The sequence below is a fragment of the Rhinoderma darwinii genome, chromosome 9 (assembly GCF_050947455.1).
Source record: "Rhinoderma darwinii isolate aRhiDar2 chromosome 9, aRhiDar2.hap1, whole genome shotgun sequence".
Taxonomy (NCBI): Eukaryota; Metazoa; Chordata; class Amphibia; order Anura; family Rhinodermatidae; genus Rhinoderma; species Rhinoderma darwinii.
Window position 1 is genome coordinate 62249021 of NC_134695.1, and position 121896 is coordinate 62370916.

General features: G+C 42.9%; 1 protein-coding gene across 1 annotated transcript; it reads right to left on the reverse strand.

Annotated features, from left to right (window-relative positions):
- Window positions 1-681: 681 nt before the first annotated feature.
- LOC142660902 (transmembrane protein 263-A-like) lies at window positions 682-119769 on the reverse strand. Its single transcript, XM_075837957.1, has 3 exons — window positions 119542-119769; window positions 116706-116784; window positions 682-1900 (listed from the first exon to the last, which is right to left on the reverse strand). The coding sequence occupies exons 1-3, from the start codon at window positions 119545-119547 to the stop codon at window positions 1614-1616; spliced, it is 372 nt and encodes a 123-aa protein (XP_075694072.1). The 5' UTR covers window positions 119548-119769; the 3' UTR covers window positions 682-1613.
- Between the last annotated feature and the right edge of the window lie 2127 nt (window positions 119770-121896).

Genomic DNA, 121896 nt, shown 5'->3' on the forward strand with positions numbered 1-121896 from the left:
CTGCTCTAAATAGGGATGACCTATATTTGCATTTGAACCCAGAAGTATAATTTGTAGCACCCGGGATTCTGTGTAAAAGCCACTTCCTAAAGCCTCATGCACACGCACGTGCTTTTGCGGCCGCAATTCCCCCTGAAAATCCACTGGAGAATTGCGGCCCCATTCATCCCTATGGGCCCATGCACACAACCGTGGTTTCCACGGTCCGTGCATGGCCCAGGAGCCCGGACCGCAGAAAGAACGGGCATGTCTTATTACGGCTGTGTTCTGCGGTCCAGGCTCATAGGAAATAATGCACGCGGCCATGTGCACGGCCCGCGATTTGCGGGTGACACTCCACCCCCGGCTGCCCAGAAAATCACAGCCGTGCACATGGCTACGGTCGTGTGCATGAGGCCTTACTGTCAATGATGTCATCGGCCATCTCTTATGATGTCAGATGAACTATTCATTTATATATATCTGGCTTATTGTGCACTTAACATTTGTCATGCTGCTGGTCAAAGACCTGTCCGATACCTTATTCCCCTAAGCCAGAAGTGGCGCCTGTGGTGTCTCCCCTGTATATTCATGCATGCTTTAGTGATTTAAGTGCACATGTTTATGGGGGAATTGGGTAGGATCACGGTCAGTTATCTTAAAGGGGTTATCCCATTAAAACAACCCCTGTCTATATGTCTATATGCCTCCTCTTAAGACCCCTCTATATAAGCCAGAGCAGAGGGCCAGAGCTAAGTGCAGCTCCCGCTCTGGAGGATGACCTTATATAACGTGGCTTTCCCTGGCGATAGTAGCGGATTGCCATCCAGTCCTCAACAATAAAGGGGTTGTCCAGATGTCCTAAAGGTCTATTTCCAGGGGGTCCTGTGGGCCAACTACCTATTGTGGTCAGGGTGCAACCACTGCTGCAATGCCATACTACATGAACCTCCATCTGTACAAACCATATGAGTGCCCATATAATATCATCAACCTCAGTGTACATAGTATGGCCACATTCCCCATGTAATAGTATCAGTCGTAGTACTTATAGCTACCGGCCATTACATGCGTGTTACAGCATTAGCTATAATCATATTAAAGCGACAGCCGCAGAATGGACAATCACTGTGATCTTGTCAATGAAGATTGAGGAACGTATACCGATACACCCCCTTAAATGGGGAAGGCCACTGTGCCCAAGGCATCTGCCTTTCCTGCCTACCCATTGCTGATGACCACTATAAATCTATTCATGTATCTGAAATAAGAGATGAAATTGAGTGACTGATGTGAATAATTTCTTGTACAACGCTGCAAATAATTAGTTGTACATAAATATTACACTATGTTTAGCTATAGTAAGTATTAAACTAAAATAACTATCTAACCTAGAATACCCACCATTGACGTTATATTGGTTCTCAAGGTGCATCTATTTTTGCTTCTGCAATAGATTTACTTTTATCTAAATGGAGGTTGTGAGAACCAGTCCTGGTCAGCTCAGGTACTCATGACATACTACAGGTGATCAACTGCGGACAATTGGGACCTGAACAAGGTGGAGAGGGACGCTCTTCCAGATGTGACCCAAGCAGGTCAATAGAGGAGACAACGATATACAAGTCATTTGATTAATCAAACTTGTCCTTTTTCTTGGGGGCAAAGGACACTTTGCTAGCAACAGCAGATCCAACAGCTCCAACTCCACCAGTCACTACTGATACGCCTCCTTTGACCAGTCCAACACCAGCAGCTGGCACGCTGGTAACCGCCGTCTTCGTCAGCTCAAAGCTCTTACTTCCCACCCATGCGACACCTCCAAGAGTGGCTCCGACAGCTCCTCGGGTCATGCTGTATAGTCCCCCTGTTACTCTCCAGATGACACTTGCTGGTGGGTCTGGGTGGTCCTTCTTAGAATCTGGGCAGTAAAAAAAAAAAACAAAGAACATACACGTTATTCATGCAGTAGGCAAATTCCAGAATCTGGTTGATCACCAGTTTTTTCTCAACTTAGTGGGAACTGATGGTCCAATATACGCAAACCCCATATCTAAAAATCGAAGATGCTAATATAAAAACATCCTAATATGTTCCGCTCATTGTGCTATAGTCATATGCTCATACCTCACACCAAACGGGAAGACTTCTTTTAGAGTGAAGCTCAACTTATAGACTGATGATTCCCAGTTGTACCAACATGCACCAGAAATGGTCCATGATCAGTAGTACTTTCCTGAAACGTACGCTGTAGCCTATGAAAAAGTCAGGATCATGATCCGCTATGGAAAAATTAGCAATACTTTCCATGGTCCCTAGTGTGATTGTGGACTCAAGGACTATAGTTAAAAGGGTTGTTCCGTCTCCTCTGTAACCCCAAGTGACCTGCTGTTATTGCCAGGAGAAGCTATGGGAGACCATTCAGTTGCACCATTGTATTACAACAGTACTCAGCATTTAAATGAAGGAGTCCTCCAGAGCAGGAAACTTTTTTTTCTCAAGTTCTCCTTACTGGCTAATAGATAGAGGTCCCGAGAAAATAAAAAGAGGTAGATCAGATGGTTTCAGAAACAGATGACTGAACATGCCACCAGAGAACATATCCTCGACTCATAGAAAAAGGTCCACATTGTTGTCTGACTGCGAACAAACTTTTAACCACCACTTACTACACTCTCATGAACATACTAAACCAAAAAATGTATTCTATGATACAAAATAATTCCACCTAACTTTCTGGACAGAACTTCTGCAGTCACTGGATCAAAAAGTCTTACTGAGATATGATCGTCAGATAAAGGGGTTGTCTGGTTTAGAAAACACATTTTTGAATACCCTATTAGGGAATTGATAAAGCGGGGTCAAACTTTAGGACCCTCATCTATAAGCCAGAGCAGAGGGCAGCTACAAAGAGCATCTCTTGTTCTGGAGGACCCAGCATGTTTTGCATTACAAGTACATTCAATTAAATTCAATGAGAACTGTGTAATTGCTAATTACCCCTGTGGAGGCACTGTTGGGAAATTGAGCCCTCTTGTTGACGTGCGCCCCAGGCATTCTGCGATCAGCTTATCAGTGGGGGACCCTTCTTAGAAAAATAGACAACCCTTTTACCTGTCCCCTAGGTCCATAATTACTCCCAAATAGATGCAGTGTTGTCACCAAACCAAAAAGTCAATTGTGCCACAATTACTTGTAACCGAGTCCTAGAAGTAACTCCATATTTCCAACAGTTTTGAGTATTGGGTTGGATTTAGGGTGTGCGCTCGAGTGTCCTAGTTTTCCAATAGGGATCTCAGTAGAGATACAATTATTACAAAAATCTCACGGGGGACAAAACTATACAAAATCCCTGTCATTTAGCTAATGTGAACCTGATCAATAAGACAGCCTGGCATTGTGTGCTAATGGATTTATTCACGAACAAACTGCAATGATCAATAGCAAAAACACATTTGTCCTGAATGTCCAACCTGCAGTAGATAAATCAGATTTTACTACTGATAAGATAATGGTGCAGTGATCCATTACTGTTGAATAACCTTCAGATATCCATCTGTAGACTATGTAAAGGGAGCATAAAGGTTCATGGCCGCCATAAAATGGTCCATAGAGGACCTCTCCCAGCTCTCTATAGATCCTGAATGATGTATAAATCTGCAAAATTTAATTTTGGGTGTCTGGAAAACTGGCCAACTCCTATGGGCCAGTGTAAAGTAATGGCGGACAATAGCGGATGTCACCTTGCAAAATACATCTGTCAGATCACGATAACTCAGAAATGGGTGAATGGGTCTCCTTAACAAATAATTCCAGGAACCCCTATGGCCTATGCCAAAGTAAAAACCTTCTAAGATACAACAACAATACAGGGGGTGCATACGTAGGGATTTTTCAAGCACTCTAATTAAAGTTTTGTGAGGCAATTTTGAATGAAGAAACACAAGGAGATGTTATTATTCGAAAAATTTCTTGGTCCGATGAAGCCAACTTCAAACTTTCAGGCGCTGTTTCTAGGCACCACTGGGTTTATCACTCAATAGAAAACCTCCTTGCAACAATTGGAGAACAGTTGAATCTCCCTGGGGTTCCAGTTTCATGTAAAGGGGTAATTGGACCCATCTTCTACAATACACCGGTTACCTCAGACCTGGACCTTAACATGCTCCAAAAAATGTAATACCACAATTACAACTGGAGCATGAAAATGAAGACTTCTATTTTCAGCAAGATGGTGCCCTCCTCTTTAGGCTTTAGCGGTGCATCGTTATCTTGAGGAAAAACTGCCCAATAGGTGGATAGTTAGACGAGGTTCGGTTGAATGGCCACCACGATCACCAGACTTTACCCCGATGGACTTTTTCTTTTAGGGAGTTATCAAAGATAAGATATATTCAAAAAAACCAGGCACCGTTGATAACATGATTGAGTTCATAAAAGAAGCAGCCAAGAAATGATGCCAATGAAGAACTCTGTGCCAAAGTGAGCGTAAAAACAAGATCACAGCAACGTGTAAATAGTGAGGGCCGCCAATGTGAGCAAATAAGAGATTGTACTTAATTGTTGTGTTATTCTATAAAATACTATTTAAACGGTAATATCTATTATTATTATTATTATATTTACTTATTATTATTATTATTTTTACCTATTATTTAAACTGTATACCTGTAATGACAGGGATAGGAAAACAGACAAGTGAGCCCTAATCTACCCGCCACTCAGTCCCTGCCTACTTGCAACGACCCGCCCTAGGCGACGGGGTACAACTGGGCGACGGTCCCTACACTCAGTAAGTGCACGACAGACAACCAGACAAGGAAACACAGAACAAAGGGAAACGGGGCAGTTGCCCACGGCAACACCGTGAGCGACAAGAATAGTAAACGAGCCGAGTCAAACCAGGAGAGTACGAGGTGCCAAACGCAGAGCAGGAGAGTAGTGAACAAGCCGAGTCAAACCAGGAGTGTACGAGGTACCAAACGCAGAGCAGAAGAGTAGTCAGTAAGCCAGGGTCAATACGAAGAAGGGACAAGTAGTTCAAGAAGCTGCAGCAGGGCCAGGAAACCAACAGAGAAGAATCACAAGCAAGGAGGAACAGGAAAGGCAGGTATAAATAGACAGAGGGCGGGAGCTAGCTCCGTCTGGCCAGACTGTGATAGGCTCTCCCACTCCTAAGCCTGCCATCCTGAGTGGTGGAAGATGGAGTCAGTCTCACAGACATAGAAGCAGGTGCAGACTGATTACCTATGGGCGTGGATACAGAAGCTGTGCCTGGCAGATCCTTAACAATACCTATTATTATTATATTTACCTATTATTTTTATTATATTTACCTATTATTATATTTACCTATTATTTAAACAGTACACCCCCTTATGTACCCCACCCCCCCTGTATACAATATGAAAGTCATGTAATATCATGTACCTCAACCATATCTAAAATGACATGTAAGCTGTCTTTTTCCTAAAGGGCTTTTAGATATTAGATATGTTATGCTTCAGAGATCCATTACAGAGGTATGGCCAGCCAGGGGCAGGACGAGGGGTAGGGCGCATTGTGAAACTATTAATACAGGACTCAGCACAACCCTTTGATTTGGCGCCATGTAATACCACATTTCTCCTGCAGTGGCCGCTGCAGGAGAAATGTGTTGCCGCTTGAACCTTTCCCTGCCAGGGTCGTTTAAGGTTGGTAAAGGCCCTGTGCCCCCAACAAATTTTTGGAGGGCCTCATCCTACCTGCGGGACCCAACCCTACCAATTATTGCAGCCACATATAGGAGAGGTAGCCACACATGTGTGATCCACTCCACTGGAGTCTATGGGAGTTTTGGAAAAAGCCAAGTCAGCGACTCCCTTAGGCTATGTTCACACTACAAATCCGACATGTATTTACTAAATGGGGCCTAACATTTTAAAAGAGAGAGCCACGCACGTGCATGGCCAATTCTTCACCTCTTCTTAACTGGACAGGATTACCAAAGGGTAATTAGGAAGGGTGGGTGGTGGAGGTCCTAGGGCACGTGCCCCATGTCCCCTTCCTATAATCTGGCCAGGTTCCCCGGCAATAATGGCCGATTGCTGAGGGGTTTTAGCTGCTGGACCTTCGGCAATCAACTGAATGCTATTTTTGGATGTTTTTGAAGATTCGAGGAATAAGAGAGCATTGATTTAGACGACTGTGTAAAAGTAATGTTCTAGAAGCAGGGCCTATATACTGTCCTAATACAGCAAATAACACTGAAAGATGAAAACACACATTTTAGAGTTTCATGTAAGGAATGTGTATTTATACAAATAGATATTTTATACAAATTCACATAACTTCAAAGAAATCTGCTGTCGCTGAATGGGAACTACAAAGATGATGGTGATGGCAAAGTGTTGTATAATACTGACGGCAAAGAAAACACTTTGATAATGAATCTGATCATCTCTGCGGGGGAACGTGCCGCATTTCAAAAGGGGGATTAAATAAGAAAAATAAAATGGAAATTATTATAGGGAGAAACAGGATTTTCCAAAGTGCCAGTCCACTGTTATTCTGTTGAATGCTTCGTGTATGTAGTGACTAACCCTTACTGCTAAACTCAACTCTAATATTCAGAACAACCAATACAAAGATTATCTGGGTCGACATCTCTTATTGAACATATAGAAGGGGTAAAATTACATTTCAGTTCCATTGAACCACAGTGGAGCTAAAGTAAATGTTCCCCTTGAATAAAATGTTCTTTTGTTTTTAATTTTATAATATATCTTAATAATTGCTGGAACTACATTTTTTTCAATTCAAAGCAACAAATTCCCTGCAAACAGTTAACTTAAAAAAAAAAATCTGAACACCTGCAGCCACCACTAGGGGGAGCTTATGAGCTTACTGCATACAAAGCAGTGAGATTCTACACTCCCCTAGTGGTGAATGCAGACATTTAAATCTATGACTATGCAGAAGATTTGGAGCTCTGTATCAGAAAAACCAAGTTCCGACTGCTAAAAATATATATTAATAAATTAATCTGGCCAGAATATTGGACCTAACAACAACATGGTGGTAAAAGGTGGAGATTCACTTTTATTTATATATATATATATATATATATATATATATATACATACATATATACATATACATAGATATGATTAGCATTATGAACATAAGAATTGCGAGAGGAGACAAAAATAGATAAAAAATACATCATATACATATATATATATACACACACATACACATACATATATATATATATATATATATATATATTTTATGTATTTTTTATCTATTTTTGTCTCCTCTCACAATTCTTATGTTCATCCTGATCCTCCTGGTTCATGAATAGTATGGAAGAATTACAATAAACATTTACAATGCAGAGGCGTAGGATTGGGGGCTATAGGGGTTCACTCATACTTATCAGGTAGAGGAAGCAGTTCATCCCACCATTAAAAACAGCTTGGCAGGATGGGAATGGTCGACCAAGATTTTTCACGCCTTTAAAATCAAGGGCCATTTCCCTAGGATTTGGGTCAGGGACGGACACCACCTGTCATTTATGGGGGGCAAAATTTAAATCCATTGACCTCAATAGCATTTATTTAAAGTTTCCTTCTGCACTTTTATAGAAGTAACTGAAAAAAGTACAGAACAGGAAAGAATAAGGCTGTAGTGTCTGTATCACACGTCTGTATGCATGTTGCCCAAAATGTAACCCTTTATACCCAGGGGGGGCATAGAAAAAAAAAATGTGCCTCTGACCCCTACTTTATCTAATAGCGTTTATTTGTAGCGACCCTTCCTATTTCTTGTAGGACAGGTGGATGGTATGACCCCGGGTAGAGCCTCCCGAACTTTGCATTCTGCCAATGGGTAAGGAGGATAGCGCCAGTCTGAGCTAGGACGTCTTCTCCTCACGGGCATTATTGGGAGTTGCCCTTAGGCTGAGGATATAGAGTAGACACTGTATACAATAATTCCAATTATTTTCAATGAGGTCTTGACTAACGCCTCGCAGTGTGTCTCTTGTCGGATAAAAGTTGCAGGTGACGGTGGCTTCATTTGTTTCATGCAACTTTTACTTTTTAAATGAATAAGGCTCAGCAATGGTCGCAGCCAGTCACGTCGCTGGAGTCCTTTTCTTAAAATGTCCTTTATTCTTCACTTTTCCAGCATGTTCTGCAGGATGCTGCCCGGTAAATAGTGCTGGGCTTCACAGCTATAAAGGGAGGTGAACCTGTGTTCTTCTTAAGGTGCTACCCTCATCCACAACGCAGCAATTAAATCGGAAAATATCACAGCCGGTGCCTGCCGGAGGATCACAGACATGACTGTGGGAGGAACGTGTACCCAGGTGGTTTGTAGCAAAGTAAGAACCTAAGCACTCCGGCAGGTGCCATCTTCTGTGCCACGCTGCTTGACCCAGCAATTTCAGTGTTGCCTCTTCTTACAAAGAGTCATTTCACAGCCGACACCCCCGTTTCCAGTGCGTTCATATTGCAGCTGTAGCACGCAGCAACCACGCAGCCGAACATCTGTGATTAGGGAGCGCAGGATAGAAAATATACAAATCTGTCTACGTATGCTGCACACATCATGCGGGTAAAAGCCAGAATACGAAGATCTGGACCCATGCCGATAGCTCTGTGATTATATGGTGTATTTTACGTTAGAGTCACTTTATTTAGGACTAGGTGGTTATTTTTACTGTTGGGGGATATCACACATAGAGCCGGGCCCTGACTATTTGCTATATACATTGCGTTTATGCAAAGCCCTGTTTACAGGGCAGAGTTTCCAGGGAAGTGTCGGCCCATGATTGAACATACCGGTAATGAGCCCAACCCTCCACGAAAGGCAGAAGGTCATCAGTCTTGAAAGGAAGTTAGAGGGGTTTTCCGACCCTTAAAGGGATTTTCCCGCTATCACAAGTCATGGCATACCGCTACAAAATGCCATCATGTGTTCATCGGTGAGGATCCGAATGCCCAGACGACTTTTAACCTTGAGAATGAAGGGTTGAGGTTCCGTAAGTTTTTTCCTGCACCTCGGCGCTCCTGGCCTTCCACCGATTAAGAAACCACAACGCCACATTTCACTTGAATGGGGTTGTATTACAGTTCTCTGCACAGCGGGTAGACAGGAGCGCCTCTGTGAAGGGAAAAAGTAGAAAGAATTTCTGCCCTTTTGATTCTCAGGATCGGCATCGCTCTAAGGTTGAACCCCCATCGATTACAATATTATGGCATATTCTAGCTATATGCCATAACGTTATATAATGGGACTACTGATGTTAAAGTAGGACTAAACCAGTTCTACATGCCAAATAAACAAACCCGTAATACACTAACCATTAAGACTTGGCGCCATTCTGTCGCTGCATCTTGTTGTCACTACATGGTGATAACTTTTGGCCCAATGCCATGACACTGATGACAAGACATGGTTGGAGACCCCAATAATGGCACGGATTGGCTGCCGTGATCATGTGGCAGTATAAAGTTTGACAAAATAGTTTTTTTTTAAATTTGACAACACATATATTACAACTATTTTTAGACATTTAAAATAGGTTTTAGCCATTTTTTTGTGTTTGGACATCCTATTTTTAAGCACTCTTACAGCTGCTCCCCTGTGGTCTATCTCTCTGTTTGTATATAATATGGTACCTCTAAAGAGAAGGACCCCAGCACATTGTTATATCATGGGGAAGGTGGACAGGACCAACCCAGGATGGGTCTTGTGCTCTCCATGGACCACACTAGCTCACCTTTTATCTGCAAACTCATTCTTTACATGGTGTCAGTCTGGTATATTTGTATTGTGCCTATGTTGTCGATATATATGATTGTTTGACACCAAGACGATCATCTGACAGGAACAACAGCTTAGGAGACCTTCACAGGTAGCAGGGCGACATAACCTTTTCTTGCTGTTCAGAGGGAACGTATGGAGGTTGAATTCAAACTAATACCAAGGCTACGTAGAAAATATTGAGCAGGTGGCATTGGTCCGGCATGGTCCCCTGCAGTTTATTTTTCTACTAGCCCATTGGGTGGACTTCTAAGCATGACATGTTGGATGCGGAAGCCGAATACTTTATACAACAGTAATGTCTTGGGCAACCAAAAATAAGCTGTCCTGTTGACTCAGAAGCACGGCAAGTCACCAAAATCGCCATAGTGGTACTGTCATTGGGGCTACAACTGGTAAACCCTGCACATACTGTAAGTCTAGTTTACCCTATTTTCCAGTGGGTGGAAAGTCTTCCTTGCCAATCAGTTCTTGGGTTTGAACTTAACCAGGTAAAAGCTAAAGTATAGTCATTCTCGGCCCCCATATATATGGTGGGTTCATGTTTAGTGGGGGGGAATGGAGTGGTTGGGCAGATGTTGGTGAGTGACATCATTATTTGTGGCCCGTATCCTTCATTCACTAGACGTCCAATTACAGGACCTCAGGAGGAGTGTCTCAGGCTATGTTTCCCCCATATAGCTACTGAAAAGGAAGCGGCAGTCTGAAAGTCCCACCATGACTATCATCAGGATCCGCTAGACGCTAAAACCTGCTAGTATGTCAGGGCTGAATATAGCTATTCAGCGGTGACATGAAATCTAAATTAATTGTCCAATTGACCAGTGGTTCTAACTGTACATCACTCAATGTTGAGTCGAGAAGAATGCAGTAATACCATTGGCATGTTGAATGTGGTGGGTCCGTGGCTTGGAGCACCCGGTACATTGCATATTTGGGAATATGGTGTTTTGGAAAAAAATTACCCATCAGTTGCTTTATTTTTTAGAAACAGCTCCACTCTTGTCCATGGGCTGTGTTCGGTATTGCAGCTGAGCCCTATTCACTTTAATGAAGCTGAGATGCAATACCAGACACAGCACATGCACATTAGTGGCCATGTTTGTGAAAAAACAAACCCAGGCATTGCAATATTGATAAGGACATGGCCAAAATCTAAAATAAATAAGCCTGGTTCACTTATCTGGTTAGTCTTCTGAGTGTAGGATTATTTTTTGTTAATTTTAGACATTTTCAAACTAAATTTCAGTCCTGAGATTAAATCTATAAAATGTTTATTATTTTGTTCAGCAAAAATTTCAGCATGCAAAATGTTCATGATGTTAACAAATGTTTCTCTTTCTTTCTAGTTCTGCTTCCAAATGCAGTTTAGTCCGAATTTCAAGAACAATACAAGAGTAATAAGGATCAATTTCTAACATTTAAGATACATTTTTAAGATGCCCCCTCCCTGCCAACAACAAATTTTTGTACATTGAGTACAAATAACTAAAATACCTCAATGATTAAGGATGGCTGTAGATGGGCAGGCACCCTACTGACACCAACAGTTGGTGAGACATCTGCCCTACCTTGGACCCACTTCGTATTGTTGTCGAGATGTCATAGATCTTGCCGGCGGGGTATGAACGGTGAATACAATACTTAATTTTTCTATAAGATTTTCCAATATATCTCCCTGTGTGACTTCAATCTCTTCTGAGCATGGGAAGCTCTTGCTATCAACCCCCAATATGGAGCAATTCTCACCTATTTATCAAACTGGGCTGGAGAAACAAGCAGCGTGTGGCCTGCTTATCAATAGGACTTTGCTTGGGTAGGTCCCTCCTTTGCTACTCCTGTCATTGGCTATGCAGATAAGGCACTGAGCTTAATTGACAAGCGATGCTTCAGTAAATCTTTCTTATAAGACTCAAGCAGAAGTTTTACATTAAATCTTACCTATATTTCTGCGAGCCAAGGGACCCGTTCAGTGCGTTTTGGGTCCTCGAGGAGGAGATATCTACCAAGATGTCCTTAGGTGTAAGATTAGGGTTACATGGCAACAACTTCTTAGCCAGAAGATCTTGCAGCATTCAATGATGATGCTTTAATTTACTCCATCAGCAAGACTGTAGGAAGTTGCCTTTAGATGCTGACCATGGTCTTGTCAAGCCAACAAGTGCAATTTAATGTTTTTGTGCATTTAATTGTTGTAGTACGCAATACCCTGCTAAGACCACCACATATCATCTTCCCTACTTGTGTTATGGACAGAGGCATAACTTGAAGGTCCTGGTCCATAATGAAAAATCTGTAACAAGCCCCTGTCATGGGATCCGTAGATATTTATGACCATCACGGGGCCAACGGAGGTTGGTGCAGACCCACTGTGTGGAGAACGGATTTGGCGTAGGGCTAAACTGGGGAGTAGAGTCTAAGAGATAGCTAGGTGTTCACCCTTTAAGATGTGGACTTGGTCGCTGATATTGCTACCCCCAGAGTAGTCTCCGAGGATAGCGGACAACATGGACAGGCGAGGTACAACAAAAGCAGACAGATGCAAGGTCCAAACTAGGGCTTAGGTCAAGGCAGGCGGCAAACGTTCACTCACGGTTAGCAAGGCTAGAGGTCGGAGCAGGCGGCAGACAGTCATAACGGTGAACAGGCTAAAGGTCAGTGCGGGCGGCAGACAGGACTGGTCAAGTTACAGTAAATCTAATGGTAATCACAGATGAGCAGTACGAGCAAGATACACTAAAGAACCTTATTTCTCAGACAAAGAGCAATGGGAGAGGGTACTGAAAGCTAGGTGAAAGTGGCCGACAGGAGTTAGAGGAGAGCGGCAGCAGGGAAGGCCACCAACAGCGTGGAGTAGAGGAGAGACTCGGTGCCGGCAGGGAGCCAGAACATGCCGAGAACTGGGGAGTACCAAAGTAATGTGGCAGCATTGTCCCTCCTCAGACACAAGAGCTCTGGTGAAAATGCTACCTCTGCACCCCCTTTAGCTACACCCCTGGGTTTCGAGATGATTGACTTTAATGTAACACATATATGGGATAAAAGAATCAAACTCTTTTAGGTGTACTTGGAAATATGTTGGCTAGGACGGTTAGTCTTTTTGGGTGACTACAACAAATCAAGTATGAAATGCATCTGCCCACACACTGACCAGCCCAAGGCCTCTCTCTGCAGAGGGTACTGGGCACTGGAATTGCCTCAACACTATCAATTAGATAACAACAAATGGCTGGTATTGTGGGTTCTGCATAATGTGACAGAATGATGTATGTGCCGAAAGAATCATGCCGGGCATCCGACAGCCTCCTCTGTCACTCCAGAACCAGACGTCCCACTACCGGCACGGAGCAGACATTGTCAGAACTAGTGAGAGATACAATCTGTCACCATTTACAGGCATGCTGGGGCCAAGGCAGAGCTTCATTCCTACATGTATAATAACCTCAGCAACGGTGCAGAAGAGCAATTTGTGGTTAAAAAAAATGAGAAGAATAGAGAATAATGAAGATTTGTGCGGAATAAAAACAGCCAGGCTCAACTTTTAATCTGAACTAAAATAATAGAAATAATAGCTTTTTAAAATGTGTCCTATAGGAATGTATTACAGGATGCAACAGATATAGCATTTTTTGTATACGTGTTGGGTGATGCATGCCATGTAGGTGTATAAGAGGGGTGGGAGGACATCCGACAAGGAAGGCGCAGTTCTAGATTTTTTTTATTTTTATAAAATACTCTATTTTCAACTTCATTTGCTGCTTCCCAAAGCAATCACTCCATCTGTCAATTCATTCTTCCACCGAATGACTCGGCTCTATTCTGCCTCTCTTTGTGATCATGACGGTCTATCCATTACTTTTTAGGCTGGATTCATACGAGCATGTTCGGTCCGTAATGGACGGAACGTATTTCGGCCGCAAGTCCCGGACCGAACACAGTGCAGGGAGCCGGACTCCTAGCATCATAGTTATGTACGACGCTAGGAGTCCCTGCCTCTCCGTGGAACTACTGTCCCGTACTGAAAACATGATTACAGTACGGGACAGTTGTCCTGCAGCGAGGCAGGGACTCCTAGCGTCGTACATAACTATGATGCTAGGAGCCCGGCTCCCTGCAGTGTGTTCTGTCCGGGACTTGCGGCCGAAATACGTTCCGTCCTTTACGGACCGAACATGCTCGTGTGAATCCAGCCTTAGAGTATGTGAACACCCAGTGACCAAAAACGTCGGAAAATACGGAGCTGTTTTCAGGCGAAAACAGCTCCTGATGTTCAGATGTTTTTTATAGCAACTTGCGTTTTTCGCGGCGTATTTTACGGACGTTATTGGAGCTGTTTTTCAATGGAGTCAATGAAAAACGGCTCCAAAAACGGCTCCAAAAACGTCCCAAGAAGTGACATGCACTTCTTTTTATGTGCCATATTTTGACAGCGACGCGTAAAATTACACCTCGTGGGAACAGAACACCGTAAAACCCATTGCAAGCAATGGGTAGATGTTTGTAGGCGGATTAGGTGCGGTTTTTCAGGCGTAATTTGAGGCGTAATACGCCCAAATTACATCTGAAAACACTGCGTGTGAACATACCCTTAGTCCAAATTACCAAACTGGCTCTAACTGCAAAAGAGATCCGAGGTGTTTTTAAAAACTTAAAGGGGTAGTGTCAGGACAACTCCTTTCCCTATGTCCTATTAGGCGTATGGACGTCATTGAGGTAGGTCCCACGCTCGGGACACTTCTCTGTTGGCAAGAGCATAGGGACACTAACAGATGTTGGCTCTCGCTTTGGTGCGCCCTGCAAATCCATGTCTTACATGGTCCTCGATTCGCTTGAATAGCCTTCATGAAAGGCCACATTTCTCCCAAGGAGGGAAATGTATGGCCGGCCTCATCTTTCCCTGGCATTAACAGCTAATTACCAGGGGTTTCTGTAGCCAGACCAGTTGTAATCGCTGATCGCTGAGCCGGCTTCAATCTGATAAAAGATTGTTTTAATGTGACAACCTCTTTAAAGGGGCTCTATGGGGTATATACAACATCTAGATAAATATAATTGCTAAGGACCTCCTATTTAGCCTCACATTTCTTTTAGCAGTCTTTGAATGTGTAATTGTATATAATGAGAAGCCCTTTTGTGCCCACAGTGTGTGGTTTGGCCTGAGGTGGACTACTTGGTCTATTAAGGCATCACTGGGAGAGACAATGACAGTTTTAGAGTGAAAAGACCCTGTTCATGTTACATACAGCTTGTACGGGGTTAGAAACAAGCAGGCAAATAAGCTGATCCTCCCACAGGCGGAGAAAAGCAGGTGCAACATGAATAGACTCTTAATAGTTAACTATATGCTGTAATTTACACATTATTGGTGATGACATGTCTAACTACGCATATGGAGGAGTCTATTTTAATAGGTGTGCCAGGGATATTTTTGAGGACCAAGAAGCGAAATAAAAATGTGTGAGACATCATCTATAAAGCGATGTGGCTCTGGGGGTGGGATGATTATTTTACTAAGACAAAAACCAGCTTTGATTAAAGTCCAATTCCATTAAAAGTTAAACGTTCAGGGGTAACTGCAGTCAACCCCAATATTTTTCTTCTGCTCACAGGGTCCAGGCGGCTGAGATATGGGAGCTGTAGGCAGTCCCACACTTGACAACTGATTTAGCAGGGAGAAATATTAGATCTGCATGGGTCTTCATCCTCCAGATTTAACAATAAATGTTGTATTGAATGACAGCAAGCAGAGATCTTAAAAATGGTGTGGAATTGAAACACAAAGTATAATAGAAAGGTGGTAAACTTTTCTATATACATTGGATTATGCTTTTGGAAAACCCCATTAAGTAACTTTTAGGATTTTGAGGCGGATCATTTGCTTGACAGATCATTAGGATTTTCAAAAAAACAAGAAGAAAAACTTTATCTCTTTATAAAATATTGTTCACTGACACGATGCAGCCTCCAGCAATGATATGGTTAAATAGCCGTCTGTATTCCAGGCCTGTTTCTCTGTACGGCAGGTTCCCTTTAGCCTATTCTGCGCCAACAGTTGCCATGGAAACAGCTATTTTTCTGTGGTGCCCCCCACTCTGTCCCTGGCAGTGGCTCCCTGAGGACTTCTGTCAGGCCTCCGGGGCTCTGAAAAATACAGCAGGGTCTGAGGGGTCGGGTGTGAGTACGATGTCTGTGCAATAAATAAGATGAGGCGGTGGTGAAGGGTTAACCAAGATCTATACTTAATGGAGGATAGAAAGAAACTTCATATTCAGCTGTGCAGAATTATACGCATACATTGATTACTACCGCAGACTACTGGCCACATACTGATGTAGCAGAGCCGAGTTTGTCATTTGACACCACTCACAGTGATATAATGTTATCTCAAGCCTTACATAGGAACGCATTACGCTAATTCAAAGAGCTATCAGGCACAAACTACGCAGCTCCAAAATCAGCTCTGCTACATCTGTACAGGAAATATTACACGTAATGGTTGTACAGACACTATATTGAAAACTTCAGTTTAATAAAATACGTTAATCCCACCGAGAATTTATATATATATTTTAAATGTCAGGATTTGGCGCAAAAGGTACAGTTGTGGTTTCGTTTTGCATTGCACCAGGTTCACGTAGAAGATGGGAGAGCTCCTAGCAGAAGATTTGCCAAACTGGGGTGCGGACTAGTGTTAGGGTTCTAGCCCCTCTAAGGGGTTTTTCCACCAAACGCATTTATCCCCTCTGTGTTGGATGTGTTTGATCTTCCATAGAGTTCGCATTGATAAACCGTCCGACCGCAGCTCCACTCAAAATCCTCCAAACTGCAGTTCTGCGCGTGAGCAAGAACGAGGGACTGGGGACCCCCATTCTTGTTATTGATGCTGGTCCCAGCCCACAGCATTAAAGGAAGCAACCGACGATGCCAACTACGTATGTTTTATCACTTTATTCAATAATAATAAAAAGATATAATTTTTTTCTACTCTATTACTGACTGTCACTGTAAGGTTATGTTCACACTGCCTATTTTCGGCCGTTTTTCAGGCCGTAAACGCCCGAAAAATCGGTAGCAGAACGCCTCCAAACATCTGCCCATTGATTTCAATGGGAAAACGGCGTTCTGTTCCGAGGGAGCGTTTTTCACGACGTTTTTTTACGCGTAAAAAAACGGCCGCGAAAAAGAAGTGCAGGACACTTCTTGGGACGTTTTTGGAGCCGTTTTCCATAGACTGTAGTGAAAAAAGCTCAAAAAGAAGTGCTTAGAATTTTCTTGGAAAGCCGAGCGGGTGGCATACAGACACATAGACTTTCCAAGGAAAGCGGATCATAAACAAAGCAGCGCAGCGTTCCCCGAGCGCTTCTGCCACTTTGTTTTAGCGATTGGTGCGTTTTAGCGATTCTCCGTGCTCGGACCCCCATTGATCAAAACTTCTGACCTGTCACTATTACATGTCAACAGTTTTTTGAAAGTTTAGTTACCCTTTAACCATTTATTTACTTACCCAATGTCTCTATAACTATATTCTGTAGTGCGGTATAAACTCACATAGGACCATGGTCCCAGATGGAATTAAAATCTATTTTCCCTGGATTTAAACCAGAAGTAGAACCTTAACTGAGAGAACCCAGGGGCGTAGCTATAGGGGGTGCAGACATAGCTGTCGCGCCGCTGGCTCAGGTACCTGAGGGGGCCCAAAGGCCCCTTTGCCAAATATGATGTCACCAGTGTTATAAATGGCACATGGTGGGTGTGGGGGGGGGGGGGCGGTTACAGATTTGTATTGGGGTCCCAGTTACGCCTCTGGGAGAACATACAATCCCAAGCATGCGGACAAATGTGAACTGAGGACAATGGAGCAAGTTTGTGGCTCATTCTGCTGCCCCGAATGTATATAAAACACGTCTATAATAATTGCAGTATATTCCGGGGAGACAATTGCTCCCATTTTCCGAGCATTCTACATGTATTAAATCGCAAGTTTTGTAATTGGGCTTAACAAGAGTGACAGAACAGCCGCTGCGTTCGGCAGAAGTTTGCACTTTGCGCTTTGTACATACATGGGGAGGGGGACTCTCAAAGTGGCTATGTTTGGGTTGGCAGTTCTGAGATTGGTAACTCTTGCATCATGCCTGGGGGAGCTGGCATGGGTGGCAGGGCAGCCAACTGTGGCCTCATTAAGTGAGCCTGCAGCGGGTACCTGTCTTGTCAGGATGACTGATGAATGCGGGTTCCCTTGAGCTGCCACTTGACGTACGCCGTGATGGATGCCTGTTATACAAACTCACTTGCTGAGGGCTGAAGCAGAAATGAGGGGAAGTTTAATAAACAAGAGGAGCCAAGATGGATCCTACAGAGATAAAGACGGCACGGCCACTGCTGGTGTGAACCTTCATCTAAGATGCAGCAATCAGAAAACATCTACATAATCAGACGCCTCGTTTAGTTTAACCGTTGATGTACCTGCAGAAAATATTCATTTCTCTCATCCCAACTAAACATAGAAATTCTGCTGTTGATGTCTTCTGTCTATGACGTACGTCGGTATAATTGTGTAGAATAAATAATGCTTTTACAGCACCTCACTTTATGACTAATGAAAGATGCCAAAACGTGTCACAATATAATCTACATGAGGGCACCATGGGAAGTTTGTAGAATGCTCTAATTCTTTATCCCCTTTTTCCGTGGTCCCTTTCTTTCTGCACTGGATCCTAGAGGGAGGGTTCTCTTCCTAAGGCCCTTTTACACCGGTTGATAATCGGCCGATGCAGCGAGCGCCGATCAATGAGACATCGTTGATCGGCACTCGCTTGCTCCTCTCACCCGGAGCTATGGATGGGGACGAGCGGTCGTTACTCCGATCGTTCATCCCGATACAATATTATCATGCTGGCAGCGCGTCTGTTTACACAGGGGGATGTGCTGCCGACAACGATAATATTAAACTTTTTTAAAAGGATACGACCAGCAGATGATGGAGCACTTGCTCGTTCATCTGCTGATCGCTGCCCTGTTTACACAGGGCAATTATCAGCAACGAGCGTTCTATGAACACTCGTCTGCCCGATAATCGTCCTGTATAAAACCCCCTTTAGAGGCTAGCAGTAAAGTCATATACAGATGTGACCTTTCTCACCTTTCCTCTTGTCTCAAAATATCCTGAGATGGGTGGCGTGAGATGACCAACTTTTTTTTTTTTTAAAAACAAGATTTTGCGATACTCTGTCACGAGATGTCTATGCTATGTGTGTGTCTATGTGTGGCCACCCAGTCAGTGGCATAACTACCGCTGTAGCAGCCCTAACGGCTGCTACGGAGCCCTCGGCATATGACACCTGTAGCCCGCACCGATCAGCTTCTCTAGCTGCCTGCGATCACCGAAAGTCATTGCACAGTATGCAGTGTACGGAGCCGGAAGCAGTTGGCTTCATACACTTCATAGTGGCCGAGCTTCAGAACTGCGTGGAGCCATTTGCTTGCGGCATGGACGTCCAATGCCCGCAGGTCATAATATACTTATGCCCTATCCGGTGGATAGGTCATCAGTTGTCTGGTAGCGGACAATCCCTTTAATAGCAGAGGACGGTGATTTATACATCCAAGTCTTTTATTTTAAATTGTCAAGGTGTAAGGCCTTATTCACACGGCGTGTATTCGACGTGTTTTTCACGCCGAAAAATGCGTCAAAAACGCATGCTTTAAGCTTTCCATTGACATCAATGGGAAAACACATTGTAGTGCATACAACGCGTTTTTTACGCGTGTGTTTAAAAAACGCGTAGTGTAAAAAAAAAAAAGCATCAGATCAATTCCTGGTGCGTAAAACGGCCCAAAAACACGTAAAAAACACACCTAATTCCCATAGTCAATTAGAGTCCTATTTAAACGCCCCAAAAATGTGCCGAACACGCATCAAAAAACGCAACAAAAACGCCTGTACTTTAAAAAGCTCTTTGCAAAAACACTAGCGTTTTTGATGCGTTTACACATCGGGTTTTTTGAGCGCCGTGTGAACAAGGCCTAAATGTTCTTTACGGTCAACATTTCTACACCGAGCTGAATGGAAACGGAATCTACATATGTTTCTGTCATTGTGGTGCTGGATGTGTCATTGGAGCGAGGATACAATTTATGTCACCTGCAGGCAGATCCGGATTAAAGCGTCAACTAGTCAGGATTTGAGAATCCTTGGAAAATTTCAAGCATACACATGGTGGCGTTAAGTTTGTAAGAAGCTTACCTGCTGCATGGTATGTGATGTGTCACGCGCTCTGATGGTAAATGGCGCTACAATAATCATGCAGGAAATAGGGCTATGGTTACATGTTCACGTTGCGTAATTTGATGCGAAAAATCTGTGCGACAAATCTGCACATAAGATGTATGATGTGAATGTGGCCTAATAGTCCACCACCCGATTCACGTAGCTCGGGCACAGACGCTTCACAGTAATCAACAGATGCCCACAGATCAATAGATACTCTGCTGACTGGAAGCACTGAAGAGCTCTCGTACTCTTCTACTACAAGATGCCGTGCCAATTACATTGAGATTCTTCCCAGCAAAGAACTACAAAAGTTTTGCATACATGAGAATAAGGCGACGTTCACACGTAGCGGAATTGCTGCAGATTTTCCATCCAGCTTTGTAGACGGATAATCCGCAGCAGAATACAGTAGCAGCAAAGTATTCCCCCCCCCCCCATTGACTTCAAACAGCAAAATCTGCAACTCCAGTAAAAAAAAAAACACGGTTTCCAAAGTTTGAAATAAAAAAAACATTACTCACCTTCCCAGGCGTTCCGTTGCAACGTGTACCTGGTCCCCCGGCTGGTCTCTGAACACCCAGCACCCAGTGATGTCGTGTTGATATGTGACCGCTGTAGCCAATCACAAGTTGCTGCTGTCACATGTGACAAAACGTCATCGCAGGAGGCTGGGTGTACCGAGACCAGGTCGGAACAGGGACGCGTTGCCACAGGAGGGGAGCATTTTTGGGAAGACAGTCAAAATGATCTCCGGAAAGGTCATAGATACATGTGAGAAGATCACATTGGTGGTCTGTGATCTTGGACCATCAGTTGTATTTTTTAAATCATCCAAGCTGGGACTATTAATGAGGACAGTGTGGAAATATTTATAGGGGTTCTCTGACACTATTCAAGGGGCACTTTGGCAGGAATTATTTATAGGAGGCACAGTGGCTGGCACTGTAATGGGCCACTTTGGCTATCAGGCCCCGTTCACACATTGCATTAATATTGGACGTGTTTTTCCATGGCAGATCCGCATGAGGATTAGCAAGGTTGTCATTCAATGGGGAAAATCCTCAGCTTATCTGTGGAAATAAGTCGAATGCTACATATTACTACGGATTATTTTTTTCGGCGATGCGTACAAATAACCGCTCGTTAAGCTTTACCGTAGAATTTCAACGAGGTAACGGAAATCCCATTCACATTCATGGGATGCACACGGTCATCAGATTTGCAGAGTCCGTGATGAAATCCGTGTCAGGTGTGAACGGAGCCTGGCTGTTAAGAGGGCACTCTTTTTTAGGGGGACTCTGGCTGGCATTGTTATAGAGATACTCTGGCTGGCACTATTCATGGGGGTATAATCTGGTAGATGCTATGGTCACCAGTTTAGGGTAGGGTTTATCCATCATATACAGATCTTAAAGGTTGGCACCTATGCCCTGTGTATACTCTCCTGTTTACTCTGTGTTCTGCACATTACTGAATGCAACCATTGCAGCCCAGTCTACCCCCTCCTCTAGCATAATCCTTAGTCTTTTGTATACCCTCTTATCTTGAATACGTTTGAGTGCCATTTCTACTGTCTACCTTCACATCTAACATATTTAAGTGCAACCTCAGATATCTCTACTGTAGTCTCGATGACTATTTACAACACTGCGTCTTCTTTGCATTATGGATGCCAACTGGTAGCCGGCACTCAACAGTATCTTCAGCCCACAATTGGCACAAGGCACTGGCACCGAGATCACCACCAATGAAAAAAAAATAATTTCCATGTAAACCAGTTTCAAAGATGATCATCTGGGCGCACGTTTACATCATGCAAAAAACACTGAAGACACTGAAGGATTCGGAGGAAACACGTGGTGCCAGGTTTCTCACTGCCGTTTTCTCTTTTGTTGGTTAATTTGGTGCCACATGTCGCACTGACATATTCTCTTTGGTTGGTTAATTCGTTGTTATTTGCAAACAGATCTTGAATTGTTTGTAATTCTGCATGTATTTGATCTAGGTCATTCAAAAAAGCTTTTTAAGCAGACATCTGACAAACTTGTAGAAGCTCAGGTATGACGAAACTGTAGGCACTCCATGTGCCGCTTCTATATGGCACTAGATTAATGCATAAAGGCTATGTAAAGCTTTGAGCGCTTTTAAAAATAAAAAAATAAAACAATGTATTATGGTGTTTAATGCAACTTTTGAATTTGTTTTTATTAAAAAATTATTTTTACTTTTTGAGATACAGCTGCTTTATTTCCTGTATTCAGAGCAGCCGTATCTTGCGCTGAAACCCGAATCCGTCTGGTCAGCCGGATTGACGGGTTCAGTGTCAGCGGGTCCTGTGTGTCTCCGAGACGCAGTATTCACCTGTAATTGATCACATCTCAGTTCATAACCCGCTGACCGAAGGGTCCGTCCCACTGACCTGACGGCATTGGGTTTCAGCGTGAGTTAGAGCTTCTATGTATCCTGGATACAAAGAAGCTGTATCTCAAAAAGTTAATTTTTTTTAAAATAAAAAAACATTCAAAAGTTGCATTAAAATCCATAATACATTGTTCTATTAAAAAACAAAAAAAAACAACAAAAGTGACTAATGATTTAATGATTAAAGCTGGAGCAATGCTGCTAGGGGAGACCATCTCTGTAATACGGCATATGATCGAGGATGCCATGACTTTTTAATTTGTCGTATTTCACCATACATAGTATTTCTCCATACACGTCTATGGATGCAGTATTACGGCGCCGTACGACATTGTAGCTTTCATGCGCATGAACCGTTCTAAAATCCCTAAATATTTTATTCAGCCATTCCTCAGTTATCGAACAGATGTCTCACCAAGACAACTTCTTCTCTAAAAAAAAAAAAAAGCCACAAAGTTGGTCAGCTGATTGCCGCGGCTCGGGCTAATGGAACCCCCAGCTATCAAAGTATATCGCTAGGGAAATTTCGTCCGGCCACAATCAAATGGGTGACCATGTAATACATGGATGTGCCGAGTCCTCAAGGGCAGTAGCTACTTTTACCTAGCGACCCCTTAGGGTATGTGCACACACACTAATTACGTCCGTAATTGACGGACGTATTTCGGCCGCAAGTACCGGACCGACCACAGTGCAGGGAGCCGGGCTCCTAGCATCATAGTTATGTACGATGCTAGGAGTCCCTGCTACTCCGTGGAACTGCTGTCCCGTACTGAAAACATGATTACAGTACGGGACAGTTGTCTTGCAGAGAGGCAGGGACTCCTAGCATCATACATAAATGTATGATGCTAGGAGCCCGGCTCCCTGCACTGTGTTCGGTCCGGGACTTGCGGCCGAAATACGTCCGTCAATTACGGACGTAATTAGTGTGTGTGCACATACCCTTAAAAATACTTCGCTCAAGAAGGCAACTCAGTTACATTATTTTAAAATTTTTGTGGAATATACTCTTTTATGTGACCCATCTCTATGTTTTTATATTTCAAGCTAAAAAAATCAACAAAAACAAATGCAAAAAACAACAAAAACAAATGCAAAAAACAACAAAAACAAATGCAAAAAACAACAAAAACAAATGCAAAAAACAACAAAAACAATTGCTAGGTCCCTGTGTCCTACATCTGTCAAAAATCCAAACCACATGAGCAGTTGTGATCAACCTATAAATCTAATGCAGGTAGACAACTCAGACAGCAATCTTCCGAATACGACACATCTTTTGTAGACATACTAAGACACAAAAAATGTAATCTCCGGCAACTGTCATTCAGGATGCCAAGCCATACAAACACTCCGAAATAGTCGCATATATCTATTACTTTGCTGGAAGGACGGGAGCTGGACACATTGTATTGAAAGCTCTATTGTCTATATTATCTGTAAGACTCCAGACAAAAGGGCAACCTTGTCCCTCGACTTGTAAAGGTCAGTGCTTGGCCTGAGCAGCCAGTGGAAAAATGACATTTTAGAGATGGACGAAAAGGTTAAAATATTCCTGTAGCGCATCCAACGGCTGAAATGTCTGTCAGCTGGGGAAGTGAAGAAGCTGGAGAAGCTAAAGGTGAGCAAATCCACTCTGCCCAGTTCCAAGAGGTCACCTGAAGTACAGTTTGCATAATCTTCATATTCCCAGGGAATCCAAGGCTAGAATCTCACCAAGGACCCTACACTACATATTTCAAAAATTCTATCCAAAATCATACAGGTATAATGTAAAAGGTAATACCAAAAATATAAGAAGATAAATGACTTATGACATTCATGAAAACCTAATTGATTCATTAAGCAGTCTAGCACCGTTGAACAAGAATGAGCGCGAAACACAATGGTGGAATGCACTGACAATCCTGGTTGACAAGTACTTTAAGGGGTTCTCCGCCTTGGACAATATCCACTTGTTAGAAGGTTATCTTGACAATAAGCTGATCCTAAAGTGTCCACCTACTGGGACCCTCAGTGATCAGCTATAATCTGTGGGTAAACCTGGCATTAGGTGTTCAATTTCCCAGCAGCGCCACCACAGGGCAAATTGAGCATTACACATTTCTCATTCATCGTATCAATTTGTTGTCCGTGTAATACAGGACAGGACAGGTCCTCCAGAACGAGAGATGATGCTCTTTTGTAACCACTCTCCATTCTGGCCAAGAGATGAAGATCCTGAACAGACGACCCCCCTCTATTAACTCAGAATTCCCCCATTGGGTATATGAAACTGGGTTTTCTAAATTGGACAACCCTTTAAAGTTATGCCTTGTAGTGTCATTGGTTCTTGACACACCAATAGACTGCATGCTAATGGATACTGCTACAGCCACCAATAGGACTACCTCAACTTGTTGTAGACATCAGGTTCAGGTTAAAGGGTGATGCTGCCTAAATTCATCTTCTGACATATTATTGCAATGTGTCAGAAGATACTATTGAAGGAACTCCCGCCGACATAGTAAACTGCAGTGTTGGATATTTGTTCTAGAAAGAAATTACAATGTTAAAGGGGGTTTGAGTGCTCTATAGAGTATTTCAAGAAGAGGTGAGAGCCACCGTGATGTGATCTTCTGATTGTTTGGATTAAGATACCTTCAATGGAATCCATCTGTCCAAATCTAAAGGCCCTTTTACACAGGCCAATTATCGGGCAAACGAGCGTTGACAGAACGCTCCTTCCCGATCATTGCTCTATGTAAACAGGGCAACGATGAGCCAATGAACGAGCAAACACTCGTTCATCGGCTGATTGTATCGTTTTAGCTTCCTAAAATATTACCTTTGTCGGCAGCACATCTCCGTGTAAACAGGGAGACGAGCTGTCGACATGATAGAAATGCATGGGGACGAGCGAACGGAGTAACGAGCGCTTATCCACATACATAGCTCCGTATGAAGGGCCAAACGAGTGCCGATCAACAAGCTGTCTCGTTGATCGGCGCTCATCTACACGGCCCATGTCGGGCCATGTAAAGGGACCTTAAAGGTCTGAGAATTTTTGGTCAGCTAAGATAATACATAAGCCTCAGGTTCATGTTTAAGGTGGCCCAGTGTGCCCTGGTGGTTTTAGAAACTTGTGGAACAAAGGCAAACATAATGACCTCAAACATTATTTATCAAAACCCAAAACCAATCAAAACAGAAGGCGAACAAACTAAGCCTAAAAATCCCAAAACACAACGATGGAATCAAAACCTGATGTAAAACATAGTAACTTTGTGTTTATACACAGCAGCCAATCAGAAAAGGCAGAGCTTCAGTGGGAGGGAGGGAGCAGCAGTGTTAACCAATGATAAGACAGGAGGTGTGTCTCAGACTTCCTGAAGGCAGTGTAGTTAAGCTGTAGCCACAGATCACAGCTCTGCCCTAATGAAGCTGAGCTAAAAGTGCAACCAAGCAGCAAGTGGTGAAGAAAATAAATAGCAGGTAAGCCTAACCTATCGGGACTGACAGACATCATTTTAGAGCTCACGACTGGACAGTTGCTTTAAGGAACGCTTCCTATATAACAGCTTCACATCCAAATCAGTAATGAAATTTATTTTGAACCAATTATAATAATAAAACATTTATAAACCTTATTTTAGAGAGTAGAGTCTACAATTTATGAGCCGACCCATCCATTGACTTCCTGCTTTCTTGGTCCCCGAATGTTTGCATTTCTAGTGCATTTTCCTGTTCTCTGGCATTTCTAAATTCAAATGAGATGTTTCTCGCTGTGAACAGTAAACTGTTACTTATGTTAATTTGCACACTAAAGGCTGCTGAGCAGCGTGGGTGTGTCTCAGAATTTGATCAAAAGTATATAGGAAGATATAAGGCATCCTGGGAGGTCACTCATCTGTAGTGAGAAAAATCGTAGATGAAAGCAGAATCAATTATTGTCTATGAAAAAAGAAAAGCCTTCCCGGCCTATTGGCATTACATGGGGCTTTGCCTTTATTACTTAGGTTTTCCACTTATCAGGGTCTTCTTGTCTTCCTAATAAGCATTCTAATGCCCTAAACTACAAAGATAATAAACTTTCTAATATATTCCGCTTACTGATTCAAACTCATTCCCGTGCCGCCAGTCTCCCACTATTTCTTGTTTACAATCTGAAGCGATGACATCATCACGCTGGACTATCAACAAAGAGCGGGAGAACAAAGAGACCAGTGACGTGTACATGTCTGAGAGTCAGAAAGAGAAATATATTAAAAAATTAAGCCCTAACCTGCATCACAAAAACGTATGGGGACGAGTGATCATAGTAACGATCGCTCGTCCTCATACATTACTGATCATTGCTCCTTGTGAAAGAAGCAAACGATCAACAGGGTCCGTATTACGGCAGCAGCACCCGGGCCCCCATGCGGTTCTACTCAACTTGTGAATACTAAAGTGATCTAATTTAGTTCAGCAGAACTGTAACTGGCTGTGGTGTTGCAGCCATATTATGGACCCCAAAATGTATTAGAATTTTGTGCAACCAGCTTGAGACACACTTATTTTTGGGATAGGGAGGGGGGAAATTTCATTAAGGCCTTGGAGATCAGGCCAATTAGAGTTTTTTCATTTTCGTTTTTTTCTCTACGCCTTTCAAAATCGCTAACTTTTTTTTTTGTCGAAATAGCCGTATGATCGATTCTTTTTTGCGGGACAAGTTATAATTTATCATGGCACCATTTACTGTACCGCATAATGTACTTGGAAGCTGAAAAAAAAATATTTGTGGGGTGAAATGGGTAAAAAACAGCGATTACGCCGTTTTTGGGGGGGATTTGTTTTTACGGCGTCCATCAGGCGGTAAAAATTACATGTGCACCTTATTCTACAGGTTGATACGATTACGGGGATAACATAATTTATATGTTTTGTTTTATGTTTTACCACTTTTAAATTTAAAAAAAACTCTATTTGCTAAAAAAACAAAACTGTTTTGTGTCAGCCTGTTCTGAGAGCCATAAGTTTTTAATTTTTCCGTTAATTTAGAGATGTGAGGGATTAATTTTTGCAAGGCGAGCTGTAGTTTTCACGGTTTCCATTTTGGGCTGTATGCGACTTTTTGATCACTTTTTATTTCATTTTTTTTGGAGAGCTATGGTGACCAAAAAAACAACAATTTACGTGTTTTATAATTAATTTTTTTTATGGTATTCACCGAGCGGGTTAAACAACGCTATATTGTGATAGTTCAGACTTTTACGTATGCGGCGATACAAGTTATGTTAACTTTTATTATTTTCAACATTGATTTAGGGAAACAATGGGAAAAGTTTTTTGTTTTTCTTAACTTTTAATACTTTTTTTTTTCTTTAAACATAAAAAAACCTTTATTTAACAGTTTTTTACTTTTTTATTAGTCCCCTATGAGACTTGAACCAGCGATCATTGGATCGCTTGCATAAGATCCTGCAATTCTAATGTATTGCAGTATATCCTGATACTGACAGTCTCCTTTGAAGCCCTGCCACAGGCAGAGCTTCAAAGGAATACAAAGATGGCGGACCTGGGGGCCTTTATTAGGCCCCCATGCTGCCATAACAATCATTGTAACCGGCGATGGCATGTTTGAGGGGGCGCCCCCAATTGTAACAATTTGAATGTGGCGATCACAATTGACAGCGGCGTTTAAGGTGTTAAATGGGCGGAATCAAAGTGATCTTTGATTCCGCCCGCTGAAGTGAGGTGTCGGTTGTATAACACAGCCATCACCCGCCAAGTATGGAGCGAGCTCAGCCCGTGAGCCCGCTCCATAGATCCCCTTGGCGACAGCAACGTAAATAGTATGTGGCATATCACCAAGGGGTTTTAAAGAAGACAATTTAGGTGACTTAGGAGAGATTTGCACCTTTTGACTTCCTCACCGGAAACCCATTATAGTAAGAACCCGGCATTTCTGTATTGAGTGCCTTGACATCAACTCACATAGTGGACCTAAATATACAAATAAAGAAGAATTTTTGCAGTTCCTTATTGATCCGATAATCAAGGTGAACAAGTTCTCCGTTCTCAGTTCAGACATAACCTTGGATGAGCAGCCACCATTCTGCAAGCCCCCTATGCACAGCCACCTGTCCATGAAAAACTTGGAAGAGGGATCTCATTCTGGGATCTACATCCTTTGTCCATCCTTTGGTCAGGATCCTCATCTCTTGGCCAGAGTGGAGAGTGGTTGCAGTGGTCTCTCACTCTGGAGGACCTGTCCTGTCCTGCATTGTTCAGACAACTCATTCATTTGAATATGTAATACTTCATTTCTCCTGTGATGGCGCTGCAGGGAAATTGGACACTTACTGCTCGATTTCCCCCCAGATTACAGCTGATCGTTGGGGGGTCTAAGCAGGGGGACATTTTGTGATCATCTCACTATCAAGGGACCCTTCTACCAAGTAGTGTTTGTCCAAATCAGAGAACCCCTTCTAGAAGTTGCCATTTCTACCTATGATGGTTTGAGATTTGAGACAATATTTGGGAGATTTCTGAAACATTTTCAAAAACATCAGGCAAAAAGTTATGATGTCGAAGCAGGATGGCAAATATCTGCAATGCAAATGTCCGTTAATGGATTGATTTAATACGTGTGAGATTAACCACGTCTACCAATAAATACTAAAGACCCCGACACACAACAAGAGGTCACAATTCCAAGTGGGGGGTTTTACATGTCACTTTCTATTAGCTTTAATACTCTATTTGCAGGATCACAGACTCCCATTAATCTTTCTATAATGAACACGGCTCTTGCACAGATGGTTCTTGCTGACCACAGATTTTGCTTTCTAGATTCTGTCAATACTGCAGCTCGGCGGGTCTCCCTGGCAGTGAGGGGTTAATGATGCTGAGCCTAGCACTTCCCTCCAGTAGTGCCCAAAGCAAACTCTGCCAAGCATGCGGAGCCGGGCATCGTTGATTGATGGAGGGAATGTGTGAGTGTGGATTTACGTGCAATGGAGACTCCTTGCCTGGAAAATCTTACAATTTAATGTGATGTTGCAGAGACAGATGGCGACATAAAATGGAAAAAAAACCCAGAATGAAGCCTCATATTTGGATAAATGGTAATGTATTTCTTAATGAAATAAAAATGTAACATTAATTTAACAGTGTTTATAAATACTGGAATTGCAAATTAAAAGGTGGAAATGGGATTTCATGAGAAAATCAATACATGAATTAAATCCAATGAGTGATTCACACTAAATACACATAGGGGCCATTTACCACCTTAAAATGTAGGGCATACTGTAGGAGGGAGCGCCAGCTCTTATAGGAGGTTGTACAATGATGACATCTGTACTATCCAATGATCCGGGTGCGACCATTTACCAGGGGCCAAAGTGGGCGGATTATTTATTTACATTCCACTCCTCCATGCAGCAGAGTAAGCCCCATGCACACGGCCGTACCCGTAATCACCGCCCGCAAAATGTATGTGAGCACGGCCCGTAAAACACGAAGAAACGGACATGCTCTATAATTCCAGGCACAGTTCTACGGCACGGACACCCATCCGTAGCGTTACGGAAAGTGTCCGCGGTCAATAGAACGGACTGGGGCCTAACATACATAGTTACATAGGTTGAGAAAAGACACAGGTCCATCAAGTTCAATCTTTCTAAATCAATTTCACGTCATTTAATGATTAATTATAACCTTCAATGCCGTTAGTCAGTAAATAATCATCTAGCCTTTTGGTAAATGCGGACATAGTATCTGCCATTACTACCTCTTGGGTCGGGAATTCCATAGTTTGACCACTTTAACTGTAAAGAACCCTTTCCTATATTGATGGGTAATCTCACAGAAAAGATTCAGAAGTGTCAGGATTCTGAATACACATCACGTCCAGGCTGGTAGTGATGTATATTCATTATCAGGACACTGTAGTAACGTTAGTGTGTGTGTATGTGGCTGCACATAGCGATATAACTATATCGCTAGTGCAGTGTAAATGAATGGAGAGAAGTGAATGACGCTGATTGGTCACTGATTGGTCAGCGTCATACACTCCTCTGTACAACGCCCACTTGGTCTAAAGTAAAACACGCCCACTTGGGCATTAAGAAACTCATTAGCATAAAGCTAAAAATCGCTCATAAAGTGGTTTAAAATAGATAATTTTTCTAAATAAAAAGCACTGCGGTCACCAACATTATAGCGCTGATCTTATATAGGAGATAGGGCACTTATAATGTGGTGACAGAGCCTCTATAAAAATACAAGTTAATAAATAAGTAATAACAAATTACAATGCTATAAAATGTGGAAACCATTGAGGGAAACATTGAATATACAACTAAAATCTACAGAAAATAATAAATAAAAAATAACTGCTAAAATATTTATGTGGAGGTATAGCATGCAATGCCAGAAGGATTTAGAAAACCTCACTAAAACCATGAGACGCGTTCCATAGATTGTCTCCCTATGGGCAATGTACATATAATCCTAACTAACCCAGAAGAGTAGTTCTTGGGTTAATGCTATTTACAGAGAAGCGCTTTTAGTCATGGTTGTCCCCACTGGGCTTTTCGAGCAAGGAAGATGAATTTTTGCCAACATTGAATATTTAGCTACAGATAATTTCACCCTTGTCTGGAACCTTCAGTGCAAGATACATTTTTTGGCTCTTATATAAATCCAAAAATTGAGTGGAAATGCTTTTATGGTTTTCAAGCTATTCTATGGAGGCAAATATATCGCACTTCCGCATGAATAGGGGCGGACATACCATATGTGCAAACTGTCCAGAGGCCCAAAAACTAAGGGGGCCCACGGCCATCATAAAAATAGCTTCCCACTGTCTATTAAATTGCATGTATAAGACTGGTCTAATGAATTTCACGGTCCACAATTACTGGTGAATTGTTAAAGAGACGTTAGGGGGAGCTCTATAATGCTTTTGGAGTAAAAAAAGGGCCCAGGGCCGGCCTTAGGGGTTTGCGACCTGTGCAGTCGCACAGGGTGCATCAGCTGCCCCTGCTGAAGGGGCACCTAAAGAGCTCCTCAGGGTCTCTTGGGACCATCACTATTAATTGTATAGCACTTTGATATAAGTGACACATGGAGTTGTTATTTAGTCACTATATGTTATAATTAGTTGAGCACTGTATGGTGGTAATTACTTAGGCAATGTGTGGCACTGCACAGTATATTATTTTTGCAGTGTATGTGGTGGTGGTGGCACTGTATAGTATTTTTATTTAGACAATAGTGTTATTTTGCCAGCATATGGTACTGTCTGGTGCCATTTCAGGAATTTACACTGCTGGCATATTCTTAAAAAAGGTCATCAATATGTTATTGGTAAGAGTCCGACCCCTGGTAACCCCACAATCAGCAAAATCTAGGGGCCCCAGAACTTGCTGGAGTGCTTAGAAGCTTTCACCAACGAAACAGATACTTTAGTGCTACGACTCTCTGTTCTGCTGACCAGTGGTGGTCCCAGAGATCGGACCTATGGATAGACCAATGATAATTCTTGTAAAACTCTCTCGACATGGGAGCCATGGGATGATACAGTTACATGTCCATGTCACCAATTGCATCCGATGTCGTATTGTATTGAACCTGATCACGGCTGCACATAAACAGTTAATCGGCGATAGAAAGAGAGCAACGGAGCAACTCCGTACAGCCAAAGATCACCAGCAATTAGGAAAAAAAAAACATCCTATGACAAACTGCGGGTTAAGGCTCTGTTCACATTTGCGCTACAGAATTCCATCGAGATGTACAGGATTTTTAGTGCAATCCGCTGCACTATTTTTGACAGTGGAAACCTGACAGACGTCAATGGGGTTTGTCAGTATCAGTTTGGATCCGTGGGTCGTGGCTCTATTATTAACGGAAGCCATGACAATAATGTAAATAGATCCGAAGAGTAACTAATACTTCAAACATGGCTTTCTTTTGGTCATCGGCATGTAAGAATGTGACCGATTAATGGCCGACTTGGGAAAAACAGTCAAAATCATATGTTTCAGCCGACATATATCTCGTATCTATGGCCAGTTTATTATTACATACGGCTACGGAATATTCTGGTAATGATAGATCCGCGCACTTACGTGGAGCCGCGCTCCGCACTATCGTAAATGACAAGAATTGTTCTCAGCAGCTTCCCGGGTTTATGGTAATTGTCCCTGATCATTTCCAGCTTTTATTGAATTCTGCTGACATTTGGTTATTTCACCAGCAGGATGTTCAGGGATTCAGAGGTTCTGGATACGCTGGCCCGAAAAAAACACATAAAATATCACAGGAGACGATGGCAAACCCACAGCTGTATGGGATTATTTGGAGGACAAGTCAATTCACAATAGGATGAAGATACTGGGAAATACCTGCAAAGCAGCAATTATAGGGGAGCGCAGATGCACTGTAAATCAATTCATTCCCGGCCTCTCATGGTTACCACTCAGCGTGCACCAAGGGAGAGGAGGGAGAATTATCCTGGAGGTGTCTTAGAAAAGGAAGCCGAAAACATGAAAGGGTAACAATGTATCTGTGTTTTTCACATTTTTTTTCCCTCTTGTTTCCATTAAAAAAAAGAAATTCACCCTATACATGAACAATGAGATGGTTCATATTATGTTGCACCCTTTGAAGTTTTCATTTTTGTTGTTGTTAGTTTTTTTTTTGCTTTTTTTGTATGTATAGATATGTTATGGATGGAATTGCTCTTAAAGGGGTATTCCCTATTCCCACCGCACACATTTTTGGTATAATCCACAGGAAATGCCACAAATGCCCCCCTATCAGCAGAAGACAAATTGGACACGTGGTCCTCTTCACTGAAGTATGTGAGTTTATGGTAGCATAATAATTTTTTCTCCTCCTTATATGAGACCCCAACTTTTCAGGGGACCCCTGCTCTCTTGACTGGTGGGAGCCTTGGTGACAGGTCCCCTACCTATCAGAAATGTATGCCCTAAAAGTGGGAATACACCTTTAAAATCCATTGATACGCTGGTGGGGGGCTCCCATCCGTTGGACCCCCACCAATCTAGAAGTTTTCACCTATCCAGTGGATAGGTGAAAAATGCTAAACTCTGGAATACCCCTTTAAGGGTTGAAAATGACTAGTGATCAGCAGCTCTCAAAGCTCCATACAACACCCTGCATCTTAGCTTCCGGGACTCTTGTCAGTATGACATGGAAAACTATGAGAATTTGGATATTTGGTTAAATTCTGTAACATCTGAATTTTGTGATTTTGAGTAGAATTAGGGTATGTCCACACGGCTTATTTTCGGGCCGTAAACGGCCGAAAAATTGGAAGCAGAATGTTTCCAAACATCTGCCCATTGATTTCAATGGGAAAAATGGTGTTCTGTTTCGACGGGCAATCTTTTTACGCGTCCGTTTTGAAAAACGGCCGTGCTAAAAAACACCCATGAAAAAGAAGTGCAGGTCACTTCTGGAGCCGTTTTTGGAGAAGTTTTTCATTGACTCTATAGAAAACAGCTCCAAAAACTAGTTTGATTAAAAAAAAAACGGCTGAAAATCAGGAGCTGTTTTCCGTTGAAAACAGCTCCGTATTATCAGCCGTTTTTTGTTAAGCGTGTGAACATACCCTAAGGGCTTCAAAATGTGTTTCCCCAATACAGTTTTGTCATCCTTAGGCCTTATTCAGACGAATGTGTCCATTTTGAGCTCGTAAAAAACGCAGCGTCTTTCTTGCGTTGCAGTTCCGTGTGACATACGTGTACGGTGCGTGTCTGCGTTTTTTTACGCGCTTATGTCATCCGTATGTCATGCGTTTTTTACGTCAGCAAAATATGGTGCTTTTATTTTCCTCATCATTTCTTGAGCAACTGGTGTGTGAAAAACGCATGGCAGACGGATGTGCGTCCGTGTGCTGTCTGTGATGTTCACGTACCCATTGACTTAAATGGGTGTGTGATGCGCAAAAAACACACAAGAATAGGACATGCGGTAAGTTTCACGCAGCGGACACACACTGCGTGAAAAACACTGAACGTCTGAATGGCCCCATTGAATTGCATAGGTCCGTGTGACGTCCGTTGTTTTAGCGCGCGTAACACGGACGCAAAATACGCAGGTGTGAATAAGGACTTAATGTTACGCCCATCATGGATCAGGATTTTGTCCTGTGCGCATTGTCTTCTCTCTGTCTGAGCTGCCTGATGGAATGGGGGAAGGGAAGTGACAACCACATTCCTAAGCCAGAAAAATGCACACGGCAGTTGTCACTTTTCACACCCATTTAGCTCCTGATCTATTGTAGAATCCACAGGATATACCAAAAATGTTTACAGATAAGGGTCCTACCTCTAGAACACCCACTTGTTGGGAAAACAGGGGTCCATTCGCTTCTTTCTTTAACTCCCATAGACTTCAATGGCGAGGGCCGTACACATGCAAGACCACCTCTCTACTATGTCTTCTCCTACATGCTGCTGCCTTTGCTTGCCAAATGGGGTTCAGGGGATAGGAGATGTGACCCCCACCTATCAGACATCTATGGTCTATCCTGTGCCACCAGTACTTACTATTAGAACGCTGCCCCCCTATGGACAAGAATATGAGAAGTTTAGTCTCATATTTGAGTTTAATGCTCTATTGCCGTATCTAAAATATATACCAAGCACATGACTTCAAATTATACTTTATTTAAAGCGCCACTGATGGTTTTAATACTCTTTATTGATGTCACCGTGTTATGTGCCGCGCTTGCATTGTCTTAAAACGATTATAATATCACCCATATCACTGCACAAAATATTCTTTGGATTTCTGTATTTTATTTTAACGTTCCTGCCGCTTGATAAATCTAACATAAATAAATAAGAGATAATTCTTCCGAGCCGCTCAGCAAAAAATGGAGAACTCATGTTTTATTTAACTTTTAGAAGAGTAAAGAGGTTACTAGTATATTGTTTTTACGCATGTAAGTACAAATTCCCTCTTCTTTCTTAATCCAATTTCTCTCTCCTTTTATTTTTTTTTAGCCTACAATGTTTTTTTTGTTACTTTTTTTTTTTTTTTTTCATAAAAATGTTCTCAGTTAAAGGGGAACTTCACATAAAACAACAAATTTACTAAGGTGGTGTGTAGATGGTACAGAATGTGGTGTAAAGGGGGCAGAGAAAAATATCAGTAGTGTCAAATTGGGGTAAATTGGGCAAAGGACTGAATTCTGAGATCTTACCGAACAACTATGGAGAACCCGGGTTAGATGCATAGTCAACTCTGCTAACCATTGACCACACAGGTTATGTGATCAATAAGGACTGATATAGCGATAGACCCTAGAGGAAAGCGATCTGCCACCTAATTCATCTTCAGGGCGATCATCTGCTAGACCTTATGGTCAGTGTCATGGAATTATTATCATGGAATAACCTGTCCACCCCACCCCCCCGGAGGATCCTTTAATTCTTTGGTAGACCAGTCCAACCTTAGGTAAGGTCACATAATATAAGAGAACGCAGTGCTTTATGGCAGTGCTACCCAACTGTTGTGAAACTACAACTCCCAGCATGATCCTGACAGGCATGCTGGGAGTTCTGGCACCACCACAGCTGGAGAGCCACAGGTTAGACACCACTGGTTCGATCATGAAGTGTGATTTCATTCCTAGGTGGAGATGCATTAAAACAACTATAATAATAATAATGAGCAGCTAAAAATAAATTTAAAGGATTTGTCCGCTATGAATAATTTCTCTTCAATGTGAAGCCTCGAAGGTATAGAAAATCCGATCCATACGTCAATGTTCAGCAGAATTGTACTGAAGAAGTATAGATTGTGTGAAATGCGTTAGTTTTCCCTGCGGCAACACCACAGGCAACATTGGGAGTGACGGGTTTTGCCTTAAGATAATGAGAAGAATCTTATCATGGAGATCTGCCCCTATAGGACTAAGAAAATGCCTGTTCTTCTATTCATAAGATGACGTAAGGGCGAACATACATATGAAAATGTCAAAACTATTTCATATTAAAACTATAAAAGATATACGGGCTATCCTTTATGTCTTCATAGCACAGCTATTATATTCTACCAATTGGTGGGGATTCCAGTTTACAGACCCCTCATTGATGGGTATCCACAAGTCTTGGAATTTTTTATTAAATAGAACACATCACTATCAGATTTTTAGAAATATACAATAGATGCCACCATTGTGAATACCTTAGCGCTGGGCAGGCTCTGCAGAAGCAGCACTTGTCTTATTTAGCTTCTTCTCTAGTGCCCTTCCAGTCGGTACACACAGGGGAATAATACAAAATGAGAAAAAGTTATTTAAAAGCCTTGTGGGAATGTTTCGGAAGGAGTGAGAGGTCTGAGACCAATTCTCCTGTGCCACCCTAGAAAGGGTTATCCTTGGTATTTTTTTTAAATATTCTAAATGACAAGGTTATTTAACGCCTCAATTACCTTCTATACGCATTTTACGGAGATCATCAATGGGCCTGATTCTAGAGCACCGAGCTGAAATGAGCCATGTTTTTAGCAGAAGTCACCGTTCCCATTGGTCTCCCGTAAATGGTGCTTTTTATAAAAAAAAATGTAAAATTTTTGTGCACATTAAAAGGCCAAATTTAAAAAAAAGAAATAAGCACTCATGATGTGGGTGAATAGTGTATAAGTAAAAGCCAATTCTCCCACCCCCACAAAAAAAGCTGCCGAACTCACTTTATGGACCTGTTTGACCAGCATATGCTTAAAATTGGCTGGTCAAAATAGCATGGGCATGAAAGCGTTAAAAAACAGTCCTTGCAATGTATGAAAAAAGAAAAACACCAGAAAGCTTTTGTATACTCTATAAGCTAAACACAGTCATCAAGGAGTCACTGGAGACGTGTGTCCAAGGAGGTCATCACAATTAGGAAGCAACGGAAACAAATGATAGCGTTTACTGGAAGAAGAAGAAGAAGCATTTCCATTAAAGCGATCCTCTGGTCTAAGGACAAAAACTTATGTGATGGGGAATATGGAGTAATATTACCTGGTGCCCTCCAGTTGCCCCTCTATGCCGTGGATCCTCCGTTATAGGGTCCCCTCTGTGTTGCCTCATATTGGCCACAGCGCTTCCCAGACTGAGTCTAAGACACTCCCTATGTTCACCAATTGGACAGAACTGTTCATGTGGGCAGCTCGAGCCAATCTGAGAACAGTGGGAGTGTCTCAGACTCTTAGTCTAAGAAGGGCTGCAGATAGTAGGGGACCCTAAAACGGCGGATCCGCAGCAGAGGGGCAACTGGAGGGCACCAAGTAATATTACTCCATATACCGCATCACATTTAAAATGTTGTCCCGGGACCGGGGGGTCATTTTAAAATAAGGAAGTGTGATGACAAATGTACATGTCCGTTTTACTGCTCCGTACAAACTCTGGGTTGTATAGAACCCATAGCAAATTGGGTCGTATGGTATCGTTGTATGCCGCCGATTTTATTTGGAAACCAACAGAAAAAAAAAATAGTGGCATACTCCTTCAGACGCCATGTTAAGAAGGTATTCTTCCGTACAGAGGCATCATACAGAGGTGTCTATCACTCCGGAGAACATTGCCGTAGGGACTGTGTGCATGACTATATTCATCATTAAATTTGCTATTCACACAAGATACTGTCAGATATTCCTAGACTTTCTGCAATGATTTTATTTAATATTCTAATGAATGTGGAAAAAGTCTTGTATGGCCCCAGTTCTAATAAATACGTATGGTATCAAAAGAAAATTTCTCTTGAATAGGGATGAGCTGCAATACCGGACACAGTCGTGGACAAGAGTGGCGCTGTTTCTGGAAAAGAAGCAGAACTTTTAATTCTAATATCATATAACCACTTTAAAGTAAGATCAAATAGGTATGACTAGTCCTACCTACAAGTTCCAGTCACAAGCAAGTAACATGTTTAAGTTGAACAGTAGTGAGCCTCCTCCCGCGTATCTGAGAGTGGATGTAAAGAAACAGGTTGTTCTGCAAACATCAAGTATTTATTACTGTTATTGGCAAATTGTTTAGAGTGTTCCTTTAAGAGAGTCCCACTTTTGAAAAGGACTTGGACTAAGCTCTGTATGTGCCACTCCGTGGCTTGGGGACCATATACCTGGTTGCGTTTGATACTTGAGAATCTACTTTAATAAATCTGTTGATTATTAAAGAACCACACGGTACAAGTATGACTGCAGGATCAGACTACACAGGGTTTATTTGTAGTCTGTGCCCATGGCAACACATAGGACTGCATAGAAGCTGTATACACAAAACAGTAAGAGATTTTTAATGAAGACTATTCACAAAGTTACTTCAGTTTTATTTTATATATGGCAAAGGTGGATAAACATTTAAGTGTGTGTGAGAATATAACATTTGCTCTTTTGTGGCTTTTATTACATTCTAGATCTATAAATTCCAGATAAGTTCCCATAAGGCCATGTTCACACAGGACGGAAACATCTACATGCGTAAGAGTATACAGCGTATCCGCCCTGGAACCAGCAGGGAATTCCGGACAAAAAACTGCACCCAATTGTGGTGCAGTTTTTTGGGCTTAATGTCCGCTGCGGAAAACAGCAGTTACAAAAAAAAATAAAAAAAAATCTTATACTTACCCCAGTCTCCGTAGTCATGGTGACCCGTCCCTCGGTTGTCCAGCCTCCTGGGATGACGTTTCATCCTATGTGACTACTGCAGCATGTGATTGCCTGCAGAAGTCACATGGGATAATACGCCATCCCAGGGGGCCGGCCTGGACAGAGAAATATAGAGAAAGTGGTAAGTATAAGCTTTTTCCTTATGAGTTGTGATTTTTGGAGCCGAAAAAAATCGCAACATTTGCTATTTGTTGCAGGTTTTACCTCCATATTGTCTTCAATGGGGAAAACCTGCAACGGAAAAGCAGTGTTTGCGCAACATAAATTGACATGTTGCGAATTAAAAAACGCACTGCAGGACAATTTATGAGCTTTTTTTTCGACTGATTTTTTGCGCAGCGTGTGGGTGTGATTTGTTACAATTTTATCCCCTCTGCTTCTACTGTATTAGGGCTCGTCCACACGCAGAGGAATTGCTGCGTATTTTCTATCCGGAAAATACGCAGCAGAATACAGAAGCAGAAAAGTCGGTGAGATATAACAAATCTCATCCACGCGCTGCATAAATTTTCCGAGCAGAAATTCAGTTGCGGTGCGTATTTCTTGTACCATAGCATGTTAATTCCTGCTGCGGAAAGTGGCCAGAATTGCTGCGTTTTTTAGAGGAGACGTCACCATCCCCCAGCATTGTGAAAAACGCCGCAAAATCCGCACCATTTTCTGCAGCAATTCCGTTATGTGTGGACAAGCCCCTGCACTGCGGATTTTCTTCATTGAAATCCGTTTGGCAAAAAACCGCAGTGTTTATGTTACGTGTGGACTTAGGGTATGTTCACACGCTTAACAAAAAACGGCTGTAAAATACGGAGCGGTTTTCAAGGGAAAACAGCCTCTAATTTACAGGCATGTTTTATGCATCAGGTGTTTTTTGATGTGTTTTTTTACGGACGTTTTTGGAGCTGTTTTTCTATTGACCCAATGAAAAACGGCTCCAAAAAATGGTTCAAGAAGTGGCATACACTTCTTTTTTATGCACCGTTTTTTTATGTGCTGTTTTTAAAAACGGCCGAATAAAAAACGCCCCGTGGGAATGAAATTCCGTTTTTCCCATTGAAATCAATGGGCAGATGTTTGGAGGCGTTCAGCCCCCGTATTTTCAGCTGCTTTTTTGGGCCGTTTACGGAATGAAAAACGGCTGAAAATAGGCCGTGTGAACATACCCTTATCCTAACTGCACACCATATGTATCAGAAGACATTTTAATGGTACGAGCAAGCAGTTATTTGGATATACAGTACTTGATCGTAGATTGGACGATGTATCCTCGTTACATTGAGACATGCCAGAAGATAATATTAGTGGGGTACATGGGCAGGGAACCAGATTCTCAGAATAAAGCAAAATATCCGAACCACTTTGGGGCAGGTCGGAGAGTCCAACAGCTCTGCTTTGGAAATCCTTGCCGCTGATTCCACTCATTGCAACAGATTTCAGCTGTATTCACACCTGCACTTTTTTTTATTGTAGTTTTCATCACACTTTTGTGGCACAATTTTGTTTGAAAAATGACAGAAAAATATATTTTTTAATGAGGCACAATCCGTGTGAATGCCTAAGTTATCTCTGGCCATGTGAGGCATAACTATAGCGGATGCAGCGGTGGTAGTCGCACCCCGGCCCTGGTGCCGCCTGAGGGGGCCCAAAGGTTCCTAGGCCACATAAGAGGACATTAGTATTATAAATGGCACATAAAAAGGAAGGTCCATATTACAGATGTTGCATTGGGGACCGACATTTTTATGTTATGACCAGTATGGGAGGGTTTTGGGAAGAATTACCAAGCACTACCACTTTTTACTGTGGTTGGGGCAAAGGTGTAGAGCCAGACCATGGGGCTGCTATGGTTCCCACCTCAGGTTGGTCCAATCACTTATGCTAATTTGGAGTAAGAACGTGTCCTGGAATCCCCTCTCCAGAGAAAGAAACAGGAAGGGTACTTGGCCCAATGGTCATGGAAAGGGTGTGGAGGGGGTAAAAAAAAGGAAGCCCTTCTGTCCTGTGCGGCAAAACCCGACACCATAATAGAGGTCCATTTTAATTGTTGCTATGGGGCCTCCTCTCTTCAATGTACCACACAGAGTTGGGGGTCACAGCACATGGACGGACCCCTGGTGTAATCTTTTGAGACGTCAAAAGATAATTAAAGGGGAACACACCTTTAAAAAAAATAAAATAAAGAGAACGCTTTGAAAAACTTAAAACCTAAGACATGGTTATATTGTTGTGAGCCTCTTAGTAAAAAGGGTTAACTTTTTAGAACCTGCTACTGAGCATAACATTGTAAAGAGCTGTTTTGCAAATTCATTGTGTCCATGGCAACTGTAAAAGTGCAACGGAGGGGCAGATATACTAAATAAGGCTAATCAATCTTTGCAAAATTGTTGAGGATGCTATTCCCATGTCATGTTCCCTAACCGTCCTTACAGAACGCACTCAGGCGTCAAGCACACACCATGTCTATTTCACATTAGGCGAAAGTGGGCTAATGGACAACTGATGATGTGTTAAATAAACACGACGCCGCTCGCTTCCACAGAGTCTCGTAAAGGGGTTAATGCATTGAATGGGTTTGCGACTTTGGAACGGTAGCAGATTTATTTTCTGGTGGTGAGGGGGGGATGTCCGTCCTAATGATGCCACCGGATCGTGGTCAGGGTGGGACTCTAATAGCAAAAGGAGCTTGCAAAGTCCCAGAGCAGTCAGGAGGAGCAGAGTTACTTATTCAGATTGTGTTTCTTTCATATCCTCTCCTGACGAGCGGGAGCAGCCGCAGGGTGCGGATCAGACGAGGATTAGCAGCCTCAGCCGGCACCTCTGAAGTCAGCGCAGGGGGATCATGAGCTCCGGGCCTCGGGCTGAGGAGCGAGAAGTAGCGCAATGGTTTCCTCCATCTGTATGCCAGACGTAGAGCTGCGGAGGGAGAGTTGCAGCAAAGGGAGTTGGGGACAGCCGGGGGAACAAAGCCGAAAAAGTGGGCTAGACACAGGAAGAAAAAGAATGTATAAAGAAGATAGAGGGAAAGTTGATAAAACAGATAGAAGCCGAGACAAAAGTTGGGAACGTTGCGCTGTGTAAGGACAGAATAAAATATTTTGTTGTCATATAAATTATTCTCACCCCCTTTTGATTTTTGGAAACATATATATATATCCGCATGATAACCAAAGAAGGCCCAAACAGGAAGATGGAAAATATGGACACTACCATAATAAAAAATGAATGTCTCCTATAGGGTAGAGCTATGATCACGATCAGTGATTGATCGTACCACAGAGCGCACCGTAGCCCTCCGCTTCCACTGGTCTGACTCCCTGGTCAATCTTATTGACTTTAACCCGAGGAAAAGCTTAAATATAGAGGAAAATTATAGAAAAATGCTGTGCCCGACAGTAACAAATCTGATATTAGCATTGATCAGTCTAGTAGTAAAGACAATGAGGATGGTGTATGAAATCTACTGCTGACGAAAACTGGATTTCTGCTTTTATTTTGTAGTTTTCTAAAATGTTTAAAATGACAAGTGAAAATTTGATCGGTTGTAATAAATGTTCTTTGGGAAACGTGGAATCTTACAGCAACCTATAGTTCCACTTTCTTTGTTAATGATAGGGCCCCCCAGAGCAGAATTGCTTGGGGGACACATGATGGCATAGGGGCATGAGACTGAGACTTCATGCTGTGAAAGAGGAAGTAGAGCAAAAGTTCAGAGACATGTGTTGAGAACTGCACTAGAATCACACCTGGAAGAGCCTACCCCCTCAGCGGACATGAAGAGAGAAATATGCATGATCAAAGGGCAGAAGGATGGAAAGAGCCCTGAAAACATAGGTTAGACACACAATTTTTGTCTGTACTACGTTTCAGTTTTTCTTTTTTTATAATGGTAGGTACATTTTTAAAGTGGTTGTCCCGCCATTAAATTTCAAATTTATTGTAGAAATCATAAAAAAAATTAACACTTGCATATAGATGATGTTAAAAAAAGCAATCTGCACGTCCAGCTAATGAGCAGAGTGCTGGTGGACAGGCATACTCAGTCACTCTGCCCACAGCCAGGTCTCTGCATAGTGATTCTCTGTTCACTGCGGAGCAGCCAATAGAAATAGATGTCTGCCCTGCTTGTCAGGGCAGGAGCAGAACATCTGTAGTAACATGGCAGTATAGTTGAGGAGACTTCTTCCTCTCAGCTTGTTAGGACTGTAACGCTCTGTATCCGGACAGCAGATATAAACCCTGCACATGCCACTCAGTCTATATTGGTTTATTCCATTAAAGTTTCATTGGTTTCTAAAGGAGGGCATTCTGTGGATGTCACAGAGTATATATATTTTCACTTCTCTGGATCCCATTTACTTATCTGCAGGGAATGTAAGAAGGGACTATACTGTTAGGGTATGTTCACACGGCGGGGGTCCGTAACGGCTGAAATTACGGGGATGTTTCAGCCTGAAAACATCCCCGTAATTTCAGCCATACCGGCATGTGCAGGCGCTTGAACGCCGCGTCAATTACGGCCGTAATTAGCGCTGCTATTCATTGGAGTCAATGAATAACGGCTCCAATTACGGCCAAAGAAGTGACAGGTCACTTCTTCTACGCGGGCGTCTATTTACGCGCCGTCATTTGACAGCGGCGCGTAAATATACGCCTCGTGTGAACAGACGAACGTCTGCCCATTGCTTTCAATGGGCAGATGTTTGTCAGCGCTATTGAGGCGCTATTTTCGGGCGTAATTCGGGGCAAAAACGCCCGATTTACGTCCGTAAATAGGCCGTGTGAACATACCCTTAGTTGCAAGAGAGGGAAGGAGCCTGATTCTTCTAAGAGCCCATTCCCAGCAGCACAGTTTAGCAGCAACACCAAGGGGGTTACAGGGAAGAGTAAAATTATGAAAAAGTTATTCTATTTAATGCTAAAAACATTACACATTACTTGTGGTAAGAAAACCATTAATGGAAAACACATTTAAGTGATGTCACTTAACACAGTGATGTCACTAATCAAGCTCAGATGTCCGGGGCAGTCACTTTACTCTTAAAAGGTTGTACAGCAAAAAAATGTAATAAATGTAGATTTGACTATATACTAATAAACAGTGTATATGGGTTTTATCCCTCAGACACAATAGTGGCAATAGGGGCCGTTTACCCCATGTTACCCTAATATCTTCACCACAGCCAGAGTTATCCTATAAACTTTGTGCATCATGACTGCTTACTAAGGGATCATTCAGACGAGCGTAATACTCATCTGTGTGCTGTGCGTTGAAACAACGCACATCACACAGACCCATGCATTTCAATGGTGCCATTCACACATGCGTTGTTTTTCACCCAGCGAGTGTCCGTTGCGTGAAACTCACTGCATGTCCTATATTGGTGCGTTTTCACGCACCTAGTCGCCCATTGAAGTCTATGGACAGCACACGGACGACATCCGTGTGCTGTCCGTGTTTCACGCATCAAATACATTGAAAAGTAGAGAAATACATTTTTTTTTAAAAATTAAGTGCTTGCACGGACGTGAAAAACGCATGCCACACGCAAAGCACACTGATGCCAATACGCAACGGACATGAAATGCAGGAAAAACGCTGCACGATCCTCAGCAGCGATCACAGAACCTCTTAAAGGCTAAGCTGTCAATCATAGACATGCTTCAATTTTACACAACAGCAAATTAATGGACATTTCTGATGCACCTGCAGCTTTCAAATTCTTCTAGTCACTTCCAATTTCTACTTTTCATGAGCAAATGGACCGGTGGGTTTTGCGGTTCTACTTATATATAGAGTGGGAATGCGAGGGCTAGTGATGACTTGATATCTGAGCAGTAAATTTCATTTGCCTAGCAGGAAGAAAGCTGGTCCTGGGAGACAAGCAAGAGAAAAGAGAGCAGCAAGGAGGGTGGGGAGGGATCCGTGAACTAATGAGAAGACAGAGAGATGGAGACGGAGGACTACTGAGTGAGATATAAGGAGCGCACAGAAAGCAGTAAAAAGGACCAAGGGAAAGACAGCAACCGTGGTAGGAAGGGCAGGAGGTAGAGATAATGTAAGTGTTGTGTTTAAGGCTATCCATAATATCACAAGTTGTGTGTGCTATTGCAAATCAGCCACATTCAATTCAATGAAGCTGAGCTGTAATACCAATCACAACCCATAGACAGGTGTGGTGCCGTTTCTGGAAGAATGCAGACACATTTTTCTAATCTTGCACATAATGTTAAAGTGCAGCTAAGAGTGACCGCATCCTCCACCAAAAATTGAAGGTGAAGTGAAGGTGGGAGATGCAACTGGGAGAGCGGGGCAGACTTCTAGCCTAGGCAAACCCATACCAGAAGCATCCCCAGTGCCACCATATAGCGCCATACAGTTACATGGTGACCTGTCTGCCCGCTCTCAGAGCGGCATCTCCCGCTATCACGTTCCAAACTTGGCTGTGAAGAAACAGAGTTTTTTTCAGGCTGAAAAATTTTGATCTGCCTGCACGCTGTTTGCCGTGTTTTTCGGCCGCGGCCATTGAGCACCGCGGTCAAAAAAATGCAGCGAAAAACGCTCTACTTGCCTCCCATTGATGTCAATGGGAAGTAAGAGACGTAAACTCCCGAAGATAGGGCATGTCGCTTCTTTTATCTGAGAGCGGTTTTCACCGCTCGCGGGGAAAAACACCTCGCCTCCCATTGAAATCAATGGGGAGGCGTTTTCAGCCGTTTTTTATGCCATGGTTTCCGAATTTTTCAAAATTAAAGGGATTCTCCACTTTCAGCCCCTTCACTCCACAAGATTACTATATCTACACTGGAGTTATGCACACACGGACAAATCCTAGATTGTTTACTTTCCAACATGTGGGCAGGAGCGACCAAAAGTAGTAAAACGCAAAGCCTATGTACACTATTTCTGTCTGTAGGTTACCAAGAGGAGGAAGAGGGCAGGGAGTAACACACGACTGCAGGATCAAACTACACCGGGTTTGTAGTCAATAACCATAGAGACACATAGGTCTGCATAGGAGCTGTGTACACAAAGCGGTAGGATTTTTTTTTAATCAACACTATGTGAATTTTTTTTTTAAATGGTTGTAAATTTTAACATCTGTAATGTGAGATCCCAGCCATTACACGGCGTCATCAAATCTTCTAACAAAGGCATTGAAGTACATCTTTGTGTGAACAGGTAGGGCTGGGTTTGTCGTCTCACCATTGTTGCTACCGCTAAAGCAATTGAATCACAAATCTATCACAGCCGCTTTAGTCATAATAGCAGCCGAAACCCACAAGTATCACCAGGGAAGGATCTTTTCAATGACTATAGAGTGTAATAAAAAGCTGAGAGACAAAAAATCCAACCTAAGCCTCAAAATTAGCACAACACCTACCTAAACCACTTATCCTAAGCACCTAACATTTATTATGTTTGGCGAAAATCCAAATTTATGATCGTGCCCCTACAATATTCGCAAGCTGATGAGCCCACACATTTATTCTACCTGGTAATAACGGTAGAATGTCCAATAACCAGGGACAAGGGTGAGACTTGGTTTTAACCAATAGTCCCATCATCATGGGAATGTCGGTATGGTGACGCCACCGCTCCACAAGGCCCTCTAAACAGCAGGAACGCTGCGGAGGCACATGTCGCCTGGCACTAGCCTTACGTAATTTATGCTGTTATTCACTAGGCCTTCCACAAAACATGCTTGGGTAAATAAAAGAAAACAGTCAATTTGCTGTATATTCAATACAACAGGCGAAACCCTATTAGTCGGCCTTATTCTTTGCCTCTTTAATGACCTGCGTCCGGTGATCACAGGCAGGCAATGAAGTCGAAATAGAGAGGAGATAGAGGCCGGGGACAAAGCAGAACAGATGAGATGAACTCTTCAGAAACATGTAATACACTTCAGATACCATTAGAGATCGCAATAGATGGTAAGGTAATCATACTCCATAAAGCTTACGCATGCTGAAAGACTAGGGCTTAAACATATAATGCATCGAGGGCTTCTTCTATTCATGACTGCGGAGAAAAACTTCGGTACTAGAAAGACTTCCTTCATTTGCCGGGGATAAAGTGTAGACAACGGACTCGCCAATCCATCCCCCCCAGTTCTTAATTTGCCTCCTTTGAGATCCTAATGAAGAGTATCCTACTGGGGTGATGAGGGATGGCTTAGAAGCCTATAAGATTGTGTCAGTGATGGCTGGTGCGAGGTGTCGACAAAAAAAATATCAGATGAGGGAACCTCTGTCCGCACTTTCAAGTCCCCTAGCTTGTAAGATCAGACCTCATTCATATCAATTCACTCTTGGCTGTCATTATACATCTTCTTGACTCAAGAAATTGAAGATTTATGATTTTCTATGCCTACCTCATTCACTACATTCCTGGTTTTAACCAATAGCCCTTCAATTGTTGCTTTTAAAGTCGAATGCACCTTAAAAGGGTTGTCGGAGATTAGAAAAAATACCCCAAAACAGTGCCACTATGGTTCAAAGGTTGTGTTTGGTATTTCACCTCAGCCCTATTTAGGGAAATGGGACTGAACTGCAATACCAGCAACAATCCATCGACAAAAGTGGCGCTGTTTTTAAGAAAATCTTAGACAACCCCTTTCATGTCAACCTGATTAAAAGGGACACTACAAATAATTTATCATTGCATATGCTGTGCAGTTGAATGCAAAGTGTTCCCTGTCATCAGCCATTTTGGCGTTGCGGAGGGGTCGACTATAGTGTTATTCAATGGGAATATTACCGAATAATTTTCCTCAGATATCTATAGGGAACCTTACCATAATGAACCACATGCTAACACAGAACATGACTGATGAGTCCAGAAGAAGGAGATTGTATTCATAGGGAAGTCCATATCACTTGGGCCAATTTTCCATGGTGGACGCTTTGCCAAGTGAGGATCTTAGTGCGTTCTAAGGACAATATACCACTTTCCTTTGACCCACATGTATAAAGACATTTTGGGACTACATTTTGGTGATATGGACCTCCCTATAGACACAGTCTCCTTCTTCTGGACTCATCAGTTGTGTTCTATGGTACCATATGAAGCAACAACAAGCCACACCCCCGCTCAGCAAAACCAATAACACCCAGAATCCTACCCCCAAAAGGGAACCACCCCAGCTTAAACCCATACAATTACATAGACATGAATGAATGAAGGAGTTAGGAGTTAAAGGTCCACCTCAGCCAATTTTCCCCTTCACTTGGTCTTCCAGAGGGTCTGGTGTAACGTACTAGGTATGGGAACGCTTTGCACTATTCTTATATATGCCCCCCACTGTGTTAAACCCTTAAATAGAAATATAATTATGGATTGAGTAGCATTAACTAAACTATATTAGTCAGAGTCAAACTTTCTATTCCCATCTGTTCTTTAAAAAACACAAAAATTCATGAAAAGAACCGGAAAGCTAGAAGACGTAGCAAGAAAACGAATGAGAGTTTTATTTGTGATTTTTATAATTGGCTGATGAAACCGTTGACTGATAACCTGCAGTATACATATATATATATATATATTTTTTTTTTCATGGTTCCGCTCACCAATAACAATGAGATCAAATAGAGTAAATGATACACTGAGCGTTCCAATAGATTGTCAGTAAGTAGGATATTCCCATTACGTGACAAGAACTACCTGCGATTAGTCTCCTACTTCAAACGCAAGTGCCTCCAACCTCCTCCTCCCAGAGAAGGTGTTCGATGAGACAGTTTGTGATCAATACATCTCCTCCTTTTCCTTAGTCAGCCGTCTGACAGTTCCCTTGTATCTGCAGACATGTCAGGCTGAGACAGGAGCCTCATTAGAGACACGGAGAATCTGCGGTGATGTCTTTCATCTCCCCAGCTTTGGTCCCTCAGGGACTGCGCACTGTGGAGGAGGCAGGGGCTGTGACAACATTTGGACAGAGCTCAGGAATAAGAATAACAATACATGAATGGGCACGTTGAATATCCAGATAACAAAGAAAGACTAGACTCGGAGATGGATGCACAACTATGCCCAGGGCTGGTGGCCCGAGAGGACAAGACCTCCAGTCTTGGCTTCTGCTTGAGTGGCCAAAGCCAAGATGAATTAAAAATTAAATAGCTCCTCGCAGATTGATCTTGGATCTCATTTGGAAGAACGTAAATAATTAATAGATGAAGATAAACATTTCAGGAAGATCAGAAAAACATTTATTGACATCACAGTAATATAACCACTTGTGAACTATCATTTGCCAACTCCCAAGGCTTCTGCGCTGTGTTAGATGCCCTGAGGCCCGCATTATCAGAACTGAAGGAACCTAAAGCTTCTAAACAACATTAACAAGTACCGATGTTAAAGAGGCTCTGTCACCAGATTTTGCAGCCCCTATCTGCTATTGCAGCAGATCGGCGCTGCAATGTAGATTACAGTAACGTTTTTATTTTTAAAAAAACGTGCATTTTTGGCCAAGTTATGACCATTTTTGTATTTATGCAAATGAGGCTTGCAAAAGTCCAAGTGGGTGTGTTTAACGTAAAAGTCCAAGTGGGCGTGTATTATGTGCGTACATCGGGGCGTTTTTACTACTTTTACTAGCTGGGCGTTCTGATGAGAAGTATCATCCACTTCTCTTCAGAACGCCCAGCTTCTGCCAGATCACGCTGTGACGTCACTCACAGGTCCTGCATCGTGTCAGACGAGCGAGGACACCCGCACCAGAGGCTACAGATGATTCTGCAGCAGCATCGGCGTTTGCAGGTAAGCCGATGTAGCTACTTACCTGCAAACGCTGATGCTGCTGCAGAATCAACTGTAGCCTCTGGTACTGATGTGTCCTCGCTCGTCCGACACGATGCAGGACCTGTGAGTGACAACACAGTGTGATCTCTCGAGAACACGCTGTGTCTGCACTGCCAGAAACTGGGCGTTCTGAAGAGAAGTGGATGATACTTCTCGTCAGAGCGCCCAGCTAGTAAAAGTATTAAAAACGCCCCGATGTACGCACATAATACACGCCCACTTGGACTTTTACTTTAAACACGCCCACTTGGACTTTTGCAAGCCTCATTTGCATAAATACAAAAATGGTCATAACTTGGCCAAAAATGCTCGTTTGTTAAAAATAAAAACGTTACTGTAATCTACATTGCAGCGCCGATCTGCTGCAATAGCAGATAGGGGCTGCAAAATCTGGTGACAGAGCCTCTTTAACAAGTCACATATATATCTGTCAACACAATTGTTAGAGCTCAAAGCGCACTGTAATGAGCAGTGTCATAAGTGTTACTAATACAATTCGGCTAGATTAGGACTCTTTTTTTTTTTTGAGTGTTCAAGGTGTTTTTTTATGTTCTTGACAATTTTTACCGGGTTGATATTATTTTCTTGTTTCTTTTCTTTTTAGCGGAGTTAAAATGTATAACAAGTGGCGAGACCACTAGCACATAGTCCTCCCACTTAGAGAACCTTTCACCTGCCCATACGTGTGCACTGTCCATAGCTGATTGGACAGTGTCACAGCGATGTTACACGCCCCCTTGTCTAAACACTCCCCATTGACAGTTCAGGGGGTTATTTAAATATCGGGCGCCAAATATAACGGAACTGATATCTAAATAACGAAGGAGGGTAGGATAAACAATGTAAAGTGCCTGAGGGTTTGTGCAGCCCTGCCCAATACATGCTGTACTCAGCTGCCCACGTATGGGGAGGTGAAAGGTTCTCTTGAACATTTGAAGTGATATACAAAATCAGAGTAAAAAACCCTACGGAAAATATCTACTGTACTTGTGTGCATTCGACTAAAAAAAGAAATGGAAAAAATTTCAAAAGTTTTTTAGTCTAGAGGGGATCATAAGATGTGGTTGTTTTATTTTCCCCAATGTGGTTTATATAGTAGTACTATGGCCATGGGTTCTGATTATGCCCATAAACATGTCAGGTGGAATTGAGAAAATTGTTTTTAGGGTTTCTTGCCTTTTAAAAATACATTTTTGGATAGAACCCCTCTTGTGGAACATCTGAAATTCTGTTGACTTTTAGTGAGGTTAGTCCCTAAACTCAAGACATGGTCATCACAAAGGGTCCTGGGGCTTGGAACTGTTGTGGCAGAACCACAATGTCTATGCTCATTAAACATCATCATTAACAAGGGCGCACATAACCCAGAGGCAGACCAAGCACCTGAAATGGGACCCATAAAGAGAAGGGGCCAAGCCCTGGTTAATCCAATCCTCATTGTTACTGGGTGGCAAGAGACTGTGCAGGAGTCCCCTTTCTTAACATACATGATGTAGAAAATTGGGCCATGGGTCAAGGAAAGGAGGAGGAAATAAACAACAGGCCCTTCTGTCCTTGGTGGCAATGCCCAGCACCATAATTGGGGGCCCATTCTGATCTCTTCTATGTACACCATTGACCATTAACGTTAGTTGGTGCCCATTGAAATCAACTGGCATCAGTGTGGGCTCTGCAGTCCTACAGAGTCGAGAACCACTCAGGGCTCTTGGCTTTAGCTAGTATAAAGGGTCCTGTGTGGGTGACTTATTGTATTAATTAGCTACACATCCATCGATAGAGCCTATAAGAATAGGTATAGGGACACCTCCTTGAAAGTCCCAGGACCACATCATATTTTTAGGTGGGTCATATGGTAAACCCCCAAAATGACTATAGGGTTACCCTTGGAGGTAACATCAGCAGTAACCAGTTGAGCTTGCATGGTCACGTTTTAGTTAAAGTTACAACTGGTCATGACTTTTAAAGTATATTTTATATTTCAAAAAAGGTCTCGTGTGGGAAGGAAAATCTCACCCAAATATCTCTCCTTGCAAATCGAGGTCTGGTACAAATTGTGCTAATGCATACAGATGTAGAAGTAAAGCGCAGGCAGAGAATTTTATATTCACACTGTAATAATGAGTGCTACTGCTTGTTACACCGGTGGCAAGGAAGAGTTTCGCTAAAGGGCATTTAAATTAAACAGCGCTGGTTATCATACTTGAGATAATGTTATGTGATGATGATGATGATGATGATGTGATATTTTAAAGCTAATCTATCAAGTGCTGATGTTAATTTAGACAGTGATAAATCTTCTCCATTAAAAGATCGTAATATGCCTCATTATAAACTTCAGTAAACAGCAGCTAATAAGGCTTTATATGTTGTATGGATGGTGGCTATAGGGGCTGCATTGGAATGTACTGTAATTATTGGGATATTAGAAGTCACTAAAGAGTTCATTGGACAATAGAAAGTACAAGGTCACACGCTACTGTAACCATGGTGGATTATAGGCAGGGCAAAAGGGGAAATTGCTCAGGGGCCTTCACCACCTAGAGGTTCTCCCTCGAGATCTAACCTGCAAGATAAAGGAATTCTAAAAAGTCTATCTCTGGGGGAATGTTCTGGGAAGGTAATGGTTCTCCTCGCGGAGATCCAGCTGGTGCAGGCAATGCTCTCTGGGAAAAGTATGCAAATTATATCATGTGTATGGTCAGCTTAACCTAGCCATGTGTTATGTGATAGCTACAGTATCTCAGATGTTTATCATAATGTTCTGCAGCATCTGATGTGTGTATTATGATGTTCTGCAGCATCTGAGCTCTGTATTACGATGATGTTCCTCAGCATCTGATTGTGTATTATGATGTTCTGCAACAGCTAGGACACAGAGCTGTATTATATACTGAACTTATTTGCTAAATAGAGACAAAGCACTATTAGGCTGGATTCACACGAGCGTGTTCGGGCCGTAAAGGACGGAACGTATTTCGGCCGCAAGTCCCGGACCGAACACACTGCAGGGAGCCGGGCTCCTAGTATCACAGTTATGTACGACGCTAGGAGTCCCTTCCTCTCCGTGGAACTACTGTCCCGTACTGAAAACATGATTACAGTACGGGACAGTTGTCCCGCAGCGAGGCAGGGACTCCTAGCGTCGTACATAACTATGATACTAGGAGCCCGGCTCCCTGCAGTGTGTTCGGTCCGGGACTTGCGGCCGAAATATGTTCTGTCCTTTACGGACCGAACATGCTCGTGTGAATCCAGACTTAGGCTGGGTTCACACAGAGTTTTTTTGCAGGCGGAAAATCTGCCTCAAAATTCCGTTTGGAAATTTGAAGCAGATTTTCCTCTGCCTGAACGCCGATTTTCCCTGCGTTTTTCGCTCGCGGCCATTGAGCGGCGCGGGCATAAAACGCCGCAAAATACGCTTTCTCTGCCTCCCATTGATGTAAATGGGAGGTCAGAGGTGTAATCGCACGAAGATAGGTTTTACCGCTCGCAGGAGAAAACCGCCCCCGCCTCCCATTGAAATCAATGGGAGGCATTTTCGGCCGTTTTTTGGCGAGTTTTGCGGAGCGGTCTCCGCGCCAAAAAACTCGTCCAAAACTTTGTGTGAACCCAGCCTTAAGCCAACCTCGACCGTGAAAAACTGCAGAGTCTATGGACGGATGCGCGAAGTGCAAAAAAACAGGACATGTCCTATTTTTTCACGGACCCTTCACACACTCCGTTGAAACATGAGTCCATGTGATGGCTGTTGTTTTATTGGCCGTCACACGGACTACCTATATGCTCGTCTGAATGAGCCCTAATAGGAGCAAAAAGATTGTGATGTTTATACAAATATTATTTACAGACAGTGGAACATTTCCATAGACGTACATTACAGTGTTATCCAGCTGCGCGGCTGTTGTTGATATTGGCAGATGTATCCTCCTTTATGAATTTTGTCCATTTTTTTATAAAGTGTAAAGTGTACTTGGCATACATGTGGCACAGATGGCACCATGTAAACTGCGATCACACTATATATAAATCTATAAGCCGCCCTGAAATTCCTCACAGCCCTGAAAGTCAATATCAGTATGTTCATCCAGGGATCATAATTTTTAATGCAATTGTCTAATATAATATTTAACAAACCTGAGGTTTCTTCAGCCAGTGTTTCTGTATTTGTGTCCATGTGGGCGAACACCATTATGTGGCAAACTGAGCGGTGGGGTCGCAGCATTAGGCTCCATGCACACGACCATGCTCGTAATTACGGGCGCGGATGGCCGCGGACATGCTCCCATTATAAAAGCATGGGAGAACAGTCCGTAAAATAAAAAAATAGGACATGTCCTGTTTTTTCCGGCAAGTTTCTACGGCACAGACACCTTCCCGTAGGTGTCTGTCGGCCATAGAAATGATTGGTTCCGTAATTACGGGCGATTTTTTACGGTTGTCTGTATGGGGCCTGACATCTACATGTGCTCCCCAATGTCTACATATACTCCATGAAAAGCTATACCGCCCTATCCATAAAGAAGAGGACATATCCTTGGGTTAAGGTCTCGACAGATGTATGTGCACCTGTTAATATGTGTGATTGTGATGTCCACCATTAATTTGCAAGCCTCGAGGATCTGCTGCCAGGGTTAGGAGCGTGCCCCCTTATCATAGGAACCTCAGATGCTACATGTTTTAGCGGGATATAAAGCAATTTGCAGCAGGGATGTGGTGAGAAATCATGTTATTAAATCCCATAGCAATTTCCACTTAATAGAGGAAGTGAGGAACCCGCCGGGACCTTTGTCCTATTGCAGTGACCCTCTTCAGTACAATTACATACAGCCGGGATTTCACATCTCTCTTCCGTCACTTGCTGGATATACAGCTATATTAACGGGGCTATTATGGGATGCCATGGAAAATGTAACATGGTTACAACACATCATGACAGTAAGGAGAATTTTCTCCTCGAATGAATACAAAAAAATCAGCGAGTCATTGAATTGTGCTCTTCTTTTAAGTCATTAAAGGGACACCCCGGACGAAACTGATGCACTGCTGCAAGCGTGAGGGATCGGTGCATAACACAGGGGTTTTCTCTTTGGTGTGCTTTATATACCGTGACAATCCTCGCCCGCTCAGGCCCTGGACTAAAAGTAATAGTTTATCAGTATAAAGTGTTCCTTTATACATTCTATTCAGTAGTTTTTCCTAGCACCCCTACAACATCATTCTGACTGTGTAGTCTTGGGTGCACCCTATAACAGCAGTCTGGTTGTGTAGTCTGGACCTCCCCCTATAACAGCAGTCTGGCTGTGTAGTCTGGACCTCCCCCTATAACAGCAGTCTGGCTGTGTAGTCTGGACCTCCCCCTATAACAGCAGTCTGGTTGTGTAGTCTGGACCTCCCCCTATAACAGCAGTCTGGTTGTGTAGTCTGGACCTCCCCCTATAACAGCAGTTTGGCTGTGCAGTCTGGAGCTCTGCCTATAACAGCAGTCTGGTTGTGTAGTCTGGACCTCCCCCTATAACAGCAGTCTGGCTGTGTAGTCTGGAGCTCTCCCTATAACAGCAGTCTGGTTGTGTAGTCTGGACCTCCCCATATAACAGCAGTCTGGTTGTGTAGTCTAGACCTCTCCCTATAACAGCAGTCTTGTTGTGTTGTCTGGACCTCCCCCTATAACAGCAGTTTGGCTGTGCAGTCTGGAGCTCTGCCTAGAACAGCAGTCTGGTTGTGTAGTCTGGACCTCCCCATATAACAGCAGTCTGGCTGTGTAGTCTGGACCTCCCCCTATAACAGCAGTCTGGCTGTGTAGTCTGGACCTCCCCCTATAACAGCAGTCTGGCTGTGTAGTCTGGACCTCCTCCCCCTATAACATCAGTCTGGTTGTGTAGTCTGGACCTCCCCCTATAACAGCAGCCTGGCTGTGTAGTCTGGACCTCCCCCTATAACAGCAGTCTGGTTGTGTAGTCTGGACCTCCCCCTGTAACAGCAGCCTGGCTGTGTAGTCTGGACCTCCCCCTATAACAGCAGTCTGGCTGTGTAGTCTGGACCTCCTCCCCCTATAACATCAGTCTGGTTGTGTAGTCTGGACCTCCCCATATAACATCAGTCTGGTTGTGTAGTCTGGACCTCCCCCTATAACAGCAGTCTGGTTGTGTAGTCTGGACCTCCCCCTATAACAGCAGTTTGGCTGTGCAGTCTGGAGCACCCTATTCTCCCAAAAGGTGCGTATGCCAACAAATAGGACATCCCATACCTAAACACCACCTTGTGAATATGGCACATGTATTATATCATATACAACATATCATATCACACCATCATCGCCCACTGCAAGTGATCTCTGCAGGACCCGGGTGTAGCGTATATTAGAAATATGCAGAATCCAATTTCACATCTGGGCATCATTTACTAGCGGCGTAGGACCGCTCTCTATTAGCTACATCCATATAATCCAGTGAAGCCATTAAAGCCCTTCATAAACAGCCACAACATGAGCTGAACCTCGTCCTGTCCTTCCGAGACCTCTGACACACACGATTATGTTGCTATTTGTCTGCATTAATGCACAAGGCAGTAATTTTGTTATGTCTGAGTAGTCCCCATCCCCCTTGTCCCTTGGTCACATCCTTGCTTCGTTGTGTTTTTTGTGACAGCCACGCATTCTCTGCCGGAGGCTAATTATTCCAAATACAACAACTGCAATGCAAGCACATCCGTAGCCCTGCTCCGACAAGCTGCGCTCCCACCCTGGAGGCATCCCGTGGCTTATCTTCAGAGGCCTGTGGATTGGAGGAGGGAGGAGGCGCCGGTGATGATGGTGGGCGATAGGAGTTTATTCGCTCGCTGTCAGTTATATTCAGAAAGGAGAGACTTTGAGGGGTAGGGGAGCCCTCCTGGGCCTGCAACGTCTCTGGGTTCTGAATGCAGCTGCAGACAAAATGCACTGGATTCATTGTAGGTTCAGTGGAAGCCAAGTGTTGTGTGCTTGAAAGAGATACACAGGGCGAGATATCCGAAATGGAGCAAAAAATGCAACAGATTCTAAAGCTGGATAAACCTCAAAGCTACAAAGTACATTATAATATAGACCTCAGCTGCTGCAGAACCTCTATTTGAAGGGCAAGGGGGGAGCTTGCAGTCCACCATTGATTGATTGATAGATATAAAATACGTTCATCCTTTTGATAAAAAAGGGGTACGGAATCTGAGGTGTGTATTATGAGGTTCTGCAGCATCTGAGGTGTGTATTATGAGTTTCTGCAGCATCTGAGGTGTGTATTATGAGGTTCTGCAGCATCTGAGGTGTGTATTATGAGGTTCTGCAGCATCTGAGGTGTGTATTATGAGGTTCTGCAGCATCTGAGGTGTTTATTATGAGGTTCTGCAGCATCTGAGGTGTGTATTATGAGGTTCTTCAGGAGTGAAGATGTGTATTAAGATGTTCTGCAGCAGTTTTGACGTGTATTACAATGTTCTTCAGGAGTTAAGATGTGTATTAAGATGTTCTGCAGCAGTTTTGACGTGTATTACAATGTTCTTCAGGAGTTAAGATGTGCATTAAGATGTTCTGCAGCAGTTTTGGCGTGTATTATGATGTTCTGCAGCGGTTTTGATGTGTATTATGATGTTCTGCAGCACCTGGGGTATTATGTTGTTGTTCCGCAGCTGGGGGACGGTAATGTACAGTATAATACACGAAGCAGCTGCTGAAGAACCTCTTTTTAAATAGACATGTTAAGTCAGTCAATTGGGTTGACACCGGCGAAGGAACTTACTTCATAAGTTATGTGCATCAGACGGATTCTGCAAGAAGAGATAAGCAGCACCTAGGTAGCGCCGCTCATCTCTGTAGAATTGTCAGGTTCTGCTATCAGAATGTGATGTTTGTACATATATTATTTACAGAAAATTTCCATGACATTTCCCTGAACGTGTACATATCATGTATATTATCATCGGATGTAATGTGCGGTTTTGAATAGGACTGCAGGTAAAAAGGAAATTTTACGATGCACCAAAAAAAAAACACTGAACACTGATGCCTAGAATGAAGGGTCTATGGAGCTTGGTAAAGTGCAGCGCCCCTTCAGCTGTTTTTCACGCATGGCGCCATTGTGTTGTCAAGGTAAAATTTTAGGTATCTGTGGGGTTCAAGTGGTTAAACCCTCTGTATGAAACATTGATTCATCGTTTAGGCTGGATTTACACATCGCAAATTTTTGTTGAAAACTTACGGATGCGGAATCCGCACTGAAATTCTGCAGTAAAGTACTGTAGACTATAAGTGAATGGGGTTTAGTAGACTCCATTCACTGACAGCATAAAAAATCTGAAGCGGATGCTAGACAGTCTGCAGATCTTTAAATCTGCCGCATGTCCTATCTGTTATGGAAATTCTGCAGATTTTAACTGCGGATTTCATGCATTGCCATGCAGAGTGAAGATTTCAAATCTAAAGCATTCTCATTCTGTTCCGGATGTTCAGAGCGGATTTTACCCTTTTCAATGCAGAAGGGGTGAAATCCGCTGTGAATCTGCAGCAAAATCCGCACATAATACATGTGGACCATGCAGCGGATTTTCTGCGGAAAAATTTGCAACAAATTTGCCACGTGTGTGGGTACCCCTATAGTAGAAAAACCCCATTAGATGACAAGAATGAGCTCTGCTACATCTGTGGTTTTATCACATGTAAACCCCGAGTGATATGAAATGATAATAGTTCAGACCAGAATGTTATTGTACTGATAATTGCCCCGTGCAAATCCACATAACAAAGCTCTATAGAAATGTTGTTCATCATTGGAAAAATGGATTGTTGACACATAAGCACATTCACGTGAAGATATAGATTATAATGCTGGTCAGGTGTGAACAGAGTCTAATCAATGGATGATATTGATAATTGGCTTTTCTTTTTTAATTAGACTGAAATGTATTCAGAGAACCAGATCTGTCAGCCCCCCAGAGAGATCGAATATAAAGCATAGAGTCCTTACAGTTTCAGGATCATTGCTAAGAAGAAAATACTCTATGTCATATCTATCTATCTATCTATCTATCTATCTATCTATCTATCTATCTATCTAATATCTATCTATCTAATATCTATCTATCTAATATCTATCTATCTCTCTCCTATCTATCTATCTATCTATCTATCTATCTATCTATCTATCTATCATATCTATCTATCTCGTATCTATCTATCTATCTATCTATCTATCTATCTATCTATCTATCTAATATCTATCTATCTATCTATCTATCTATCTATCTATCTATCTATCTATCTATCTATCTATCTAATATCCATATTGTAGAAAGACTCATATGTTGTGTTGCCTGATGGTGAGATACAGTATAAGTCACAAGTGTCTAGTTATCATACAATGTATGTCCCTGCTATGATCACTACATATACTGCACTATACACAGCTCTCTGTCCATGGTGCTGAACACAAAGAAATATTTTATCAATTTAAGGACAATCTTTCAAATAAGAAATCTTCCTGATAAAATCAGTTTGTAATTTAGGCCTAAAAAATAGAGGTAAAACATGTCATGGCAAACAAAGGGGCCATAATCATGTACACCTCATATTTATGATAAATGTATATGAGGCTTCTCTGCAAATCAGAAGCACCCGGAAGACAGACATGACACTATTAGACTTCCTCCTCCTAAGCATCATATGGGCTTAGACGGAGGGCATTGGAGCCCACTTATTGCTGGTGATTAACTGGGAGTGGTCACTGTGGGCATTTGGCCCCTAGATTGAGACTATATACTGGGTACAGTTGTATTCACTCATTTACAAATGTCTTAATCTAAAAGGCTTTTCAGGGATGTTATATTGATCAATGCGTGATCAGTAAGGGTCCCACCCCCAGGACCCCCACAAACGGAACAAATGGGCACTGCAGGCTATGTCTGGTATGGACACTCAGTCTGTTCAAGTGAACGTGACAGACACGTGACACGCATGGACGGACGAGTGTTTTGCTGTGTCAGTACTACAGTGAAGGGGCCATGGCCTCCCTTCATTCTGCTGGGTAACAAACGGATGGCCAATTATCAGGACAAACAATTAGGGCATATGGCTGTCATGTGGGGAGTACCCTGCTCTGGACCCCCTCTTTATGAACCAAAGTCTTGAACCACTAATAAGGAGTGTCTTTCACTCTGGCAGACACAGGCCATCCATGTATTACATTGATAGCTATACATCTGAATAGCCGCCATGTAATACTACATTTGGCCACTGCAGGGAAAATGTCAGGCAGGCTGCAGGGTTACGGGAGTCAGACCTGTAGTGATAAACTGATCGCTACAGCAACTACCATATTAAAGGGGTTTTCTATAAATCCCTGTATAAGAGTGAGGTCCCTCATATAAGGACCCTCACCTATTAACCAGAGTGTAGAAAGGCTACAAGGAGCATCTTTTGCTCTGGAGGATCCAACATGTCCATACATTACACAGACAGTCCATTGATTTACTGTGTAATACTTCATTTCCCCAACAGAGGTGCTGCAGGAGAATTGAGCACATGCTGCTGAGTTCCCTCCCAGGTTACAGCTGATTTCTGAGGTTACTTTTCATTAGGAAACCATGTGATCACCTTATTATTAGGGGACCCTTCAAACCAACATTTTTTTGTCTAAAGTGTTTAACCCCTTTAAGGGGGGTCTTTCTTCTTCTTTTACTGAGAAGTGTAGAAACATTGGAGAATGGTGGAATACATTATATTTCATACTATAAATGAGTCATTTCACTTACTGTAAGAAAATAAATACATATTTATACAGTAATTTCAGGACATTCATGGTTACCAGCAATTAAACACGTCCTTCTCTGCAGGGAATACGAAGCGTTTACAGAAAGGCTTGTAGGATATATTATCTTAGATTTTTGGATGCATATCCTGGAAATGTAGGTATTAACTTACATGAACGGTTTAGAAACATTTCCAGAACTTTATCTGTTGAGCATTTGTGTAACGTTGGCTTCAACAATATTTGGCACGCATCTCGCGCTCTGTGATATTAGACGAAGGAGACATGAAAGCTTCCAAATTATGGGACTGTAGATTAAAAATCAAGAAAGCATGTAAAACATGGCTAACAATCAAAGCAAGGGGGCAATGTTCCCTCCTCTAGCCATAACAGGCTTCAGACATAACGTCAATCTACAGATGGAGTATGGTTTGGTTCAACAATTAAAGAATTGTTTAATATAAAACCCGCTGGGACCTCTTGGGATCAGCTGGTCACTTTGGGGAGCTACAATATTTGAAGACTCAATGTCTTCTCTGATCCTCCAGTGTCCAAAGTCTCCTGATTCTAATTTAGCTGATAAAAATGAGCCCTGAAAGGGAAAATCAAAGGCTTATCTTTTGCAGCCAACCCCTTTAAAATGGTTTCTGTTGGCTAGTTGTTGACTACATTGGCTCGTTTCTGTTGGCTAGTTGTTGACTACATTGGCTGGTTTCTGTTGGCTAGTTGTTGACTACATTGGCTGGTTTCTGTTGGCTAGTTGTTGACTACATTGGCTGGTTTCTGTTGGCTAGTTGTTGACTACATTGGCTGGTTTCTGTTGGCTAGTTGTTGACTACATTGCCTGGTTTCTGTTGGCTAGTTGTTGACTACATTGGCTGGTTTCTGTTGGCTAGTTGTTGACTACATTGGCTGGTTTCTGTTGACTAGTTGTTGACTACATTGGCTGGTTTCTGTTGGCTAGTTGTTGACTACATTGGCTGGTTTCTGTTGACTAGTTGTTGACTACCTTGGCTGGTTTCAGCTATTCCATGGACATGATGTGTATTTGACAACATTTTACTAAAGGGGTTTTCCCAAAATCATAAATTATCACCTATTCACAGGATAGGTGATAATTTTCTGATCGCCAGGGACCTCAACGATGGGACCCCCACCAATTATGAGAACAAGGGTCTCATACCCCCAGATTCTCCTCACTGCGCTGCCGTAGTTAGGAGAAGCTTGAATGGAGTGGGAGGGGTCGAGCATGCGCCAAGTGCTGTTTCCCGTACTGACTCCCGTAGAAACTGAATAAATGCCCAGAACGCATTTTCGACTGCAGCTCTCTTCAATGGCCTCCTCACTACGGGTACCCCGTTCTCATTATCAGTGGGGGTCCCAGCAGTGGAGCCCGCGGCAATCAGAAAATCATCACCTATCCTGTGGATAGGTGATAATTTATGATTTTGGGAAAACCCCTTTAGTAAAAGGTTGTAAAATACACACCTTGTCCATGGAACAGCAGAAACCAGCCAATGTAGTCAACAACTAGCCAACATAAACCATTTTAAAGGGGTTGGCTGCATGGGAGGCTTCTATGGGAGAGTCCTTGCCGTAATTACAGACAAGAATAGGACAGGTTCTATAATTTTTTCAAAACGGACACCCATCCGTAAATATACTGAAAGGTGTCCGTGGCCAATAGAAATTAATGGGTCCGTAATTACTGATGAAAAATACGGTTGTGTGCATGGAGCTTTAGGAGGGACACCACAACCAAAAAAGTCCTTATGACAAAAACAAACATGCATAACTGAACAAAAAATGTATTAAATAAAGATGTGTGCCATGTCATGACAGCCTGGAAACCCGACTGGAATTATAAAAAATTCCACAGGATAGGTGGTAAGTGTCTGATCGATGGGGGACCTAAAGCGGACACCCCACCAACCATTAGCGCGGTAAGCCCCCTGGGCCTCCTGTGTGTTGGCCCATTCTACACAACGGCCTTTCCATCACTCATGAGAACAAATAATACACTTGATCTTAGACAAAAGGCTTTATTTAGTGTTACATGGTGGCCATTCAAACATGTGGAGAGCCACAGGTTGGAGACCACTGCTATAGGGCCCCACTATCTTACAATAAGTAGATTTATGTGACCTCAATACTCTACCACAGCGGTCTCTAACTACAACTCCCAACATGCCTGGACAGCCACTGGGAGTTGTAGTTTACCAACAGCTGGAGAGCAACAGATGGGAGAACACTACTCTACAGATTGACCCTTTATCACATAACCAAATGACATCACGCACAGACTATGACATCACTCCATCCTATGCCCATACTGTGAGGTCACCGATGCTGCTCAGTACTATTACATAGCAGCAGTGCAAGTCAGGAAGATATTAGACACATCCCACGGGACAAGTACTAATTGTACTGAAATCATTTTGCTTCTTAAATTAAAATTAAAGATTAGTCTAACTCCAGATGCTTTATATCAGCATGTCACTCTCCCTGTCTTATTTCTAATTAAAGTGGTTCACCTACGTTAATTACATTAGTAATTCAATTAATGGAGATGCAAATTGTTCTGAGCTGTGCTGGAGAAGGTCTACTGTCACAATGAGCCGCCATCAAAGTACTACTAAAATATCGCACGGACTATACTGATAATGTACCTTATATATGTCTTTTCCTGGTCCATTTACATTTCACGGCTGTAATTATTTCTCTAGTCAAATATATTGAGGAAAAATGTAAGCACCTATCACTAAGGACAATAAAAACACAGGCGGAAATTGAAGCTCGTGGAACATTTAGAACAGAGCCCCCCCCCCCCCCATCTAACATGTGCCATTTATAATGCTGGTCGCCTCACGTGGAAAGGAAGTCTTTGGGCCCCCTCTGCACCCCCTATAGATACTTCCCAGACAGTTTCTTTAATGTACCGTACGTATTAAAATGCTTCAATTACTCAAATTACGCATCTCAAAGTTGATGAGGGATGAAATCTACAAGGAGCACAGAGTGAAAAAAATATTCCAAATTAGATAATGTGCAGGGCGGACTGTGAAGCTACCGGAATAAAACATTCTGTAAAAATAATTATTAAAATGAGAAAAAAAAAATTGTCCTTCCATGCAGGCTGTTGTGAAATCTATATTGAGAACATGTCAGGTGACAGTAGCGGTCAATTACTCTACTGGCTGTCATCACCATAGCCAGCAATTGGAAAACATGGAAGGACAAATGGAAGGGAAGAGGACTGCAGGATCAGACTACACAGGGTTTGTTTGTAGTCTGTAACCATGGAGACACATAGGCATGCACAGGAGATTTTTAATCAAGACAAAGTTCTGAAAAGTTGCTTCAATTCTTATTTTTAATTTGTAGGGGCAATAAAAACTGTGGTTGCAAAAGTATACATACCCTCTAAGACGGCAATTGATGGCAATCGCAGTGCCTATGCCTGTAACAGACAAGAATACATGTGCAGCAATACGCACACATGGGAAATTACTCCCACTGTAAGGGCTTATTCACACGAACGTTGAATACGTCTGTGTGACGGCCATTAAAACAACGGCCGTCCCATGGACGCATATATTTCAGTGGGGCCGTTCACACGGCCATTGTTATAACGGACCGTGTGAAGGGTCTGTTGAATAATAGAACGTGTCCTATTTTCTTCCATTTTCACGGATCCCTCCATAAACCCAAGTCTATGGGGATCCGTGAAAACGGGTCCCACACGGTGGAAACGCAGACGTGAAAAACTGCTGTTTTTCACGTCCGAGTTTCCCCATGTTCATGTGAATAAGCCCTAAATGTCTTTCCATTTGTGCCACTTTATCAATGAGTGACCTGTTGTAAAACCTTTAGGAACACCAGTTGGATTGGGACAAAGCTTCCAATCTATGGTAACTAAACTTTCCAAAAACTTTTGACATGTCATAGTGACACGTGAAAAGTTTTGATCAGTAGAGGTCCGAGCACTGAGACCCCCTTCGATTGCTAAAACAAAGTGTCAGAAGCGCTCGAGTGAGCGCTGTGCTGCTCCGTTTCTGCTTGGCTTTTCTCGGAAAGCCGAGCAAGTGGTGTACGGGCTCAATAGAAAGTGTATGAGCCCGTACACCGCTCTGAAGAAAGCCGAGCAGAGAGGAAGCGGCACAGTATTTACCCGAGCACCTCCGCCGCTTCATTTTAGCAACCGGTGGGGTTCTCAGTGCTCGGACCCCCACGATCAAAACTTTTGACATGTCATTATGACATGTCAAAAGTGGTTTTTAAATTTTTGTTACCCTTTAAGGATTCATGGGCACAGCGGCCATTCACGATTACCCTGGGAAGCTGCCATGAAATGTCCTCTCTAAGCACCTGTGCCACGTCTTCCTCCTCCCGGCTGCCACCACATTGAGTCTCATGGCAAGGTGTGAAGGAATTAGCGCTTACCTCCTCGTGTTTGGCAGTCCGGACGACACGTCCTTGGCTTCCACTGCGCCTGCGCGTTCGGCTTGATGCGGCCGATGATGACCCCTGGCTGTCAGCTGACGGCGGGGGGTCACATGGGCAGGTGTCACGAATCGAGAGGGTGTTGTGATTGGTCAATTCATGTTTTGCCGCCGTACACGATGGGTGGAGTTTAGCGTTTATAGTAACCTAGCGCCTGCTATGGAGTATGCCGTTGACATCGATACGTGCATCTTCCCGTGACGCACAGCGGAATATCCGCTGTTGAAATACTAATATCGCTGGTGATGAGGCCAGAGTTACCAAGATACGGACCCCTGAGGATGAGTATCTGAAACGCGTAGGGTCGTTTAATGTTTAAGGAATGTGTGCATTGGGGACAATATATTGTGTGAAACCCAGCGTTAGGAGATCCGTAATTGTCGGACACCTATGCTATAATTAGGGCTTGTACTACTGTTGTGCCCTGGGTATATGCTGATTCCTACAAATATCGTTTATACACAGAGATATAGGTATCATAATAACTCAGTGTTTCCTTGTTTAATACATTTTTTAAATTTTCACGGTGGGGCTTATGTCACAGTGGTGTGTTACCCCTGTTTTTAAACTAGTTACTATTAAAGATATCTTTTTACTCAGTTGTCAATTCAGTGAACCTTATAATTAAAATTCTTTATATTGTGGGAGCACAATTAGATTCTATCTAACTATACAGTGAAACCCCAAGGTGTGAAGGAACGCCGAACGGCACGAGCATGGTGAGCATCCATCTGGCTCCTCCCTGGTCTCGGACTATATACTATCTCTTCGCTGTTTTGGCTCGTGTTTGTCTGTAACTTGACCTATAGAGACCCGACTTCCCTAACTACTCATCCGATTCCAAGCGGTACCACATACCTGGTTCTGACTTACCTCCGTTACCTGACCCTTGGCTTCTTCCACTACACTTTCATCTGTTCTACGGTACCACATACCCGGTTCTTTCGGACCTCTGGCCTGTCTAACATTTCAGTGTTTCCTGTTCACCGTACTACACTCACTGGCACGCTTATATTGTCGTTGACACTAAAATACCTCCAACCTATTCCCCGTGTATTCTGGTTCCACCTCCGCTAGACACTCATCCAGGGAGTCAATCACCGGACTAGCTTAGGGCACTGCAGTGCTGGGGCCGGCTGAGTACATCAACCTTAATTGAAGTCGTGGGAAAGATGGTTCCTGTAGGTAAATTGTGCGGTCCGTTTTTTTCCGTGGGTATTGCAGGAACCAGATCATTACAGAAGTTATACCAGGCATCTAAAAAAGACAGTGTGCCCACATCCCCATTGGATAAGGGAACATTTTATTGGCCTTGTTGGATGCATGGCACATTGAGATGTCATATTAATTATATTTCATCTGCTGTCAATGAGCAGTCTACGGTGTCTTAAGCACCCACACAGTGGTCACGTGAAGAATAGCATCTCCTTCTTTAGTACAGCACCCACCTAGCTGTCAAGGCACCTAAAATCAGCACTGTCTAGTGCAAGCATACTCAGCTGTCACCCATAGGCCCCCCTCCCCCACCATCCATCCTCTTACCCTGCCGCAGCCCTTGTCGCTTCTCAACATTCGAAAAATTTAATTAAGTCGGCGATCTCAATCAGTGCCAGCGGAAACCTTGTGTGCGGCTTCACAAAGTGTCAAGGGGGTAGAAATCTCGCTGGTGCCGACTGGGTGACACCTTGCAATTAGAAAGACAGACAAGAGCTGGAGATTTGTCAGACGTGTACAAGAGTGGCAATTTTATTCTCATCGGAGAAGGAGCGAATTATATGAAAGATGTGACTTGTCATCCAGAGATGGGTGGTGATTGTGGTGGGGGGTTTAGGGAAGGTATGAGACACCTCTTATTGTTTTCAAGAGACAATTAAATGAGAACTAGTTTGATGGGGGGAAGACACGGCTGTGATTTTGTCGCCTGTGCCATCTTATGATCATGTCAGAACATCTACAGAAGGTTAATAGTGTTTCTACTTCGAAGAACAGAGTTTAACAGAAGGAAAGAAGTTTGAAGACAGAGTAGAAGATCGAAAACGTTCGCTGAAAGTGATGAAGAATATAAAGTGGGGAGAAGACAAATACACTACAAATACTACTATAGAAGTGGGCAAATGATTTAAAAATGATCTATCATCGGACCAGGACATAGCTTGAAGGGGTTTTACCACCGCAATGCTTTATGGCTGTGAGATGGTCATCTTACATGTGCTGGAGAGAAGGTATTTTTCCCCCCAGAACGCTTTCTTATGTATTCAGGTCCCAGGAAAGTTTCTATAACTTCTACTCTCTAGATCAGTAGAGATCCCAGTAGTTGAACTCACACGAATGTTTTCTGACACCTATTTAAATATAGTTCCATTATAAACATTTTTGGTGGGTTTTTCTTTATGTGACTATCCATATAAAAAAATCCTGACATATTCCAGTTTTCACACTGGGCACTGGAACACACACACACACACACACACACACACACACACACACACTTTCTGCAAGACAATTTTCAGCTTTGCTGTGTTCACTGGGGCAGGGTCAGCAGAGTCATCTCCTTATTATTAGATGGCATTATTGACAGCTCTTTTGTAATGTTGGAGGCCAAGATATGGTAGCATAGCAACACTATATACTATACACAAAGATAAGGCTCTGTATACAGCTCCCCTTCCGCTCCATGGTCTCTAGGAGAGGGGGCTGTACTCCATCTCTTCCTATAGACAGTATTAAGATGTGTCGTATCAGAAGTAGAGGAACGTTTTTTGTCTCAGTATTATTACTCTTGGGTTACCTTGTCCTCCTGAGAGCTTCTGGTCAAATTTAAATTTGGCTCCTTTACATTCCCTCCTCCAAAATTTAACTACCCCCTCAATAGAGTAGGTAACTCATGACACGGACTAGATTGCACGGAATTTTATGCATTCTGCAAGTTTTCGGAGTCTCTACCTCAAATTTCTAAAGACACATACCCCTGTATCTGATTCATCCTCTGAGCAGGCGGTACAGTAACTATAAAATCCTTGGGAAAAATCCAAATTGCCATAAACTCAACTATAACATCTAGACACATACAGAGGGAAGTAGCAAACTGGCAGCAGGCAGCGAAAACGAAGCTGTTAGCTACTAGATTCATTAGTGACACTTGTGCTGTGTATATGAAAGGGTTTGGGCAAATTTGAGCAGAATTTTATTTTTTTTCTCCACTTCATGCCAATTAGGAAATTAAGGAAAATATTTAACTGGACCATATTGTATCAGCAAACGAGAAATTAATTGCAGGTGCATCTCTAGATATAATAGTCGGCAAACTTAAAGAGGTTGTTTAGGATCAGAAAAACATGGCTGCTTTCTTCCAAAAAACAACACAGCACCTGGTACTGCAGCTCAGCCCCATTAACTTCAATAGAGCTGAGCTGCAGTACCAGACAAAACTCCTGGAGAAGTGTGGCGCTGTTTTTGGAAGAAAGCAGCCCTGTTTTTCCAATCTTATCATTTAATTATTTTTTTTATAGTACAACCTTACAACCATATTTTATTGGTCCAATGCATCTAAAATAAAAAATGGAGCATCTTTGCAAACAGTATTTGTTAAAAATATCTTACTGTTTTGTGTATACTACTCATATAGGTTACCCCCCCCCCCCCGGCAACAGACTACAGACAGAGCCTGTGTAGTCTGATCTTGCAGCCTTGTCTTACACTGTTCCATCTGATCCCTCTTAACATAAGGCTATTGGATTCCAAAGCAAAATCTACAAAGGGTCCCCCACCCACCATGTGCCATGTATTAAATTGGTGTTTTAATGGGATAGAGGGACCAAGGCACGGGTGCTGTATAGTTAAGTACCTGTTCTACTGTCTGCAGTTTAGCAAAAAGTGGGGAGCAGAGGAAGTAGGGCGACCCAGGACTGCAGAATCGGACAACACATGATTAGTTTATCACCTCCTCAATGCCCTAACACTTTCTATTCTAGGACGAATCAGGGTATTGTGGAGGTGATCTGGGCAGGAGTATCGATGGAGAGAAGGGGGTCATTTAAAAGGGTCAGGGAAAATGTAGCATATTCCCGCTTGCCTCGCCAAGACGTGCTGCTTTTCTGCGGAGCCTTTTTCATCCCACATATATAAGAACCATGGAGGTACTAATGTAAGCCACATGAGGGGGATAGTAGTGGGTATTAATTTGACCCACATCAATGGGGTACTTGATGTGAGACACATGGGGGCACCAATAAGACACATGGGGCATGAGTGTGAGGCATGGGAACCTGCTAGGTTTTAGGATTGGCAACTTTTGACGGGACATTTCTCAGCTCCTTAACTGCTCAGATCACCAGCTGCAAAGGGAACATTGATTCCCTCTATATTGAAGACTGGAATTTAAGGGATTTTCTGGAACTTAAATATTAGATGCCGATCTTTAGGATCGATGAGGGTCTGACCCCTGAGACTCCTGCCGATTAGAAAAATGACGGGTCACAGTGCAACAGAGAGTGTGAGGTCTCCTCCGTTTTTTCAAGTCTGCAAGACTGAAGTGCCAGGCACTGCCGCCCACATGGATGAGTTGCAGTTCCTATAAATACAATGAAGGGTAGGCAGCATTCGCTCATTCTGCTGATCGACCAGCGCTGCCATTGTATATAGGCACAATGACCCGTTCATATGCGTGCCTGGTACTGCAGCTCATCCCATTCACTTGAAAGAACGAGGGGGATGCAATGCTTGCTGAGGCACCGTGGCCGTTTTATTCTGCTGAACGGTGGGCGGACCCTAGGGAGCAGACCCCTACCAACAAAGTCATTTTAGGCTTATCCTAAGGAAAATCCCAGATGGAGTAACTGCAGTCTGTCAAGAAATAATTTTTACAGCAGATTTTTTAAAGTTTTTAGTCCAACTCAACTACAGAAAAAAAATAAGTCGTTTCCGGTCATCTCAATCGAAACACTCGTTGGTGGTCAGCTATACGCACGGTCGGCTACTATGGGATGTACTGTACATTGCTCATATTAGTAATTGGCATTGCACCGGTGTCACAAAAAATAAGTTGAGTTCCCACAGCGGGTCACGGTTGATGTCCATCACTGTCCTCATTCATCAAAGAACATAAGTGGAGGAACGGAGAAAGAAAATGGAATAAGAATCAAACGTGAGGCAGCGTAAAAAATCTAAAATGCATTAAAACGCGCTGACATTTCTGATTAATAGCACTGAATGTCAAGTGAATCACACAAAAATATTTGTTAATACAAAAGAGATGTGAACGAAGCCAAAGAAAGGAGACTCCCCGCTGTGCTCATCCAGCAGCCAAGCTGCGTACCAATGTGGGCAGCTGGAGAGCAATGCTGGAAACCGGTGGATATATTTGGCAGCATGTCATTATTGGGGTACTTGAACCAAACCCCTTAAATAAGTCTTCAGTGGCTCCAGCAGAGCTCTGTCCTAAAGCGATTTATGACTTTAATAACCCGAGGGTCCCTGCGGTGCCAACGTGCAATTTTCCCTGTGTAACGATGCTCCAGGTCTAATAAAATGAAAACATAAATCAGGATTATTAGCGTTTGTGCAGCGCGGCTGTGTTTCGTACTAATCCTACAGCCGGGCTGCCAACGTTGTGTGCCGGAGGGAGACCTGCAGCTATTTATGTTTGAATGCCCACTAGCCCGTTTCGTGTTTGGATTATTTACATTGCTATTTAACCCTTTAGTAACCTTGCTCTTCTACGATTTGATCATGTAGAGAAATTGTTATTTCTACAGGAGAAATGCTATGAAAATGTCCCATCAGTGCAAACAGAATATGAGGCATTCATTGCAACACAACACAAAAAACAATTATCAATGAAAAAAATGACCCTTAAAATGAATCTAAATAGGTCTAAAATTATTTATATATAAATGTCTGGCATAAATATAGGGGTAAATGATAAAATTCAGGCTGCTTGCAGCCACCACTAGAGGGAGCTTAGGAGCTTACTGCATACTGACTGTAAACTGATTTGAATAATAACACAGTATGCTCGTAAGCTCCCTCTAGTGGTGACTGGAGGCAGCCAGATTGTTATTTTTTATGTCTATGCAGGGGATTTTGAGATTTGTATCTCAAAAATGTCGCTAGCTTCAATATCTGGGGTGCAGCACTCAATTGAAGTCCGGGAGCAGGATGAAGAAAGGAGAGGGAGTGCAAGTGAGAGCAGGAGGAAAGGTCATTGTGTTACTGTCATCTCTCCCCCAGTCAGGGTTGTCAGGTCTCCTGCCGAATTGGGCTTCCTTTATTTTTTTGCAGCCCTGCAGGTTTTTATTTTATTAACCCGCAGCATTTTGGGTGGGTTAGGCCTCGTTCAGAAGTTGCCAGTGACTGAAGTTGCCAGTTTTGGAATAGCCGTACACGACACTTTATAGTCATTTCACTGAAAATTCCCATATTAATGCAAGATGTGGACCCTGACTCTCTATAGCAGGGATCTTCCAACCCGTGGCTCTCCAGCTGTTATTAAACTACAACTACCATGATGCACTGGGAGATGTCGTTTTGCGACAGCTGGAGTGTTGACGCTGGCTAAACCAGTAATCCACAAACAAATAAAATTTTGCAAAATTTATCAATACTGATGTCAGAAACCTCATCACGTAATGGAGAATGGTACAAAAGTTTATTGAAAAATCTAGGAAAAAGTACAAATGCTTAGGTCTCGTTCACATCTGCCATCGCTATTCCGTTATTCTGCTCCGTAAGAGGAGCAGGACAAGGGTATAACCGGAGGCGCCGTTTCCGTTGCACAACGGACACCATCAGTGGGCTGACATTACCCATTGACTTTAATGGGTGTAGTCAGGTTTCCGTCCGTTGTCCAATGTTTTACCTGAAACCATAGTTAGGGTTCGAGAATACCGGAAACTATAACGAAACCTCCAGCGCAGATGTGAACGAGGCCTTAAACTTTACTTACAATGATGCTGACCGGAGCATGGCAGGAATACAATTACCAAAGCCATCAGACCACCTGCTCTCCTGGCTGTGTCTCTCCCAAACAGTTTTAAACCTCATTGAAGTTACACATTAAAATTAGGAAGAAAAATGAAAGCAATAAAAAAAAATGGATGAATAAATGACTTCGCCATCACCAGAAATACAATTATCTGTACGAATGGCACCTAAATGGCACACAAGGCATAAAGCTTGGCGTAACTCTCTAGGCATGTTGGACAGTTCTCACTTCCTTACGCCACCTAATGGCGATATTTATAGAATGTCAATCCGATCAATCATGGTTTGTGTCTGGTAACTCAGCCCCATATAAGTGAATAGGCTAAACTGCAATACCAGACATAATTTTCTAATCTCCATCAATCCCTTTTGATATGCCTTTATTAGGAGCTTGCTCGGGATCCCCTACTATTACAGACTCGACCCGTCCATGGTAGGCCATTCATATGAATAATAATCCCATAATAGAATAATGTTGAGTAATTACTACTTAAGCAGTTTCCTAATATGTTATTTAAAGGGTTACTCCCATCTTAGACATTTATGGCATATCCACAGGATATGCCATAAATATCGGATAGGTGCAGGCCCAACCTATCTCCGGATCGGGGGTCCTCAGCGCTCGGCTGTTTACTTAAGCGCAGCCACCCCTTCATTCATGCTCTGCCTGGATGCGGTGGCCGGACTCACACCTATCAGACATTTTTAGCATATCCTGTGGATATGCCATACATGTCTATGATGGTAATACCCCTTTAAAGTTTCTCCAAACCAGAGCTTCACATTCAAAAAGCTCTGACAGAGTTAAACCGGGAGTCCAGACAGGTGTTCCTGAAACCTCATCCTCCGCCAAGTTCCCTAAGGACGGTTGTGCGCAGAGCTCTGAAATGAAGAGATTACAGAGTAATATAAGGTCTTAAAGAGAAAAAAAAAATCCAACTGATAACAATGGAGTCTATTGTTTGCAAAAAAGAAGCAGGAATAGTGATAGGGTAAAATGGGAAAAGATATATCAGACGTGTCGGACTAAACTTTTCTCTACCTATATGGCGTAAAAAATATTTGTTGCGGGTACAATAGAAAAAGTAGTCGGATGGTAATAGAACTACAATGTCAGACCCGCTGAAGACAACAACATCACTTCCTAGATCAGTGGTCCCTACGGTTCCTTTTACACCGGCCCATTTTGGGCGTAACAACGAGCGTTGATCAACGAGACAGCTCATTGATCGGCGCTGGTTTGACCTTTCACAAGGATCTATGATCAGTAATGTATGGGGACGAGGACTTGTTACTACGATCGCTCGTAGGCATGGCACCACATGACTAAATGGGTGAAATATAATACTGCAAATGGGACAATTTAAAGAGGATCTGTCACTAGTTTAGTAATGCCCTATCTCCTATCTAATCTAATAGGCGCTGTCACACTGATAATAATAGTGAAAATTGTGTCTCAAAAAGTTTATTATTTTAAAAGTTATGAACTTTTTTCTAAATATGCAAATGAGGCTATACTTCACAAGTGGGAGGTAACAGCAGCGATTCTCCTGAGGCGGAGCCTCCTCACAGCCTCTGACGCTGTCCTATCAGCATGAAGCTGCTTCACACCGTGTGAGAGACTGAGGCTGGAGGGAAGGGAGATCACTTCAAACATCCATATCTCCGGCTGTGGATCACCTAGAACTGTGGAGGCACATGAAAGAGGAGATTCTAATCTTTCATATGACACCGGGATCGCAGTTCTAGCAGTGAAACAGCCGGTGGTTTCACCAGTTGGATACACATTCGGGAATAGAAGAAGTATATATAGTATAAGATCACACTGTGTTGCTGGGCAGGGAAGGGGGAGAAGCTGATTGGACAGCGCCACACAGAAAACATAACACCGCCCACAGTGAAAAGAACGAGTAACCTCCCATTTGGCAAGTAGAGCCAAATTAGCATATTTAGAAAATGCTCATAACTTTGCAAATAATAAAAAATTTTGAAAAAAAATCGCCCTGTAGTTATCAGCATCACAGCGCCTATTAGATTAGTCAGGAGATAGGGAATGAATAAACTAGTGACAGATATGTTCATGGCAGATACTAATATGCAACCAGTGTGCGATTGTTTTTTTCCCTTATGTCTTTCTCCTGATATTTTTACGCATGAAAATCTCAGACTAGTTCTTTGTATTCCCATGGACAGCAACTGTTACTAAATTTGTGTAGTCCCAGCATAAGACCTCATGTATGAAGGCACATAAAGTCTCAATGCCTCCGTACTCTGAAGGTATTCTACCTTAAAAGCAATACTGGATGGAAAATGGCACAAAATCCAAGGCAAACGGAGGTACATTCCCCACTTTAAGATCTCTTCTTGCTGTTAGTGAGTGGAATCAGTCTTATTTACAATAATCTGCTGAAAACCTGTCCTTTACTAGTCCTGCTCACAGAACTGCAATTTGGTAAAATGTATCAGTCCTGAACAGATGAGAGATTTGTAGACTGTTGTGTTTAGCTCAAAGAAGACTGCCCAGGAAGCAGGGGTGGGCATAGTAGGCGGCTGCCTAGGGACCATTGAAAGGGGGGGGGGGGGCAATTTATGGTTTAAGAAAAAGTGGAGGCAGGAGCAATTAATGATCTTCCTTTGGACATCTATAATGCTGAACCAAGGAGCGGCACATTCTGAAACCCTTCTGAAGCTTGTGCCCCTCCTGCCAGGAACATAGCAACAGTAAGAGCAGGGCTGGGGTAGTTGTAAGGGTTCTCCAGGAAGTCTTTTTTCAGCTATTTCCCAACTCTATAGTGGTTGGGAGTATCTACCCCAGATGGATATATTGTTCCAAACTGCAGCTGTTTAAGCAGGACTAGGAAAGGTTTGGTTTTAAGCCCCTGAATATAACCAAGACTGTTTCCATTCACTTATAGCAAGTATAGATCTTGACAATGAAGAGATATTGAAACACAAAGTTATAAAGTTGCAACAGAAGACTGGACAAGCCCTTTAAAAAAGTGCCAGTCACCTCTGTGGCAGCACCATGTACTACACCAGAAGGGCTTCACGGAGGGGGTTACTGGTGATATGTGACGTGTGAAGGACCTGCGCCATTCATGGAGCCGCTGACTACCGACCTACAAGAAATCCTCCATTGTAGGTAAAATAATCTGACAACACTGCAGCGGAATGAGTCATTTTCCATTAGCTGCGTCCTCCTCGTCTCCAGTAGTTCTGATGCTGCAACACGTCTCCCTTCTGCCCCGGAGAAGTTGTTTTAAGAACCAAGAGATGACAACCAATTGTTTGGCTACAGATGGAGCAATAAATATTTAAATTACTGAGGTGTAAAAATAACCTATGCTTATGCAAATCTGTATGCTACAAAGTACCCAGGTTTGTACAATCCGCAACGCTGCACAGCTTGTTATATCGCTGGGGAAGACTAAATGTGTCTTTCATCTATTAGGTCAATGCTGTGAAAGTGAAAAAATGAACTTATCATCTGCACAATTTTCAAATGTCTCACGATTAACTGTTTGTTTGCCTGTAAGGGCCGTAGTTTGTCAACTTATCATTTATAAACGGCCGGTTCCAAAGACCGTTCCAGGACACGAACCACCAAGTCCTGTATTACTGCATTAAAGACTATGTACACCTTTGAAAACATATATATAAAAAAAAATAAAAAATAAAAAAAAAAAAAATATATATATATATATATATATATATATGTCTATCAGTGTGTTTGGTGAAACTTTCTAATTAGATTTTATTAAAAATAATTTTTACCTTTTCAGATACAGCTGCTTTGTATCCTGTATATAGAGCAGCTGTATCGTGCGCTGAGAGCTGAATCCGTACCGGACCGGACGGGTTCAGTGTCTGCATGTCCTGTGTGTCTGTGATATGCAGAATTGAGCGGTTACCGAACACATGTAAGTTCATATCTTAGATGTAATGGATGACAAGTGACACGCAGGACCCGCTGTCACTGAACTTGGCAGGTCCGAGGGACTGACGGATTCAGATCTCAGCGCACGATACAGCTGCTCTGTATACAAGATACAAAGCAGCTGTATCTGAAAAGGAAATCATTTTTAATAAAAACTGATTAGAAAGTTGCACCAAACACACTGACATATATATATATATATATATATATATATATATATATATATAAACATTTCAAAGGTGTACATAGCCAATTCACATGTCCATATTAATCTCTATGGTGGGAGACTGCTAAACAACCCTCTGGTACCAAAATTAGATGATCAGTTGTAAAACCAAACATGACTTTACACCCAATAGAGGACAACCAACAATCTATCATTTTTAAAAGGGTTCCCAAATGCTAAAATGATCGTAGGGGGCGTCAGTTTTGCGTAACCTGTGGAGCAACACGGCAGCAACTGTTTAATTTCCCTGCAACGCCACCACAGGTGAAATAAAGCATTACATTTCCCATGGAAATCAATGGGCCCTACATATAATACCCAGATGTGCCGGGGTCAACCAGAGCGAGACACTCTTTGTAGCCAATTGCCAATCTAGCTGTAGATGAGGTTCCTGAATGGGGACTGTCCTCAATTGACTTAAAATTCACTAAAAGGGTATTTGGACAAGTCTCTGACATAGCCATAAACGGGCCACTATCTCACAGATGGTCAATGATATATTTGCCTGCCCTTTCATCTCTTATGGGCCCTTAGAAACAGTGTAGATATATTTTAGGTGTTCCCTTTACTATGAGTAATTCATAGAGATCAGTGGGCACCTTGGGTGAGTTAAACGCCCTTCAGGAAGAAAACTTGTAGCCCCTGGTGAGTTTTGATTTTCCCTGTAAACCATGTACATACTTCAAACTACTTAAGCTGCTCCCATTAAGAGTTAATTATGCCATAAAGATTATTTCTATTAATTGTAGGGCGCCAATCTAATATAGAGGTACCTCGACACAGCAGGTGGCCTATCTGGAGCTTCGAAATCCGGCATTTACTGAGATATTTGCTTTTAATTATTACTTCTACATTTGGTATTAGATGAGATCTGCTTTTAATTATCATGTTAAATGAAGGTCTTTGCATTTTCCAGTGAATTTTCCCTTTTATGGTGTTTTTATAAATTACCCTTGACGGCTCATATGTACTGCAAAATAGTCTTACCAGGGACTAGCCGCATTTTGTGGTCCGTAGGGTCTAAATCACACTGCCAAGTACATGTTTGCTGTGTACATTTGGCGTATGCACTGAGGAAGCTCCCGGCACATATGCCGAATATATTCATAGGGCCCCATTCATCTGACGGTTGCCAAAAAGTACAATGTACACTGCAAGTGGAGTTTTAATACACCGTTAGGGTTCAAATGTTTTAAACACTAACCCTTAAGGTCCTCTTACACGGGCCGATATGGGCTGTGAAAACGAGTGGCGATCTATGAGACAGCTCGTTGATCGGCGATCGTTTGCTCCTTTCACAAGCAGCTATGTATAGGGACAAGTGGTCCTTCCGATCATGACGGCAGCACATTTTTTCCTGTTTACACAGGGAGATGTGCTGCCGACAACGATAATATTTCTTGCTGCATAAAAGATACGATCAGTCAATGAACGAGCGTTTGCTTGTTCATCGGCAGAAGGTCTCCCTGTTTACACAGGGCAATGATCGGGAATGATCGGTTCATATGAACGCTCATTTGCCCGATCATTGGCCCTTAGATTTTAGGTTTTATTACATTTAATGGGGTTTTCTCACTTTAGAAATTTGTGGTCTAACACAGGATCTGCCATAAAGGTCTAATAGGTGGGCGTTTCCCCTGTGGGACCCCCAAAATTTGGGACAACTGGTCCCCTGTTCTGCAACTTGAGCAGAGTCTCCATTGAGTTTCCACATGAATTCCACATCAACTTGTAGAATAAGAGTCAGAACATTTTTGGTCTATCCTGTGGGTAAACACATTTAACACCAATATCCCATTCTACATTCCCCATGTCATACTCCTAGGTGTCCAGGTAGAAGTGATCTGGGGTGATCTTCCCTGCTGACCAGACCACCTTGTTGCCTTCATATTAATTCCGCGGGCACAGGGGAAACTAAAACATTCTAAGAACACCCTCAAACAACACCCCAGATCTCACCTTCTGTGTGTATTGTACGAGCTGGAATTGGACATTTAGGTTTACTACAATCACACCTAAATGTACATGCGATGAGAAGAGTAAAGCTGCAAAGACGTTGGTCCATTTGGACAACCCAATATTATATTGATGGTCACTAGAAGTTTGCAGGGGCTGGGGGTATATCGCAGTTATATCCAACCAACTTAACGGTCTATGGTTGGGAAAAAGCTATAGGAATGCTCTTCTTCTTCTTCATCATCATCCATTCAGTCCTGTCCTTACCATGTCCTTGTTGTCCTCGATTGTTAGATAGTTCTTGGCTATAACTAATAGAAGGAAATTGCTGGAAGAGTTATCATAGGCACAGCCATATTTGCTGGTGGCTAAAAGAGATGTGAAGACGTCATAAAGCCTATACTGGTGGAGTAAACCCACCGCCTCTGTCAACTAGGGGCCAGACACTAAGCCCATAGGTAACTATGAGGCTCGAATGTTCAGTATCCATCCCCTTTTACCAGTAAAGTCTCCTCAGCTTTATCAGGTCCAGCCCCATTATCTGAGGTTTCGGAGGGGATGATCCAGACAATAAATGCTCTCGTCTTGAGGAGATTTTCTTCATGTCTCCCCTTCACGGCTCTTATTAACCTTTGTGATCTGTCGAGGATTTGCAGAGATTTAAGCCTTTCCGTGTCTCGCTCGAGGATTGACGTTCTGAATCTTTCTCTTACTACAATCAAATTACTAAAATGAAATTTCAATATCCGGTCAGAAGACATAGAATTATCTGGCTAATTAACCTCCCACCTCCCAAATATTCAATCCCCTAATGTGATAGATTCAGGGTTGGAGGAACTATATATCAAATAGGTCAACAGTTTCCTTAGTCCAGCTTTGCTCAACTGAGTTCGCTTCAGCCTGTCTGACTGTCAGTCACATGTGATTGGCTGCTGATTGTTATAGGGGCCCTATGGCTGCTACTATGATGGGGGCACTAAGACTGACAATCTGATGAAAAACAACCAAAGATCAAGATACACATTATGGATACGAGCACACCCATAATGACCTATAATATATGTTTATTCATGCAATACAAAAAAATCCAACAAAAGATAAAAACATCTAAAACCAGACGGAGCCGGCTGGGTGGTAGCGATACGCGCGTGTGTGTGTGTGTGTGTGTGTGTGTGTGTGCGGGGTCTCTACGCTGCAGCGTTGTTTGGTTACGCATTTTACTATTTACTACTCCATTGGTTTATGCCATCATGATGTCACTTTGTATTTGCACATGTAATCCATCTCTATATTGGGGGGTTCATTACACTTGCACTTTAGATTATTTAGGTCAGCTACTACTTAGGGCAATTTGTTAGGATAGCCATATTTAAGGGCATTTATCCTCGCATATTCCTTGCTGTATATGTGGCAATTGCATTGATACATGTGCTATTGTTATATTGTGCTGTCCATATCTACTATTATGTCCTTATTACTTTATAATTATTCTTATTTTTCACTTGTTTGTCCCTCTGACATGTATATACCATCTATACCTTCTCATGGGTGGTTGCTGCAGCTGGCCCTTTGTTATACGGCACATGGACCAATTCCTTGTCTGGTTTTAGATGTTTTTCTCTTTGTTGGATTTTTTTGTATCGCATGAATAAACATATATTACAGATTATTACGTTTGTGCTCTCATCCTTAATGTGTTTCTTGATCTTTAGTGGTTTCTGTGCTTTTTTGACACATTTGTGAAGCACCTTATTACTACCAATTTTCGGGTGGTGCCCGTACCCTTTCAGCTCCTTTGACAATATTATGAGGGCACTGTGGCTGGAAGTGTTATGGGGGTCTAGTGGTGGCCACTATAATGAGGAACTATGATTGATTAGTATGTTGTAGGTACTGTGGCTAGCGATATTATGAATATAATGGGGCACTGTGTAGTTGGCACTACTATGTGGATACTGGGACTGCCACTATTATGGGGGCAATGTGGCTAGCACTATGATGGGGTGCTGTGGTTGGCACTAGAATATGGACACTATAGCTGGCACTATGCTTAGACACTGTAATTGGTATTATGATGTGGGAAAACGTGGCTTGAACTATACTGGGATACTGTGGCTAGCACTATGATGGGGCACTGTTGTTGGCACTTTGATGTGGATACTGGGGCTAGCACTATGATGAGACTATGTGGCTAGCATGTCACTACGATGGGGACACTGTGACTGGCTCAATAATGAAGGCACTGTGAGTTGCACTATGATGGGGCACTGTGGTTGGCACTACTATGTGGATAGTATGGCTGGCACTATTATGAAGGCAATGTGGCTAGCACTATGATAGGGCGCTGTGGTTGGCACTAGAATATGGACACTATGACTGGCAGCACTATGCTTAGATACTGTGGTTGGCACTATGATGTGCACCCTGTGGCTAGAACTATAAATCGGGTACTGTGGCTAGTACTATGATGGGGGCACTGTTGTTGGCACTTTGATTGGATATTGTTTCTAGCAGTATAATGGGGCTATGTGGTTAGTACGGCTCTAGAGATCCTGTGGTGGTCACTTTTATGAGGAACTGTTTCTGGCACAATAATGAGGACACTGTGGCTGGTACTAGGGTGTGGGCACCGTGGCCAGAACTATGATGGGCAAGCACTATGATGGAGGCACTGTGATTGCCACTATGATGTGGACACTGTGGCTGAAATGATGATGGGGCACTGTGACTAGCATGGCTATGAAGATCCTGTGGTGGTCACCTATGGTGATGTGACTGACTATTATGGGGTCACTATGGCTGAATCTGTAATAATACTAATAATAAAAATAATATTAACATCTATTATATAATGGAAACCGATGAGAGTTTATTTACTGCAAAAATGGAAATAAATGACCACGAGGAAACACCTGGATTGTGTAACGTTACTTGTATATGTAATAGAAAACTTGACACAAAGCAGAAGCAAGACCCCTCCGTAATGTCAAAATATTTGCAAAAACAAGTCTAGACCCCCCCCCCCCCAACATGAGCAGTCACCAGTAACACAGGGCTCCTTTCTTATCCTCTCAGACTGTTCTTTTTATCCTACAAAGTCGTGTGTGAAATCATCGTCTTCGTTAAATAATGGTTTCCATCTCAAGAGCCAACAGAGCTGGTGGAAGGCAGTAACTATCACTCATTTTCTCAGTGTGCACCTTCGATTACTAAGAGCAGGACCTGCGGACGCCTGGAAGTGCTCAGAAAGTTACGGAGGTTGTAACAAAGTCATTTTAGAAGACGAAAAAGTTCTCGGAGTAACTTTCAAAATAATGGAAAGCTACGAGTTGCGTGTTTCTCCTGTCACAAACAATTGGGAAATAATTACCCTATGCACATATTACAGATAGACGGAGGAGGAGGGGGGGTTGGGGGTAACGACAAAAAATCCTTTAATTTTCTTCCATCCAAAAAATGGTATTGGATGAACACAACAACTAATAAAGCAATTGTTCTACACGGATCTTTCAGCGCACAGGTCAGGGCACAATACGGTTCTGCATTTTTTTTACTGCATATTATCTTGGCACTATATGGAGGTAATATATATTGGCACAGTATGGTCGTTTTAATTTTACACTATGGTGGTGTTATTTTCGATACATTTGGCAGTAATATATGGACAGGAGTGTTATGAATGGTGGTATTATATGGACATTATATGATGGTATTATAGGAGTACTGTATATTAGTATTATGTGGGTATTATACGGTAGTATGTTTTTAGATACTGTATTGCAGTATTATTTTGGAACTGATTGGCAGCATTTCAAGGACACTGTGGGGAAGTATATGGCATTGTAAAAGTGGCATTCTGACATATATATATACTGATAACAAGTGCAGGCGCCACACTTAAAGGGGTTGTCCAGTTTAGAAAAGCATTTTCATACACCCTATAGTTAATAGTGAGGGATTTTCATTTTTGGACAGCAGTTACAAAAAAATAAACTTTTATATACAAGTTTGGGATTTTAAACTAAAGAAAAATTGGCAAGAGTGCTGGTCACACGTTTCTTCTATATGCGGCTGCCGCTGCTGTAGGACCTTGCACCCGAGGAAGATGCTGCCAACATTCCTGCCCGTGACATTTGCGGGTGAGCTGACATTACTATTTACAGTTACAAAAAATGACTTTCACTCTGGAGGACCTGTCCTGTCCTGCAGTACACAGACAACCTAATGATATAAATGGACACTGTGTAATGCTTGATTTCCCCTGTGGAGGTGCTGCAGAGAAATTAAACACTTACTGCCTGGTTTCCCCACAGATTATAGCTGATCGCTTGGGGTACCAAGATTTGGACATTTTGTGATGAGCTTATGGTCAAGGGACCCTTCTAACAAGTAGGGATTGTCCAAACGGAGAACTCCTTTAACCAATCCTGCTCCTAGCACATCATTTTATAGATTCTGTGCCTCCCATTTGCTGAACTAAAGTAATTTGTCTAATTTTCTGACTAATACATGTTCCTTGATTTTAATTCTGGCTGAACGTGTTCTTAATAGCCATTTTGACTGGAAATGAAAATAAACTAAAGGGTGGTCTCTGACTTTTGCACAATGCTGGGAGTGTCAGACTTCAATGTTTACAAAGTTGCATTATCTTGTCGACTCATCCCAGTTTGACAGTTTACCCCCCATCCACCGAGCTACCCAAAAGCCATTATTCAGCAGTGTCTGTGGAGCAAAAAGCATCCCGCAGTGAACTCACAGCCGGGTACTATGCTCGGAAATTATGACTTTAATAGTTTTCAGTTCTTTTGGGACTTATTTAAGATATAGTCTGGGTATCGCAGCACAGAAAACAGGGTTTATTATTAATTACAGGAGAGTTTATTATTAATTACATTATTGCTTTATTACATTTTAAACAAAACAACAATACTACAATACCGTCAGACAGACAGATAGACAGATAGACAAACACACAGACAGATAGACAAACACACAGACAGACAGACAGATAGACAAACACACAGACAGATAGACAAACACACAGACAGATAGACAGACAGACAGACAGATAGACAAACACAGACAGACAGACAGATAGACAAACACAGACAGACAGACAGATAGACAAACACAGACAGACAGACAGATAGACAAACACAGACAGACAGACAGATAGACAAACACAGACAGACAGACAGATAGACAAACACAGATAGATAGATAGATAGATAGATAGATAGATAGATAGATAGATAGATAGATAGATAGATAGATAGATAGATAGATAGATAGATAGATAGATAGATAGATAGATAGATAGATAGGCCCTGTTGGCTAATGTGCAGTATCAGTCTGGGATGGTTGGGTATTTTTCTGTATTTTCCAGATTGAATGGGCTGATATTATCCCCCCGTGTGCCTCTACTGTTATATGGAGGGACATAAAAGGATTTTCCTCACTCTGGATCAATTTTTGAGAAATATAATTGTGATATGCTTCATTGCATGCTGAATTATGGAAATATTCTCCCTTAGGAGCATTGCTTATAGGGGACAATATGGTGTCATACTGGCAGAAGCAGCACACGGAGTAGAATACAGACCCCATTATATGAACCCTTAGGGACTCCATGTGCTGCCGCACGAGGTCTGTGCTTTGCCATGTGCATGAGTCAGATTTTCTATCTAGAAATTTTACTGTAATAATATTCATGACAATCAAACTATTCTGAGTCACTCGCTGTGGATATAAAGTGACAAATACATTATAGCCTGACAGATAGAGAGTCGGGGGGGGGGGGGGGTCACTTAAAATTTTTTTATTTTTTTAAAATATAGGAAAATTTCATTTAATACTGTATAGCATAAGCGGTTTCCTAAGCTTCTCCTCCTGCATAATAGCTCTTTATACTAATGCACAGATACTTAAAATGTTTGCCCTGTAAACTCTATAGACACAAATTCACATTCAGTAAAGTAGAAAAATAACATTCTGGGCCCCCGAGAGGCTTCAATTCTTTCTCGTGTTACTGTAATTATACGTCTTTCTCCTAAACTTCTGTTATACTTATGAATGTATATATTTGTATAATACCACTTAAGACACCGGAAAAAAAAACCACTTTTCTAAAGGATCTATTAGAGAAAAAGAACAAAGAAAGTTTAAATAAAGGGAGGCAAATTGCTGTTGTGCCTCAATAGATAATGACACTTCTTTCCCTGTCACAAAAAACAGCCTCGTATGACTAATGCTGAGCACGCTGGCCTGTACGGAGGGCCGGACTACTACTCTGATCAGAGCTTCTCACACAGTTTGTGTCTTAAAGAAGACCCCGTCATCTCTCCTGACATGTCTGTTTTACTTGTATTCCCCTTGAAATAACAATTCTGGAGCATCTTTTCTTAGAACTCTATGTTGTACCGTTCCTCTGTTATTCCTCCAAGAAATGTATGAATAAATTGACAACTGGGTGTTACCAGTTGGGGGTGTGTCCCTACACAGAATGACAATGTCCAATCAGTGATGATAGAGTGACTGTGTAGGGACACACCCCTAACAGAGGAACACAACATAGAGTTCTAAGAGAATATGTTTCAGAATCGTTATTTAAAGGAAAATACATGTATTTCTTGAAATAGACATGTCAGGAGAGGTGACAGGTCCTCTTTAGAAAAAAATCAATACATATAACAAATTTCTTTTGTGTATATATATATATATATATATATATATATATATATATATATATATATATATATATATACACACACACATATGGTTATGACAACACAACGACTTTGACCAAAAAATTTGAGCGATCTGTCTGGGTGTTGTCATCGTGAAGGCACACTACTATATTAAGGTGCGATTTAGTTGCGAGTTGCAGGTGATTTAGGCTTTGTGATCTACATATGGTGCTACCAAAGTCGCCTTGTAGCCCTAGCCTAAATCTTTGAGCTTTCCTCGTCCGTACAGGCATTAAAAACTATGTTTATATCTGTTTCTGGAAAAGCCCATAGGGCCACATTTGTAGTCCCAGAGCGATTATCACCCAATTTACAGGGGTTATCTGACCCCTAATAACACTGGGCTGAGAATAGCAAAAATAAAATCATAAAACAATTTGAGGGAATTTCCAGGCGCCAATGGGCAATTACTGGCTGGGGCGACAGGTCTTTCATAATGGCAACATCGTGCCAAGCTGTAGTGCTGGACGATATATGATCACGGTATGTAGAGTGACCAGCAGTGACAGAGTTTTACAGGTCACTATATATTCTATTTTCCACCTCATAGGGGTGGAAAAATCCCTATAAAGAGATCCTGTCAGCAAGATCACCGTGGCCTAACCACGGGCAGCATGACTTAATAACAGGTCCCATAACCGTGTTCGGAAGAAGAAAATGCAGGATCAACTGAGCACCAACAACTCAGGATAGGAAGAAATTAATCACTTAAACAGGATAATTTTTTCAACGTATTACGCATTTCGAGATTGATTCGACCTCTTCATCATGTACCTGATGAAGAGGTCGGAACGATCTCAAAACGCGTATTACATCGAATAAATTAGCTTTTTTTTTTGCATACTGAACTATGGAGCGCTTTTCATTCCATCACCATGTTCAACATATTTCAATAGGCTCATGGAAGCTGATACGAAGTCATGGTGCCTATGTTTAGGGCAGCGCGATCTTGCTGACAGGTTCCCTTTCAGGACATTTAAAAAAATTTATGAGTTTGAATTCTTCAATTTACTACCATCATATTTCAGAAGAGATCACGGATTTCACATTCTCTTAATCATGGGTGGAGCTTGCTCTTGTGCTCACTGCTGCCCCCTGCTGAGTATCGCACATTGTGTGACCTCCCAAAGAAGACCCGTGGAAAAGAGGCGACAACTGCTGCCAGGACATTACTGGTTGTCACTGTCAATACTTTATTCAGAAAAAAATATGATAATGGACAAGAATATGGAGCTGAACAAGACGTTTTATGTGATGCGGTGAACTAGAATAGGGTCACTTTTTTATATTTTTCATTTGTATCTATGGAAGGTTATCACAGAAGATTGACCATTCTCCTCCCTGTTACTATGCAAAACTTTCCGCAGTCACATCCTATCATCAAAACCCTACACATCATCAAAGTTTTCCTGAAAATTCGATAGTTTCAGTGTTATTTTCATTCCTGCCGCAGCAGTCACCTCAGCACAGCGGGGAGTCAAGTCTCAAAATGAAATGATTCAATCCATCTCCTCGGGTCTGTGCACAGAGATAACACCAGCTGATTTGCCAAGTTCTGCTCACCTTCAGTCCGACTAGTCCCATCTTGTAACCTTTACTACTTCTACATCATCATATCTCAACCTACCACACACCTAAGAGATGCGTCGATGGCAGCACAGGGCTTATACTCTATCTGGGTGACATTTTTTGCGTCCAATTTTTTTATCCCATATCTTGCCCATTCTTCCTCTATGTGGGTTCATCATTGCAGGACACACCAGAAAACACTAACAACAGCAAAACTTGCCGTAAAAGTCGAAAGTTCTCCACAACAAACAATTTTGAAATTTTTTAACAGACCCGCACCCAAAATGGATCAACTGTGCCAGGTACCGCAGCTCATCCCGAGTTCAAACCCTTTTACTTGAATAGGGTTGGACTGAAGAACCAGCCACATGTTCATCACTGTGTCTGGTAGAATAGCGTAGGGGCCATGGCACGCCAGCAAGAGCCACAGCCCCTTAGTTCTGCTAGTCGGACCCCCGCCAATCATACGTTGATGGCCTATCACCCCTTTCCCCATGACTTTAATTTGGGTCATGATAGTCTTTTGGCGCCAGGACTTTGGTGCACGGTGGTTAACTGGTAATTGATTCTCTAGCTAACGTTGGTGGAACCAAGTGAAGCAGGTGGATGCCGGTAGCATTGGAGGTCTCGTAGTGGTCTACCTGGGTCAGATTTAATTGGATGAAAACATTCTCAATTCCAACCAGGACAGAACGGAGAAGTTCGGTGGTCAAAATACAGTCAACAATCCAGACACAGTACAGGGGATCACAAACAAATAGGTCAACTTGGGACCTGCACATTGGGGAAAATTGAAGCTTATTGGCCACAAAGAAGTGGCTGGCAAAGTATTTCACAGGGCCCCAAACAGTGACACATCCTTTATAATACAGTCTCTTCATATTGGGCAGAGAGACCTATAGGGCTCCTTCAGACTCCAGGGCCCAGGTGCAATAACTACCTCTGCACCGCCTATAGTTATGCCCCTGGCAAAGAAGTTCTTTACGGTCTATAGCACAAATGGATGAACACAGTTACTGCACAAATAAATTCGGGAGTCAAATTGCTATTTTTGTCTGGACTAGAGTCATTTATAATCCCTAAAACACACAAAGCCCTTCTATGATACCGATAGTAAAGCACATCAGCGTCCATGATCTTTGCCTGCCAACTCTCTTTGCCACGATCTTTGCCACCTAACAAGACTAGAAAAGACGAGCTTTATCTTTGGGAGCACTTTGTGGCATCATTTATCATAATATCTAGTTTATTTATCATAGGTTACATAGTCAGGTGAATGAACTTGGTAAATGTCAGTGTTTTTCAGCAAAAGGCTACGTCTATGTACTGGAAAACAAGCATGACATTTCTGAAATGATCGGGAGCCCAGAAAATGCAGTGAGCTGAGAACGGCTACAACAGCAAAGAACCATTAATTATAAGAACTGGTGAGCGCAGGCAGGGTGAACTCTACTCAATAATTAGAGCAATTGTAAAGGACTTACCTGGCCACGTTCCAGCGCTGCTCTCTAGGCCCGGCCATGGCCGCTGCTGAGGGCTTTACGAATGGAGGATGCAGCAGGCGCGGATTCATGTTCCCTTAAAGGTAAACTACATGTAAAACCCATACAGTAACCCCAGATTCTAGCTTGCCAAGACCTATCCTCTGCTTCATTTGACCGTTTGTTTCATATGACCCTATTTCTAATTTGTTACACTATTGTCTGATGATTTTATTTTTTCACTGCCTGCCGTGGCCATCCATCGCCTGTTCTTGACCATGAAATTGCCTGCCAGCTCTATGTCTAAGCCAAGTGCCATTCAAATCAATAGTCTTCCATTTGTGTAATGAATAGTTATTTTAGGGTTTTGCTCTCACCACCGGCCATCACAAAAAATATAAAAATAAAATAAATAATATAAGGAAATGCCCAGCATTCCAAGGTGTAGTTCTGGACGCTGTCTGCCATCATCTTCTTCTTGGCAGCCAGGAGAGAAGGTGCTAGTGGCTTAACATTTCAGTACTGCAAGACACCAAGTATGGCCCAATGCACACGACCGTATTCTCATCTATCCGTAAATACGGATCCGTAAAAAAAAGAAGGAGGCTGCAAATGATGTCACCAACATGTTGCATAGCAACGCTTCCGGACATACGGACGGTTTACGGATGTACATCCGTATTTACGGAAGCGGCCATAGGCTTCTATGGGAGAGTCTGTGCCATAATTACGGACAAGAATAGGACAGGTTCTATCATTTTTTCAGCACGGACACCCATCCGTAAAAATACTGAATGGTGTCCGCGGCCAATAAAAAAATGAATGGGTCCGTAATTACGGATGAAATATATGGTTGTGTGCATGGGGCCTGAGAATTAATTTGGCCAAACACTTAAGATATTTGCAGGTCCAACTCTCATCGCCTGAGACTGCATGTTGATTTCAATGATAAGAGGGGAATAAGCCGCTACCAGACACCTCTCAAAACTTCTCTTGAGGAACAGTGGGACAATCTCACTAAAATTGGTGGGTTCGGACAACTTTATCTAATGTATGTGTCTGGCTTTAGAGGGACTGAAGGTCATTCTATCTTCAGGCAAAAGCCAAATATTCAGTCTTTACTTTGGAGATGTAATAAAGTTAGGGAGAGCAGGGCGAAAAGAACTCAAAAAGCCCCTATGCTCAAGCAATTAGCAACACAGCAAGGTCTTCTTAAAATGGAAAGTATTTCAATGCTAACTGCCATCGCATAGCCACAAAACTAGGAAATCAAAGCGCATTCTGGGATAGTGGGTGGAGACATGCAAATTTTTATACTTATAAATTCTTTACACCCCTAGTGGCCAAAAATGCATCCAGAAGTGCTGGTGTATAGCACAGATACAGCCTAATATCTACAGAGCCATTTATTCCAACTTGCATACAGCGGTTTCTGACTTATTAGTCTTCATCAGTGCAAAATATGGAAACCGTGGCTCTATGGAGGTAGGGCTTGATTTTCCACTCCCAGGTATGTAACAAGATTAGAGTTATAAGGGCAAAAAGGAACCAAAACGCTCCCCGGCTCAAGCAATTGCTCTTTTTTAAAGCACTATGGCGACAGACACGTAGCTATAGGGGTGGAGAGGTATCAGTTGCACCCTGGCACTGGCACCTTAGAGGGCCCAAAAGTCTACAGCAGTGGTTCCCAACCGGGGTGCCGTGAGAACCATCCAGGGGTGCCACGACACTCCGCTCAGCCACTGCAAAAAAAAAAAAAAAATGTGCTGGTAGCAGACGTGACACACGCACGTCTGCTACCAGCTCTGCCCCGACGCTTACTCCAACAATCATTGTAGCAGATGTGACGCTGACAGTCATTTTACTGTGAGTGGGAATGCTTAAAAAAAATGTGGGCAAAAAAACACGAAGAAAAAGCGTCAAACAATGCGGTCAATTCAAAATCTGCCTCAAAATTCCCAAAGGAATTTTCATGCAGATTTTTTTTCTGCCTTACAAAAAAACGCTGTGTGAACATACCCGAAGGCCTGATTTACACGAACGTGTTAAACGTCCGTGGGACGGCCGTTGAAATAGCGGCCGTCCCACGGACCTATGTAATTCAATGTGGCCGTTCACACAGCCGTTGTTTCAATGGATCGTGTGAAGGGTCCGTGCGAAAATAGGACATGTCCGTTCTTTTCACACATCACGCATCCCTCCATAGACTCTCAACTATGGTGAATGCGTGACATCGCGTCCCGCAGCGCTGAGCACGTATGCACCTTGGAACGGGAAAAACTGCAGTTTTTCATGTCCAATGTGCGCAGCGTTCGTGTGAATCAGGCCTAAGATTGTAGCGCTGGTTTTAGACATTTTTTGTCTTTTTGAAAACAATTTTTGGTAGGTGTGCCCGGAGGAAATTTTTTTTTCCCAGGGTTGCCCCGAGTCCGAAAAGATTGGAAAACTCTGGTCTAGACATGGGCCCTTGAGCCAGAGGGGGTTGAAAAGGTTCCCTCTGCCCCATATGCGGATACCAGTACTAGAAAAGAAAGTTGGGGGCCCAGTTATAGATTTTGCATTGGGGCCCAAAAGCTACACCTCTGTAAGGAGACAAAATAGTTAAAATAATAAATGCTATGAAGATATAGTTCGCCTGATCCTTCATATAAACTGCCCCGGCCTGGCCTGAACAAAGCTTAAAATGTACAATAATATATTCTGTTGAGTCAGTCCATTAAAAATTGTTTAAAATCTCGCTCAGAATTGAATAAGAAAAAAAGTGGCTATTCATCAGTTTTTAGATTGTTCATCCAACAAAGCAAACACATAATAATACATTGACAAACAGGCCAGTAAGGTAAAATTAATTTTACAAAAAACACCATAAAATGTGGAAAAACAAAACAACAAAACAAACAGAACAACCGGTTACTTAGAACGTGACGATGATTAATGGACCTCTTGGAGTTTCTGTGGAACAAGCGCTCCTTACGGCAGTCACTTTTTTTCATATTTTATTTATTAGCTTCCGAAAACCACACATACATTTAAAATATTACAAGGTACAAAGTCATCATTTGCAGTGAATGCATCAAGTAAACGCTGTGCGCTCCTTCTATATTGTACAGAACTGTTCCTTCACATTGGAGAAAGATCATTAGTATTAAAGGGGAACTCAAACTCTTCTTACGAGGTCGCTTCAAACCACCATATGAACCGCGCTTCTCCAGAGATGGCGTTTGGATCTTCAGGTTTCTCAATCTTTTCTTCAATTGTATGCATTCATCTTGTTGCTGATCATCATCTTACATTTTTCTCTTGAACTTTTCTACCAATAAAACGCTTTCCAATGAATTGCGTCGTCTCATAATATAAAAACCAGTAAGTTAAATTCAGACTGGTAATTGCTGCTATAACATCTAAACTATCTATCTTGTCACAATCTGTGGGTGTGTGAACCCACTGGGCCGCAACGCCGTAGCGGGATAGCAGCTGGCCAAACAACAGTGTACGGGTAGTAGGGAAAGGGAACACACGGTATACGACTACTGGACCATTTGCAAGACTAGGCAAGTAGTAAAAGGACAGAGCCCTTCTTATAGTCCAGGGTGATCATGGGGTAATTAATGATGTTTTACATGTGTGCGCTCTGGCCCTTTGGGCTGGGCGCGAGCACCCTACGGGACACAGCAGAGCGGAGCGGAAGTGAACGCTGGCACCTCCTGGGGAGGAGATGCGAGCCAGCGCTCACAAGTCCATGGCTGTGGCCGTCGAGGGGTGAGTAATCCCTGGCCGTGGATGTTATAGATCTTCTATCTATCTATCTATCTATCTATCTATCTATCTATCTATCTATCTATCTATCTATCTATCTATCTATCATTATGAATGTAAGCTATTAAGAGAATTGCTCTTCTCTTTTGATAAGAAATAACCCCTCTTGGTAATGCAAGAAAGGTATTCCATTTTTTTTTTTTTTTACAAACTACTCTTGATATTTAGGCTGGATTTACTAGACAAACCCATTTTCAAATACGCTATTAAGGAATTCTGAGTTAATAGAGGGGAGTCACCATTTAAGACCCACCTCTATTGGTCAGAGTGGAGAATAGCTAAAAAGAGCGTTTTACTCTGGAGGATCTGGCATACCCGTGCATCACATTGAGAGCCCATTGCAATGGAAACTGTGTCATTGTAAAGGATCTGCCAGGCACAGCTTCTGTATCCACGCCCATAGGTAATTAGTCTGCACCTGCTTCTATGTCTGTGAGACTGACTCCATCTTCCACCACTCAGGATGGCAGGCTTAGGGGTGGGAAAGCCTATCACAGCCTGGCCAGACGGAGCTAGCTCCCGCCCTCTGTCTATTTATACCTGCCTTTCCTGTTCCTCCTTGCCTGTGATTCTTCTCTGTTGGTTTCCTGGCCCTGCTGCAGCTTCTGAACTATTTGACCCTGCTTCATATTGACCCTGGCTTACTGACTACTCTCCTGCTCCGCGTTTGGTACCTCGTACACTCCTGGTTTGACTCGGCTTGTTCACTACTCTCCTGCTCTGCGTTTGGTACCTCGTACACTCCTGGTTTGACTCGGCTCGTTCACCTCTCTTGTTGCTCACGGTGTTGCCGTGGGCAACTGCCCCATTTCCCTTAGCTTCTGTGTACCCTTGTCTGTTTGTCTGTCGTGCACTTATTGAGCGTAGGGACCGTCGCCAAGTTGTACCCCGTCGCCTAGGGCGGGTCGTTGCAAGTAGGCAGGGACTGAGTGGCGGGTAGATTAGGGCTCACTTGTCTGTTTCCCTACCCCCATCATTACAGTCATGCTTAATTTCCCCTGTGGTGGCGCTGCAGGATAATTAAACACTTGCAGCCAGATTCCTCCAAAGATTACAGTTGATCTTTGGGGACACTCTTGAACCATCCAAACATGCATGTTTAAGGGGAAGTCAGGGGAGCTAGCTGTCAGCAGAATAAACATTTGGAAGCTATCCCCTGTTTATGGCCTAAATTTTCAAGAATATACATTCTGTTTATTTTGGTTCTTATTTCTTTATATTGTCTCATGCTCTATTAAAAGTAACTTTTAAAGGGATTGTGTCCCCAGAAACAGCCCCTTTTCATATGTGAGCTTTGAGTCCAGCTCCGGACTCTCCGACAAACGGCTGATCTTACCGGAAGAAGCCGTGACCAGTCACACATTATTACTTCTTCAGTGGCTGCTGTATGACATGGAGGCCATTCAGATGATGAAGTCCAATACAGTTTTGGGTTATAGAGTGGGGGTCCCGAGCATGTCTTCATGAGGCCACCCCTAAACTGAGTAATAAAGTGTACTGGTATTTTAAATTCCCATATGTAGCAATGGAAAGTCAGAGGTTCTTGAAATAGGTTACAGACAAGTGCATCACCCCGTATAATAAGTGACAGTCCATGTGGATATAGTAAATTTAGAAATTATGAAAGGTTTTCTAAGTCTATGCAAAGTATCTATACTGGGTAAATATACCAATGCGGTTGATGTTACACATGACAACGACCCGACACATCACTATATTTAATACTATGGGAAAAAGTAGTCTTGTGCTTTCTGGTGGTAAATGTCCAACAATTGTTTCGCAGAAGAGGCTTATTACCTCGGCTTCAGGAACGTCATAAGGAAGTCTTACTCATTTCTGTGTGGGAGTCATTTCATGAATCAGATAAGAATGTTTTTTTAAATGGCTGCAAGGAAAAAATACCATAGAATTATTCCGAGAAAGGCGTCATCATGTCCGTGTGGAAGGTCCAGTAATAGATCCTATAAATGAAGCCGAGGATCCTTCCTCCTCCCTGATGGTTCCAGATTGTAACCTTTTCAATATGAGTAATATTAATACAAATAGTATGGAGGTATTCATAGAGCATGTAAGTACGGTCAGACGAAAGGGTGAGAACCACTATTGACGCGGTCAGCAAACCCAAGGAGAATGCTTGTACGAGGATCAAGCTTATATCTGTCTGTCTCCATTGCCTATATGCATCCATCTTGAGGAAAGCTACTATATCTATCATGTAGTCTCGAATTGACTGAGAATGTCACAAAGTAAACTTCAAGGACTTCGTGTCACTCCTCTTTCTCCGGACCAGCTTTGTATCTCCTCTCGTTTTTGCTTCTTATCGGGAGGCTTTGAGTCGAACCGGTTAACTGACCTGAATAGCGCTGTCTGCCTGATTTCAGCGCTGTTTTTATTTTTTTCCTGGACCCCCTCATTTCAGAGATATGACCCACTGTTGTGTTGGCTCCCTCTATGCCAATTTGCTGTAGTTAGCCAACTGGGTGGAGCTAGCTACCCTGCCTCTGATGCGGACCAATCAGCGCGAGGCAGCATGAGGACAGTTCACGCCCGGTTGGCTAACTACAGCAAATTAGCATAGGATTTAACAATCAGGAGATTGGGGGTTCCCCAATTCTGGCACCGTGAAGTCCCTTCTCCTGGCAGCTGCCATATCGTCCTCTCCCCACTTATTGACCCAGCCTATTAACCTCTGCCTATCTCTGATGAGGTCATCAGAACCTCTATTTAAAACTGGCTTGTCAGGTAAGTGCTATTGGTCATTTCTCTCGTGGCTCTGTCCAGTGTTACTTTGTCATTATTCTGTTTCTCCTGACTTTTGGATCCATCTCTGGTTCTCTCATGGCTCTCTCATCCATTGGTTTGTCACACTGGTTAACTTGCTCTCCTGGTTCAACTTCTGGCTATGTGTGACTACACCTACAGTATGTCTGCTCCTTAGTATTGTATTCTGCATCTGATGTTTGAGTTCGGATCTTCTACGACTATGCACATTGTCTGCAGTCATCACCAATTGGGAGTGACCCGAAGACCATGACATAGGGATTTCCAATCCAAATCCTCATAAGGTGGTCAAGTGTGAAGACAAGGGAAACCCTCAGACTCTGCACCTCAGTCCACAGAGCATTCCCTTACTCCAGGTTTTCAGGTCCTGGTGAATACATCCCGGACACATAATGGCGGTTCTTTACCAGTCACAGTTTTCATGGTTTGGTCTGGTCACTCACGACATTACTGCTGCCTCAATGATTCCCTATAGGGAACAAGTTTGCTGGTGACCTCTAATTACCGTAATGAATGAGACGCGGTCAAAATTTTTGCGATGGTCACAAGGTTGCTCACGACTTTGCTAGCCATGTGGAAACAGTGAAGATGTTTTGAGGAAATTTGACAGCGACTCGCGGATGCCCTAAGCTGCCGGGTAGCCCTAGCCTTATAATTAGAATGTAGCGAAAATTGGAGTGGCTCTACCCAGCCTAAATAATGGGCAAACAGCAGCACCTTCATCTGTATGCAGAGGATCATTAGCAATTCATAACGAAATTGAGTCGCAAAGGTCACCAATCACGGGGTTAAAAGGGAAAGCCCCTGACACTCTCTTGCTCGGCTGTCCCTGAGAAATACAGCCTGTAATTAATTTCTAGAGAAATGCGACCAGGCAAGCCTCTGCTATTAGCACAATTAGATTTCTTTAGGGAAACCAATTAGAATTCTGAATTATTTGCAGAATGTTGTTTTCTGGCCAAATATGTGAGATCGCACCAATTAGATATCCTTCTGTCAATCCGCTAACAAGACTCCTCTGCAGGCACGCAGGATTTTCATATGTGATATGTCTTGTAAATTGACTACACAGGACACAAATAGGGATATTGTCATATTGATATTGACATTGCTGTCATGCACTACAAGTCCAGAATGTGCAATGATTTAAAACTATAAATTTAATACATTATTAAAACGCAGACAATACTGTCAAAAGGTCATAGAACTGACCTGAATAGCGCTGTCTCCCTGATTTCAGCGCTGTTTTTATTTTTTTCCTGGACCCCCTCGTTTCAGAGATATGACCCACTGTTGTGTTGGCTCCCTCAATGACAATTTGCTGTAGTTAGCCATCTGGGAGGAGCTAGCTTCCCTGCCTCTGATGCTGACCAATCAGCGTGAGGCAGCATGAGGATAGTTCACGCCCGGTTGGCTAACTACAGCAAATTAGCATAGGATTTAACAAACAGGAGACTGGGGGTTCCCCAATTCTGATACTCCAATTCATGCGCAGCTCTTTCTGCAACTCTCCTAGACTGTACTAGAGAGGGAATGTGGTCATTGTAAATCGGGGAATGGAATCAAGGCCCCCCCCCCGTTCTCCCAGTACCCACACCTATCAAGTATTTATGGCATATCGTGCTTGGTTACGTCACATATGATGCCCTAGTTTCAGGCCCTCTGCAGGTGTATGTTGGCCCTAGGGCAACAGAATCACATTTAGACTCGTGTCTACACCACCCTCTGCTTTATAAAAAAAAGAGCAGATTTACACAGATCGCCAATGGCCCCTCCACAACCAATGGGTCCTGGCATTTGCCGGCTCTGCCCAGTTGAAATTTAAATCTATATGATTCCTTCCGTGCCAAGAAGAAAAAAAAAAAAAAAGACGTATAGAGAATGATGTATTGGCTTGTTAGTGGGCAGGTGTGTTAGCGGCACTTTTCACCATCATCGTCCTATGACAGTCATTGTCTGTGTGTAATTGGTCATAATGAAAAGTGGGCTCCACCACTTCCTAAACCTTGGCCGTTGTGCTCCTCAGTAGACAATTCCTACAAACAACCTGTGAAGATGGGCAATGGGTTAAACCCACGAGGAGCAGAAAAAGTTTATTTTTCATAGGATAAATATATAACTGCTTAAAAAAAAAAAGCCTAAAGTATTAAGAAAACACTTGAATTAAAGACAGCTCTAATGTCCTCTTACTGTCACCCGTTAATAAGTACAGAAATGAGAGGATGAGAAATTCAAGAGGTTTAGTAAATTATTAAATTATGGGATGATGTCCAAAACCGATAGAATATGGGACTTTACATTTATTTAGATGGATACTATCTGTACTGATCCTTCTTAGAGGAAAAGGAAAGCTACCACCCCCCTATACATCACAGATGATAGCTGCAGGTTTGTATGAGATTAGAAAAAAAAGGTTCTGCTTTTTTACTCCAAAAACAGCACCCCTCTTGTCTATTGGCTGTATCTGGTATTGCAGCTCAATCCACCCATAGACTCTCCAGTCTGTTTTAGTAAATCCATTGCCCAGTTCGGGAGCATCTTTTCTTAGAACTCTGTGTTGTGCAGTTCCTCTGTTATTCCTCCTGAGAATTTATGCATACAACTGGGTGCTACCATTCCCCTTGTCAATAGCCTGTGTTAATACACAGCCTGAAATTGTCAGCACTGATTGTACTGTGTCACAGCGTGCAGGGGCACACTCCAGTGACAAGGCGAATGGTAACACCCAGCTGTCAGTTTATTCATACATTTCCAAGAGGAATTACAGAGGAACGGTTAGATTAATAGATCTGTAATGGGGCCATATAGGTTGTCACCAGTTTTCCTAGAAACAGACAGCTGCAGAGACTATTTAAAGGGATTGTCTCAGAAAGCTGGGTCCGTCTTCCCTAACCCCCGGCGTTAACAGCTGGTCAGATAATTGTAATGCAGTATTACATGGCAGACATAGAAATGAATGACTGACAGTGTAATACATGGACGGCTCAAGCCCGTTAGAATTCTTTGTGAGTAAAGGTCCTCTTACACGGCCCGACGTAAGTTGTAGTAAACGAGCGTCGATAAACGAGATAGCTCGTTGATCGGCACTGGTTTGCTCCTGTCACACGGAGCTATGGATGGGGAGGGACAGGCTGTCATCACTCCGATCAATCTTTCCCGTGCTGCCGACAACGATAATATTTTAGGCTGCTAGAAACTATACAATCAGCCGATGAATGAGTGTTTGCTCGTTCATCGGCAGATCGTTGCCCTGTTTACCCGATAATTGGCCCGTGTAAAAGGGCCTTAACTCTTTGCTCATAAAACGGGTGGTCCTAGGGGGGAGATTCACCTCTATAAGGTCCTTTTCCCCTAATAGGACAGGCATTAACTCTTTATGAGTTAACCCTGTAACAACAAGTTAGGCTACTTTCACATCACGTTTTTTGGCCTATGTTCGCCTTATACGCAAAATGTAGACTGTGATGGATGCCTAACAGTTGCATCCATCACCATTCGGGCTATCACGTCTGTGTGACAGGCATTAAAACAACGGCCGTCACACGGACTCATATTTCAACGACCGTTGTTTCAATGAAGCGTGTGAAGGGTTCGTGAAAAAATAGGACATGTCCTATTTTACTGCGTATCACGTATCCCTCCATAGACTCTATTCTACGCGGGATCCGTAACAACGCCTCCTGCACGGCTGCAACTCGGACATGAAAAACTGCTCGTATGAGTGAAATCGGCCGTCACACGGCTGCATAAAAATCAATGTACACTATGGGGCTATTCACCGGCCGTTGTTTTAACAGATCAAGTGAACGGCCCATGACGAATAGGACATGTAATATTTTTGCCCGTTTTCACGGATCTCCCAATAGACTCAAGTCTATGTGGAATCTGTGAAATAGAGTCCCGCACAGATGCAAATCGGCCGTGAAAAACAGAAGTTTTTAATGGCCGATTTGACACGCGTTTGTGTAAATAAATCTTTATGCTTCTACTATGCTATTCCATCCTTTAAAAAAAAGCTATACAACCCCGACGGAGGCCAAAAAGACAATCTTTTTGCTTCTGTCAGGCAAACAGAGCCCTATGGACACATCTAGCGTGTACGCGTGGGCTTTCCCGGCATACAAGCTAGAGGTAGGGGAAAATCATGATGTGAACAGGGTCTTAAGGCCCTTTTACACTTTATTGTGCAGACGAGTGTTCGTAGAGTGCTCGTTGCCGATAATTGCCCTGTGTAAACAGGGCAGCGATTAGCAGATGAACGATCAAACGCTCGATCATCTGCTGGTCGTATCGTTTTAAAAAAGTTAAATATTATCGTTGTCGGCAGCACATCTCCCTGTGTAAACAGACGCGCTGCCGACATGATAATAATGTATGGGGACGAGCGATCGGAGTAACGAGCGCTCGTCCCCATCCATAGCTCCATGTAACAGGAGAAAACGATCGCCGATCAATGTCTCGTTGATCGGTGGTCGCTCCACCGGCCAATTGTCGGCCGGTATAAAAGGCCCTTTAGTGATGGATGATTTTTTTTTTTCCCTTTATTTTTCGAGAAACTAAGGCGCATTTAATACTTCAACACTATCATGCACTAGTATTCTAGCTGCACCTATACCGGCAGATCTGTAACTCCACAGAGTATGTGATTAGCATGGGGAGCACATACTGCGCAGGAAAGGCGGCCAAAGAGCAGCTCCCTGCTGGGGAACTGTCCGAGGCAGAATCCTCACTTTCCCGTCCGCAGCAGTAAAAGCAGCAGTTTGATGAGTCAATTCGCAAGCTGGCCTCGCTGGCAGAGAGAATCGAGAGAGAAGGGGTGGGGGTGATATGCTGGCGTGATGAGAATATAGAGCACGATTGGGGGGGTTCTACAGGTAGAGACAAGGACTGGAGCCTGCACAGCAGGGAGTACTCTCTCGGCTCTGCTGTGAAATCTAGATTGCTTTCTCCTTGCGTACTGTGTAAACGCTTCATATTCTCTGCTTATCTATCAGGCTGTTTAGGAAGCAGCAGACACTTTTGGATATTCCTGGATATAGATGAGCAGGGGTTTATATGATATCTCTGTGTAAGTTATCCAAATCAATGTATAGAAAAACAACCAATACTGGGTCTGACAGCCGACGAGGAGATTCATACTCATCGAAGTCCTATTTACAAATCAGTCGAAAAAAACAACGTTTTAGCCATCATTCAACTATTTGCCATCTGCGCATATATCCAAATAAAGATTAAAGGGAACCCTCTGGGGTAAAACTGGCCCACTGTGTTACGGCTGGTGTAGCACCTGAGAGGGCGGAGCATGACAAACAAAGAGGGAGTCCCTGTGTCATGCACCGCCCCTTCAAGCTCTGCAGTAGACAGTGCATCAGTTTTGCCTAGAGAGTTTCTTTAGAAGGGTTGTCAAATGGAGACAACCCCTTCCCTAAAGATAGTCACCCAGGCGATCAGCTGCCCAGTGCCCAGCGCTACAGGGGAAATGTAATATTACATGCCAACCTTCAAATGAATGGCCGATCGTGTAATACGTGGACAGGCCGAATCTTCCAGAACAGCTCTCCACTCTGGTTCATGGAGGGGGTCCGGTGCGTCTACATGCTCTAGTAGACAGCAAGTAGAGATCTTGAAATGGTGAGGAATTAAAACACAAAGGGCTCATTTATATAACTCTGAATGCCAGTATTCTGGAGAAAAAAAAAAAAGGTACTACATTTTGGCTCACACCTATTTTGCGCATGAACTAATTTAAAATTTTCACCGTGGCCGGCACTTTTGAAAAATTCACATGCTGACACATTTACCAAGATTTGATTTACGCAAGAAACTGATGTAAATTATGGCGCAAAACCATGCCAGCCTGTAGATGGCGTCGATTTCACTTTCTGACGGCCAGAAATGCGCCTAATTTATTAAGAGGCATGTGCCTCTTAATAAATTAGGCGCATTTTATTCCAAATTTCTTTATATCAAAACTGTAAAAGAGATTTCCATTATTTTTCAATAAAAAATGATTTAATATGTAATATAGTTTCAGCAAAAAGAGCTTATTAATAACAAAATATATATTTATATATTCCATTTTCTAATATATTTGTATCAATTCATTACACTTTCATGATCTCTGATTGTAATCATTGACTAAAAGCTTCATTGTTTATATTCAAAGACTGAAAATCTATCCTGGAGACGTGAGGTGGGTTAGAAAGAATGGATAGGTAGAAAAGGATCAGACTACACAGTATATTTGTAGTCTGTAACCATGGAGACACATTGGCATGCATAGGAGCTGTAGACGCAAAATCGTAGGGAATTTTTAATCAAGACTATTTACAGAGTTGCTTCATTTTTTTATTATAGATGAACTGGTGCAATAGAAAAAAAAACAAAAACTTGGTCTTCAGAAAATATATAACCAGGGGACTATAACGGCGGTCGTGGTACACAAATATAATTGCGGACTTCCCATAGCAAGCCTGTAGAATATCGAACTTCTAAAGAAGCACATTTTACCAGAAGATGAAGAAGATAAAGTATTTGTGACAAGATAAAAATGGCTGAAAACAGCAGAGATTATTTGCTTGATGTTTTTTGTTCCAGGTTGTCAAAAGGTAATAAGATAAAACAGTCACATCCTGACTAATGGAGCGGCTCTTTACCGCTCCCGCCAATTGCGCTTGCCATTCTGTATGATGTTCCTGTCTTAATGCACACGCGAACACACAGGGGACTGTTTACTGAAGGTTGGGAGATTTTTTTAAAGTTTGCCTGACTCTTGATAAACTCCTAATTTCCCCAGTTGACAGCAAGTTCGGCAGAATAAGCAGCTTTTTTCTTTTATTTTTTGTAGTTCCCGTTACAGTAAAATCAAGGGAATACTTTTTCTTTGCTTTACAAAATAGAGCAAATATTAAAGGGTTTTTCGACTAGGGATTAATAAATGCTTTGTCCATAGTGACGTCCCTGCGGTGCGCAGTGATTGGCCGTCATGGTCACCTGACCTCAAGTCGCCCTGGACTTCAACAAGAAGCAAAACTAAAACGGGATAGAAAAAGAGACACGGCGCCACATAGTGCAAAATAAAGGCTGCGTGAAGCAAGGGAGCACACTTGTTTGGAATATGCTCACCTTGAACAGTGGACACTGGTATGTGTCAAAAACGCATTGAAGCTGCTGCCAGGTCCATAACACAGCAAACGAAGTTTGTTGTCCAAATTGAGACTTGATAAAATGAAAAAGATGGAACCACCAGCGCTGCTATGGTGAACAGTAATGTAAAGACTTAGACGGGCATCAAGGCAAGGGTTTTATTGACGAAGGCTACGCGTTTCAACACCGGACTGGTGTTGAAACGCGTAGCCTTCGTCAATAAAACCCTTGCCTTAATGCCCGTCTAAGTCTTTACATTACTGTTCAACATAGCAGCGCCGGTGGTTCCATCTTTTTCATTTTATCAAGTTTCAACAAGAAGCGGCAGAGAGTTGGCGAGGGGGACTGGAGGGGAGTCATACATTAACGTATATTAGAAAACCCCTTTACGTGGCAATAGGGACCGTGTTATTTTTTACAGATGTGCTGCTGACTAACGATAAATGTACTTTGTGGGGAAACCCCTTTAAATGTGATGTCCCAACTGGACAACTCCTTTTCCGAATGAAGCCGCTATCCGCTGATCAGGAGATCCGTTTCTATGACATAGAAGGACATATTAACTCACCAACTAATGTAACCTCTGATGAGAACTAAAACGAAGTGGCAGCGGTGCTAGAAAAAGGGCCACAATCCTTTGCGATTAACAGCCGCACTCCCTCAGTAATTGCCGAAATCAGAGTATTCTCCGATTCCAGCTGTTTAACCCCTGATGCGCTGTATATACGGATTGCGGTGTAGACAAAGTGAGGGGAGCTTCTTTTAAGATATTCCTGTTAGCCTCGGCATAACCATCGCTGGAACAGATTTAATTTTATTATTTTCAACGATTAAAATTTTTAAAAAAATGACAGTGCTACAGAAAAAAATTTCCCAAAAATATAGGACTCATCTTACAAAAAACTAAACCTCATATAGCTACATAGCCTTAGGTGGAATGCGAGGAAGCAAGTGCGAATATATTATCCGGCCGTGCAGATAAACGGTGATATTACATGCAAAATTGTGTGGCCATCAATTATAAATTTGTAAGGGGCTGGAGTTTTCGGCCACCGCTACTTGTGTCCTCACCCTTAGGCCTTATTCACAGGAACGTGTGATACGCGCGTTATTTTCACGCGCTTCGCACGGACCTATGTTAATGAATGGGGCCGCTCAGACTGTCAGTGAATTTCACGCAGCGTATGTGCGCTGCGTGAAACTCATGACATGTCCTATATTTGCCCGTGTTTCGCGCAGCACGCACCCATTGAAGTCAATGGGTGCGTGCAAATCTCGCTCGGCACACGGAAGAACTTCCGGGTGCCGCGCGTGATTCGCGCTACAGTAGTAAAATAAATTAATGAAAACAGAAAAGCACCACGTGCTTTTCTGTTTGTAAACATAAAACCAGAGAGTGTCATCATGATGCCGGCTGCGCGAAAATCACGCAGCCGCGCACCATATGCTGATGACACACGGAACTTTTGCGCACACAAAACGGACACGTCCGTGTGAATAAGGCTTTAGGATCCTTCCTGTTAGCCAGAGTGTTAAGTGGTTACAAAGAGCGTCTCCCACTCAGGAAGACATGTCCTGTCTGCATACAGACAACACATTGATGTGAATGAGAACGGTGTAATGCTTTGTTTCCCCTGTGATGGCGCTGCAGGGAAACTGAACATTTACTAACCGGTTTCCCCACAGATTACAGGTGATCGCTGGGGGTTCCATCAGAAAAAGACCCTTTGCGATCCACTTATTGTGAAGGGACCCTTCTTCCAAGTAGGGATTTTTCAAAGCAGACTACCCCATTAAGGGGTTAAGGGCAAATTCAGTTGTTTTCGACAAGGTCTTGTTCTTGGTTCCTGCATGTTGCTCCATTATGCTGGGTTTGAAGACCAACATAGCCCTTCCAAAGCTTGGTTTCTATGGTGCTCCTCTTGCTACTTTTGTTTCCTTACAATATCCGAAGATCTTGACCTTGAACTTGACGACATTTCTCGCTCCCAAGCGGTCCACAATACAAAAAAACTTCCTTTAATCATCAATACCGGTCACTGTGAAAATTCTTCCTTTCTGTCGCCAATTTACCGTCTATAAATGCTGTTGCCTACATTTCCTTTCTGGGCAGTATACGTGTTGAACAAATACATGACCCCATGGGAGTGCGAAACAAGAGACGATCAAAATGTTGTGAAATAAGAAAACAAACAAAAAGGAGAAAGAAGAATGTGATGATCGCTCTGCAAGTGCCCGGAATGTCACAGCTTCCAACTTTTTTTTTCCTTCTTGACAAGACTTGCTGCATTCATTGACAATTCCCCTGTGCAATGTTACATGACAAAGCAAGCAGGATGCAGGGAAAGTGATGGCAGTGTTGCGAACAAACTGAGTTTGACAAACGGGTGAAGAATCTTAAACACACTGGCCTAATTTCCAAGCTGTGCCTTGCTTCTGCTTCTTCAGTTAATCAATTCAGTCTCTTAAGGGTGTGTTATCGTAAGTGCTTCTGGTGCTGAAGGGAGCAATTCATTCAGTTGCTTTTCCATTTTTAGATACAGCTCATTTGGATATTACTGTGTTTGTGAAATGACCTTCAGACTAGGCCGAGGGCAGGAAAGATGAGAAAATCGATCCGCCGATTCGCCAACCCAAGGAATACAATGGGTGAATCAATTTGCCAACTCCTCAAATTCATTCACTCTAAGCTTTGTTTCGCCCAGCGGATTATAATGGCGGCTAGATTACAAATTAGCTCCGTAATGTGTGAAAATTGAATTGGGTGGATAGATTTGCCCACCTCTACTTCTCTGATTTTGCTGCTCTTTGCTTCAGAAACATCTCAGTACCTGCCGTTACGTCAAGTAGTCTTAAGCTGGTTGCAGACATGAGATTTTTTTGTTGGCAGATCTTCTGAGTTTCGACAGGGACACAGCAAAAATTTCATGTCTATGGTTATGTTCCCCGATGTCTGCCATAAAGGGAAATAGGTACTGGGCAGGTTGCAATTTAAACCATCTGATACTATGGTTTCCACTGAGATAAGCAGCGCCTGAAGTTGGAAGTAAGGAGGAAAGGAGGGTTTGAGACCCCCGTTCTCGCGATCGGTGGGGGTCCCAGATGTAGGGCCCATAGCGATCAGGCAATTATCACCTAAACAGTGGATAGATGATAATTGTTCATTCTAGTACAACCCCTTTAAATAAAGGGAATGCCCATCTATGAACATCATTCAGTTTACATAAAGAATAAATCTATATAAAAAGTTAAATACATTGTATTACTTATTTTTACTAGTCTTGAGTTACAGCCTGTAGTAAAGTCTAGAGCTGCATACACAGTTCTGCAGGCTTCAGAGCTGAAATCTCCCAGAATTCCCTATTAGCTCAATGTCTGCACAGAGCTTATTCTTATTATTTGTATTCTGGTCCGTATGCGTTTTCTACATTTTAGGCTTTGTTCACATCTGTGTTGGAACTCTGTTCATGGGTTCCGTCGGACCAGGGGAACACATGAACGAAATCCAAACTGAAACCATAGGTTTCTGTTGGCATCACCATTGATTTCAATGGTGACAGTTCTGGTGCAAATTGTTTCCGTTTGTCACTGTTGTGTAAGGGTTGCAACGTTTTGACGGAATCAATACCGTAGTCGACTGCGCTATCCATTCCGTCAAAACAACGGAACCCTAACGCCTCATGCACACGACCAAGTGTGCCGTCCGAGTCCCGTCAGTGATCCGAGGAAAGATAGGACATGTTCTATCTTTCCTTGGATCGGAGATTTGGACCATTTTTCATGGACCCAATTCACCCGCTAAAATGAATGGGTTCGTGAAGACTATCGGGTGCCACTCGGATGCCGTCAAAAACGGCCCGAGTGGCACAACGGTCGTCTGCATGATAAATTACACAACTGAGACAAACAGAGAACCATTTGCACCATTGAAATCAACGGTGATGCAAACGGAAACCTGTGGTTTCCGTTTGTTTCAGTTTGGATTCCGTTCATGTGTTCCCCTGCCGGAAAGGTCCGACGGAACCCATGAACGGAGCCGTGACGCAGAGGTGAACTAAGCCTTATGGTTCTAGATGAAGTCATTAAAATGTCCTCTACTGCTTTTGTCCTTTAAAGTGTTTTCCGCCACAATAATCAAGATTGGTGTCAGGGTCAGGACTCTGGACAGGAGCGATTACGTCACTATTCGATTTTTAAGGCTAAACCAGGGTACGGAGTCTAAGGAATTGTTAAATTTTCACCTGATCCCTCAAAAGGGTATAAACGTTGAAAAGGGAATCCCCAGGTCGTGTCCCCGGAGTAATCTCCAATAGCAGCAGATAAAGTCCTGACCCTTTAAAATGATGCACGGCGCATGTCGCCATAGTGAGAACAGTGGTGGAGAATGAGGAACATCGGCCGCACAGGTAGGCACAGCAGCTGGCATCCCATAATAACTGGAATACTTGGCAAGCTAAGCCCCAGCCCCATCGGCATTTATAAAAGAAGAATTGTGGACAATGGATTTGTGCTCAATCCTGCAGATAAATCTGGGATAATCCCATTCTTGAAAAATGATCTTTGCACCATAGAGAATCTTGACCGTCGCAAATTCTGCTCCATCTGTATACTGCATTTTGTTTTTCACAAGAGGTTGCAGCTTGTGGAGAAAGTTGCCTTAAGTACATTTCGTCCTAGTTTTTACACTGTAGGAATCAGCAGTCCATGCATCAAAGAAATAACTCTGATTACTTTTAATGTGGATTTTTCTTCCCTTTGTAAAGTCTGCGCTGATATCTCTTCACTGCAAAAGAAAAAAAAAATGAAAGGTCCGGACAAACATTGCCTTTGTTTTTTGATCCTCGCTTTGTTGTAAAAAAAAAAAATGTTCTTTCTCCTTGAAACTTCGTCTCATGTATCCCTCCTGTTCTAAGAAGATTATTAGGACGGCCTTATAGGTGAAATTCCACAGGGCATAAAGAAGCGTCTAGGTTACATTAAAGGAGAATTTCACCCATGTAAACACGTCCCAGTAATTATTTTTTGACAAGGAACGTCAGCGTTCGTGTTGAGATCTATAGTTGCTGCTTGACGAGATAGAATGTGCGGTTCATTGCAGACCAAAGCCGGATTTATGGACAAAGTGTTGCTGTTTATGCCATCAAAGGGGCACTAAAATAGGATGGTGCCCCAGAGACGGCAAACCAAATTGGGTTCAACCTTCTAAGATGCACCCCCTCCTGATTCTGCCTCCTAGAACTGTTCATGGGGAGGGTATCTAGAATATTAAGTTGTTGTGGGTAGTGACGGGCTGGGGTACCTTGGTATTCTGAGGACCAGAGCGACATATATACAGAACATGTGCACGTCTACCTTTAATTACATCGTAATGGATCTTTGTGCATGCAGTACATATCTTCAATAAGGTCTTACCAACCCATTAGAAAAAGATCCTTGTGGCTAGTAATTAGCTCTAAAGTCAGATACAAACAGCGCTGTCTCCTGTTGGACGTTTGGCGACCATTGTTTTGTCGGAGCCTGGGCCAACCGGATGATCCTCTGAAACAATGGCGGGCCAGTCCAAACTTGGTTGTGGGTATCTCATCCAGGTTCTCACATATGTAAAGAAGGTCCTATTCCATGATACATGATGTATATCACAAAGTTGCACACAATTGCTGTATCTAGGGAATACATTTATGAAAGGACCCCTTCAAACAGGAAGAAATCTTACGTAATGTTGAGATTTGAAATTAGTGACCTGAAAACTTAAAGGAGCAAGATATTATTGAGATGGCACCTTGATGGCGCCATGACTAGGGCTAGATCATGTAGTATCTTGAGATGCCCATACATGGGCTAATCCGGCTCCAATTGACAGGTTTTAACTGCAATCTAATGTGTATGGGGGTCTCCCAACTGTGACCCCAATGGCTAGTGTCAGGGAAAAAAAGGATCGGGCATATAGGATTTCAACATGTCCGATTATTTGTTCTGCCAGGAGATTAACCACTACCAAAATCAACTGGCAGCCGCTTTTCTCCCTCTCCGATACTGAACAAAAACATTCAAACCGATGCATGCATGTTTACAGGAAGGCCGAGGGAGAGAGTTATGAGCCAAATGGGTGTTTGGCCAACAGATACCTTATGACTATCTAAGACCCAAAATGAAGTTTTTCTTACCTACAGCTCAGGTCTTCCCTGTGTTTAGGAGCCTAATGATAATCAGTTATGGAGATTGGCCATTCCAGGCATCCAGAGATCCTAGGTGGAAGATCTGGTTTAAATTCACCACCTTGGTATATGAATCATGGTCTCACATCAAGACGTGATCCAAGACTCTATGTTATTTGGTGTATTCTGGTACGTTGGTGGGCCATTCCGACCCTGGGGGCACCGAACTGTATAGTGAACGAAAGCCTGACTTCCTCTCCGGTTAGAGGATTGTTGTTGGTGCAGAACGGAAGTATCTCCACACAACATGTCTAAACTCACAAACCACAGCAGACGTTAATGAATATTTACTGAAAAGATAATACATTCATACACATCGCAATGAAAAAATCCAATGGAATTAAATCTATATTTTTTTTCTCTTTTCTTACTTAGAAACTGTGATCTCCTGGGTATTTACATTGTCTCAGGAGCTGATATTTTATTGAAATCTTTCTTTATTGGAGGATTTTCATTCTCTAATAGCTTTTTAATTTTGGAAGCAAGTTATTCATAGCGAGTCCCGGAGGACGGGAGACAGAATCTGTAGTAAGCAGATGCCGAGAAGTTGCTAGTTAAGGATTGAGAACAGACACATTGTGCATCCACTTTATGATTCTGGACTTTGGTTCAATAGTCTCTAATCTCCGGCTAAAACTTCTTGGGAACCGGAGCAGTTTGAGGATTAGTCAAAGAATGTCTACGCATCAAAAATGAAGACGGAAAAAGCCTTTAGTCAACTGTGCGGCGTGAAGAACAGAAGTGTTGGTAGATAAGAACTTCTCTGTCTACTTCAACATCTAACCTACTTTGAAGTGTTGTTCTACTTCATTTAAAGGAAAACTCAAGATACAAGGAAGTCCGGTGGGATTGCCACTTTAGAGAGAACAGCTACATCCAGCTCTGACGTCTTCATCTTCAAGGCAGGCAGCGTTTAGACGCAAGCGGGCTACCGGTGTTAGTCATAGCAACGGATGATGCCGTAACTTTCGGACTACCGCTTACCTCCGGTGGCAATATGGAGGAAGATGGCCATACGCAAGATTTCTCCCAACTCCTTCATAAACAGCCCTGCGGAGACAAGACTGGACGACCCTAGCCTTGACCCTTTGTCACCCTCTATCTAAAGATTGCAACGGCCCTATATCACCCTAGGGGTAACTTATACTGTAGGTCTTCATAACATATACGCCCTTCAAAGTGAATCAGTGCGTCAATAACCTATAAATGATCACACTATCCACAATTCCCTTCTTATCCCTTCGTGTCTGGCACTTTCCCACCACATTTCACTACATCGTTCACTCAATATCAGCATAGTCATCTTCTAAAATACTCTGTGCTGCCATGCATTTAAATCCGATTGGCATCAAAATGATCTACGACTGCCATGGCAATTGAAAACTAATTTTTGCCCTTAGTCAATGTAATTCAAAAGACCTTCAGATTAGCACTGATATTACATAAAGGCTGTTCAAGTGCATGTTGCGGTTTATTAGGGCGTTGGTATGCGCACGGAGAGCTCATTAAAGGTCTAATTTTAGGGAATTTAACTACATTGTAGCAAAACGTGGATATAAATGTTACCCAATACCAGATACTAAGATGTGCAGATCTCAGGACGATAGAGGATACCTTGTCTGTAGATCAGGTTACTAAATGGGGGGAAGGGGGTGCATTGACTCTGTGCCCAATGTGGCCCTTTTAAAGTCAGCATGCCACCTTAGAAGACAGGTTATACATATTAGATGATCAAATTCACTTTAGTCCTGGGTGGCAATGAACTTTGTAGTGGAAGAAGCCAACAGAGGATGGACTGGATCAGATTGCTCCCCTTTCAGGTTCTTCTGCCATTTCTTTTATGTGTCTCTCTCCGTGCGCGTCCGTCTCAGGCTCCGCTGTGGCCTCTCCAAGAAGACAGAACAAGGCTTGTTTTAAGGACTGGATGTTGACTGGTATCTGAGACAGGCAGGAGAAACTTTAGTTGCATGAAGCAGCTGTGATACCAACAAGTCAGACGTAGCGCAGAAAACACCACAGTTATCGGAGAAGATTACTTATTCATTCACCATGTTTGAGGGGACGCAGTCAGCTAGGAGGGGACGGAGTCAGCTAGGAGGGGACGAAGTCAGATAGGAGGGGACGCAGTCAGCTATGAGGGGCCGCAGTCAGATATGAGGGGCCGCAGTCAGATATGAGGGGACGAAGTCAGATAGGAGGGGCCGCAGTCAGCTATGAGGGGACGCAGTCAGCTATGAGGGGCCGCAGTCAGCTATGAGGGGCCGCAGTCAGCTATGAGGGGCCGCAGTCAGCTATGAGGGGCCGCAGTCAGATATGAGGGGCCGCAGTCAGATATGAGGGGCCGCAGTCAGATATGAGGGGCCGCAGTCAGATATGAGGGGCCGCAGTCAGATATGAGGGGCCGCAGTCAGATATGAAGGGACGCAGTCAGATATGAGGGGCCGCAGTCAGATATGAGGGGCCGCAGTCAGATATGAGGGGCCGCAGTCAGATATGAAGGGGCCGCAGTCAGATATGAGGGGCCGCAGTCAGATATGAGGGGCCGCAGTCAGATATGAGAAGTAAAGATTCACTAACGGGAGGGTATACATGTGTCTAATAAATATATCTTTGGCATAATTCCACTACTTTATAGTCTGGAGATCCTGATGATCTGGCAATTTATTTTGGTCCATTACCTCCGACGCCATTTGTTATGTTGTGGGGGAACAAGGTTTTAAGACTCTGTTCACAAAATAAGGCACATAACCAAGAACATACTGCATATTTTCCAAAACCACAGTAAACATACAGACGTCCTTCTTCTCGTAGCTCCTCAGCACCTCCATGGCAGATATGGAAGTGCCACCACTTATACACCAATGCGGACAATAAAGCTCGGACAATGATGAGCATGCACCAGAATATCAGCCGGGCACAGTTCAATGCCTTGGGAGCACCAGGGAGCAGAGATGCTTTGGAAAGGAAAAAAAAAAAAAAAAGTCCTCATTGTTTAATCCGGGTTGAGAGAAAAGGGAAAAACGTCTAATAGGACATAATGCAATTTGCTCAAAAAGAGAAAAAAATGTCTTACTGACCCCTAGTGGTGATCAGGTTGGATCAACGTTCAACTAGGTTGTCCCGAAATGTGTCACATACAGTCATAATTCTGTTTCGGGACCTGACAGGCCAATGTACACGAGGCCTCAATCACGCTGCACCCATAGAGATGTAACATTACGCTGCCACATTGTCCAAACACAGCCAAGGACCTTATGCCACTACGGATGAAACATTACAGTACTCCAGCGACTAGATGTCATGACCATGTTAAGAATTTTGACAGTAAGTATTTTATCATTTATTTTATTCTTTTTTACAGGTCTGCCATATTTGGGGAACAAAAAACATACTATAAAGATATCTGGTTTACTACTCTGGTTTAGAAATCTCCTGTTATTTAACAGAGGGGTGTCCCATATTCAGGACCCTCATCTATTAGAGAGTAGAGCAACTATAAAGAGAATCTCTCACTCTGGATGACCCGGCACATCCGTGATTACTTGGTTTCAAGGAGGGCTGTGTAATACTTCTTTACCCCTGCGGTGGCGCTGCAGAGAAACTGAACACTTGCTGCCAGGTTCCTCCACAGATTGCTGCTGATCACTGGGATCATCATTAAAGAACCCTTCTGAGGCTACATTTACACGAGCGTGACAGATTTCTGCACGTAAAATACGCGCGTAAATCTGGTCCGCGTGCGTTATTGCATCTGTGATTTGCGAGTGGCATGTGTTTTTCACGCACTCGCAAAGCACATCTTTTTTTTTTTTAATGGAATTGATGTGCAAATCACGCACAGCACACGGATGTGTATCTGTGTGCTGTGCGTGATTTTCACGCACCCATTGACTTCAATAGGCGCATAGGTGAAAGAAAAACGGACAAATATAGGACATGCAGTGAGTTTCACACAACGGGCCCTATTGAAGTCAATGGATCAGTGATTTTCACGCACAGCACACGGACGACGATTACGCTCGTCTGAATGAGCCCTAACAAAAAAGGATTGCTCAAAGGTAAATACTGCATTCTAGGATGAGTCAATGAGATGATTAATACAAGCAAAAAAACACTGAAAATGTAAAAATTTGCTAAGAATTTTTTTTCTGCTCATTGCCATTCTAAAAATTGCTGCAAAAAAATTATATTTTATTCCAGATCTGAAGAGCTAAATTTGGTTGTTTTGACATAAAAATGGCGCCATTAATTTGACTCTATTTGTATCCATTCCGCCAAGTATAACAGTATGTGCTGAGATTATTGAACGTAGAGAACCTCGTGACAACCACAATAAAACACAAAATGACAATTTCATACTTTCATAAACCGGACACTAAATGTGCGATCATTTATCTTTCTTTAGCCCCTGTAAAATTCAGCCCAGCTCTGCAGTCACCCAGACAAAAACAGCCTCCAAGTACTGACACTGTCACTACATTCAACTGCAATAATAATAGAAAAAAAAGGATTGCAACAAAATCAATGAAATAAAGTGGTTGTCTAATTAAAAAAACCTATAGATGATAGATAGATAGATAGATAGATAGATAGATAGATAGATAGATAGATAGATAGATAGATAGATAGATAGATAGATAGATAGATTTGGGGTACAGAACATCATCACCACTGCTACGCCTTAGTGGAAGACGTCCATGTAGTACATCGATGTGCCAGCAAATTATTTCTTGGTGTTTGATCTAGAATTTGATCTGGTATTTGACTGGAATTGGTGCCCTGTGTTTGGGAAGAAGCAGATATGATGATGCTACAACCAGTGTTACCTGGAATCCTGCTGCCCTCTGCTGCTCAGAAAACGTACATGAAACAATTCAATACCAATGCAGCAGAGCTGGGTTTGTCATTTGGCATTAAGACATCTCATTAAGTTATCTGAAGTCTTCTGTACAAATTATGGTAGAATAGAGTTAAATCCAGCTCTGCTACATCTGTTTCTAAAGAAGTCTACTTGATCGGTTTAGCAGCAGGAATTCATTTAGAATAAGCAGGATTGCATTGGTATTTTTGAATCAAAAAGCAATTAATAATTCTAGGTAATGTATAGCTCATGAGATTGAGGCCTCATTTACACGAGCGTAATATACGCGCGTGCGACACGCGTGCTTTTCACGCGTGTCGCATGCACCTATATTACTCTATGGGGCAGTGCAGACGATGCGTGAATTTTGCGCAGCGCGAGTGCGTTGCGTAAGGGGGGATTCACACGAGCGTGTATTCGGTCCGTGCGGGCCGCGTGGTTTTCACGCGCCACGCACAGACCAATACAAGTCTATGGGGCAGTACAGACAGTCCGTGCTTTTTGCGCAGCGTTTGTCAGCTGTGCAAAAAGCGCGACAGGTTCAATATCTCCGCGTATTTCGCGCATCACACACCCATTGAAGTCAATGGGTGCGTGAAAGCCACGCAGGTCGCACGGAAGCACTTCCGTGCGAACCGACTGAAACAGCGCACCAGCTGTCAAAAGGATGAATGTAAACAGAAAAGCACCACGTGCTTTTCTGTTTCCAAACATCCAAATGGAGTGTCTTTGAGATGAGCGAACCCGGACAATCGAACCGAACTTCACCGGGTTCGGCCGAACTCGTTTTGGCCGAACCCGGCAAAAAAATTTCCGGTACGCGACGTCCGGAGATAGTCACTGTCCAGGGTGCTGAAAGAGTTAAACTGTTTCAGCACCATGGACAGTGACTACCGATCCCAATAAACATGAACCTGTAAAAAAAAACTAAGTTCTGACTTACCGATAACTCCCGGCTTCTTCCTCCAGTCTGACCTCCCGGGATGACAATTCAGTCCAAGTGACAGCTCCAGCCAATCATAGGCCAAGCACAGGCTGCAGCGGTCACATGGACTGCCGCGTCATCCAGGGAGGTGGGGCCCGATGTCAAGAGAGGCGCGTCACCAAGGACGCGTTACCAAGGCAACGGCCGGGAAGTTCTCGGTAAGTACGAACTTTTTCTTTTTTTTTTAACAGGTTGCTGTATATTGTGTTCGGCATTCACTGTCGAGGGTGCTGAAAGAGTTACTGCCGATCAGTTAGCTCTTTCAGCACCTTGGACAGTGACGGGCGTCGACTAGCCTCATCTCTATGATGGCGGCTGCGCGAAAATCACACAGCGGCGCATCATACACGGATGACACACGCAGCTGTCAAATGGTTTTTGCACGCGCAAAACGCTGCGTTGTTTGCGCGCGCAAAAACGCAACGTCCATCTGTATCTGCCCTAAAACTCACGACATGTTCTATAATCGTGCGTTTTTCGCGCATCACGCACCCATTGAAGTCAATGGGTGCGTGAAAACCACGAAGGTCGCACGGAAGCACTTCCGTGCGAACTGCGTGATTCGCACAAGAGCTGTCAAACTGAATGTAAACAGAAAAGCACCACGTGCTTTTCTGTTTACAAACATCTGAACGGAGTGTCTTAGACATGAGCGAACCGAACTTTACCGGGTTCGGCCGAACTCGTTTTGACCGAACCCGGCAGGAGACAGTCACTGTCCAGGGTGCTGAAAGAGTTAAACTGGTTCAGCACCCTGGACAGTGACTTCCGATTCCAATATACGTGAACGTGTAAAAAAAAAAAAAAAAATTCTGACTTACCGATAACTCCCGGCTTCTTCCTCCAGTCTGACCTCCCGGGATGACAATTCAGTCCAAGTGACAGCTGCAGCCAATCACAAGCCAAGCACAGGCTGCAGCGGTCACATGGACTGCCGCGTCATCCAGGGAGGTGGAGCCAGATGTCAAGAGAGGCGCGTCACCAAGGACGCGTCACCAAGGACGCGTCACCAAGGTAACGGCCGGGAAGTTCTCGGTAAGTACGAACCTCTTTTTTTTTTAAACAGGTTACTCGATATGGTGATCGAAATGCACTGTCGAGGGTGCTGAAAGAGTTACTGCCGATCAGTTAACTCTTTCAGCACCATGGACAGTGACTGACGTCGACTAGCCTCATCTCTATGATGGCGGCTGCGCGAAAATCACGCAGCCGCGCATCATACACGGATGACACACGGAGCTGTCAAGTGCCTTTTGCGCACGCAAAACGCTGCATTTTTTGCGCGCGCAAAACGCACACGCTCGTGTAAATGAGGCCTTATCCTGCTAACAAGCTGATTCCACTACAGTGAAAAAAGTGAATTTTCAGCAGTGCCGAAAAGTAGTAAGCTCAGCAATCATGTGATGCTCTCGGACTAACCAATTTTTACTTTACAGGGAACGGTTACTGAATGCAATAACAATTACTATTTTCAAGAAATTTTCCGACCCCTAAGAATATGTTCTTATAGGACCCCAAAGTTACAAAAAAATACCTTTGTAATACACTTATCTTTAAAATTCAGCTTTCTTCCCGAACCAGAGTCCACCAATTATACAGTAAACGGAGTCAATGGCAGACAAATGCAACAGTATCGGCACACTTTCAGCACTTTAAACCTGAATGCGGAACGGGATATGAACAGGTCCTAAATGTGGCAGAGTGTCAGCTGAGCTGCAGTACCAAAACAGCACACTGATGAGAGTGGCACTATAGGTCTACCTTTGCCAGTAATCATTTTTATTGCTTCAAAGGATATAAAATAAAAAGAAACGCAAATAATCTTGATTAAAAATATCCTATTCTTTTGTGCCTACAGCTTCTATGCAGACCTATATGTCTCCATGGTTACAGACTACAAAGAAACCTTATGTAGTCTGATCCTGCAGTTATACACTCTTCCATCTGCCCCATACTTTTTGCTAATCTACCGAATGCATATTAGCGTGAAGCAGGGGACAGCTGGAAGAGTGTATAACTTCAGGATCAGACTACATAAGGTATCTTTGTAGTCTGTAACCATGGAGACACATAGATTTGCATAAGCGCTCTAGACAAAAAATGGTAGTTGATCATTAATCAAGACCTGTTGCAAAGTTCCGTCATTCTTTTAGATGCTTTGAAACTATACATAGTTGGTAGGAATAGTGGACATATCCTTCAAGCATTGAGCATGGTTATGGCTATGGCACACTGGGAAGTACTGCTCAGAAATGCTGGATGTCAACTTGACCAAACCTCAACCCAGCACCACACAAACCCAGAAACTGGAACAGAAAAGAGATAAGGGCTATAGTTTGCGGGATGTCTTTACAGTTAAGGGCCTTTTACACCGTCCGAAAAGCAGCCGATGCAGCGAACGCCGATCAACGAGACATCGTTGATCGGCGCTCGTTTGCTCCTGTCACACGGAGTTATGGACGGGGACGAGCGTTTGTTACTCCGATCTCTCGTCCCCATCCATTATTATCATGTCGGCAGCGTGTCTGTTTACACAGGGGGATGTGCTGCTGACAACGATAATATTTTACTTTTTTAAAACTATACGACCAGCAGATGATCGATCGTTTGCTCGTTCATCTGCTGATCGCTGCCCTGTTTACACAAGGCAATTATCGGCAACGAGCGTTCTATGAACACTTGTCTGCCCGATAATCGTCCAGTGTAAAACCCCCTTTACTCCATTGACCTCTGACAACCTGACAACCAGATGCGGCGCCATTGCTCAGTATAATAATCTCATCTTACCTGCCGGTTCCTCTGAAGCGGGAATCTCTTCTTCATCTGTCACTGCAGATTCATCTTCCAACATTTCACTACTTGATCCCTAGAAAAGAAGAGTTGACATTTTGGAAAATGTAATAATTGTATTTCTATCGATTTGACCATGAGGGGGCGTCCTGTAAAATGAAATTAGAAATGGACTGAAATGATCCTCAACTGCTCTCCCAATCCTGTCTCCATCTTATAAGGAGCTGCTAAGTCATTGCCCCCCCTCTTATTTCTGCCTTCATTGTTCATAAAGGGCAGCATCTCTGAAAAATCCCTCCTGCCACGTTAAGAAGAAAGTTACCCTAGTATGTAACTCACATGTTATCTGTAGGTGGAGCACTTCCGGCGTCCGTTATAGCTATAGGGGGGCGCAGTATGGCTGGCTCGGGTATAAGGATTATGTGGTTGGTATTGTTATGGGGCACAGTAGAGCTGGCTTTGGTATGGGTGTGGCTGATATTGGCATGGGGACACTGTTGCTATTATTGTTATGGGGTGCAGTATGGCTGGCTCTGGTATGAGGACACTGTGGCAATTATTATTATGTGGGCACAGTAAGGACAGATCTGATATGGGGGCACTGTGGCTGTTAATGTTATGGCACCATAGCATAGTTTGCTGTGATATGAGTACATAATATGTGGCTGGTATTGTTATGGGGCACAGTAAAGCTGGCTTTGGTTTGGGGGCACTGTGGCTGTTATGTGGTCACAGTATTACTGGCTCTGGTATGAGGACACTATGGCCATTATTATTATGGGGGCACTGTGGCTGTCCTTGTTATGGGGACACTGTAGTACGGTTATAGCTGGTATTAACATATGGAACTATGGCAGATATTATATAGAGATGGGTGTTCGCATATAGGTAGACGATCTGGTGCTATTGTATGCTTATAAAAAAGAAGGTTCCCATTTATTGACAACAAGCACAGATCTTGAAAATGGTAATGAATTGAAATGCTAAGTATATCAGAATGTTGCAGAACATTTTGACAGGACATCAATTACCCTCTCAGTATGTTTTTGCAGCAAGGGAAGAACTGGGAGAAACCCAAGAAAATGTCTGAATAAAAAGAGGGGGACTCCCCTCGTTCAGGACTTTTATCCATTATACAGGGTGGAGAGTGAATTACTTCTCTGGAGAATCCGACACATTCGTACATTACATGGACAGTCGATTGATTTCACTAGGAACAGTGTAATGCTTAATTTCCCCTGTGGTGGCGCTGCAGGGCAATTGAACACTTACTGGCAGGTTTGCCCAAAGATCACAGATCAGTAGTGGATCAGATTATCATTGCGGACCCTTCTAACAAAAAGACACTGTACCGATCGGACAATTTATCTGTATTAATCCAATACTGTGGTCCTGGCGTATTTATTGTATTGCCATGTGACTATATTACCTCAATACTATATACCGCTAAACACCTTCACTATTCATATGTGTGGCCCTTTACGACGTTACCATACTAGCAATACATATAGTATAACTGATAAAGGCAGTTATTTACTGCTGCTACATGGACTCCATAAACAAGCTGCTGTTGATGGATCTGTGCCTCTTTTTAAGAGTATTTAGTGCATCACGCTGTGAAGGAATTGTTGATCTGATTGGCCTATTAATGTCTTTAAAGGATTGGCCCATTGGATAACCCATTCTCTAAATGAAATGTGGATGACCTGCAGGCGACACGTGGTATTACATGGCGCGCAGAGGGGGGTCCTGAGAGCAGGGGATCCCTGCAACATCAATATGGCCTAATAGAGCATATGGATAGAGGTTGTTCTAATGGGGCAACCCATTTAATACCCCCTTTAGTTTTGATCATTAACATACAAATACCTAATGCAACTATTAGGGTATGTTCACACGGCCTATTTACGGACTTAATTCGGGCGTTTTTGCCCCGAATTACGTCCGAAAATAGCGCCTCAATAGCGTTGACAAACATCTGCCCATTGAATGCAATGGGCAGACGTTTGTCTGTTTACACGAGGCGTAATTTACGCTCCGCTGTCAAATGACGGCGCGTAAATAGACGCCCGCGTCAAAGAAGTGACCTGTCACTTCTTTGGGCGTAATTGGAGCCGTTATTCATTGACTCCAATGAATAGCAGCGCTAATTACGTCCGTAATGGACGCGGCGTTCAAGCGCCTGCACATGCCGTTACGGCTGAAATTACGGGGATGTTTTCAGGCTGAAACATCCCCGTAATTTCAGCCGTTACGGACGCCCTCGTGTGAACATACCCTTAGGTATTCGATCAACAGTTAGCCTACTTGTTGATGGTTTCCATGTTTTTACACTATCCAAAGTAAAAACAAGTTGAAAAATTAGACAAAACGGCAAAAAAGAAGAAGTTAAGATATATAACACATATGATAGCGGTAACCTCTGATGACATTTAACCCCATCAGCTCCTCGGATTGCCAATATTTGCCATTCTGCACCTTTATTCCGGAATACATTTGTGCTATTCACAAGAAGTTCTTATTATCCTGATTGTTATTGTGATGTGATGCTGATCAAAGGTGGGGACTACAGTTTAATGCAGTGTTCCCCAACTTGTGTCTCTCCAGCTGTTGCAAAACTCCCAGCATGATTGTGCATGATGGGGATTGTAGTTTTATAACAGCTGGTGAGTCACAGGTTGGGGAACACTGCTTTCCTGTGCAAGAGATTGTGATTATTGTAATAATTGGCTGCAGACAGAGGAGCTGTATCTAATGACATACAAGATGTGATCTATAGAAGCTTTCATGTTGGGTGGATGCAGCCCCCCATGTCCTGTGGTCATGCACTCACCTTCATAGCAGCAGGCTGAGCTCTGGGTCTTGTCCTGTGGCTGGGGTGTCTCAGGGTCCCCTCCTATTTGGTGGGGGGCGCTCATTCACAGCTTGCTTAGCATGTAAACACAGATTTAGTGGAGAGCGGAAGTGACGTCACGCAAGAGCTGCCGACCTGCATGACGGAGGAGGCGGCCATGTTGCGTGTGGCAGCGGAACATCTTCAGCACCGTGGACAGCGTCTTCAGTCCTTGCCGGCTGTATTCGCTGTTTATCTCATGTGGACGTCCCTATACACGGCGCCCTTCAATTAAATAGATGTATTGAGATATATGATCTCAGGCTGCCGTAAAGGACGTTTGTGGCCCCAATTTTATGGGGGTCTACAGTAAATATGACGTTAATCTCCATCTTAAACTAACGTTACATGGACATTCAATGTAATATCCAGCATCTTCGTGAAATATTCTATCATCGGTTTTATTTTGCTGCTGCCTCTACTCTGTGGGTTGCAAATGGGAAACCGTTAGCAAGTAGGACAATTCCTGTTGACAGATCACATTAATGGCTTTATTTTCTATTTATTTCTTACCCAATGTTTCTGAAAATCCTAAAAAAAATATGATCTTGGGGCTTACATAATTTTTTTATTGCTCAGTTTTGCCTTTTTGATAATGCATACTAAATGAAAGCTTTTATAGGTGCCTAAAAGTGCGCAAAGAAAAAAACATATACATTGTAAAAATATGGGCTACGTTGCATCCGTTTGCCACCAAATCTTTAATTAAAGGGGTTTTCCAGGCTTTAAAAAATGATGTACGGTCTATGTTTGCAATGCTGCAGCGACGGCATATTGTCCCAGCACGTGGCCGCAGCAACCAATCACTGGCCGTGTTATATCACCACCAAGGTGATTGGCTGCCGTGGTCATGTGTTTAAAGGGTAACTAGACATTTGACAAACTTCTGACATGTCATAGTGACATGTCAGAAGTTTGGATTGATGGGGGTCCGAGCACGGAGACCCCCACCAATCGCTAAAACGAAGCGGCAGAAGCGCTCCTGTGAGAGCTCAGCCGCTTTGTGTCTGTTCGGCTTTTTCTGTAAAGCCGATGTATCGGAGTACAAGCTCATAGACTTTCTATTGAGCCCGTACTCCGATACATTGATTTCCGGAAAAAGCCAAACAGACACGAAGCGGCTGAGCTCTCACACAAGCACTTCTGCTGCTTCGTTTTAGTGATTGGTGGGGGTCTCAGTGCTCGGACCCCCACCAATCAAAACTTCTGACATGTCACTATGACATGTCAGAAGTTTGTCAAACGTTTAGTTACCCTTTAAATTAGGTTATTGCCGCAGTGTCATAAACAGAGACCGGCGGGGACCACAGAACTGTTGGTAGAGGAGCGACAAGGGACCCTCGTCTTATTTCGGCATAAGGTCATCACAGAGAGCCCTCCCGGGGTACTATCTCTAATAGCCAGAAAGAAGAGCTGCTAATAATCAGCAGCTTTCGCGGTGGCAGACCCAGCGCGGCCATGTTTTATAAGATTGGCCATTCATTTCAATGGTTGTCATGTAATACTACATTTTCTCTACAGCGGCCGCAGCTTCCCCTGGTGATTACAGCCTTAGGCCAAATGCACACGATGTATTACGTCTGGATTTGCCGCCAGTATATCCGTGCGGCAAATCTGCAGCATTATACAGTACCAGCAAAGTAGATGAGATCTCATCTACACGTTGCGGTTTTTTTCTGCACGTAATTTGACCTGCAGTGCGTATTTTAAAATCCGCAACATGTCAATATATCTTGCGATTCCGCTTGCGAATTGTATCTGACTAGATTTAAAAGAAAATGTACAAAAATCCGCAGCATAAAAACGCACCTATCTTTGCATCAACATGTAAAAACCACATGTAAAAACGTATCAAAAAACATACAATTAGGTATGGAATTTACCTGCGGAATTACCTGTATTTACCTGCGGTTTTAATTCCGATTTTCTGCACCAAATTGCGCAATGTGTGCATGTAACCTTAGTAGTTAAAGGGGTTGGCCCATGATAAACATTTCTTATGGATGGGTGATGTATGAACGCTGGTGGTCCCTTCGATACCGAGGACTAGGGAATGGAAGGTGGTTACATGTGCGCACTACGGCTCCATTCAAGGACTATGGGACTAACGGATATAGCCAGCAAAAACGATTACATGGCGGGCGCCAAATGTATTATGCGTTTTAGACTCTTTTTGCACTTTTCTTGACAGTTTTGAAAAGTGCCTTAAAAAAGGTGGCGAAACTAAGATGGGTCGTAAAATGCGCCAGCCGAGAGGTGTCTGGCGAGTTGCACCAAATTTGTCATACAGCGTGT

Bases quoted from the DNA above. Each gene is read 5' to 3' on its own strand.
- LOC142660902 (XM_075837957.1), bottom strand. The intron at 1,901-116,705 runs GTAAGATGAGAT...TTTACTGCCCAG, and splicing joins CGCTTCAGAGGAACCGGCAG to ATTCTAAGAAGGACCACCCA.